At 39.1% G+C, this 144179-nt stretch overlaps 2 protein-coding genes across 2 annotated transcripts; one reads left to right on the forward strand and one right to left on the reverse strand.

Annotated features, from left to right (window-relative positions):
• The first annotated feature begins 44507 nt into the window (after nt 1-44507).
• LOC105038100 (pyruvate, phosphate dikinase, chloroplastic) lies at nt 44508-103339 on the forward strand. Its single transcript, XM_010913788.4, has 19 exons — nt 44508-44648; nt 44727-44960; nt 45254-45391; nt 49878-50040; nt 50321-50556; nt 52835-52963; nt 53450-53629; nt 54226-54363; nt 70894-71058; nt 71405-71566; nt 71868-71957; nt 72307-72445; nt 72936-73113; nt 73514-73643; nt 74121-74249; nt 74460-74597; nt 101630-101707; nt 101837-101928; nt 102895-103339. The coding sequence occupies exons 1-19, from the start codon at nt 44565-44567 to the stop codon at nt 102935-102937; spliced, it is 2646 nt and encodes an 881-aa protein (XP_010912090.1). The 5' UTR covers nt 44508-44564; the 3' UTR covers nt 102938-103339.
• Nucleotides 62563-63204, reverse strand: LOC140854734 (uncharacterized). Its single transcript, XM_073250783.1, has one exon. The coding sequence runs from the start codon at nt 63202-63204 to the stop codon at nt 62563-62565; it is 642 nt and encodes a 213-aa protein (XP_073106884.1).
• Nucleotides 103340-144179: the final 40840 nt, after the last annotated feature.

Below are 144179 nucleotides of genomic sequence, written 5' to 3' on the forward strand. Positions count from 1 at the left end.
CTCGCAGTGAGATTGCTGGAGTTTAACTGACACATAAACATGGGTCTCGATAAGTCATTGTAGTAGATGTTGATGACAGTTAGTCCATTATAGGAGTGGGATGCACATCAAGATAGGATCTATGGACCTTGATAGAGAGGAGTAGTCCTATGAAATTTAAGAGGTTAAGTCCAAAAGTCTGTGGCCACAGTAGTATGATTGATGAAAAAGAGTTTTCATAGAAGTCACAAATAGACTTGAGCTAATCGAATCTATCATACGGCTAATGCTGAGGTTTGATGATTTATCTATGACCTGCCATCTAGTCGGGACTCACGATAGAGGGACTAAATCATATGTTAACTACACCTAGAGGTTCATTTCAGTTCTACTAGATTGCCACTATATACTTCTAGATGTCACTGCTAGATTGTGAGAGCTTACTAGGATTGTTCTGGATCGACAATCCTTGCTGAGTTAGAGTGAAATTATTCCGATCCATTGAAAAGAGTTTCAATGATACAATGATAGAGATCATTGTATGTCTCACTACTAGATAGAATTGAACCTATGGGATCACACAATAAAAAAATTAGGCCTGAAACTAGCAATTGAGCTTATGAAGTATCAATTGAGTTTAGAGAAACAGATTGAGCTCATGATAACCTTGCCAGCACATGGTTGGATCCAATTCCTCTTTTCGTTGGGATTACTTATTTGATAAGATAATTCTAACTTAATTACCTACTAATAACTTACATAAATAAGATTCATGAGACTCCAATTGTTGGGTGTCTAAGGTTATGGATCATATAAATTAAGGGTGTAAGTCTCTAATTAATTTTTTTGATAGTTATTCTTGGACGCCACCTTGATTTGATCAAGTTGGGCATGTCCATTGATTAGAGAGCTTTTAATTCTCTTATGGGGCATTTTTTGGGTGTGTTTTGGGGTGTCTAATTATAGGTGTAAGGGCTCTAATTGTTGGTGCCTAAAAGGATTCCTAATCTAAGTTGAACAACTTAAGTTATAAGGACTCCTAATTCAAATAAGATTTGTATTATGAGATTGAATAAGATTCAATCCTTATGCCTATTTAAAGGGATCTCCCCTAAGGTCCCTAGATCATCCAAACTAGCAACCCCATACGTCAAAAGAGAAGTCCCACGTCCTCTCTTCCTCTCCCTTTCTCTTCCCTTGGGCATCCCACAACCCCTTTCTCTTGGCACGCACGTCCCAAGGAGTCCCACGCCCAAAGGCTATTGGGTGCCTCTTTCTTACTGATTTCTAACATCTGGTAGCAGCACATAGCAAGGAGAGAAATTCTAGAGAAGAGAAGAAGAAGAAGATCAAGGAAAGAGATCAAGCATTGATCGCGATCCAGACTTCGTTCAAATTCAACAGGCTAAATTTTTAGAGAAAAAAAAATTCGATTAAAGAGGGCTATTCCAAGCTGATCTCGAGTGGATACTCATAGAGGTTAGATATTTGTGTGGCTAAAAGAGAACCGCTTCTCTTTTAGATCCAGATTTGAAGAAAAAGATTGCGAAATAGGTATATGATTTGATCACAATCTGAATTTCAGTATATATCAATTTCAGCATATGAGATAGATTCATATGATTTTATATTTTTATGTATGTATAATTTAAATTAAAAATATTTTAATCTTATTCTTCACTATGATATTTAGAAAATAAAATTTTTGAAACACATATGCAATCACCAAACCTCAAATTCTAACAGTGGTACCAGAGCCACAGATTTTCATATGCAAAATTTTGATATACATATTTTTGAAAATATTTCAAAATCAAATTTTTTCTTGATACATGAGATGTATAGATAGATCTTCTAATTTAAAATTTGATTTTGAGTTTAATTTTAGAACATATAGTTGATATGTAATTGTATGCATAGATCTGAATTTTGATCTAGAAAGAGTTCTAGTTCATGTTCATGTGATACATAGATGCATGCATAAAATTTAAAATTTTTATATGATCTAAATTTTGATTCATATATATGATATATAATTATATATTTAGATTATAAATTTACTTTTAATTTGATCTATGATTAGTATATAAGATATATGATATCATGCTTAGATCTGAAATTTTATTTAGATCTGATTTTACATGCATATATATGATATATGTTTGTGTGTTAAAATCTGAAAATTATTTTTATGTTCTAAAATTTACTTTCATGTAAAGAATTTAGATCAAAAATATGATTTTAAAATCTAAAATTTGTGTTTGTGCATGAGAATTTTGGTCATGGAAAAATCATTAATTAGGTCGTATAATAGGATTACATTTAAGATTTTTGATTTAAGTCATATGGGTCTAATTCGATTAAGTAATTGATCAAATCAAGTCAAGTGTTGATTAGAATCAGATCAATTAAGTTAATAATCATACAATTATCGTTGATCAAATCGATTGAATCCCATATATAGAATCGATTAACCTAAGGATCGAATTTGGCTCATTGGTTTGAGCCCGATTCGCTTGAGCTAACCAATTCTGATCAATCGATCTATTGGTATCTAAGGCAAGTTAATGAGATATGAATTATTTAATTGATTCTGTTAGCCGACCTGGCCAATTTATTGGCGTCTTAGGAAGGCAACGGGGGGACCCCCACCAATCTCCACTTACCTGGCCAATTTAGAAGATTGGATCTTGAATTAGGTTGCTTAGCAATCTGATTTAGCCCATGCCAGTTAGATCGATCACATACTACGAGCATTGATTGTTCTCGACTGGTTACAGTGGTTCAGTTGCATCGAGATTATGCAACCACTTTATTAGCAAAGAGTTGCTCCAGGATAAGGATGGTGTTGGGCCTAATAACTATTAGGTGAGGGACCCAATGATGGTCTTGAACCTTCTTGTGAACGGTGGGTCGAGCTTAACTAAGAAGTGTGGACAATAACTATTAGGTGAGACCATATGACTTAGAGACCAAGTTGCTGCTACATGTTTAGTGAAGTATCTGGACAAAGAGTTATCTACGCATCGGTGTGCATATTACCAATAACTATTAGGTGAGGTGTATATCATCGGTGAGACTGCAGCACCCACTAGAAATCCTTTATCGCGTTAGAGTTTCCATTTTCTTTTCAGAGAGTGGAGGGATCCGATAAATTAGTGGGAGTCATTGTTTGCATCTTAAAATCTCTAAAAGCAAATATAAATATTAAGTACAAAAGTCTAACTTGAATCTTAACTCTCGCAGTCAAACCATCATGCCAGCCTCAAACCCTCTAGCCCACATCCTTGAAACCAATCGTTTGATCGATAATAATTTCAAAGACTGACTCAAAAATCTCAGGATTGTTCTGACCTCAGAAAAGTTAAGCCATATTCTCAACCAGGATCTCATAGTGCTACCAAGCCATCCTACTATTGAGCAAAGAGCTGCTTTTGAGAAGTGGACTGATGAAGACAGTCGGGTTAAGTGCTATGTGCTGGCATCCATGTCAAATGAGTTGCAAAGCTAATACGAGCATATGCCCACTATTCGGACCATGATCACTCACCTACAAGAGTTGTATGGTGAGCAGAACCATACTGCATACTTCAAAGTGTCCAAGAGACTCTTCAATCTGAAGATACGTGAGGGACAGTCTGTCTATAAGCACTGTATGACAATGATCAAAGATATTGAGGAGCTTGGGAAGCTCGGGCTAGAAATGTAAAAAAAATTACAGATGGATCTGATCCTTCAATCCCTTACCAGTTCATATAGTCAATTTATTATAAATTTTTATATAAACAAACTTGACTGCACTATTCCCGAACTCGTCAACATGTTGGTCACTACGGAGGGTATCTTAAAGAGTTCAAGGGGCACTGCTCTCGTTGTGGAGCGGACTTCTTCGTTCAAGATAAAATCTACTGGAAGGAAGAAGGTTAAATCTGTGAAGAAGTAGAAAAAAGAGAGCAAGCTGAAGAAAGATGGTCCAAAGATGGCTGAGGCAAAAAAGAAGTATTTCCACTGTCATGCTGAAGGCCACTGGAGGAGGAACTATCCAAAATACCTGGAGAGTCTAAAAACTAAAAAAGATGATAAACCTTCTGAAGGTATGCTCGTAATAGAATCAATCTTATGATTTTTTCTACTTGTAGTTGGATATTAGACTCTGGCTTGAGTGCTCATATATATATCTTAATACAGAGTCTGATAGAAAGTAGGAGGTTGAGGGAAGGTAACATAATCCTTCGGGTTAGTAATGAAGCAAAGATTGCTGCAGAGGCCATTGGCACTTATCCTCTTCGATTACCGTCTGGTGTTAGATTAGATTTGAAAGACTATTATTATGTTTCTATAGCTAGTCAAAATTTAATTTTCATGTTTGTGCTAGCACAGGAAGATTTTAAAATTTATTTCAATAAAAAATTTTATTCTATTTATTTATGAAATAAATTAGTTACATGAGATCTTTTAATGGACAGTCTTTATCACTTACATGTTGATGTGAATGTGAACCTAAATGAGCAAATAGTGAGTGCCGTAGGTCAGAAGAGACCCAGAGATGAAATTAATCAGAAGTACTTGTGGCACCATAGACTAGGTCATATTGGAGAGGACAGAATAAGCATACTGAAAAAGGATGAGATCCTTGTCTCTCTTAACCCAGAGTCATATCTAGCTTGTGAATTCTGCTTTCGAGAAAAGATTGCTAAGTTATCCTATGTAGGACATGGCGAAAGGGCCACTGAGCTACTCACCTTGGTACACACCAATGTGTGTGGGCCATTTGATGTGTAGGTCAAGAGTGGTCATGCCTACTTCATTACCTTTATCGATAATCTGTCTAGATATAGGTATGTGTATCTCATGAAATACACGTCTGAGGCCTTTGAAAAATTCAAAAAATTCAAACATGAAGTAGAAAAATAGACAGGCAAATCTATTAAGGTTCTTCAATCTTATCGAGGAGGTAAATATCTTAGTTGAAAATTTTTTAGATATCTTAAGGACAACGACATAGTCTCTCAATGGACCCCTCCTAGAATGCCTCAACTCAATGGAATATCCGAAAGGAGAAACAGGATCTTATTGGATATGGTCCGATCTATGATGTACTTCACTGATCTACCCTTATTTCTTTGAAGACATATCTTGTTAACTGTCATTCACTTGTTGAATAGAATTCCATCAAAGTCCGTTCCTACCACACCGTATGAGATATGGTTCGATAAAAAGTCGAGTCTGGATTATCTCAAGACTTGGAGATGTCCGACCTATGTCAAGAGATAGATGGTCGATAAGTTAGAGGATAGATCTATTATAGCTCACTTTATATAGTATCCAAAAGAATCCATGGGATATTACTTCTACTTTTTACAAGACCACAATATGATTGTAAGTCGAAACATCGTATTTCTAAAAAAATAGTTTATCCAGGATGGCGGCAGTAGGAGGTTAGTGGAGCTCGAAGAGAAAGTCTCTGAAGAGCCCAGAGCTATAGATCCTCAAAAACTTGTAGTCCATGAGCTAGTAGTTGATGTTCTTATACCACCTCGTAGATCTAGCAAGATCTCCCGACCTCTTAAAAAATACATGGATATGCTTACGGAAGAAGTAAAGAAAATATTCTTTATGGGAGATAGAGATCATACTGATGATCCTAATACCTTTGACGAGGTGATGTCTGACATCGATTTTGAAAAATGGTTAGATGCTATGGAATCAGAAATTGACTCGATGCACTCGAACCAAGTCTGGACTTTAATAGATCCATCTGAGGGTATTGTACCCATTAGGTGTAAATAGATCTACAAAAGAAAGATAGGTGCCGATGGTAAGGTAGAGACCTATAAAGCTAGGCTTGTGGCTAAAGATTATAGTCAGTGCGAGGACATTGACTATCAAAAAATCTTCTCATCCATAGCCATGCTGAAATCCATCCGTACTTTACTTGCTGTTGTGGCTTACTATGATTATGAAATCTGACAGATGGATGTGAAAACTACTTTTCTGAATGGATATCTTGAGAAAGATATCTATACGGAGTAGCCTATACGTTTTATATCTGGTGATGGTGATCACAGAGTCTGTAAGCTGCAAAGGTCCATATACGGATTAAAGCAAGCTTCTCGTAGTTACAACCATCATTTTCATGAGGTAATCAAATCGTTTGATTTTATCAAAAATGAAGAGAAACTTTACGTATATAAGAGGATCAGTGGGAGTGCGATCACCTTCCTCGTATTATACGTGGATGATATTCTCTTTATTGAAAATGATATTCCCATACTGACCATGATAAAAAGATGGTTGTCCAAGAAATTCTCCATAAAAGACCTAGGAGAAGCATCCTATATTCTTGAAATAAAGGTCTATAGGGATAGACCTAAACGGATGCTTGGCCTGTCACAAAAGCTGTACATAGAAAAGGTGCTAAAAAGGTTCAACATGAAAAACTTCAAGAAAGGTCTCTTAACTCTTAGGCATGGTATTACTCTTTTCAAGATGATGTATCTAACCACATCTGAAGAGATACAGCGTATTAGTAGGATTCTTTATGTCTCGACCATAGAGAGCCTCATGTACGCCATGCTATGTACTCGACCTGATATTATCCTTGCCATGAGTGTCACGAGTAGGTATCAGTCGAATCTAGATGAGGAGCACTGGATAACTATGAAAAATATTCTTAAGTACTTAAGGACTAAGAATTTGTTCTTAGTCTTTGGAGAAAAATTAAGAGTGAGAGGATACATTGATGCTAGAATATCTACATCAGGATGTATTCTTGTTCGATATATCGAAAGGATTTTGAGTAATCGAACAATGGAGTCTGAGTATGCTGTAGATGTGTAGGATGAATTTTGGCTCTAATATTAGTTATAGAACTGGATGTCATGCCCTGACACAATACTGTAAAGATAATGGCACCATAGCCCTTGCTAAAGAGCCCAAGATCTCATCAGAAGTCCACACATATAGAGTAGCAGTGTACGCGACTATCTCATGTCGAGGTGCGAAGAGTAGACTCTGCGGACAACATGGCAGACCCACTGACTAAGCAGTTGAGGCAATCAAAAATGGAAGTCCATCTTGAGAAGATGAGACTTAGATTTGTGGTCAATTGACTTTAGTCCAAGTGGAAGATTGTTAGATATATGTCCTAGAAGTCAATATGGCTGACACATTGTAATAATTTTAGGACATAATTTTATGCTTAATATATTGATATGATCAATAAAAGAGTAATTTTTTTTTTATTTAAGTGTGATGTGTCCTTGAATTATCCATGAAATTAGTTTCAATACATATTATTAAGGTGTTGAAAATTAGAGACATATTTAATTCCTAAATACTTTCGATCATAGGATCATCATGAGGACGGTGATTGATTCAGATAGACTGACGTATAAATCACTTTCTTCGGGATAGATGAGTCTCTGATCTGCTATATAGAGACACAGGACGATAAGTGTGGATAGTTGTTAGAGAACTACTAGTACTGAGCATGACCATACAAGAGATCACTTGGATTTTTATTCGATCATCAATGATTGTCTCGATGCTGTAGTTGTGTGACTGATCTTTTTATTTAAGATGAGACTGCTACTCACAGTGAGGCTACTGAAGTTTGACTGATACATAAATATGGGTCTCAATGAGCCCTTGTAATAGATATTGGCGACAGTTGGTCCACTATAGGAGTGATGTGCGCATTAAGATAAGATCTATCGATCTTGATAGAGAGGAGTAGTCTTATGAGATTTGAAAGATTAAGTCTAAGAGTCTATATCCACAGCAGTGTATTGATGGAAAAAAAATTTTATAAAAAGTCACAACTAGACTTGAGCTAATCGAATCTATCATATGACTGATGCTGAGGTTTGACGATTTATCCATAACCTGCCATCTAGTCGAGACTCACGATAGAGGGATTGAATCACATATTAACTACACCTAGTGATTCATTTTAGTTCTACTAGGTTGCCACTACATACTACTAGATATCACTGGTAGATTGTGAGAGCTCACTAGGATTATTCCAGATCGACAATCCTTGCTGAGTTAGAGTGGAATTATTCCGACCCATTGAAAAGAGTTTCAATGATACAATGATAGAGATCATTGTATGTCTTACTACTAGATAGAATTGAACCTATGGGGTCACACAATAAAAGGATTAGACCTGAAATTAGCAATTGAGCTTATGAAGCATCAATTGGGTTTAGAGAAACAGATTGGGTTCATGATAACCTTGCTAGCACATGGTTGGACCCAATTTCTCTTTCCGTTGGAATTACTTATTTGATAAGATAATTCCAACATAAGTACCTGCTAATAACCTATATGAATAAACTTTATGAGACTTTAATTGTTGGGTGTCTAAGGTTATGGATCATATAAATTAAGGGTGTAAGTTCCTAATTAATTTTCTTGATAGTTATTCTTGAGCGCCATCTTGATTTGATCAAGTTGGGCATGTCCATTGATTAAAGGGCTTTTAGTTCTCTTATGAGATATTTCTTGGGTGTGTTTTGGGGTGTCTAATTATGGGTGCAAGGCCTCCAATTATTGGCACCTAAAAGGATTCCTAATCTAAGTTGAATAACTTAAGTTATAAGAATTCCTAATCCAAGTAAGATTTGTATTATGAGATTAAATAAGATTCAATCCTTGTGCCTATTTAAAGGGACCTCCCCTAATATCTCTAGAGCATCTAAACTAGTAATTCTACATGCCAAAAGAGAAGTCGCACACCCTCTCTTCCTCTCCCTTTCTCTTCCCTTGGGCATCCCACACCCCCTTTCTCTTGGGATGCACATCCCAAGGAGTCCCACGCCCAAAGACTGTTGGGTGCCTCTTCCTTGTTGGTTTCTAGTATCTCATAGCAGCACATAGTAAGGGAAGAAACTCTAGAGAAGAGGAGAAGAAGAAAATCAAGGAAAGAGATCAAACGTTGATCGTGATCCAGGCTTCGTTCAGATTCAGCAGGCTAAATTTTTGAAGAAAAAAAAATTAGATTAAAGAAGACTGTTCCAAGCTGATCCTGAGTGGATACTCGTAGAGGTCGGACACTTGTGTGGCTAAGAGAGAACCACTTATCTTTCAGATCCAGATTTGAAAAAGATGATTGCGAAATAGGTATGTGATTTGATCACAATCTGAATTTCAGCATATATCAATTTCAGTATATAAGATAGATCCATGTGGTTTTATATTTTCATGCATGCATAATTTAGGTTAAAAGTATTTTAATTTGATTCTTCACTGCGGTGTTTAGAAAATAAAGTTTTTAAAATACATATGCATGCACCAAACTCCAAATTTCAACAATCATAACATATGACTTCGTTAGGAACGTTGAAGAATCCTGCATATATAAGTGGGCTAATGGTTTGATAATTGTATTTCTTATTTTGTATATAGATAACATTCTCTTAATTGAAAATGATGTCTTTGCATTATAGGGAATAAAAGTATGGCTGTCGTCACAGTTCTCCATGAAGGATCTAGGAGAAGCAACCAACATCCTAGAGATGAAGATCTATAGGGATAGATCTAAGAGGCTGCTCGGGCTCTTTCAATCCACGTACATAGATACCATGCTGAAATAGTTTAGCGTGGAAAATTTCAAGAGAGGCTATCTTTCGATAGGCCGTAGAATTTTTTTTTCGAAAGGAGATTGTCCAACAACTCCTCAAGAGATAGAGCATATGAGTAGAGTTCCATATACTTCAGTAGTGGATTTTATTATGCATGTCATGATATATACGAGATCAGATATGGCATATTCACTAGGGGTAGTAAGTAGATACTAGTCTGATCCAAGAAAAATCACTGAAAGGTCGTAAAGATCATTCTTAAGTATTTGAGAAATACTAAAGATCAGTGGCTTGTGTATGGTGAAACTGACTTGAAACTTGTGGGATTCACCAACTTCAATTTTCAATCAGACCATAATGATAACAAGAGTGTATCAGAATATATTTTTATCCTAAATGGTGAAGCAATTTGCTGAAAAAATTTCAAGCAACACACTATGGCAGACTCTATTTGCGAAGCAGAGTATATCGTGGCATCCGATGCGGTGAAGGAAGCTGTATGGTTGCGAAAATTTATCGACGAGCTTGGAGTGGCACCCACCATTGATGGCCTTATTTTGTTATACTGCGATAATACTACAGTCATTGCTTAAGCTAAGGAGCTGAGGTCTCATTAGCGCACCAAGCATATTCTGCATCGCTATCACCTTATCTGAAAGATCGTGGATCGAGATGATGTTGATCTTTAGAAGATCGATGGAAAGAAAAATCTGATCGACCTCTTTACCAAAGCCCTCAAAATTAAGGAGTTTGATGATCACAAATCAAAGATGGATATATGATACAATATTAATTGGCTTTAGTCCAAGTGAAAGTTGTTGGAAAATGTATCCCAAAACCAATCGTTAGACGATTGTGCTCAATTTATAAATTATATATAAATTTTTATTAATAAAAATTATTTTATATTTTTATTATAAATTGACCATCTTTGAACTCCTGTGTTGTAATGAAGTCCTTAGGACTATAATTAATTGATAAAGGAGGATTTTTCGTTAAGTCCTTAAAAATGTTCGCGACCAAACGATATGCTATTACTAGGATGATAGCGATATCAAGTGTAGGTCATTATGTGCCATATGAGTTAGTTGTTCTCTTAATCAAAGAGTGTGGAGATACTATTATAGCATGCAGATAGAATATAGGAGTACATTCACATCGAACGTGATCATGTGTCGAGTACTCTACTGTCAAGAGTAGCTCGTGAAGGATATGGGCATAAGTGTCCCTCAGACTTGAGATCACCACGGTGACTTGTAAGCAACTTACTATACTTTAATATTGGACCATATGAGTTTCTAACTCAGTGATAAAAGGATACTGGGTGCAGTCAAGAACTTATCAAATCGATGTGTGAGTCAAGATAGAATTGACCCCTCTGAATTAGTAGGAGATATACATCAGTGTATTTTAATTTAGCAAAATCTTGACCAAGATAATCCATGAGATAGATTTGAAAGGTTGAAATATAATGTTGTTGACTAAATTAAGGTTGGCAATTAAATTATAAGTCACCTTGAGTATTTGGGTCAAAGGGATGAATTATACGATAATCATACGCCAGTAAGTTCTAAAAGGTTGCTTTGCAACATTTCGACCTATCTGGTCGTCGGATCACCATTGCTAGATGGTTACATCGATTGATATAGAAAGTTATTCCTATGCTATCGGCTTAGGTTCAAACCTATGGGGTCACACGCATTAGAAGATTTGGTCAGATCTGATGGCTGAAGAGTCTAATTGGATTGTGACTCTGGTGAAGAGTCCTACTCGGACTCAGACTCTATGGGAGAGTCCCACTGGGACTAGGACTCTACTATTAATAAAGAATTAATTAATAATTAGATTACTAATTGACTCAATTTGATTAAGTAAAGAGCTTTGGATCAAGTCTAATTGAATTAGATTCAGTTCGACTCTGATTGAGTTTGATATGATCGAGTCCGATTACAAAGAAAATTTGATCCTGATTCGATCAGAATTTTGACTTGGCTAATTTTTAATTGGGTTAGAAATTTGATGAGATATCTAAATTTTTAATTAGATTAGATTTATTTCTATCAGTGAGTTCAATCTAAATTTGATTTGAATTAGAATCAGAATTAAAAATAAAGAGTCCTTGTCAACTTGGACTCTATCCTTATCTCTTGCGCCACTCCTGAATCCATACCAATTTCTCCACACCTAATTGGATTTGGATTGTGATTTTTGGCATCATAATAGAGGGTCCAATAAGAGTGGGTGGCAATATTTGATGAGTTATAATCTTATCTCCTGCCTAATTTGAATGCGATCCAAATTAAAGATAAGATGTAAACTAAGAAAGAGATTTTTCATAGATGAAATATTGTTGGTGCCATATTATTTTTTTTCTTATTTTTCTTAGAGAATTCTTTAGTGTGTGAGACTCTAGAATCCTTCATCATGTTCTAGTGATTTTTTTGAAATTTTTTGGGATGCCAAAAGGTGGTTTTGGCATGGACTATTGACGCCCTTCTTTGGAAAAATCCTAATTTCTAGTCTATAAAAAGGGGTCCTCTCTCTTGAACATCCCATGATCAATTCTGTTGCTATTTTTGATTTTTCAGAGCTCTTCTCCTCCTTCTCTTTTCCTTTTTTAAATTCTCTATTGCTTTGGAGTGTCCAAGGTGCTTGAAGAAGGAAGAGATCAGCTGTCGAAGTTGCTTGCAGGCTAGCACCTCCAAACCCCTGGTCTGCACCAGTCTTCACATAGATTTTTCTGTAGAGGCTAGATAACTTCGTGTGGCTATGAGTGACTTGAGGAACACCTTCTCCAACCATTATACTAGAGAAGATTAACATCAAATTGGTTTGATATTAATCTCTAACTTATTTTGATCATACAGATAGATCTAATAGTTAGATCTAAGATTTCAGCATCGATGAGATTGATGTGTATTTTTATTTTTTAGATCTAAATTATATATTTTTTATATTATAGAACATGATGTGATAGTCTAAAATTAGATCTTATACATATAATTCGGATTAAATTATTTAATCTTTCATTTCTGCTACATAAAATTTTTAAAATCGCATGTACTGCACTACCGTATATTTCCTCCAGGAGAAGGCTAAGTTGGAGACCATGGATTACCACTGCATATGGGGAGGAGGCCACAAATTTGAAGTTGAGCATTGCAATGATGGATTTGTTGTGGACTTAGGGGAGAGTGTTTGTGGATGTAGGATATGGGATTTAACTGGCATCATATTCTATCATATTGCAGTAGCTATTATGTTTATTAGAAAAGATGCAAAACACTCTCTCAGTGTATAGTACACTAAGGATATATTTTTTTAGTACCTATGAGCATATTATTAAGCTAATTTCAAGCATGAAATCTTAGCCAAGGATAGAGTACCCCATTGTGTCCCCCCTCTCCTAAGGGCTCCTTAAGGTAGACCCAAAAAGACAAGAAAGAAAGAAAAGGATGAGCCAAAAGATTCTAGTAGAACTAGAAGAAGGGGTACATTCATAAGATCCAGAAATTGTCAATAATGGGGTCATAACTACAGGACTTACAAAGGCCTTAGCAAGAAAAAGGCAAGGAAGAAACAAGAAAATATTACATCCAATCAAATCAGGAACCAAATTAGTAAGAAAAGAGAAAGATCATGGGTATTATAACCTCATTTACATTCAATAATGTAGTTAATGTTGGGAAGAATTCCTCATAAGTGCAGAATATAGATCCCCCCAACAAATGGTATCAGAGCACATGGTTGTTCAGATTGTAGCGATGTTGATCGAGATCGAAGAAGATGGAAGAGATGGGCTCAATCAAGATGGAGATCAATCGATATGATAGGAAGGGTAATTTCTTTCTATGGCAAGCAAGGATGAAGGATGTGCTCATCCAATAAGGGTTGATTGATGCTCTCTTGTATGAAGAGAAGCCAACTATCATAGAGGAGAAGGGTTGGAGGTGGCTCCAGATATAGGTAGTGAGTACGATCTGCTTGTATTTGACAGATGATGTAGTGATCTATGTGCTTAGCAAGATTTTTTCGACAATGATATGAATGAAGCTCGAGGAGATGTATATGATAAAGTCACTCACCAATGCTCTCTTTCTTTAGAAGTATTCTACCAATTGCAGATGAGCGAGGGACAGAGCGTGCAGGAGCAACTCATTAACTTTTTAGAAGATCCTCACTGATCTCCTCAATATTGGTGAGAAGGTTGAGGAGAAGATCAGAGTGTTGGTCTTATTTTCGTCACTTCTCCCTTCTTTTAAGTCTTTGGTGACTGCTCTTCTTGTGGAGAAGAGCACTATCAAGATGGACAAGGTCACTTCTATATTTCTTTAGAATGAGATTCTCAGATGGAAGAATCAAGTTCAGGTGGCGACTCGACTATGGCGATGACTGGAGATGGTGGTGGCAGAGGATGAAAGGGTAGAGGATCGTAAGGTGGACGGTCCAGATCCAAGTCAAGAAACTATAGCAAGATCAGATATTATAGATCTGATGAGCTAGGGTATCAAGTTAGAAATTGCCCACAGCTCAGAGATCGGATAAAGGCTACCATGGCGATGATCCAAGGTAGCGATACAGAAGAAAGTAATGATGTTCTTATGATATTTGATGAGGTATCTATTTTTTTTCTACAGCAAATTTAGATTCTGTATGTTCACATTATGTTTATTACAGAGAGAAGCTGCTTGACTTTCTAAAAAGTAGTGAGAATACTATTCATTTATCAGATGGATCGAGCAATATGATCAAGGGCATTAGGACTGCCAGCTTATAGACTCATGATGGAGTAGTGAAGAAATAGGGTGAGGTCTGATACATATTCAATTTCAGGAGAAATCTAATTTCATTGAGCAGACTGGATTCAAGTAGCTACAGATGGAGAGCTAAAGATGGAATCCTGAAGATTCTACACGGTAGTAGAGTTGTGATGAAGAGGAAGAGATATGAAGGATATTATCTCTTGATAGAGAGCTCAATGCAAGGTGGAGCTTCAGAAGCCAGTAGGAGCTCAAAGCTAGGTAGAGCTTAGAGCAAGGTAGAGCTCCACATGCAAGTGGATTGAGCATGAGATGGAAGACTTGAGAGGATGACAGGCGACATCATAGGGTGAAGTTTCTATAGCCGCAGGAGATTACCTCAAGCAGATCTTAGATCAGACAGATCACAGCATATAATAAAGATGAGATCGAGTGGCCTAGCTTGATTCCTATGTTTGTCCATCCATGAGCAGTTAGACATATGCCCCAGGGCATGGGGGTGAGATAATTTAGAAGTTCTTAAAGTTATGTGGAGGATGAATGTTGAGTCGAGGTGGAGATTGTTAGATTTTGGTGCCTAGAATTCAACCCACAATAACCCAAGATAGAGAAAGCCCAGCATATCAAGCATGCAGATGCAGGCGGCATGGCTACCATGCGGCCCGCAAGCCTGACCTACGAGCACCCAGACCCGTTGGCACCTGCGGCCCAAGGGGCCTACAGTGCACGTGGTCCATAGCGTGCAGGCCCACCCAGCCCACGCAGTGCGCACGGCCCAAGTGCGTAGTGCACGTGTGGTCCATCATGTAGGAGGCATGAGAAAATGAGGTCCACATGCAAGTCATGGATTGCCACGGTCAAAGGATCTTTTTATATGGTCCATGTGCTATTTTGCATGATTGAACAGCCACAGACATGTGCAGGATTGATCCGACATTCAATAGTCCTAACAGGAGTCAATTTAGGTCTTTAAAGGGCTTGATGGCCTGTGAAAATCGTGGAGTGGCATGGTGTGAGTAGAGAGCTAACTGCAGCAAAGAGGGTCTTCCTTGGGTTTCTTTGTGAGAGCATTGTAAGGATCGAATGCTTTTTGTTGAGCGAGAGAAAGATTAATGTATGAAAGTTGAGAGGGTGTGATCTCCTTTTGTATTTGTTCTTTCTTTCATAGTGAAGCTTACATGCCCCATGGAGATAAGCCTTGGGCTAATTTATGTATTTGATTGTATTTTTTTTATATCTCTTCTTCTTTTCTGTTGCGGTATCGACATCGTCATCTGGATTAGCAATTTTGGACAGGGGAATCCATATTCTGCACTCATGAGGGATCCTTCCTAATAGTTAACTAATATTTATTTATGTTTCAGCACTATTTTTTAGGCTCAAAGGAGTGGAAGAAGAAAGAGGACAATAGCTTCAGAGCCTAACTCCTGCCAGCTAGCTATCTCCTCTCAGCCAGTAACCTCCTCTTAGCCAACAACAGTCTCCTCTCAGTTATGACTTGCATTTCATAGCATCACGATCATTTTTGACTCCATTAAAAACTTGTATCTAGCCTCACAGAACAAATATCACTATCAATTTTGATGTAATGTATTTGGGATGTCAATTTGGATGTATTTGGGTGTATCGAGCTTTTGGGGTGATAGCTTTGGTGTTCATGTAATGATATCTTCTTTTATTAGGTGATATCTTGCAAAACCTTGTGATACATTATGTTACCTTGTGTTTATCAAAAGGTTTGACAGATTATGATATCTTGTGATACAATGTGATGCATTGCAAAACATTGTGATACATTTCGATAAATTATGATATATATATTATTTTAAATTGTCATAGATTGCGAAAGAGGATGGCTCATTGTCATTAATTGTGATATAGGCTGCTTTAATTCTTTTTGGGCATTAAATACCAATATATTGAAAAATTTTCAAATTTTATTTTGATTTATGATTATAATATCTTGAGTTGGTTGTGAAATTGGAATAGTAGGTATGATTGGAGGATGTGCAGGTTTTTTGTAGCTTATAGGTACCCCCCAAACTACATCTGTTAGTATATCTTTATTTATCTTTTTTTTTATACTAGGAAATGTATTTGGATCTGGTTAAAGGTAAAGGGCGTGTACATAGAATATAGAAAAAGTTTAGGAGAGGTCATCGGAACTTTCTCATTTGAAGGGGACAAGATTGTGACATTCAGAAAAGAACAGCAGTGTCATTGAAACTTCATAAATTAGTTCAATTTATTATTTTATGATATTTTTACTTCAGAAAATGAATTTCATATTGTTTCTCTTTTACTATGCCACTAGTTTTTACTTTATGAAATGTATTCCCTCAACCTTATAAACTGCAATTGAGGAAATGCATTACATGTTTGTCTTTTTACTATGCTTATTTGAGACCAAAACATATCTATAGCATGAACAATGTAATGATTCCAATAAGCATATATACTGACAATTAGAGAAACATTTCTCATTATATAAATCATTAGAAATTACAAATTAACATCAGAATGTTTCCAAAGCAGAACATCCACTTTTAGCATAAATTTCAAACATTCAACTGAGCATACTTAGTACATTTATATGATGACATAAAAACCCATAACAATCTAGCATACAGTAAACACCTCATTTGGCCCTTCTTTTATGGCTGGAAATTTGGTCTTCAAGCTTCTTGTTCTATTGCAACAGTCTATTAATAATATCCTTACCCTTGCATTTTAAGGTGGGTCATGTCAATAGAAATAATCACAGCCCCCATTTGCCTAAAAAAATAATAAATCAAAAATGAGAAAAATAATTGTCTCATATTTTCCACATTCAAAGAAATGCCGGTCAAGATTTTCGGCAGTCCATAAGGTCCTCAAGAGTGATCTGGTTCTATAATAGTAAAAATCAATTGTTTAGGAAGATGAGTAACTGAAAGAACTTGATTGGAAATTATCCATGGTCTCCTTCTCCCTCTACAATCCTCCCTTTCTTTTTCAAATTTCTTCTTCTCCATCTGTGGCTTGATTGGGGATTTCTTCTTCTCCACCTATGGCTTGATTGAGGATTTTTTTCTTCTCCACTTGGCTTGATTTAAGATTTCTCCTCTCCACATGATTTGATTTAGATTTCTTTTTCGCCTCTTTTAATTTTGGATAATCGGCATCCATAACTTTGGATCACATGAGGCACATGCTTTGACATTTTTGATGCTATGACCAACACTCCACTAGCAATTGAAAGTAATGATACTGTTATCATTTCATAAAAATAGTGTATCATGTTAAGATCATGTGATACCATTTCGTTAACAGAGATAGATAGTAGGACTATATTGGAATACTTTGTTAAATAGAAAGATCCGTTTGACACATATTAAAGTACAAAGGGTGTTAGTAAAATCGAGATAAATTGAGGAGATGATCCTATAATTTGGCCCCAAAATTATCACCTAAGAGTTATTTATATAATTTATGTATAAGAAATGAGTCAATAGAAAAACATTCAAGTAGCATTTTAGGTACTAATCCACTCAAACAACCTTACTTTTTAACTCCCTCAATCTTTTTCTATAAATTAGAAACCTAAAATTCTAATAGCATTTTCTTATTGGCAACTAGGGCTGAAGTTGGATTGAATATGGATTGGATATCAATATGTCTATATCCATATTTATTTTTTCTCATGAATACAAATTTAGATACGGATATTAGTTGGATGTAAAAAAATTATATTTATATTTATTTTAAACAAATATGGATATGGATTGAAAACTAGAAGTATGGAATAAATACAGATGTAAATCGTATAATTAAACTCTATAACCACAAAATCGAAGATATTACTAAGTGGACGGTAAATCAAATTAATAGCATATTGATGTGTTTGTACATTTCTCTTAAAAGTTAATAAGTGCTATATAAAATTAAATAATATTATAACTAAAATTGATTATTTTGATATAGATCGTATTATCCAGAAAGGTAGCAACCCAAGAGAGGGGGTGGATTAGATTTTTCAAAAACTTCTAAAAAATTTAAATTTGAAAAATTATATACTTTGAATAAGTTAACTTTAGTACAAGTGATGCATATTCAATATGCAGTAGTGGAGTTAAAAAAAATGATATAATGCAAGAATTAAAAGTAAATAAATAAAGCACACCACAAAGACAAAAGAATTATAGTAGTTTGGTATAATCCTGCACCTACGTCCACTCGCTAAACTTCACTTAAAAATTTTCACTATAATGTCTTGATTATAGTACGATTGTTTTAGCCAGATTCACAATCAAATACAGTTAATTTTTTAGATCACCAACAAAATCCAATTCTGGGCTTGGATGAGCCTAACCCATGTTTCTTTCATCCCAAAAAAACTTATACAAAAAATCCAAAATACAATGGATAAGAATTTTAAGCTCAAATAAAAATAGAAATAAAACTCTTTTAAGCTTAGAGAAGTCGATGATGAGTTGCTCTTTGGATGCTTGACTTCTTTTCTTTAATGCTTGAGAGGATATAGCTAAAGAAGGTGAAGATCTCTCTTGAATATGCTCACTAAAATCTTTGCATAAAAAAATTCTTTCTTTTTCTTTTTCAAAGACATTCAATGATGGCTCTCATAAATAATGAATTTCTTTTTTTAATCTTTTTTTCTTTCTTTTCAGATGATTCTCTAACTTTTAATAGACTTAAAAGTAGCTGGAGAATAAGTTTTGAGTATTGAAAGGGTTGAACTAGCTATTGGAGTAGAAAAATAATCATTAGAATAAGACACATTAGCCGTTAGAACTGTCCCTGTGTCAAGAGTTGACTTGAGCTATCCACAAGTTGACTCATCCTCTTTAGGAGTCAACTCGTCCTCAAATCTGAAAATCTTGCATTTTATCTTCCTGAGAGAGTCGGCTCGCCTTCTTCATGAGTTGACTCAGTCTATCCAGGACTCGACTCATCTTCTTCATGAGTCAACTCGAGTTGGAATCCTTAAAATGCAGTCTTCTATCTGTTTGAGAGAGTCGGCTCTTACTTTATAGGAGTCAACTCGAGCATGTGCCAGTAAGCTCTAAGTGTGCCAGAGTCGAGTCTTCTTTTCTGAAGTAGACTCCTCTTAGCCAAATTTGTAAACTTTATTCTTGGAAGTGCTTTGTCTTGGCATCTTTGAGAGAATTTCTTTCATGGATAATTTCTTCATTGTAAGTATATAAGAAACCATACATCCATCATTGAAACAAATGACTAGTATTATTTATACTCAATATTTTGTTATCACCAAAATCAATCATTTCGATCAATAATTTTTTTCTTTTTGATGATGATAAATTTTTTGAGTATATGTGCAATAAAATATAATATATTTCAATTAATTTATCAATATAAATATGAATTATGAAGTAAATAAGTAAGCACTTGTAAGAATACACTTCATGAAAGCCTCAATTAAGGTTTATCAGAGAATTTTCATCATAAATTTTCATACCAAAATTTAATATAGATATTCAAGAAGGCATATATCCAAATATATAATTATTTCATATGATCATCTCAAGCAAGCAAATGAGCATCTCAAGCATAATTTCTCCCATATATTCAATTTAAACAAAGAAGCATATAACCATATACTCAATAATACTTCTCTCCCTTTTTGATAGCATCAAAAAGTTTAAGAAAAAGATTTAGTATCATCAAAATTAAGTGAAAACTCAAATTAAATTTGAAAAATTCATAGCAAATTTAGATTAAAGCTTGGATAGATTCAAAAAATTGTTTTAGTTTTTGAGCGATAAAGATGAATTGATGAAATTTAGATCAAACTATTTTAAGAAGTTAACAAATGATAAATTATTTTGAATTAATACCAAAATAGATCATTTAAAATGAATCACAAAGATATTTTTATTATTCTTCAAAAAGATCATCGCTTTCTTTGTTTAAGAAATATCAAGCAATTTGGTGTAGAAAAGATATCAATATTAAAATTTCCTCAAAAGGTATAATGCCAAAGATGTAGCTATGTAAAATAGATTTGAAATAAAGCATCCTTCTCCTTTTCATCAAAAGATAGAGCAATGAAATATGAGAAAAATAATAAGCTATTTGATACCAATGATTTAAAATTCAGATGAAAGTCTTCTTTGAATATTTAGCTTTAAAGATAAATGATAATTTTTTTAAAAAATTCTACTTGATACCAATTTCAAAAGATTCAAAAAAATATTTTTTAAATTTATTTCTCAAAAATAATTAATCAAAGTAAAATAATAGAAATGATGACTAGATCAAAGCTTGCAAAGTATGAATATATTTCTTAAAACCAATCAAATGAACAAAATCACAAGAATGCTCAAATAAATCCATGTGACTAAATCAAGACAAGTAAAGTACATATATTTATCAATGATTTCTCTTATTAAGTTCAAAAATGATTTCTTCCCCTTTTTTAATTAATAATTATCAAAAAAATTTATTTCTTTAATCCTCTCTCTTTTTCTTTCAAAACATGCATACTCATTTAATTTAATCAAGCATTCATTTCTCCCCCTTTGTTTTACAAATAAAGCATATTTTTAATCAAACTGTCACGCCCCCGACCCGAGATCGAGAATCGAGGGTCGCGGCAACCGCCGCATACACATGAAGAACTCTCTCCATGAGCATGCAAGGCATCTCATCACGATATCAATGCATCACAGCGGAATAAATTCAAATAATTATTATTCAACTTTAATTCAAGTAATTAAATCAAATGTCTTACATCCAATAAAATTTTTGCTAACAATAAAACAATAGATCTAAATTCAATGAAGTTGACAATGCTAATCTTGCTTCTAAAAGCTCTGTCCCAATATTTCTTCCCACGCTTGAAATTAATTATCTGAATCTGAAAAATAGAAAGAAAGGTAATGAGCTAGACAGCCCAGTAAGTAACAAGTATCTCTACCAGATATTTCAGATATTATCTAATTTTCAAGAATAATGCTGCAAATAAACATAAGAGTATATTTCATGCTGATTTAATACAAATCAAATATTTTCAAATATTCACATATAATATAATCATAAATTCGATTCGATTCAAAACACTCGTAACTCAACAGCCTTGACTATACCAACGTTTAACCCCCATTGGCGGGGTCCACAGAATACCAGCGCACAACCCCCACTGGCAGGGTCCACAAATACCAGCGCACAACCCCCACTGGCAGGGTCCACAAACACCAGCGCACAACCCCCACTGGCAGGGTCCACAAATACCAACGTATAATCCCCATTGGCTGGGCCCACTGAAACATAGTTAGGCCGAGAGCATAAATCCGATCTATATCAAAACACTTTGTACCATAATATATATCATAATCTTTCATTAAACAGGTGCATAAATCGATATACCATAACATTTCAAAAGCACTTTTCTTACGAAACATAATTTCATAAATCATGCATAATTTTAGAGAATAATTATTTATTTTCAGAATAAATATGGAATATCTCGAGAAGATGATTCATTACTTACCTTCCACGAAGCACTGAATGAACAGATCGACTAACTTCTAGGAGATTCTTCCGTGCCTATTATCCAAAATTATATTTTTACATTAATTTTAATTCAAAATTAAATCTAACAAATTCCAAAATTAAAATCTCGCTTAAAATCAGACTCGTCTCTAAACTCGATCAGAATCATCAGATGAAGCCTTCCCCTACGCAAATCTTAGAAGGATAACATTAGAGAGAGAAATCCATCAAGAGAGAGAGAAACAAGCTAGAGAGAGAAAATTCTAAAGAGAAAAAATAGAGAGAGAAAGTTCAATTCCAGAGAGAGAAAGTCAGGGTTCAGACTGAAAGAAGAGAGAGAAACTCTCTCTCATCAATTTTAATTTTTTTTATTTATTTATTTATTATTTACTTACTTATATATATATAAATATATATATATATATTATTATTATTTTTTCTTTCTTTCTTTCTTTTTTTTCTTTTATTTTTCTTCTTTTCTTTTTCTTCTTTTTCTTCTTTTTCTTTCCTTTTCTTTTTCTCTTTTTCCTTCTTTCTCTTTTCTTTTTCTTCTTTTTCTTTTTCTTCTTTTTTCTTCTTTTCTTCTTTTTTTCTTGGTTCTTCCCGTGCCGGAACAGAAGACCGGCGTTCCCTCGGCCTTGACCGGCCATTCGGGCCACGGCCGCCACGGCGGAGGCCGGCGGCCGACGGGGGCCACTCCCCCCGGTCACAGAGGAGCGTGGCCGGCGATCAATTCCGATTGCCGGCGTCGAAAAATCTAAAGAAAAAGCTCAAAAACAGGGTCTCTTTTCCGTTCGGAAATCGGCGACTCTCGTCGCCGGCAGCCGCGCACAGGAGCATGGGAGGAAGGAGAAGAAGGAGGGAAAGAAGAAGGAGACTCACCTCAGCCTCCGGAGACCTCGTCGGCGGCAAACACGATGAGAAATCAAACGGTGTCCGCGGCCTTCGATTGAGAAAAACGGAGAGAAAGAGAGAGGGAGGAGGAAGATGTTGGGTCTCAAGGGAGAAGGGGTCTTCTTATAGGGGATCCTAGGACTCCGAGGGGTCCTAGGAGTTCGATTTTCCTGGGTTTAGCCGGAGAAGAAGACTCCTATCGGGAGTCTTCTTCCCGATTTTGCATACTCTATTTTTTTTTTTTTTTTTGGCTATAACATTCTTCACCCCTAAAAAGAAATTTCGTCCTCGAAATTTTTCATACCTATCACCATTGTATTGGAAGCCTGTGGATTCTGTTGAGTAAGCACATAAACTCTTCCCTGAATTTTAGAAATCTGTCTGCCACCCTTATGTTGTCCTTCATGAGTTCTTTTACCAGCTTGATTTTCGGTATTTAGCGGGCAGCTAGCGATTTTATGATCCATCTGACCATATTTGAAACAAGCACCAGTATTCCAATAGCAATCTTTGTCTGCATGATTTTTGCCACATCTGGAGCACGGCTCACCATCAATCTGTTGAGTCTTATTGTCTACTGTTCCCTTGGCTGATCTTTTGATGTTTTTATTATTCTGCCCCTGTATATCATTTGATCTTGCTCTCTTTCTTTGCCTTCTTTCCCTTTCCATGCATTCTGCATTGACTTCCCTTTCAATTATCAGTGCTTTGTTTACCACATCTGCATAAGTTGTCAATTCATATGGAACCACTTATTTTCGAATCTCAGTTCTCAGTCCCATCTCAAACTTGTGAACACGTTCTTGCTCACCATCCACTAATCTCGATGCAAATTTGGCTAACTCTGTAAATTTTGCTTCATATTCAGTCACACTCATACCCTTTTGCTTCAAATAAATAAACTCTTGCTCTTTCTGGATCCTTATACTCTGAGAAAAATACTGATCATAGAATGCAATCCGAAACCTTTCCCAGGTAAGTATTTCGCCGTCTTGTTCATGCTTGCGCTGTAGTTGCTGACACCAGTTGTATGCTTCTCCTTGTAGTAAATAAGCTGCATATCGAATCTTTTCTTCATCAAGACACTCTTGGACAGCGAAAGTCTTCTCCATCTTCATTATCCAGTTATCAGCCTCCAAAGGTTCAGTAGTCCCCTTGAAAGCTGGAGGAGCAAGCTTTTTAAATTCTGAAATATTGTTCCGTTGTACTGGTTGCTCTCCATGTTGTGGTGGTGGATGCTGATGTTGTTGTGTATCTCGTTGTATCTGCTGTTGTTCAAATATTTGCTGCTGTATTTGTTGTTGCGCTTGTACCATCCTGATTAGGGTCTGCATTAACTGAGCCATATTTGGTTCTAGACGTGCTCTCGAAGCACTCTCATTAGGATCTACGACTCCCTCCTCTTGAGGGGTGCCACTGGTCAGATGGGGAGTGCTACCATCCTGTGGTTGTGATGTCTCTCTTGCAATTTCTTGAGTAGTTCTTGTCATTCTACGGGGAGGCATGGTAACCTTGTAGTAGTAAAACCTTATTAGATTCATTTATCTATTTGTTAGGATGGGTTTATTATGATGCTCATATTCTAACGTCCCAATATTCCTAATGTTTACCCACCTACACTCATACTATGGCAAATTTAGGTGTCATAATTTATCCACTTATGCTCTGATACCATATTAATTGTCACGCCCTCGATCCGAGATCGAGAATCGAGGGTCGCGGCAACCGCCGTATACTCATGAAGAACTCTCTCCATGAGCATGCAAGGCATCTCATCACGATATCAATGCATCACAGTGGAATAAATTCAAATAATTATTATTCAACTTTAATTCAAGTAATTAAATCAAATGTCTTACATCCAATAAAATTTTTGCTAACAATAAAATAATAGATCTAAATTCAATGAAGTTGACAATGCTAATCTTGCTTCTAAAAGCTCTGTCCCAATATTTCTTTCCATGCTTGAAATTAATTATCTGAATCTGAAAAATAGAAAGAAAGGTAATGAGCTAGACAGTCCAGTAAGTAACAAGTATCTCTACCAGATATTTCAGATATTATCTAATTTTCAAGAATAATGCTGCAAATAAACATAAGAGTATATTTCATGCTGATTTAATACAAATCAAATATTTTCAAATATTCACATATAATATAATCATAAATCCGATTCGATTCAAAACACTCGTAACTCAACAGCCTTGACTATGACCAACATTTAACCCCCATTGACGGGGTCCATAGAATACCAGCGCACAACCCCCACTGGCAGGGTCCACAAATACCAGCGCACAACCCCCACTGACAGGGTCCACAAATACCAACGTATAATCCCCATTGACGGGGCCCACTGAAACATAGTTAGGCCGAGAGCATAAATCCGATCTATATCAAAACACTTTGTACCACAATATATATCATAATCTTTCATTAAACAGGTGCATAAATCGATATACCATAACATTTCAAAAGCACTTTTCTTACAAAACATAATTTCATAAATCATGCATAATTTCAGAGAATAATTATTTATTTTCAGAATAAATATGGAATATCTCGAGAAGATGATTCATTACTTACCTTCCACGAAGCACTGAATGAACAGATCGACTAACTTCTAGGAGATTCTTCCGTGCCTATTATCCAAAATTATATTTTTACATTAATTTTAATTCAAAATTAAATCTAACAAATTCCAAAATTAAAATCTCGCTTAAAATCAGACTCGTCTCTAAACTCGATCAGAATCATCAGATGAAGCCTTCCCCTACGCAAATCTTAGAAGGATAACTTTAGAGAGAGAAATCCATCAAGAGAGAGAGAAAATTCTAAAGAGAGAAAGTAGAGAGAGAAAGTTCAATTTTAGAGAGAGAAAGTCAGGGTTCAGACTGAAAGAAGAGAGAGAAACTCTCTCTCTCATCAATTTCAATTTTTTTTATTTATTTATTATTTACTTACTTATATATATATATATATATATATATATATATATATATATATATATTATTATTATTTTTTTCTTTCTTTCTTTTCTTTTCTTTTCTTTTTCTTCTTTTCTTTTTCTTCTTTTTCTTCTTTTTCTTTCCTTTTCTTTTTCTCTTTTTCCTTCTTTCTCTTTTCTTTTTCTTCTTTTTCTTTTTCTTCTTTTTTCTTCTTTTCTTCTTTTTTTCTTGGTTCTTCCCGTGCCGGAACAGAGGACCGGTGTTCCCTCGGCCTTGACCGGCCGTTCAGGCCACGACCGCCGCGGCGGAGGCCGACGGCCGACGGGGGCCACTCCCCCCGGTCACGGAGGAGCGTGGCCGGCGATCAATTCCGATCGCCGGCGCCGAAAAATCCAAAGAAAAAGCTCAAAAATAGGGTCTCTTTCCCGTTCGGAAATTGACGACTCTCGTCGCCGGCAACCGCGCACAGGAGCATGGGAGGAAGGAGAAGAAGGAGGAAAAGAAGAAGGAGACTCACCTCAGCCTCTGGAGACCTCGTCGGCGGCAAACACGGTGAGAAATCAAACGGTGTCCGCGGCCTTTGATTGAGAAAAATGGAGAGAAAGAGAGAGGGAGGAGGAAGATGTTGGGTCTCAAGGGAGAGGGGGTCTTCTTATAGGGCATCCTAGGACTCCGAGGGGTCCTAGGAGTTCGATTTTGTCTGGGTTTAGCCGGAGAAGAAGACTCCTATCGGGAGTCTTCTTCCCGGTTTTGCATACTCTATTTTTTTTTTTTTTTTTTTGGGCTATAACACAAACAGATAACACAAATATCAATATCGAACATACTAGATTTTCATAAAAGGTTAAATTTTCATTGATTAGCTAAATGTGGTTACAAAGATAGAAAATACAAGTACATACAAAGTATATTAGAGCTACAGCTATCAAAAAATGGATCACTAGTATCACTAAAGCTCTATAAAAGGAGTCCTAGCATCCTAAGTATAGATCAGGATTGTTGTAAGATGATAGTCTAGGATGACTAGAGGAAAAAGATGGTCCGATATCTCCAGAAGACTAAGTCCGATCATGAATATCCTCTCTTGCTGAAGTAAGAACCTAGGTCAATCTCGCTAACTTCTCTATCAAAGATAATGCCTCCATCAGATCTTTGGAGTATATCTTTAGATCTTTACACAGACTGAGGTGATGATCCTAATAGAAACTCTCTCAATAATGTATCCTCATTCAATCTATCAAATAGTCAATTTGTATCCTCTGGATGACTAGTCTGTATAGGAGGAGCGGTCTCTACCCGCTTTGTTGCTTTGCTAGCTCCTCGGATCTAATATATACTTTAATAGGCTCTACCATAGGAGCCTCATCATCATCATCATCTACTTCTCTGTGTACTATACCTCTGTGCAACCATCAACCATCTGCTCTCTAAAAGCTCATCCTTTTAATTTTCTAACCAATTGAAAAACCTTCACACTCTAAAAAATAGAAGTCTACCTTCCTTCCCGTTGTTACAATGCTTAAGGATAGTGGAGTCTTAGATGGAGTCAACTACGGAGGAGAGGGAGGAGTAGAAGGTGGCTGAGAAGGCTGTTGCCCAGCTATGCAACCCAAGAGGGGGGGTGAATTGGGTTTCTAAAAATTTTAACCTTAACTTATATCTTATGAAAATTATTTGACAATAGCTAAATAGATAAGGAGAGTATAGTTGATTCAAGACTAATGGATAAATGCAAGAATGCAAGAGAATAAAGAAGTTCTAAAGAAGAGCAATTAGGCACAACATAAACAAAAAAGATTTATAGTGGTTCGGTGCCAACCTTGCACCTACATCCACTCCCCAAGCTCCTACTTGGGAATTTCAATCCACTAACTTGTATTCAACTTGAATACACTCGTCGGAACCTCCGACTCTAGCTATCCCAAGCTAGTCCACTTATTTTTCGGATACAAGCCAATCCAATACACTCCGATTCAAGGTTCGGATCAACCTTTTTTTATTTTGGAATCCTTCCAAAATAAAAATAAAAACTCAAACAGAGTATTACAATCAATAGCATAGAAAATACAAAAGAAGCTCCTTTAATGAGCGAATGAGACTTTAAATATACTTTACTCAAAGAGAAGAAGGCTCTTTTCGATTTCCTCAAGGTGGTTGGAGACTTGAATGAGCACTTGAGAAGTTGGTGAGCTTGAATTAAAAGCTTCTTGAATGCTTTGAGTGAGCTCTTGCTTAGGGCTGAAAAGTATGCTTGAAATCTTCTTTTCAAAAATCTCTCTTCTTTTTGATTCTCACCTTTTTGTCCCTTTTATAGCTTTAAGAAATGGTGGAGAGCAATCTGGACTGAAATAGAGCCGTTAGTCCACATTAAATGAGCATTAAATGTACTTAAAATGGGTTAAAAACTAGCCGTTGCGAAACTTTTCCATCACAAGGGTCGACTCATGGGTCGACTCATGCTCATGGGTCGACTCATGGGGTCGATCTCTGTGAAAAATAGCAGAAAATAATGGTTCTGTAATTTTGACCTAAAAACAGTAGAAGTCGACTCATGGGTCGACTCATGCCTTGGGGGTCGACCCCTGGGGTCGACTCACAGACTGTGCCAGCCAAAAAATCTGCGTGCCAATCAGCCCTTTGTGCCATGAGTCGACTCATGGGGTCGACTCAAATTTTCAAACATGGATATCTTTCAAAATACATGTCCAAAAACTATAAAATTTTCATCAATGGATCACAAATCTTTTGTTCTAGCACTTGATGCTTTCAAATCAGGGTTTGGTAAAATTTTGATTTTGCCTCTGAAATGCAATAAGTCTTTTTCAAACGAAAATTATTAGTAACCCCTTCAAATGCTTTGTAATCATCAAAATCAATTCAAGGAGCAACAATCTCCCCCTTTTTGATGATGACAAAATACTTGAGCAAAAGCATATATATAAAACATTGAGTATGAATTTCAAAGTTATGAAGATGCATTATTTGAATATTATAGCCATGTATTGGAATGAAATGCATCATAGGTAGTTTGAAGATAAATGTGAAACTTGCTACCAATTTAAAACTTATAAGTGCATTTGCTTGGAAAGATTGATTCTTTGGCACATGATACATTTGCCCATTTGCTTGTGTTGCTCATTTGCCTAACAATTAGCTTATTGCTTAACAATTTGAAAATTTGCTCATTTGCTCATTTGAAAATTTGCTCAATTGCTTAACATTTTGAAAATTTGCTCATTTGATTATTTCTCAATTGCTTAACATTTTGAAAATTTGCTCATTTGCTCATTTGAAAATTGCTCAATTCAAAAATTTGAAAATTTGCTCAAATGAAAATATCTCATTTGCTCATTTGATTATTTCTCCCCCTTTTTGACAGCATCAATAGAGATTCTTTAGTCCCCCCTTTTTTTGACAGCATCAATATATATTTTCTTTATTTCTTCATTTTGAAGAGATTGTTTACTTAATTGCTTATTGTTTTACTCTCCCTTAATATGGCAAACATAAAAGATATACCAATTGGATACCATATTGCAATTCATAGTATTTTAAGCATGCACATAATTAAAAGCAACTTAATTTAAAAGTCATTCATTGAAAGTCAAGGAGTAGATATTTATAATCAAAAAGTGACTGATATCACATAGTTGTTCTAATACATATACCAAAATACAAAAGTCAATCAGTCAACATAACTCTATCTGGTGACTGATTTCATTGCATGGCCCAAAAGGTAGATCCTAGACTAGAACTAAAGAAAAGACTAACTACTCAGGATCTAGTAGAGATCATGACTGGATGGATCAGAGTCAGATGAATCGGAGATGGGGTGAGGAGATGAAGGATCACGACCAAGTGCTCGACCTCGACTCCGTCTGCCTCTGCACGAGTGGAGGTGCCGGCACGAGTGGATGGGTGAGAGGATCCAGAAGGCTGTGAAGCAATAGACTGAGCTGCAAGTGATAGTCTGATAGTGTCCAGAAGGTTTAAGGCTCTTGAAACAGACTGAAGCAATGCAGTGAACTGGGTGGATGCATGCTCATTAGAGCCTCTGATCTCTATCCTCAGGAAATCAAATCCACTCTCCAAAACTCCTCTAAGTCTGGCTGCTTCCGTAGATAGGTCTGAGACCTCAGTGATGTCCCCATGTGGCTGTGGATGGGCTAGATCCAGTACTTGCCTTTGCAAGTCGAATACTCTGGCAGTCAGTCTCACCACACAACCCTCAAGCTGCTCGATACGAACTGACTGATCAGAAATCATCTGGAACACAGTGGAGATATTGGGGATCAGTGCTTGATAAGATACATCAAGTGATGTGGATCCCTGTGCAAAAACTGAAGTGCCTAGCTATCGAGAAAGTAAAGAAGCCACACGCTGAGAGATCATCTCTATCTGGTCATCAGCTAATCTGATCTCTGAGGGATGTGCTCTGCTGTCTGGCTGCTGGACTGGAGTGTGCCTCCTAGTAGACTCTGATGGGCCAGCCTCGGGATCTGAAATGAACTGAATGTCTGGAGATGCTGCCCTAAGATCATGGAGGGGTGAAGATGGTCCTTCTTCCTCAGCTCTATCCTCAGCTTTGTCCTCAGCTCTCTCTTCTACACCTTTAGTCCAACTACCATCAGTCCTAGTAAATCCCATGCGGTGTAGTGTATGTTGGTTGATGGTGTCAGAGTGAGAAAGCCTAGCTACTGCCTCCCCCTCAAAACTAACTCTAAACCTCCTGAATACCAAAGTGAGGGCCATACCGAAAGGCAGATGTGCCTTGGATCTATTCAGTGTTTCTCTCATGGCCTCAATCATTAATGCTGGGAGGTTCAGGGGGGTTTGGGTAATCACATGAAACATAATACAGATGTCTTGGCCTGAGAGGAGGTCATGTCTACCACTTCTAGGAAAGAAAAGCTTTGTTACCATTTGATGTAGTATCCTCATCTCAATGGAAAGGATCTTGGCCTCTAGTTTGTTTAGGCTTCCCGAGAAGGTCCTTCCTAGAATCACATTAATTCCTTCTTCCTTGACTGAAAGTTTCATATTTGAGTATCCCTCACAGGGTAAATGAAGAATTTCTCCCAAAAGTACAGGATCTAGACAGATTTCTATACCCTTAACAGTGGATGTTATTGTTCCATTGCCATAGCTCAAGTTCAGATAAAATTTTCTAACCAAATCCACATAGGTAATTTTTTTAAGTGAGCAGTAGAATCCCCAACCTTGATCTTTGGTTTTTGAACCGATAGAGAACCCCTCTTTTTCAAAAAATCTGAAATCTACATTTTTCCCGGGTTCTACCTTTCTATCAGATAAGAGAATCTTACTGGAGCTTAATGGAGACCGAGAAGAAGTTGGAGCAGATGCCGGAGTAGGGATTGAAGCTGATGAGGTCTGGGTTGCCTGTCTCTTCCTGTGCACGCCTTCTTCCAACTCGCAGACCGACTTCCTTCTTTGTGGGAGCTTCATTTTAGGAGCCATTTCCACCACCAGAGCAAGCAAGGGTCTTAGGAGGTCAAATGTGTGAAGAGATAGAGGGATTTTAGGGGAAGGATAGGGATTTTTGGAGGAGTGATACCCCGATTTGGAAGAGACGGGTGGAAGCTAGGGCACGCTCCAACCGCTCCAAATAAGGGATGAGATGGGGAAGAACTCGATTTCTAAGTGTCGATTTGAGGTGTAAGGGGTGATGGGAGAAGAGTCTTGGGAGAAGGACTTGGGTTTGGAGAAGAAGAGAAGGGGACTTATGGTTTTGGAGGGAGGAAGAAGATGGTGGAATGGGTTGGCTCAAAGGATGGGTTTTCAACAAAAAGAAGGAGCCCGTGGGATTTTGGCCAAAAACTATAAGTTTGCCCTTGGGTCGACCCTAGGGGTCGACTCATGGCACATTGAAACTCAAAAAAATGAAGAGACAATTTTCAAAAAATTTGAAACTTTAGGAGAAGGATATTTGCTCAATGATCAATTATGAGAATGATAATTTTGAGCTTTTAAGCCCAAGAGAAATGGTGAGAATTAAGTTCAAGGAGTTTTTGATATTGATCCCTTGGGATTAGAGAGACATTCAAGCAGATGGATCAAGGATTCCTAGTTCTCTCCTAATTTCACAGAATCTATCTTCACTTAGGACCTTTGTAAAGATGTCGGCTAATTATTTTTTAGTACAAACATAGTCAAGAATTATGTCTTTATTATGAACATGTTCTCTTATGAAATGATGCCTGATTTCAATATGTTTGGACCTAGAATACTGAATTGGATTTTTAGTAAGATTTATAGCACTTGTGTTATCACATCTTATGGGAGTTTCATTAAGTTTGATATCAAAATCTTCGAGTTGTTGCTTAATCCACAAGATTTGAGCACAACAACTTTCAGCTGCAATGTATTCGGCCTCGGCTGTAGACAGTGCTACCGAATTTTGTTTCTTGCTAAACCAGGAGATTAGGTTAACTTCAAAAAATTGGCAAGTTCCACTAATACTTTTTCTATCTAATCTACATCCAGCAAAATCAGCATCTGAATATCCTATTAAATCAATTAATGAGTCCTTAGAGTACCATAATCCTAGAGTTTGAGTACCATTCAAATATCTAAGGATTCTTTTAACAGCATTCAAGTGAGATTCTTTAGGATTAGATTGAAATCGAGCACAAAGATAAACACTAAACATAATATCAGGTCTGCTAGCAGTTAAATATAGTAGAGAGCCAATCATACCTCTATAATATTTTAAGTCTACACTTTTACCTTCTTCATCCTTGTCAAGCTTACATGAAGGGCTCATGGGTGTGCCAATTGCTTTGGAGTTCTCCATTCCAAATTTTTTGAGTAATTTTCTTGTGTACTTGCTTTGGGTGATAGATATTCCTTCTTTTGTTTGTTTGATTTGGAGTCCGAAGAAGAAAGTAAGTTCTCCCATCATTCTCATCTCGAACTCTCCCTGCATGAGCTTTGCAAAATCTTGACAAAGAGTTTCATTAGTAGACCCAAAGATAATATCATCAACATATATTTGTATAACTAATAAATCATCTTGATTTCTTTTAATGAAAAGGGTTGTGTCTACATTTCCTCTTGAAAAATTATTATTAAGTAAAAATTTACTTAGCCTATCATACCAAACCCTGGGTGCTTGTTTCAAACCATATAGAGCTTTATTTAATTTAAAAACATGATTAAGAAAAGCATGATTTTCAAAACCTGAGGATTGTTCTACATAGACTTCTTCAGCAATATATCCATTCAAAAAGGCACTTTTGACATCCATTTGAAATAATTTAAATTTTATAAAGCAAGCATATGTAAGTAGAAGTCTAATTACCTCTAGTCTAGCAACAGGCGTAAAGGTCTCATCAAAATCAATTTCTTTTTCTTGATGATAATCTTTAGCAACCAATCTTGCTTTATTTCTTATTACATTTCTATGTTCATCTAATTTATTCTTAAAAACCTATTTTGTACCAATTATTGAATAATTTTTAGGTCTTGATACTAAAGTCCATACATTATTTCTTTCAAATTGATTAAGTTCCTCTTGCATTGCATTAATCCAATTATAATCTTTTTCAACTTCTTCAATGGTTTTAGGTTCAAGATGAGAGACAAAAGTATAATGATTGAATGCATCTTTAAGTAAAGAACGAGTTCTTACCCCATGCATAGGATCACCAAAAATTAGCTCCTTAGGGTGATTGTGAACATACCTCCATTCTTTGGGTAGGTCATTTGTACCTTGAGGTTGTTCTTGTTGTTCTTCACCTCCCTCATCCTGTTTGTCTTCATATTCTTCATCATCTTGAATTGTTGAATCTTTCAGAGTGATCTCCTTCATTCCTTCTATAAGAGGATCTGCATCATCAACACCTTCATTCTTCTTTGAAGGAAGATCGTTAGTTTCATCAAAGACAACATGAATTGACTCCTCTACTACTAAGGTTCTTTTGTTAAAAACTCTAAAAGCTTTACTAGAAGAGGAGTAACCAAGAAAAATCGCTTCATCGGATTTTGTATCAAATTTTTCAAGTCTTTCTTTACCATTGTTTAACACAAAACATCGACAACCAAAAACATGAAAATATGCAATATTAGGTTTTCTTCCTTTCCAAAGCTCATAGGGGGTTTTCTTTAAAATTTATCTAATTAAAGCACGATTTAATATGTAACATGCTATGTTAATAGCTTCCGTCCAAAAGTATCTTGGAAGGTTGCTTTCACATAGTATGGTACGGGCCATTTCTTCTAGGGTTCTATTTTTTCTTTTTACTACACCATTTTGTTGGGGTGTCCTAGGTGCAGAAAAATTATGGCCTATTCCTTTTTCATCACAAAATTTTTTAAAGTCTTGATTTTCAAATTTGATTCCATGATCACTTCGAATATTTTAAATTAAAAATTCTTTCTCATTTGTGACTTTTCGATAAAATTTAGAGAAAATTTGAAAAGTTTCATCTTTGTGTGCCAAAAAGAAAACCCATGTAAAACGAGAGAAATCATCAATAATTACAAAACCATATCGTTTTCCTCCTAGACTAGTGGTTCTAGTAGGTCCAAATAAATCCATGTGCAATAGCTCTAAAGGTCTAGAAGTTGAAACAATATTTTTTTGACTTAAATGAAACTCTTGTTTGTTTACCTAGTTGGCATGCATCACAGATTCTTTCCTTTTCAAAATTCAATTTTGGCAAACCAAGAATCAATTCCTTCTTAATGAGTTTTGAAAGTAAATGAATGCTAATATGTGCAAGCCTACGATGCCAAAGCCAACTAGTCTCATTAATCTTGGCATTCAAGGATACTAGGCATTACATGTTTATCTTGGATAGATCATTCAAATCTACCATATAAATATTACCATGTCTATGTCCAACAAATTTGATGCCTTCATTAATAGGACTAGTTACAATGCAAACAGAAGATTCAAAAATAACTTTATATCCTTTATCACAAAATTGACTAATGCTTAGTAAATTATGCTTTAAACCATCTACTAACAAAATATTTTCAATGTATTTGGAGGGAGTGATACCAATATTACCTATACCGATGATCTTTTCTTTATCATTGTCTCTAAAGGTGACCATCCCTCCATTCTTAGCATCAAGTGTGATGAATTGAGATTTATCACCAGTCATGTATCTCGAGCATCCGCTATCAAGATACCATTTCCTGTTTTCTCCTTGGGATGCTAGACACACCTGCAGGCAAAAGTCAAGTTTTTATTTTAGGTACCCAAGCTTTCTTGGGTCCTTTTTGGTTAGTCATAATGGTTCCTTTTGGAACCCATATTTTCTTTACATTTGAGTTTACAGATTTGTTAGAGAAGCAAGTGTATGACTTGTGTCCTACTCTACCATATTTGAAGCAAGTAATATTAGAAAACTTGTTACTTGAAGAATTTACATAGATATTTTTCAGATAGTTTTGTTTCTTCAAGGGGTTATAGCCAAGTCCAGCCTTATCATACACGGCCTTTTGATTTTCAAGAATCATATTAAGTTTATTAGAACTTAAGGTGAATTTTTCAACTATTGGTTTTAGCTTGGCAATTTCATTCTTTAAACTTTGATTTTCTTGAAACAGGGTAGATTTTTTAATTGAAATGCTTTCATTTTGTTTCAGTAAAGATTGATTTTTTGATTTTAGATCTTTGTTCTTTATCCCTAGTTTCTTTAGTTCATCAATTAAATCATAAAAAGCTTCATGAAGTTCTTCAAATGTAAAGTCATTAGGAGTTTCAAAATTTACCTCATTTTCATGTGCCATAAGGCACAAGTTGGCTTGTTCAGTTGAGTCTTCCTCTTCAGAGCTTGAGTCATCACTTCTACTCCAAGTGGCCATCATGGCCTTCTTCTTGTACTTCTTGAGACCCTTCTTCAGTTGTGGACATTCGGACTTGAAGTGTCCCAATTTCTTGCATTCATAGCAGATAAGGGGTTGGTCTTTATCCTTTTCTTTGCTCTGTTCCCCTTTTGTGAGTGGCCTCTTCCTCAATCCTTGTTTCCTTTTCCTCAAAAACTTCTTGAACCTTCTGGTAATGAGTGCCATCTCTTCATCCTGCTCTTCATTTTTGGTGTCATCAATTTCTTCATCTGGTTGAGCTGTGGATTTGAGGGCAATTGTTCTCTTCTTTTTGACTTCTTCCTCTTGATGTTGTTTCATGCTCAGCTCATGTGTCATCAATGATCCAAGAAGCTCTTCTAAAGGTAGGATGTTCAGATCTTTAGCTTCTTGGATAGCGGTCACTTTGGCTTCCCAAGTTCTTGGTAAGGACCTGAGAATCTTTCTCACAAGCTCACTATTAGAGTAGGACTTACCAAGACTCTTTAAACCATTTATAATATCAGTAAAATGTGTAAATATTTCAGTTATAGACTCATCATGCTCCATTTTAAACAGTTCATATCTATGCACGAGCATGTTAATTTTGGACTCCTTTACTTGATTGGTTCCTTCATGGGTTACTTCTAATCTATCCCATATTTTTTTAGCAGACAAGCAAGTTGAAATGCGATTAAATTCATTAGCATCAAGAGCACAATATAGAACATTCATAGCTTTAGCATTTAGTTGGGCCATTTTCTTATCAACCTCATCCCAATCTTTTTCGGGTTTGGCTGATTCCACACCATCAATAATTTTAGTGGGTATGTGAGGGCCGTTTACTATGATACTCCACATATCATAGTCGAGTGCTTGTATGAAGATTTTTATCTGAGCTTTTCAATAGGTATAGTTGGACCCATTAAAAAGTGAAGGTCGGTTAGTGGACTGCCCCTCGGCTAGAGAAGTGCCAACTTGAGTTGCCATAAATCTTTAGCTCTTTGATTGGTTAGATCAAAGTATGTCTAGAGCACCGGACTCTGATACCACTTGTTGCCCAGCTATGCAACCCAAGAGGGGGGGTGAATTGGGTTTCTAAAAATTTTAACTTTAACTTATATCTTATGAAAATTGTTTGACAATAGCTAAATAGATAAGGAGAGTATAGTTGATTCAAGGCTAATGGATAAATGCAAGAATGCAAGAGAATAAAGAAGTTCTAAAGAAGAGCAATTAGGCACAACACAAACAAAAAAGATTTATAGTGGTTCGGTGCCAACCTTGCACCTACATCCACTCCCCAAGCTCCTACTTAGGAATTTCAATCCACTAACTTGTATTCAACTTGAATACACTCGTCGGAACCTCCGACTCTAGCTATCCCAAGCTAGTCCACTTATTTTTCGGATACAAGCCAATCCAATACACTCCGATTCAAGGTTCGGATCAACCTTTTCTTATTTTGGAATCCTTCCAAAATAAAAATAAAAATTCAAACAGAGTATTACAATCAATAGCATAGAAAATACAAAAGAAGCTCCTTTAATGAGCGAATGAGGCTTTAAATATACTTTACTCAAAGAGAAGAAGGCTCTTTTCGATTTTTTCAAGGTGGTTGGAGACTTGAATGAGCACTTGAGGAGTTGGTGAGCTTGAATTAAAAGCTTCTTGAATGCTTTGAGTGAGCTCTTGCTTAGGGCTGAAAAGTATGCTTGAAATCTTCTTTTCAAAAATCTCTCTTCTTTTTTATTCTCACCTTTTTGTCCCTTTTATAGCTTTAAGAAATGGTGGAGAGCAATCTGGACTGAAATAGAGCCGTTAGTCCACATTAAATGAGCATTAAATGTACTTAAAATGGGTTAAAAACTAGCCGTTGCAGAACTTTTCCGTCATAGAGGTCGACTCATGGGTCGACTCATGCTCATGGGTCGACTCTTGGGGTCGACCTCTGTGAAAAATAGCAGAAAATAATGGTTCTATAATTTTGGCCTAAAAACAGCAGAGGTCGACTCATGGGTCGACTCATGCCTTGGGGGTCGACCCCTGGGGTCGACTCACAGACTATACCAGCCAAAAAATCTGCGTGCCAATCAGCCTTTTGTGCCATGAGTCAACTCATGGGGTCGACTCAAATTTTCAAACATGAATATCTTTCAAAATACATGTCCAAAAACTATAAAATTTTCACCAATGGATCACAAATCTTTTGTTCTAGCACTTGATGCTTTCAAATCAGGATTTGATAAAATTATGATTTTGCCCCTGAAATGCAATATGTCTTTTTCAAGCGAAAATCATTAGTAACCCCTTCAAATACTTTGTAATCATCAAAATCAATCCAAAGAGCAACAAAGGCACTGAATCTCCTTAAGAAGGCTGCCCTTGATCATTCCATAGTTTGGTTCTTTCTTGTATAAGAGAATGACTTGGAGAAGCCCTAGATTCTTGAATTTTCACATGGGAGTTCCTCTTCCTTTGGGCAAGTTGCTTATGGGGTGCCATTAGAGAACAAGGACCACAAGATTCGAGTGGAAATAGAGAGGGAAGGACCGATTTTGGTGGAAGAGAGGTTTGAGAGGGGTTATGGCTAGAGGAAGAATGAGAATAGAATGATAGAGCTTTGGGATGCCTTCGATAAAAAAACCATCCCCGACATAGGTGTCAACTTCTGTTAAACACGAATCAACTCCTGAAGAGGGATGGACTCTAGTAAAACTGAAAGTTGGCTCCTCACATAACTATTTTTTTGTCAAAAATCATGAGTGGACTCTCTAGGTCTAAGAGTCGACTCCTCAACATAGAAAATAGTTTAAGAAGTTTTGATCAAAGAAAAATTTACTCAAATAGGAGAGGGATCAAGGGCAAATCAAATCAATAATAAAAAATAATATAAATTAGAATAAATAAATCAAGTGGGGGATCAAGAGTCGATCAATTCAATATGATCAAATTAAGGGAGAACTGGATAATGGCTCTAAGGGTGAGGTTCAACTAGAGGATTAATAAAATCTTAAAGATCAAATCGAAATCTATCAAAATGAAATGATTTATCATGCAATACAATAATAGCAAATGCATGATCTTTTATAAATAGATATCTTATCTCGAAGTTCTTAGATCATGTAATTTTGAAAAATCTCAATATATATAAATCTTATGAGAATGTCAATATTTAATTCATATCATTTATACACAAATAATTTCTTATGCAACCAAGCTTATTATGTTTCAATTTTCTTATATAATTAATAATCAAAATAATATGATATAAATAATTAAGAGAACATACAAATTTTAAGATAAAACATATGCTTATAATGAATAATATATTTAAACTAAAGAATTAGGTCATCACAATATGTATTCAAGTATCATACACGCATATAAAGCATCAAAATCAATCAACTAGGCAAAATAAATTCGACAACCAATGATGGTATGATGTCAAAAGGTTTAACTTTTACTAAACATCATCACTCATTCGTTTTGAGTCCTAAATATCTATTTTTAAAGAACTTACTCCTTTCAAAGTATTGGATGCTTGGCACTCTACAAAATGATTATTGTTTAGATTTTGGTACCCAAGTTTTCTTAGATATGTAGGAGTTAGTGTGCATAGTTTCTTTTGAAACTCAAATTTACTGAATAAAAGTACAACCAAATTTATTGATATTGCATTCAAAAATTATATGACCTATTTTATTATATTTAAAGCAAATAATAGAATAATTTTCATAAAAAGCTCTAGCAAATATATTTTTAAGAAATTTCTATTTTCTCAAAGGATGGAAATCAATTTCAGCTTTATTGAAAATAGCTTTTTGATTGTTCAAAATCAATTAAAGCTTATGAGAACTAAATGTAAACTTGTTAATCATGGATTTTAAAATTTTAATCTCTTTTCTTAATTTTACATTCTCTTTCATTAAAGACTTTTCAAATTTCAAAAGATTTTTCTTTTCTTCAGCCAAAAATTTTTTTCTTTCAAAAGTTCATCTTTTTTTTATCAAAAACTTATTCTTTTCTTCAGCTAAAAGTATATTTGATTGTTTGAACTCTTTATTTTTCAGTCTTATCTTTTTGAAATTATCCATTAGCTCATGAAAAGTTCCAAGTAATTTTTCAAAAGTAAATTCAGAGAAATTTTCAATGTTTACTTCATCATTTTGAACCATCAGAAAAAGATTTGCAATACATTCTTCCTCTTCTTCTTCATCCAAACTTGAAATGTCACTAGTCATCCATAGGACTCTGTTTAGTTCTTTTGGGACTTCTTTTGAATAGAGGTAATCTGGCTTGTAATGGCCTGGCTTGTTATACTTGTGGCATATGACATTTCTTTCTTTATCTTCACTATCTTTCTTTTTGCTCAACCACTTCTTTTTGAGGAATTTTTTGAATTTTCTAGTGAGCAGTCCCATATCCTTATCTTCATTTTCATTTTCTCCTTCATCTTTATCATCATCCTCGACTCATCATTTTTTTTGGATTTGACAGTTAGTTTGAATGTGATGGTCCTCATCTTCTTTGATTCTTCTTCTTCTCATTTTGGCGCATGTTCAACTCATATGTCATGAGTGAACCAATAAGTTCTTCTATGAACAGCTTGCTTAAATCTCTTACTTTTTGAGTGGCTGTTACTTTAGCTCCTCAAGCCTTTGGCAAATATCTAAGAATCTTGCAAACAAGCTCATTGTTAGTATAAGTTTTACCAAGACACTTCAAAGTATTTATAATATCAGTAAATCTAAAAAATATATCAAAAATTGACTCATATTATTTTATTTTAAATAATTCATACTTATGAATAAGCAAATTAATTTTGGACTCTTTAATTTGATTTGTTCCTTCATCAGTAAGTTTCAATCTATCCCAATTTTTTTATAAAAATATAAATAGATATTTCATTAAATTCATTATATCTGAAGAATAATAAAGAATATTTATAATTTTTATATTTAGTTGAGCCATCTTTTTATCAAACTCATCCTAATATTTTTTTAGTTTGGGATAGGACACTCCATTAATTAAAATTATGGATGTGTGAGGTCCATTAGTTATAATTCTCTCCATATCATAATCTAAAATACTTATGTAAAAAATTTGCTTTGAATAAGCTAACTTTAGCGTAACTGATGTTATTGAATATATAGAAATGAAGTTAAAAAGAATGATGCAATACAAAACTTAAAAGTAAGTAAAATAAAGCACACCATAAAGATAAAAGATTTATATATAGTGGTTCAGTATAATTCTGCATCCACATCCGCTTTTTAAGCTCAACTTAAGAATTTTTATTACAATCTCTTGATTACACTGTGATTATTTTAGTCAGACTCATAATCAAACTTAGTTGTTTTCGAGATCACCAACTAAAATCTTAGATAATTATTTTTCAAGCTAACAATCCAACCTAGTTGATTTTCTTGACTTACTAACCAAAATCATACAAAGTCTAATTCTGAGTTTAGACGGGCCTAACCCAAGTTTCTTTCATCCTAAAAAAATTTATAAAAAAAATCTAAAATATAATAAGTAAAAATTTCGAGCATAAATAAAAATAGGAATAAAACTTTTTTAAGCTCAAAGAAGTCAATGATGAGTTACTGTTTTGATGCTTGACTTCTTTTCTTCAATGCTTAAAAGGATATAGTTGAAGAAGGTGAAGATTTCTCTTGAATGCTCACTAAAAATTTTACACAAAAAATTCATCTCTTTTTTTTTTTCAAGAATATTCAATAATGGCTCTCAAAAATGATGTATTTCTCTTTCTAATCTTCTTCTTTTTCTTTCTAAATAATTTTCTAACTTTTAATAGGCTTAAAAGTGGTTGGAGAATAAGTTTTGATCACTAAAAGGGTTGAACTAGCCATTGAAGTGAAAAAATAGCTGTTAAAATAAGATAAAAAAACTAACCGTTAGAACTATCCTCGTGTCAGGGGTCGACTCGAGCTGCCTATGAGTAGACTCATTCTCTTCAAGAGTCGACTGACCCTCAGATCTGAAAAATCCTATGTTTTATACTTCGTAAGAGAGTTGGCTTGCCTTCTTCATAAGTTGACTTAGGCTATCCAAGAGTCGACTCATCTTTTTCATGAGATGGCTCGAGCTAGGATCCTGAAAATATAGTTTTCTATCCATTTGAAAGAGTCAGTTCTTACTTCATAGGAGTCAACTTAAGCATATGTCAATAAACTCCAGGTATATCAGAGTCGACTCTTCTTCTTTAGAGAAGATCCTTTTAACCAACTTATGAAACTTTATTCTTTGAAGTGCTTTGGCTTACCATCTTTGAGAGGATTTTCTCTATAGATAATTTCTTCATTATGAGCATCTAAGAAATTATACATCCATCTTTGAATCACATGATTAGTACTATTTATACTCTATATTTTGTTATTATCAAAATCAATCATTTGGATCAATAGATCGAGTAGTTATCTATCTATATTTATATCTATTTTTTTGTGATAGATATGGATATGGATATAGATATAGATATTAGTTGAATGCTCAAATTTTTCTTCATATCCGAATAGATTCAGATATAAAGATGAACCCAGAAGGATATTATCCCCGATCCACTTTCACCCCCCGATGGCAATACGTTATCCCACCCCTTATGTTTGTGGCAGTATATGCAACCTAATTTATGTTTGTAACCAACTCCTAGTTAATGCATTATTTGTCACCTTACTTAGTTATTAAAAGCTTGCCTCTATCTTTTTTTTTCTTTTCATACCCTCATCAATTTAACCAACATGAATATGGGAACTCAATGCCATGGACCAAGTTTCAAGTGCACTGTGGGTTTTGTCATCATCTCTGCTAGTTTTTATGTCTTGGCCACACTTGCTACCATGCAGACATCACCAACTACAAATAAAGAGGGCAAGGAGTTGCTAACTCATCCAAAACTTTGAACTGCCCATCCCTCGTAATCATAATAGGAATGGTGAAGTGGTATATTAATGAGGCTCCAAGATTTTCTCTGCTAAATACTGCTGTGGAATAAATTCTCTGAGGAGAAGGTCGAATCAGCAATCGTAGACCAACTTGGAGACTAACTATTTCCTTCATCTGAAGTGGTGAAACTACTTCGAACTCAGAAATTGGGAAGGGGGGTGAGTTTTGTGATTGTCCAATCCGACCTTCTCCTCCTCAGGCCATGATCGAGCACTCATCGATGACTCATTAAGATTACCTTGGACACCATGAAAAGATCCAAAAGACTAAGGCAGAGCAACTTCATGTCGTCAGCTTTTATTTGACACTTGGCTCATATATTTACCAATCCTATCGTCAGAATTTTACCGACGATATGGAACAAAGTCTCATGACTGGTATGAATATTGATGCATGTGAGGCATAGCCTTGGCATTATACCAACCTCAAGCCATTAGCTTATTCGACCATATGAGCAACTTACTGGAATCTTTAAACAAACTTTCAGAATGTGGACAAAACCCACAACTGACACCCACAACTAACAATCTTGATCCATAGGTTAGTGGACGGATTCTCTATCCCAATAGTCTATGAGATCATAGCTTAACAACCTAGGGAGCTAGGGCCTAACGGCCTACCGGATTTAGGCATAATAGCTTATAGCTCCACCTCTATTTAAAGAGGTAATAAGGGGATCCTTTACGTAAGTTCTATTCTAGAGAACAAATCCTACTCTTGCTCCCTCTCTCTCTTTCTCTCTTTTCTCAAACTCCGACTGACTTAATCATTGGAGGGTCTTTCATTGGAGAATTCTCGACGAGAGTGGACTTCCCTTATAGATTTTTATTGGTATTCCTATCCTCAAATCTGCACCCAGCTCCCAGATTGGAACGAGTTCAGCCTCAACTATATTCACCTCCAACCAGAGTCTTGTAGCGACAGTTACTATATCCATGTCATATGCCCAAAAACTTGTTGGACCAATTAAGTGTTTTTTCTCATAAATGGTGGAAGTGTCTAAATTTGGTTTCACCGAATCTTGGATCACAAACGTTAATTAAAATTATCATCTAAGAGTTATCTATATAATTTATTTATAAGAAATGAGTCAATAGAAAAGCATTTAAGTAAAATTTAGATACTAATCCCCTTGAACAACCTTACTTTTTAACTCCCTCAGTCGTTTCCCATAAATTAGAAACCTAAAATTCTAATAGTATTTTCATAATGGCAACTGGGGATGAAGTCGGATTGAATACGAATCAGATATCAGTCCATCTATATCCATATTTATTTTTTTCTCACGAATGTAAATATGGATATGGATATTAGTTGGATGTGAAAAATTTATATTCATATTTATTTAAATGGATGTGGATACAAATTGGATACTGAAAGTATAGATATAAATACGGATATTAGTCACATAATTAAACTTTATGATCACAGAATCAAAAATATTACTAAGTAGATGGTAAATCAAATAAATAGCATATTAATGTGCTTATATATTTATCTTAAAAGTTAATAGATGCTATATAAAATTAGATAAGGTTATAAATAGAATTGAACATTCGGATACAAGTTAAATAGTTGTCTATTCATATCTATTTTTCTATATGTGATAGATATAGATATAAATATTGATGATCGGATGCTCAAATTTTTATCCATATTTATATATATTCGAATATAAAAACTAATCCAAGTGGATATTATCCTATCCACCTTTATCCCTAATGGCAATATATTATCCCACCGCTTATGTTTGTGGTAGTTTATGCAACCTAATTTATGATGTAACCAACTCCTAGTTAATGCATTATTAGTCATCTTAACTATTAAATGCCCGCCTCTATCTTTTTTTTTTTGTTTTTTTTTTCTTTTCATACCCTCATCAATTTACCAGGGTAAACACGGAAACTCAATGCCATGGACCGAGTCGCAAGTGCACTGTGCGTTTTGTCCTCGTCTCCACCAGCTTTCAGGTCTTGGCTGCACTTGCCAGCATGCAGGCGTCACCAACTATAGATAGAGAGGGCAAGGAGTTCTCAACTCATCCCAAACCTTGAAACCAACTCTAGCTCCTTTTGTGTAGTTCATCTCTTCTCTTTCAACTCATGGCTCCCTCTAGAAACCATTCTCAGAGAGTGTTCATCTTCGGCAAGGGCAAGAGCGAAGGCCACAAAGACATGAAGTCCTTGGTAACCATATCTGTCCCTCCTCTACTAAACACTTGCTGTGCCCTTCCCTTCGCTCATATATAAACTCCGTGTGAACAGTTGGGTGGCAAAGGAGCAAATCTGGCAGAGATGGCGAGCATTGGGCTGTCAGTGCCATCGGGGCTGACGGTCTCGACGGAGGCTTGCCAAGAGTACCAGAAGAACGACCACAAGCTACCGCTAGGCCTTTGGGAGGAGATACTGGAAGGATTACATGCCGTGGAGGAAGATATGGGAGCTCATCTGGGTGATCCCTCCAAGCCCCTCCTCCTCTCTGTTCGATCTGGTGCTGCGGTATGTTGATAATTAAGGATTCAAATTCCAACAGAACGTCTTATGGGATATCGAGATGGGATCTCATCTTATATGTTAAAACATGACTATCCCACTATTATCCCAACATTGCAATTGGCATGTCTTGAGACATTTTTTATCCCAAATGTTGGGATGGGATGGAGGCAGCATATTCGGTTCCATGAAAAAATCTAAACAGTCTCATCCTATGAGAATTAAAATCTTGTTGGCAACCATCTTATACTTGTTGGATGAATGAATGTGTTTTGATGATTTTGGTGTAACAAATTTAGGTGTCGATGCCGGGGATGATGGACACGGTGCTGAACTTGGGACTGAACGACGAGGTCGTGGCGGGGCTCGCGGCCAAGAGCGGAGAGCGTTTCGCCTACGACTCGTACCGGCGATTTTTGGACATGTTTGGAGACGTCGTGAGTGATTTCGATTTTCTCCCCTAATTTTGTCACTTTGCTGGTTACTACGTTTGTTTCCTTGTATCGCCAGTGGACCTTGTCGGTTGCTTTATTTTGTCCTTCTCATTTATAGCGAGCGACGTCGGATGACCCAAAGATAGGAATTGACAAAATGGTGTAACCATGGAACACTAATTTATATGGTATCATCTTTTGTCACTTGGACGAAAGCTTGGAGTACCGTTATAACTGATGCCATCCTTTTGTTTGTTCAATGTCGTTAGCAAAACTCCAGTTACACAAGAAATGGCTCGTATGCCTCGAATCCAAAACCTGGATTTCATTGGTGGCCTGGTCCACTGCTAAGATCTATTTTTTAATAGATAAATATTATAAAAAAATTAATTAATTTTTTATTATTTAATTTATCTATATTTTATATTTTTTAAATAAATAAATTATTTTTTAATGGATAGTATTTATTCATGAGATATGGAAAAATCTTATCCATCTATGAGGTAAATAAGTCATTTTCTCATCAATCAGAAAAATAATTTTTTTATTTCATTCTTAAAATAATCCTAACTCTATAATAATAATAAATAATAATAAATAATAATATCTTATATATAATAAAATATAATATTATTATCGAATAATAATATTTTATTATTTTAATATAATATATTATTATATTAATATAATGTTATAATATAATATGTTATTATATTATAATGTAATAATATCTTATATTATTATAATAAAATATAATATAATGTAATAATATATTATTTAAAAATATTAATATTATATAATATATATTTTATTTTATTTTATATAATTTATTATATTATATTACATATAACATATATTATCTATATTTATGAATATATATTATAAATATTATATATTATAATATATATAATATATATTATTTTATATTATTATATATATAAATAATTATATAATAAAAAATATTATGAAAAATATGGATAAATATTAGCAACTTATTTAGGAACTAGTAATGCAAAAGAACATGAATAATAGATTCTCAAGTCATTTTTCAATGTATAAAAGAATATAAATAAATTATTTTTCAGTCTAAATATTGTCTGAGAAATACTTATCTAGAAAAATATAAATTCCTAACTAAGTTTTTTGCACTAAAAAAATAGATCCTTAAGGGCCTTTTTTTCTCCCTATGGGATTTGGATTGACCTACTCCAATGGTTTTGTAGATATTTATAAAGATAGATCTAACCCAATTTGATCTACTTAGTTGCATTGGCCTAATCCACAAATCCTATAGGACCTGAGCTCAATCATCCAAATATATTTGAATGCAGTTTGTATATAATAGCAACAGATCCTAATGGAGCTTATATACGATAGCATGCAGAAATGGGTGGAGGTCATATCTTTCATGCGGAAGATTGAATGTTCTTTTGTGACATTAACTATTGGATTGTGCACCATATAGATATCCAAGTACTTCATATTCATTTATTTATCTTCTGTATAGATCTCGAAGTGACTATTACATGATCTAATAGTGCATTCATGCAAAGGAAGTGAATCCTTCTTTCGCACGAAATATACACCCCTAACTTTTTGGAGATTGGTCATTCTCGACATCAAATATCTTCAGGCAAAGAGGAATTGGAAAGTGCCCATGTTGTTGCCATGTAGTATGGGAGGCATGCTTTATCCAACGCCCTAACTCAACATAGATCCATTGCATAATTAGCAAGTTCAGGTCAGACATAAATAAATTTAACTTATAAATAGATCGCATTGACTACTCAGTTTATTGAACGACTCATGCTCGAGTTTAAAGTCAGAACTTGGCTGACCTAAGTTAATCCATTTAACATTGAGACAAATTTATCCAACTTAACTTATTTATTACATGAGTTATGCACGTTAACTGTTTAATAAACAAGTTGATTTGAATTTCTGATTTTGATTTGTTTATTATGCAGGTTGAATTTTGATTTGCAAATTTTTCAGAGAATATATGTCTTGATCTGACATGAATCAGGTTATCCATTTGATAAAGAATTTGACCAAATTATTTACTGACTCCAGTTTAGGTTGATAATCTATTTCCCAACCTAGTAGTTGCCACCAGAATTTGTACGTATACTGACTGCTTATACTTTTAATATTCTCTGTGAGAGGTATGGATGGATGGTTATATTCAATTATATATGTTCAGAGGGTTAGTTTAATAGGTTGCTTGTTGTCTTCAGAATTAAGTCTAGACCCTATATAATAGCAATTGGACGCTACAAAATTATGATGGGCCCTATAGTTTAATAGGTTGCTTTTAATATTCAATTATGATGGACGCTACAAAATTAAGTCTAGACCCTAAATAATATCAATTGGCTGGGTATGGGTCAGATAGGCTATTACTCGCATGCAACTCATACTCACCTTAAGATGGGAGAGTATAGGTTGGATTGATCTAGCCAAATAGAACTGCGAAAATTCTTTTCCCATATAAATAAAACAAAAAAAAATATAAAAATAAATCTTAATACTTCACATAGTATTAAAAAAATAAGAATAAAAAAATAGAATATAACAAAACTAAATTTTTAATAATAATAATAAATAATAAATAACATAAAAAGTCAAATATCTCTTAATATAAAAAAAATAATTAACTAAATAAATAGATAACCGAACATCATGGAATATAATCTTTAACTTATTCAATCTTTTTCATGAATGGAGTAACTAGTCAATTGAGTAAAGGATAGGAAAGGATTTTGTGAAGAGTAATATACATTCAGGTCAGGCTTCGGGCACATCCATCTTGAGTCTGTTATGATTCGAATAATATCGGTCCCAATAGGATCGGATAGAACCTGATCTATTAGGGTTGGGCTAGGTCAGTTATCTATATGGTACAGGGCAAATTGCCAACCTTATATTAAAGTGGCAGTCCAAGACGACATTGTTTCATGAGAGGCTACTGCTGTTTTACTTGGACACTATAATTACACTTCACTAGCTTCGAACCCCATGCAATGCATGGTATATATTTATTTTTTCAAATAATATTTTTATAAATTAAAAATTTAATATAATATAAAAAATATAATAGATGATATTAAATAGCTTAAAGGTTACCACCCTATGTGATGCATGGAATGTAATTTTAGTAAAATAATATCATTATTTTAAATTTATTATTATTTATTATTTATTATTTTTAATTTTTTTTATTTATTTTTTTATTTCTCGATTCTCTTCTTTAAAGGAAGATACATTTTAAAATTTTTTTTATCTTTTTTTATTTAGGATGAAAATGAATTGAATGAAAATCTGAATAATTATTGTATTTGAATTCATCTGAATATGAATAACATTTAAATCTATATCTAATATCTATATCCATATTTATTATAATTATTTATTTATTATAATTATAATAAATAATTATTTATTATAATTATTTATTATAATTATCTAAAGAATATGAAAGTAGAGAATCAAATTAAAATTTATCATAAAAAAATTATAATGAACATGAGCAAGAGATATGATATTAAAATATCTAATATATAATTTTTTTTTAATAATCTAAAATATATATTTATTTTTTATTAGTAAATTTTAAGTACCAAATATGAAATAAATCTAATAAATTTTTAACCCATACAATCTCAATATCATAAGGTTATTAATAAACATATGGTGCTTGCATAAACATTCAGAGATTCTACTTTTTTTTTTCATATAATTTTTATTTATTTATTTATTTATTTATTTATTTTAAATATCAAATTTTTTTCTTTTCTTTTTTTTTTTTTTCCTAACCCTAACCCCAACACTCCCTCTGATCCCCCGCCCCCTCAACCCTCGCCGTTGTCTCCCAGACTCTAGTTGTTGCTCCATTTTTTTTCTCTCTTTTTTCTCTGGCTTTTGTTGTGCCGAAGCCAGAGAGGAGAAAAAAAAAGTTAAAAAAAAATTAAAAGGAAAAAAAATATTTTAAACATGTGACAAACGGAGGCTTCTCCCCCGTTTGACTTCCGTTTATATATATATATACATATATTAGATAGGCTGACGCGAGGAGCCGTGTACATGCAAGACCCCTTTAAATCAGCCGCCAACCAAAAAAAAATAAAAATAAAGTCCATGCTGTTTCTATAGCTCAGAGCCAATCAGGTTTCAGAACGTAAAATTTCAGACTGGATCTTGTTTATGGGGTTGGGTCCATGGGTTGCTCGGCGTGGATCTGACAATCCTATTTTTTCCCGTTCTTTATTATTATTATTATTATTTTAAAAAAAAGAACTTTGAAGGCATTCTTAAATCTTAACATCAAGAGAGCCACTTCCAATCGAGAGAGAACCTATATTATTTATTCACAAACAATAGTTAATTTTGTTCCAAGACGTGCAACTTACACCATATAGTTTATACTCTTTAATTTTGGCATTAGCTTTTCTTAATGCGTCTTCTATTTGTGTTGGTGGATATATTGAAGGTGATGGGCATTCCACACTCACGGTTCGACGAGAAACTAGAAGCCCTGAAAGCTGCAAAGAGAATTAGCGTCGATACCGACCTTACCGCCGCGGACCTCAAAGAGCTCGTTGTCCAGTATAAGAATGTATACCTTCAGGCTAAAGGAGAGCAGTTCCCTTCAGGTAAAATATTATAGCTCACAGCAATGCCTTTTTTTTACTCTTAAAAATAATTACTTCCTATTTTTCTTAAGATTGTTTGGGTCTGTTAATGTTTTGGTGTTCCAGTTTCATGTTCTTAATTGATTGGTGCTGAGCTTTCCATCTTTACGCGAAAAAGAAAAATCCTGATATTTTTTACATTTGCTCTTAGTTAAAATTTGAAATTTCAAAATTTAACGGTCCTCATGGATTTGAGATTAATGAATGGTGGTGTCTCAAGAAATGTTTGAACTGTTTGCAGAGCCAAAGAGGCAGCTGTACTTGGCAGTGGTGGCGGTGTTTGATTCATGGGACAGTCCACGAGCAAAGAAGTACAGGAGCATTAATCAGATCACTGGATTGAAGGGGACTGCAGTTAATATCCAGTGCATGGTGTTTGGGAACATGGGGAACACCTCAGGGACTGGTGTGCTCTTCACTAGGAGTCCCAGCACTGGGGAGAAGGTGCTGTATGGGGAATTCCTCATCAATGCTCAGGTGTGATTCTTTTAGTGGAAAACTTCTGGTTCTATTTTCTGCATGATGCCTTTAGAATCTATCTGCATTCTCATGCACTTAAAAGCCATGTGGGACATGGTAACTCATTCCACTGGTGTTTTAGATGTATCATCACTACTGCAAGCGCTGGATTTTTGCATGCAGACTCTTGATTTTTATGCTAGTAGGAATTTGGTCTCTCTCCTTGGTGCATGTGTTGGGAGAGGTACCAACTCCCAAGTATCATATTTCTTATCAAAGGTGAAAAGATGTTTCATATTTCTCGAGAACTCTACGAGTTGGCAATAGCGGGAATCTTAAAGAATCAAATAAGAAGTGTTGAACAAAGTAAAAATTCAATCTTGATAGGCATCATTTGATTTTCAAACATTGAATTGTTATTTATTTGTACAGCAGTTTGGTTATAATGGTAGAATGCAATGTCCATTTGGGGGAAAGCACGTTAAGTGTCCTATAAGAACAGCATGAATCAGTCATTCTAAGACCAATTCAAACTTTTAACTAGAGCTTGAGTCATCAACATTGTTGAATCCTGCCGATAGTGCTAGTCACTTATTATAGCAAAATGGAATCCAAGGAGGAACATTAGTTCTTGACAACTGTGGTCTTTATTGAATTCTAAAGAAACAAAAATAGCAGAATGTATTATGTTGTACTTCTCATTCAAATAGTTTAGAGACCTATGTTTATATATATACAAATGTGTTCAATGGTAACAAAGGAATAATTTTGGAAATGAATATTTGGTTTCCTAATAAAAAAATTTATCCTATAAATTAACAAGGTAAATGATTTGGTTTGACCCCATGAATGATGGCTGTGCATTGAGTGTGATTTGCTTCCACGGCTTGATATTGACCAACGATTCATTGCTTGACTTTTCTTGATCTATTCCTTGATTTTGGTTATTGAGATTTGGGATCTTTACAGTCTTAACTCTTGATAAAGATGGTGCTGATTGATGATGCACTTGATTTGAGCCTTCAAGATGATAGGAAAAGGCCCTTAATTATTCTAGAGAAAATTCAGAGGGTTGTTCCTTGCTTTCATTTGCTTAAACTGCAATGATAACATAGGTTGTCATACATGATAGTTGGTGAAGTAAAATGGAGGAAGCAGTCACTTCAAAAAAAGATGGTGTTTTTTTCATGGAAGGAGATGACCTGAAATAGGCCTTGATTTTGAAGAATTAACATCTAGCTAGTAATCAGTTATAGAAATTTAGTCAATCTTTCCATGGAGCCTTCTCAACATAGATATGTTCCACAGCTGATCCTGTTCTGAAAGGAAAAACCATGAATTATGAAGATTGAATGAATTTTTAGGGGCTGATATGTGCTAAAAAGTGGCTAGATTCTGGTAGATGTTTGAAGATGTTAGACAGTGATTATCAATAATTTCAAGGCAATCACATGTCATGGATGTTTTCATGAACAAATGCATGGGTCTTTCACAATGTCTTTGAAGGCTTGATCAAGAACCAAATAAACCAATCACAGACTCCAACATAATGTAAGATGAGCATGCCTTGATAATTGCATAGGTACAAGTACAGCCATGGACTGCTGTACCGCCACAAACCATCCAGTTAGGGGTATATTGTACCATACTGGGTTGGAACTAGTACGAAGTTTGTATTCAGGTCGGTACAGGCCCTGCAATGACCCGTGTTGAGATATTTAGCTGAACCAAGGTGTATACCAACCTATACCAAGGTGGACCGAGATTAAAAAAAAAAAAAAAGAGAAAATGGCTTGAGAGCTGTCTTGGTTGGGTGTGTACCATACCGAACTGAACTGATAACATATCGGTACAATACCTCATATCAAGATTGCAACTTTTGGTACAACAACTTAGTATCAGGTAAAAAGAGCTCATAGATATGATTGCTGCCGGCTGCTCATACATGATGGGATATGTAATGCACATGACAAAATGTTTTATATAGATGTGTTTTGCTGCACAGTCATGCCTTTTACCGATCTTAGTTTCCTTATGTTCAATTATTCAAGTGGATGACTTCCCATTCTGTTTGGCCAAAATACAGTATCCTCCTAATACTAAATTAAATGAGAAGACAATGCTTAATAGTGCTAGCCACAATATATTTCAGTTGTTATTTTTAAATAGCACTTATATTATTATCTTAATTGATGATATTTAAATAGTATTTCATTGATTAGATCATCCTAAGATGAGACTATGTTACTATTCAGTAATCGTTTATATCTAATAAAATCGACTTTTCATGAAACAGGGCGAGGATGTAGTTGCTGGAATCAGAACTCCACAGGATTTGGATGTTGTCAAGCAAAGCATGCCAGAAGCCTACAGAGAGCTTGTTGAGAATTGTAGGATTCTAGAGCAGCACTATAAAGATATGATGGTTAGATCCTTTATCTCACAGCTCTCTCAAATAGCACATGCATATACATACTTACATGAATGCATGAAAGTATAAATATACATACATTCATACGTACATGGGCACAGAAATACGCAACAACCCAAATGGCCATTAAAAAGATATGAAAGTTATATTCTTAATTTCATGGCCCTATCAAATACATATCTGTGAGCATGGTCTCCCATGTGCATGCCTGTGTATGAATGCATACTTGTGTGTGGGCATGCAGGCATGTGCTGTCAGTGTGCCTGAGCATGTGTACAAGTGTACATTCTTGCTGGTGCTTATTTGCATGTGCATGCAGTGTTTCCCAGTTGTTGTGTTTTCCTTGTCGAATGTGCAGTTATCTGTTATCTTTGAGGTCATGCTGTCATTAATCTACGGAGAAGTAATGATACATTAGATTTGATAGAGATTTTATTTTTTCTGACCTGCAAATTAACTGAATTTTCTCCTATAATACAGGATATTGAATTTACAGTACAAGAAAATAGGCTTTGGATGCTGCAGTGCAGAACAGGAAAGCGCACTGGCAAAGCTGCTGTCAAGATTGCTGTTGACATGGTTAAAGAAGGCCTTGTTGATACTCGTTCTGCTATAAAGATGGTGGAACCTGGGCATCTAGACCAACTGCTGCATCCACAGGTGAATTTTTGAAAGAAAGAATTAATTGCATTTCAATTCATGTAGGTTGAATGTCAGTTAACACTTTTGGAGTGAAGTTAGTCTTTGTGACATAAATAGATGAATTTCTGGATTTCTTAGTTGCAACATGTCAGTACTAGCATCTTGAGTAAACAATATATATAACACTCAACAGGATATTGTGGATATTTTTGCATGCATTTAGAGCATTCTTACATGGAGCATTAGAACAATATATGTACATACACAGGTACATTTGTATGACATATGACAATGTAAATTATCATCAGTTAAAGCACTGCTTATGCACCAAAGGATGTTGATATTTAGTCCTACTAAATTCTTATTTTCATCATTATGTTGCTTTATTGATAATTATTAATTATGACAGAAGAGGAGACATGCAAGCTATAAAAAGTTCATGTTGGTTCCAACTGAAGTCTTATGTTCTCACAATGTCTAAAAATGCAGGCATGATTGTTTTGGTCTGTTTGCATGTCTGCATGAGAGCTTGCTTGGAAATCACAAACACTAGAATGGTCACATGTCCTTGTATATAATACTAATTGCTGATATTCTCATCTTTTGTTATTCAGTTTGAAGACCCGTCTACATACAAAGATAAAGTGATTGCTGTAGGCTTGCCTGCATCACCCGGGGCTGCAGTTGGTCAGGTTGTATTCACTGCTGATGATGCTGAAGCATGGCATGCCCAAGGAAAGACTGTTATTTTGGTAAGTTTCCTTATCACAAAAGATACAAAAATGAAGATAGATTGCCTCTTCATGTAACTCTAAGGCTGGGTTTTGGTATTTTTCGCTGCATAGGCCATGGTTTTGATCTTTTTGTGCTCTTATTGATGGTTATGAGGGTTTATGCTATCAATTTTTAAGATGTGCATGAGAAAATTACCTAATGAAAATGTTACATCAAAGGTTCCTTGTAGTTGATGAACAGTAAAGGCCAAAATTTAGCTGAAATTACCATCAATACTATAATAAGATAGGAATTGAATTCTTTCTTACTAGAATTTTTGAATATGATTCCTAGTTGTTGCACTCTATGGTTATCAACATGACTATATATGCAACAATCGCACAACCATTACAACTTCATCAACTATCTTGTCTCCTAAATAACACTTTATGGGTGCCATTGCTTTTTGTTGTTATGGATTTGTTATTCTTATTTGAACTTCTAATGGTTTACTTGACTCACACATTCTAATTTTCATTATCTTTCTATTCTACCTATGACGTTGAATTACTATAATCTATAAATCATGAATTCTTCTTTCCATTACTTTCCATTACAAAAGGCTAATAGCTATTGCTTTAGAGGCTCATCTGTTTAATTACTCGGTGGGGCTTGGGGAAGGGAGTAGGACATTCATGCAGGTAGAGTGTAATCAAGGGAGGAAAGCAAAAGGAATGATTGATTTATTGTCTTATTCTTGTTAAATATTTCTTATATGCAGAATGTAATAGAACAGTAATTTGGGTTTATCATCTTGAGCATCTTCACTTTCTTTGCTTATACTTCTCCTTTCAACCTTGCCAAGCTTGTTGTGCCCTTTGTTTTCGCTGCCATGTGTTGCAACATTGACTTGCCATAAAACTGGCCTAGATGCAGGATCTTGTACTTTTGTTGAGTTTAAAGTTTCTTTTCGCTTTTTAAGACTCTATTGCATGCAATTTTGAAACAGTATTTGAACGTTGCTTTAACTATTTGTTAGACCAAGCCTTCTTGATTATCTGATTTACTTCATTGTAATATGCATGTGGGGGATTTATGACTCTCCAACTCTGCTTGGTTTATTTTCTGTGTTTTCTTTAGTGTGATGAATCTTGTATCAATTAAGACTTGTCCTCCAGGACTCCCCAAAGTTTTGGGAAACCAATTAAAGTATTTTGGGAAAGTTCACTACTTTTGGCTACTGAAAACCTTCTTCCTTGTTGCCTTCCAGGTGGTTCCTTATGCTATATATATGTACTACTTATTTCATGGATTCTCTGCTTCCCTGCTTAAGTGCTTTCTACTTCTTCTAATTTTAATTCTCCTCTTGTCAATCCCCTCACCACCATTGCCAGGCAAACATTTTTGCTACCTTATCCTGACCCTTCTACCCCTCTTCCTATCATGTCAAGTTCCTAATCACTATGAATTCCTTCTCTGCGCATGCTTAGCATTTCATGTATCTGTTTGTTCTCATCATGAGTCTTGGTCCTATTCTGTGATGGCTTAGCATTCATAATATTTGCAATAAAAAACAACCATGGGCTTCAAATTATTCTGTGGAACATGGCTTTCTTGATATGAAAAAACCTTTAGGTAATGAGGCAGTTTGAATAAGAAACATGCGAATTCGAAGATCTTAACAAATAATATCTGTTTTTATGCAATATTCAAATATACAATTTTTAGTTTAAATTATCTTTCTATGTGTTTCTATATCTCATTTTTTTCCCTCGTGCTGAGTCAACCATGTGGAAATGTGTCTGCATATGATTCTCATATCTATGCAACACTGCCTAATGTCCTTCCCATGAACCCTCGTGAAAGCTGTGTTCCATCTTAACCCTTTTGTACAATCATGAGACTTTCCAGCAAGCTACCTCGCACATTCATCATGATGATGATCTCTTCACTGACACTGCCTGTGTGGTATTACTATCCTACTCTAGAAGATGAAGCAACTGTAGCTTGTGTTGATGCTAAGTTGCTAACGTAACAGCTCATTTAAATTAGCATCATGAGAAACATGCTCTTCATTAGAGTTTGCCAAAAAAGAAAAGTAGCTTCATGAGCATTATTTAGGATCCATGGGTCCCATGTGCCTTACTACTTTGCTGGACTTCGAGGTGCCTTCTTTCTCAGTTGTAGTTGTTAAATTGAAACCACTTTTTTCACTGAATCATGTGGTAACTTCAACATACACATTGTCTGAAGTTTCAGCTTACCCATTGTTCTGTTTTATGTCCTGCATACTGTTATAGTTGGTGATTTGCCTACCTTACCCAACCATCTTGTGCTTTCATGCTTCTGTCACACCCCAAATCTGGGACATAACACGGCCATGCTACCGAGGGATGGACCCACGATAACACAAAGCCAAAATTCATCTTCTTAAATATAATAACAGGTGTATCATAAATAAATGTAATAATGAAGTTCAATTCAAATATTTAATTAAACCAAAACTGGTTCAGAGCATCTAAATCCAAAGATGAAATAATCCATGCCTTAAAATTCATAATGACTACAATCCATAAACATAAACTGAATTCCTAGTGCAAAATTTTCAAGCTTGCTTTGCTGATCCCCAAGCCTGGATTCCCTTTCCATCAGTCCTAGCCTTATTTCTCTGTACATGAAAAAGAAAACAAAAAAAATATGAGCTACACCAGCTCAGTAAGTAGATTTCCGCTTCCTTACCGGATCAAGCATAAGTTTTCTATGATAATGCATCATTTAGTAAATAACAATTATTGTAAAAATAAACATTTCATAGAGCATATAATAAAACAAGTTATAAGCTCATCATGCATGCATAAATCATGTATATTTTATAATTATGAATCGTAAATCATTTTCATCATGTATTCATATCATGTTTCAAAATATTGCTCATAGATATTCGTGCTAAGGTCACTATTATACCCGTGATAGGGCCATGTTTCTTAATCGACAGAGTTCTTAATTCATGTGCCAACTTTATACCCGCTGGCAGGGCCATATTTCGTGTGGATGCTAGCTCCGGATGTCGACCTTCCCGAAGGAATTCATTCATAGCCATCTGAGAGCCTGTGAAATCATTATATCTTTTTCTTAAAGCATACATATACATAGATGGAAAAACAATGAAATTCATGCTTCATAATCATGCTATTTTCATAAGACATATTCATGAAATCAATGCTCACAATAAAACATGCTTTTTCATATCACATATGCCGATCCTTATTTTATAAAAAATTATGATTTCATCAATAGTAATTCTTTGCATAAAAACATGATCATTTAAAAATAAATAAGGAGCATAAGATCTACTTACCTCGATCGTCCTGGACCTTTTAATCTTCCTTAAAAGAATCGGACAGTCCTATTTAAAATATTAAATCATCAATAAATTTTATTTTATATATTTAATAAAATTACATAATATAAGGAAATGACCAATTTGATGATCAGTCCAATAAATCTCTCCCTTCGGCTCTAGACCGATTTAAGGTCATAGGTCCCTAGGAGTGGAGAAGATGGCCTAATAGGGGATCCATAGAGCTTCTTAGAGAGAAAAAATTTTTAGAGAGAGAAAGTCCAATTCTAGAGAGAGAAAGACTTTAGAGAGGGATGAGAAAATTTTTTTCTCATGTGTATTATTTATTATTATTATTATTATTATTATTTATATTTTCTTTTTTTTTTCCTTTTCTTTTCTTTTTTCTTTTCTTTTTTTTTTCCCGTGGCCTTCTTTGGCCGAAACAGGGGACCTAGAGGTCCCCGTACCTTAGACCGGCCATTCACGGTCGTACCTTGTCCGACGGTGACCGGCGGCAAAGGGCGACTCTCTCGAGTTCGGAGAGGCCAGAGCCGGCGGTCGGCGTGATCGTCGGCGCCTTAAAAACCAGGAAAAGGGAGAGGCCGAACAGGGCTTCCCTTTTCCGACGAAATCCGGCGACTCCTGTCGCCGGCAGTCATACCCACCGGCACGGGAAAGAAGGGAGAGAAGGGAGGAAGAGGAGGAAGGACTTACCACAGCCTCCGATGACGCCCACCAGCGTGAAATCGCGGCGAGCACGAGTCGAGGGGCTGCGGCTTCAATCGGGAAAATCGGAGAAGAACTCCAGCGATCGTCGGTGACTGTTGTGTCTTCTCTTAAGGAGAGGAGGGGGGTTCTTATAGAGCTCGTCCTAGGGTCTTTTAATGGCCCTAGGACTCCGATTCTTGATCGAAATCGGGGAAGGAGAAGACTCCGATCGGGAGTCTTCTTCCCTATTTTTTTTTTCTTTTTTTTTTCCTAAGTGGGCTTAGTGGGCTTTTGGCCCATCGGGCCGGGTTATCACATTCTATCCTCCTAAAAAAAATTTCGTCTTCAAAATTTAACATACCTTCATTTTCAAATAAGTGTGGATATCTCGTCTTCATATCATCTTCAAGCTCCCATGTGGCCTCTCTCTCTTCATGATTACTCCAATGAATCTTTACATACGGAATGATACGCCATCTTAGAACTTGCTCTTTTCGATCAATAATTCGGAGGAAAAATTCTTCATAGGTTAGATCTTCATGAACTTGCAATAGCTCATACTTTATCACACTATTTGGATCAGGTACAAACTTTCTCAGTAGTGAAACATAAAAGACATTGTGCACTTTGGATAAATCTGGTGGTAAGGCTAGTTCGTAAGCAACATCTCCTATTCGATTTAAAATTTCAAAAGGTCCAATATATCGTGGGCTCAGCTTGCCATGTCTCTCAAATCTCATGACACCCTTAGTAGGTAATACTTTTAGAAAAACATGATTACCGATCTGAAATTCTAATTCTCTTCTTTTTCTATCTGCCCAATTCTTCTGTCTATCCTGTGCTGCCTTGAGTCTTCTCTTGATTAGATAAATTTTATCTCTAGCATCTTGAACTAATTCGGGACCTATTAATTTTTTTTCACCTACTTCATCCCAATACAGAGGGGATCTACACTTTCTTCCATATAGGGCTTCATAGGGTGCCATCCGGATACTAGAATGAAAACTGTTGTTATATGCAAGTTCAATCAATGTCACATGATTATCCCAATGTCCTCCGAAATCAAAAGCACAAGCTCTTAACATATCCTCAAGAGTTTGAATTGTCCTTTCAGATTGGCCATCGGTCTGGGGATGGAATGCAGTACTAAGCCTCAATTCTGTCCCCAAAGCATCTTGAAAACTTTTTCAAAATCTAGATACGAATCGTGGATCTCGATCAGACACAATACTTATTGAAACACCATGCAGACGTACAATTCCATCAATATACATCTGGGCTAACTTATCAAGTGGAGTGCCAACACGAAAAAGTAGAAAGTGAGCTGATTTAGTAAGCCGATCAACAATCACCCACACTGCATCATTTTTTCTTGTTGTCCTTGGAAGTCCAGCAACGAAATCCATCGTGATATGCTCCCATTTTCATTCTGGTATCTCTAATGGTCTTAGCAAACCAGCAGGTCTTTGATGTTCGGCTTTCACTTGCTGGCATATCAAGCATTGAGATACAAACCGAGCTATCTCCTGCTTCATTCCATTCCACCAGAAGAGTTGTTTTAAATCTCTATACATCTTTGTACTATCGGGATGAAAGGAGAAATGAGATTTATGGGCTTCTTCCAATTTTTTTTTTTTTAGTTCAGGATCTTCTGGTATACATAATCTGTTCCCAAAATAAAGAGTTCCATCTGTATGTAGCCTAAACTCAGTTCGTAGCCCTTTCTCCATGTCCTTCTTAAACTGACATAAATGAATATCACTTTGTTGGGCCTCTTTTATCTGTTCGATCAATGCTAGTTGTACCATTAAATTTGCTAACACATTCTTAACATCAGTACAAGTCACTTCAATTTGTAAATCTTCAAGATCCCTTAGAATTTATTGCTGAAAGGATAGCAGAGTCATCACATTCGCTGAAGACTTCCTACTAAGTGCATCTGCCACCACATTGGCTTTCCAGGATGATATTTAATATTTAGATCATAATCTTTTAATAGTTCAAGCCACCTTCTTTGCCGCATGTTCAGCTCTTTTTGAGTAAATAAGTATTTCAAGCTTTTATGATCAGTAAAGATTTCACATGATTCTCCATATAAATAGTGTCGCCAAATTTTTAAAGCAAAAATAATAGCTGCTAACTCCAAATCATGTGTCGGATAATTCTGCTCATAGGCTTTTAGTTGTCGAGAAGCATAGGCTATGACCTTATCGTTCTGCATCAACACACAACCTAATCCCTTCTTGGAAGCATCACTATAAATGACAAATCCTCCCTTATTAGATGGTAAAGTAAGAACTGGGGCAGATATCAATCGTTGCTTCAGATCTTGAAAACTCTGCTCACATTCACTGCTCCATTCAAATTTTATTCGTTTCTGAGTTAAGTGAGTTAGAGGAATTGCAATTTGAGAAAATCCCTCGACGAATCTTCTATAATAACCAGCCAAGCCTAAGAAGCTCCTAACTTCCGTCACATTAGTCGGACGAGGCCAATTCACCATGGCTTCTATCTTCTTTGGATCGACTGAGATTCCTTCCTTAGATATTACATGGCCGAGGAAGACAACACTATCCAACCAGAACTCACACTTGTTAAGCTTGGCGAAGAGCTTCTCTTTTCTCAAGGTCTGAAACACGATCCTCAAATGTCTCTCATGTTCCTCTATATTTTTAGAATAAACTAAGATATCATCAATAAAAACAACAACGAATTGATCCAGATACGGCTTGAAAATCCTGTTCATCATATCCATAAAAGCAGCCGGTGCATTGGTTAGTCCAAAAGGCATTACTAAAAATTCATAATGGCCATACCTGGTTCTAAATGCAGTCTTAGGTACATCTTCATCTCTAATTCTTAGTTGATGATAGCCTGATCGTAAGTCAATTTTGGAGAAAACTTGAGTACCCTGAAGTTGATCAAATAAGTCATCTATTCGAGGAAGAGGATATTTATTCTTTATGGTTACCTTGTTCAACTCCCGATAGTCAATGCATAAACGCATGCTCCTATCTTTCTTTTTCACAAATAACACAGGAGCTCTCCAAGGTGATGTACTTGGTCGGACAAACTTTTTATTCAAAAGTTCTTGCAGTTGATCCTTTAATTCTCGTAATTCTACGGGAGCCATCCGATAAGGAGGTTTTGAAATAGATCCGATTCCTGGGGTGATATCAATTTTAAATTCAACCTCACGCTCTGGGGGCAGTCCGGATAGTTCATCTGAAAAAATATCAGAAAATTTCTTGACAATTGGGATATCATCCAACTTTATCTTTTCCTTCTTGACGTCTACTACATGGGCCAAAAATGCTTTGCATCCTTTCCTCAAAGCTTTTCTTGCATTCATGATTGAGATAATACCCAAAGATTGTTTGGGTTCCGTATTATGAACTTCGCCTTGAAAGAAGAATTGCGGTTCATCTGAAATTTGAAATACCATTTTTTTTTCAAAACAATCAATATGTGCATGGTACGAAGATAACCAGTTCATCCCAAAAATAACGTCAAAATCATACATATTTAGCTGAATCAAATCTGCTGCTAATTCTTTTTCTTCTATTTGGATTATGCAATTCTTAAAAATAATGTTAGCAACAACAATATTTTTAAAAGGTGTGCTAACATATAATGGTTCATTTAGTTTTCCAGGCACACAATTCAAAGAAGTAGCAAACTTGAGAGATATAAAAGAGTGAGAAGAGCCGGAATCGAATAACACACGAGCATGAATAGAATTGACTGGGATAATACCTATCACCACTTGATCATTTGCATTGGCCTCCTGCTGGTTTAAAGTAAACACTCATGCATTTCCTTTCTGTTTTTGATCAATTGGTTTGTTAGGTCTAGAGTCATCTCTTTTCTTATTTGGGCAATCACGAGCCATATATCCTTTCTCACCACATAAGAAGCATGCTCCTATCCTCTTGAGACAAGGTCCATTGTGATTTTTTCCACAATAGGAGCAGGATGAAGATTCTTTCTTCTTATCAGAGTTATTATTTTTGAAATTTTTCTGCTGATCCTTTAGATTTCTTGCTGATCTCGGTCTCTTCTTATCTCCTCTTTCTAGATCTACTCTTTTTAATTCAGACTCCACTTTCAAAGCTCGCTCCAGTACGTCCTTGTAGTTATTGAAAATATGAGAAGACAGACGGGATTGAATTCTATATCTTAGACCTTATTCGAATCTGTTAGCTTTACTCTTTTCAAACTCCATAAGCTGGGGGCAGAAGCGGCCTAGCTCATTAAATTTGTTAGCATATTCTAACACCATCATATCATCCTTTTGCTTTAAGGCTAGAAACTCATTTTCTTTTACCAATCTCATTGTCCTCGGGAAGTACTGATCATAAAATATCTCTTTGAATTCTTCCCAAGTGAGTTGATCATCATTATTCCCATAGGCAGCTTTTATTGCAGTCCACCAAAACTCGGCATTTTCTTTTAACATAGGAATGGCTAATCGGACCTTCACATTCTCAGGGTATTGCAGGGCATCAAACATCTTTTCCATCTCTCGAATCCATATCTCTGCAGCCATAGGATCAGATCCACCCTCAAATAGAGGTGGGTTGAGCCTTCTAAATCTCTCATAGTATGACTCCATAGATAATGTCGGTCGAGGAGCAGTTTGTGCTTGCTGCTGGATAAGCTGAGCCACCACTTGACAGATACCAGCAATATCCGCCTGAGTGGCCGGTGAGTCAGGATCTCGCTCAACTGGTTGATTGGCAGCTCCCCGCGACGTCAATCTTGTTCCTCTTGCTCCTCTTGTCCTAGCAGCCATATTTGCCAAGGTCTCTCCCTCTCTATCGCTCATCGCTTCCTATTCAAATGCGAACATTATTACATTATTTTATAACAGAGTTGCAGTACAGTTAATAATTTAAGTCAGAGTCTAACTATGCGTAACCTAACTACCCACTGTTAGGTTTTAAGTTCTACCCTTGATTAAACCTATCACTCTGATATCATAAAATGTCACGCCTCAAATCCAGGACATAACACGGCCATGCTACCGAGGGATGGACCCACGATAACACGAAGCCAAAATTCATCTTCTTAAATATAATAACAGGTGTATCATAAATAAATGTAATAATGAAGTTCAATTCAAATATTTAATTAAACCAAAACTTGTTCAGAGCATCTAAATCCAAAGATGAAATAATCCAAGTCTTAAAATTCATAATGACTACAATCCATAAACATAAACTGAATTTCTAGTGCAAAATTTTTAAGCTTGCTTTGCTGATCCCCAAGCCTGGATTCTCTTTCCATCAGTCCTAGCCTTATTTCTCTGTACATGAAGAAGAAAACAAAAAGAATATGAGCTACACCAGCTCAGTAAGTAGACTCCGCTTCTTTATCGGATCAAGCATAAGTTTTCTATGATAATGCATCATTTAGCAAATAATAATTATTGTAAAAATAAATATTTCATAGAGTATATAATAAAACAAGTTATAAGCTCATCATGCATGCATAAATCATGTATATTTCACAATTATAAATCGTAAATTATTTTTATCATGTATTCATGTCATGTTTCAAAACATTACTCACAGATATTCATGCTAAGGTCACTATTATACCCGTGACAGGGCCATATTTCTTAATCGACAGATTTTTTAATTCATGTGCCAACTTTATACCCGCTGGCAGGGCCATGTTTCGTATGGATGCTAGCTCCGGATGTCGACCTTCCCGAAGAAATTCATTCATAGCCATCTGAGAACCTTTGAAATCATTATATCTTTTTCTTAAAGCATACATATACATAGATGAAAAAATAATGAAATTCATACTTCATAATCATGCTATTTTCATAAGACATATTCATGAAATTAATGCTCACAATAAAACATGCTTTTTTCATATCACATATGTCGATCCTTATTTTATGAAAAATTATGATTTCATCAATAGCAATTCTTTGCATAAAAACATAATCATTTAAAAATAAATAAGGAGCATAAGATCTACTTACCTCGATCGTCCTGGACCTTTTAATCTTCCTTAAAAGAATCGGATAGTCCTATTTAAAATATTAAATCATCAATAAATTTTAGTTCATATATTTAATAAAATTACATAATATAAGGAAATGACCGATTTGATGATCAGTCCAATAAATCTCTCCCTTCGACTCTAGACTGATTTAAGGTCATAGGTCCCTAGGAGTGGAGAAGATGGCCTAATAAGAGATCCATAGGGCTTCTTAGAGAGAGAAAATTTTTAGAGAGAGAAAGTCCAATTCTAGAGAGAGAAAGACTTTAGAGAGGGATGAGAGAAATTTTCTCTCATGTGTATTATTTATTATTATTATTATTATTATTATTATTATTTTATTTTCTTTTCTTTTTTTTTCCTTTTTTTTCTTTTTCCTTTTCTTTTCTTTTTTTTTTCCCGTGGCCTTCTTTGGCCGAAACAGGGGACCTAGAGGTCCCCGTACGTTAGACCGACCGTTCATGGCCGTACCTTGCCCGGCGGTGGCTGGCGGCAAAGGACGACTCTCCCGAGTTTGGAGAGGCCAGAGTCGGCGGTCGGCGTGACCGTCGGCGCCTTAAAAACCAGAAAAAGGGAGAGGCCGAACAGAGCTTCCCTTTTCCGACGAAATCCGACGACTCCTGTCGCCGGCAGTCATGCCCACTGGCACGGGAAAGAAGGGAGAGAAGGGAGGAAGAGGAGGAAGGACTTACCACAGCCTCCGATGACCCCCACCGGCGTAAAATCGTGGCGAGCACGAGTTGAGGGGCCGCGGCTTCAATCGGGAAAATCGGAGAAGAACTCCGGCGATCGTCGGTGACTGTTGTGTCTTCTCTTAGAGGAGAGGAGAGGGGTTCTTATAGAGCTTGTCCTAGGGTCTTTTAATGGCCCTAGGACTCCGATTCCTGATCGGAACCGGAGAAGGAGAAGACTCCGATCGGGAGTCTTCTTCCCTGTTTTTTTTTTTTTTTTTTTTTTTCCTAAGTGGGCTTAGTGGGCTTTTGGCCCATCGGGCCGGGTTATCACAGCTTCCATGTTGATTATGAGGTGCACTTTTTTCTTCATGCTCACCTCAGTTGCTAGGTGACCTTTACACGCACATCCTTTGATTTCTCTATTGAGTATTGACCAATGTCTCAGTTCGTTCTATTCATGTGTAGTCACCTTATTGGAACTCTATGCCACAATCATGCTGGTTGGGGACGATCATCCTATTTATAGTGATACATTATAGTTTTGAGTTCCAATTTCACTGTATTCGTACCTGTTGCGGCCAATCGCCTCGTCGTCCGATCGCCGGGGAGCGTGCACCTGTAAAAGGAAGTCCGCACTGACCGGAGGCGGCTCCGGCGGGGACCCTCCGACGGTCAAGTCAGAGAGGTGACTGGGCAACAGTGAAATGCAGACAGAGAGCTCTGAGAAAGAGGGGGAGAGAGAGGGAGGAGCGAGCCTGCATTTTTGGGAGAGACGGAGCGGATCGACCCCTTGCACTGTTGCCTTCCCCGGTATATATAGTGGAGCACGGTATGGCGCCATCATTAATGGCGCGGACAAGTGAGGAACTGTCAACTCACTGTGGACTGTCAGAGCCGCCGTAAAAACGTCATGTCGCCGTGTGGCCGTCCAATCACCAGGGTTGACCCGACTCTCGGCGGGACCATGTCCCTAGGTAACTGCGCCGCATGTCCGTGTCAGAGCTGACAACGTCTGGTGGCTGTACGGCGGTTGGAGGAGTCGACCGACCCTAGGTCGGTGGCCAGCTGAGTGGTGTCGGGCCCCTCCATTGGTCGGCGAGCATCATGTTGCGAGAGTCGGCCATCAGACTTCCTGGCCGGAGTCGGCCAGTCGGTCGGTCGGAGTCGGCCAGTCGGGGTCGGCCAGTCGGTCGGTCGGCCGTCGGGGTCGGCCAGTCGGTCGGTCGGCCGTCGGAGTCGGCCAGTCGGGGTCGGCCATCAGACTTCCTGGCCGGAGTCGGCCAGTCGGAGTCGGCCGTCGGGGTCGGCCAGTCGGAGTCGTCCGTCGGGGTCGGCCCCTTCGACCGTAAGTCGGTCGGTGGGTATTCCCCAACAGTTGCCCCCCTCCACTCCTGAGCCCGATGTCGTGTTGGCTCGCGTGAACACGTGGGCGACGGCTTCGGACGAAAGGAGTGGTGTTCCATCTTTTCTTGCCCCGACTCTGGCGATCACATCAGCGAACGATCCAATATCGGTCGTCCCGACTGTAGGTCGAGCATGCACGTCGGATCGGAGGTCGGCCAACCTTCGAACGTTGCTCGTCGACACGATCATTCTGCAGAATCTGATAGTCGAGTAGCATCCGACGTATTCGGATAGGATAACGATGGCAAGTCGAATATCCATTGTCCAGCCCTTGGTCGGACGTATGCGTCGAGATGTATGATAAACGGTGGCAAGCCGAATATCCTTCGATCGGTCGTGACCAGATCGGTATGTCGCGAATGCGACTGTGGTCATCTTGGCGTTTTGCCCTTCTTAGTCGAAGCCAAGTCGGCAAGTTAGCCAGCCGCATTAGTCGAAGCCCTTTGCCTTCAGAGGTGGGGGCCGTCGATTTCGGCGATCGATGATCGAGCCGTTGATTCGGCGATCGACGATCGGCCATGTTGGTCGGAGCCTTTTGCCTTCAGAGGCCGAGGCCGTCGATTTCGACGATCGATGATCCAGCCGTTGATTCGGCGATCGACGATCGACCGTGTTGGTCGGAGCCTTTTGCCTTCAGAGGCCGAGGCCGTCGATTTCGGCGATCGATGATCGAGCCGTTGATTCGGCGATCGACGATCGGCCATGTTGGTCGGAGCCTTTTGCCTTCAGAGGCCGAGGCCGTCGATTTCGGCGATCGATGATCCAGCCGTTGATTCGGCGATCGACGATCGACCGTGTTGGTCGAAGCCTTTTGCCTTCAGAGGCCGAGGCCGTCGATTCGGCGATCAGTGATCGAGCCGTTGATTCGGCGATCAACGATCCAGCCGTTGATTCGGCGATCGACGATCGGCCGTGTTGGTCGGAGCCTTTTGCCTTCAGAGGCCGAGGCCGTCGGTTTCGGCGATCGATGATCCAGCCGTTGATTCGGCGATCGACGATCGGCCGTGTTGGTCGGAGCCTTTTGCCTTCAGAGGCCGAGGCCGTCGTAGATTCTCCGCTCCTTCGATCTCTATCAGGATCTGCGCACGAGGAGCGGGGAGAGGGGCGTAGGAGTCATACCTGCGATGCGTCGGTCTCGGACTCCATCGTCAGGGTGACTTTTGGATTCGTCGGGGTGGCGAGACCCGACTATCGGTCGGGAGCCTGCTTGGTTCGGCGGGTTCCCGACCTTTCCTCCGCTTCTCCTTCGGGCCTCTGGGTTCGGCCAAACGTCGGTCGGATGCCCCTTCATCCGCGCGCATATACTTATATGCGCTCTCCAGCAGTTCGGCGTATGTTCGGGGGAGGATTTTGTCCAGGGAGTAGGTGAATCGGGATGCCCTCAGCCCCCGCTTCATGGCTGAGATTGCCATGTCTTCGTTGAGGTCCCGGATCTCGAGCGTGGCCGCGTTGAATCGCGCCACGAAGTGTCAGAGCGTCTCGTTTTCTCCCTGCTTGAGGGAGAAAAGGCCGTCCGACGCTCGCAGCGGCTTTTGGCTAGTACTGAAATGGGCCACGAACGAGTGCTCGAGCTGTCCGAAGGAGTGGATACTTCCCGATCGGAGGCCGGAGTACCAGGCCCTGGCAGCCTTGCGGAGTGTGGCGGGGAAGCCGATGCAAAAAAGAGCGTCGGTTGCCCCATGGATCGTCATGAGAGCTTTGTAGCTTTCCAGATGGTCGATTGGGTCGGTGGAGCCGTCGTAAGACTCCACGTGCGGCATCTTGAACCGACTGGGGATCGGTTCGTCGAGGATGAGTCGGGAGAGAGGTTGGGCGGTCTGGAAGTCGACGTCGTTTGAAGACTTCTGACCGTCCATCTGCAACTGAGCGAGTCGGCGGTCGATTTCCTCGAACCGGCGCTCGTAGTCGTCCGCTCGTCGATGCTGGGAGACCCCAGGAGTGGAGTCTCCGGAAGATTCTGAGAGAGAGGCCGACGGCGTGCGCGGCCGTTTCTCCTTCCTTACCCGTTCCAACGGGGAAGGGGAGGGCCGCTGGGACCGTCGGTCGTCGCGCCATGGTCGTCCCTCTTCTTCTCCGTGGGAGCGCTTTTGGGGGCGCTCGCATGGAGGCGACAGGGATCGGCGCGGTCGTCGGCGGCTGCTCCTGGAAGGCATAGGTCGGGCCGCCGGTTGCTGCTGGAGGCTTTTGACTGCGTCGGTCAGTACGGTCATCTGCCGTACGATGGCCGCAATCTGCGCCTCCGTGGTCACCGCGGGGCGCGGAGAGCTAGGCTCCGCCGCCGGTGGGGGCGGGGAGGCATCTTCCCGGCGGGAAGAGCGCCTGGCCGAACCAGTGACTCTCGATCGTTGAGCTCTTATCTTTGTCATGCTGTCCCCCTACCTGGCGCGCCAATCTGTTGCGGCCAATCGCCTCGTCGTCCGATCGCCGGGGAGCGTGCACCTGCAAAAGGAAGTCCGCACTGACCGGAGGCGGCTCCGGCGGGGACCCTCCGACGGTCAAGTCAGAGAGGTGACTGGGCAACAGTGAAATGCAGACAGAGAGCTCTGAGAAAGAGGGGGAGAGAGAGGGAGGAGCGAGCCTGCATTTTTGGGAGAGACGGAGCGGATCGACCCCTTGCACTGTTGCCTTCCCCGGTATATATAGTGGAGCACGGTATAGCGCCATCATTAATGGCGCGGACAAGTGAGGAACTGTCAACTCACTGTGGACTGTCAGAGCCGCCGTAAAAACGTCATGTCGCCGTGTGGCCGTCCAATCACCAGGGTTGACCCGACTCTCGGCGGGACCATGTCCCTAGGTAACTGCGCCGCATGTCCGTGTCAGAGCTGACAACGTCTGGCGGCTGTACGGCGGTTGGAGGAGTCGACCGACCCTAGGTCGGTGGCCAGCTGAGTGGTGTCGGGCCCCTCCATTGGTCGGCGAGCATCATGTTGCGAGAGTCGGCCATCAAACTTCCTGGCCGGAGTCGGCCAGTCGGTCGGTCGGAGTCGGCCAGTCGGGGTCGGCCAGTCGGTCGGTCGGCCGTCGGGGTCGGCCAGTCGGTCGGTCGGCCGTCGGAGTCGGCCAGTCGGGGTCGGCCATCAGACTTCCTGGCCGGAGTCGGCCAGTCGGAGTCGGCCGTCGGGGTCGGCCAATCGGAGTCGTCCGTCGGGGTCGGCCCCTTCGACCGTAAGTCGGTCGGTGGGTATTCCCCAACAGTACCTAACCAGTACAGCCCGTACAAAGCACTGATATAAGACCTCTATTGGTGCCAACACTTGATATAGGGGGCATATCAGTTTTTGTCTCTAGAAATACAGTACAGTATGTTCAATATGCATCAGTATGGTGAATGATACCTTTTGGTAAATGATTTGGCAAATGAACCATGAAAGAATAATTTATCATATTATGGAACAACAATGACTACTGTTTGTTATGGATCAGTGTAGTGAATGATACCATTTGATAAATGATTTGGCAAATGAACCATGAAAGAATAATTTATCATATTATGGAACAACAATTAGTGTGCTTTCAACATAGAACTGTAGTCCCTTAGTTAAATGCCACATTTAGCAACCCATAGGCTCATAGCTGTATAATGGCCCACCAATTAAGTAGAAAAATATATATTATGCATCATTACATGCATATAAGACTTGCATATCAGTTTATTTTGTTTTCGTCTTAGTATTCTTTAGTGCCATTTTAGGTAAGATGCTTTAAAGACTAAGCTATATGAATTTTCTTACTAGACTTTTGGTTTTCTAGCAATGTTTCCAAAATTAAAACTTATGCGTTTTAAATATTTGTGAATTATCAGTATGTAAAAGCTGGATTTTTGACCTAACCCCAAAAATTTAGAGAATTCAACTTTTTTTGTTCTTAAAATATTTGATTTTTTGAGTCTTTCCATCAGTCCTTTGCTAGAATTCCTAATCTCTACTCATTCCCACCTTTACTAGAATTCCTAAATTGTGAAAAATGAAGAAAAGGGATCAAAAAGCTTCCTTATTGGTAATGGTGGTCCGGTATAGGTTATGGCCCATCCTGCCCTGATCCAGAATTTTCTGGGTAGTAGGGCCCAATTCATTCAAATCAAACTGTATGGCTTTTGACCTGTAGGCTGCTAGTTGGCCAAAACTCAAGTTTTTGACAAAATACAACAAGGTTAGATTTTGCCTTTACTTCTACCTCGTCATTCTATTGCTTTACTGTATCTACTTTACTGAACAGGCTTTGCATCTTTTGATAATGGTTCATATTACCTGACTGTTAGGTTCTACCAAACACAATTCTATACCTATGACTTGATATCAATTCAAGGGGAATTGTAATGATGTTCATGCCATGTACGTTACTTTAAGAAAGATGGTTTGACCAAATGTTCTTATTGTTCTCTCATTTTTAACACTTTGTTACATCTTGCGTATGTGAAGGTGAGGACAGAGACTAGCCCAGAGGATGTGGGCGGCATGCATGCAGCTGCTGGAATTCTGACAGCAAGAGGTGGCATGACTTCTCATGCAGCTGTTGTAGCACGCGGATGGGGAAGATCTTGTGTATCTGGCTGCTCTGATATCCGTGTAAATGATGCAGACAAGGTAACTTAATTTTTTATGAGGACATCTATTGGTGAGTGTTTTCTTTCATATAAAGAAACAATACAGGACTCTAGTCGTTACAGTGGCCTCAAAAGCAGTTTCCAGGGGATGCAAATTTTAATGCATGTTAGTAACTGACTATTTTTAGGTACCTATGTAGGCTCAATATTATTTGTAATCACAATGAACATTTATTATAATTATTTTTATTTGAGAATCAATGGTCAGTTCAATTAATATAGTTTTCATACAATTCTTGAGAATTGTTATATGAGAATATAAGAGAAAGTATATCCTACATCTCTGTCATATAATAGTTCCTTACCGTCGAATCTTTGCCATCTAGGTCTTTGTTGTTGGAGACATTGTGATTCAGGAAGGTGACTGGCTATCATTAAATGGATCAACTGGAGAAGTAATCATGGGAAAACAACCACTTTCTCCACCAGCTCTTAGTGGTGACTTGGAAACCTTCATGCCTTGGGTTGATGAAATAAAGCAACTTAAGGTACAGATTCCCTGCAAAAACTTGTCAGTACTAATTATGGACACTACTGAGAATCGGAAACAACATTTACCTTATGCATCAGAAAGGAAAGCTTTGTTGCAAGTTCTTTTTTTTCCCCATTTTCTGTCAACTGTCAAGATTGGTTCTAGTTATAAATGGACTTGCTTGTCCATGGGGTTGCCCACTTCAAGGAAGTGAAGGCTCCATGTGTGATAGATCGGGCAACATTTATTCATGTCTCCTCTATGCACCAAGTCATTTTTTTTTAATGAATTCTTATGGGACACAATCATCTTGCTAGGTGATGGCAAATGCAGACACACCTGCAGATGCATTGACAGCTAGAAATAATGGTGCACAGGGCATCGGACTCTGTAGGACAGAGCACATGGTAAGTTGAACATTCTCTTTTACTTCTTACATTTAGACTGTCATGGAAAATCCTTGGATTCAATGAAACTAGTCTCATATTGAGGCAAAGAAAATGCTTTGACCATTCTGTTAACCATATGGGCCTCTTAGGCAATTTTGAGGCAGTTCATTGTTCCCCATGAAAATGGCATTATTTATGGGTCCACTAGTGCATTGATAGGATAAAGCTAATAGAATATGTTCATGGCATTTTCGACTTTCCTATAATATAATATTTAAATTAACAGCAGAGCACTAATTGCTTCTAGTTTTTAAATTTTGTGAAGCTATGGTTATAAACTTTCTTTAATACATGCATAATGTCACAGTTCTTTGCCTCGGATGAAAGGATAAAGGCTATGAGACAGATGATAATGGCAGGAAATCTTGAACAGAGGCAAAGAGCATTAGATCTCCTCTTACCTTACCAGAAATCTGACTTTGAAGGCATATTTCATGCTATGGATGGTGAGATGATGTATCCTCAGACAAACAATAAATCACACAATAATGCCTTAAAATTGCATCTTTTAGTGTTTTTTCACATATGATGCGTAAAATCATTGCCAAGCTCATTTGGTATCTTTTGATTTGATGGGAATGAAGAAAACATTGGTTTATCATTGTCTGGATTAACAAGTATTGATATTTCTCTGTGATTGTGACCGATCAAATGTGCAGTTCTCATCTCGAGTTTGTAAAGGATCCCACTATTCATGTGCATAGATAAAATCCCAGCTGCTGATAATCACATCAGTGAAGCTCATGAGACAGATGGTGGTTCAGATTATCCATCATCTTCCCCAGTTTTTTGCTTCCCTTCTTCCTTTTATGGGGTTATAATCTTATTTTATTCACACACATTCATGTTATGTGATCAACACTAGCCCATTGATTAGTTGATTTGTAGTTCCAGTCAAATCATTTACATCGTTACTTGTAAACTCTTAAATTTCAGGACTTCCAGTGACTATCAGATTATTAGATCCTCCACTCCATGAGTTTCTGCCAGACGGTCACATTGAGGACATTGTGGATCAACTGTCTGCAGACACTGGCGTGACAAAAGAGGAAGTCCTTGCAAGAGTTGAAAAGCTCTCTGAAGTAAATCCCATGCTTGGTTTCCGTGGCTGCAGGTTTGTTCGTTGCCCACTTTATAAAATGGTACAATTTATGCATTATTACTGCTTATGATCTTGCTGTGAGTCTCTTTTGCTTTCATTTGGTTGCATGTCTCATCGATTGTTTAGTTTTTGCCATATCATTACATGGATTTTCCTGATTCTTCTTCATAAGTTTCTCCTCATATATGCTTATAATTCATTTATATTTCACGCGAGGCTGTTCATGTCTCAGGTGATATCTTTTTAACTTATCTGGTCCTAGCACCATATAACTAGTATCTGCGCACTTGTATTGTTTGAATGATTAGATGTGAGTTTATGTCTGCAGTGTTTTAGTTATTTTATACAGGAAAAACTGTTTACCCTTAAATATATTTTATACTACATTCTCAACATACTCTTGTGCTATTAGGCTTGGTATATCAAACCCAGAATTAACTGAAATGCAAGCCTGCGCTATCTTTGAAGCTGCCATCTCCATGAGCAATCAGGGTGTCAAAGTTCTTCCAGAGATAATGGTACCTCTAGTTGGAACACCTCAGGCAAGCTTCCTTTTCTCTTTTCCTGTCATTTAGGATGTCCTTTTAATAAAGTAATTGTATATTTCCATCTGGTCAGTCACTATAATTCAGTTTCCACTTTTTTATAAGCTGGCATACCATACAATTCATAATCACAAAAAAAAAAAAAAAGAAAAAAAAAAAAGGAGGAGAGGACCATGCTATCATATCCTTTTCAAAAATAATCTGAATTTTCTGGAGTGCTGAGTCTTCTATGTTCAAGGAAATAATAACCGTCAAAATTAGAAACTGATTGTCTCTTTTTAGTTATATGACACAAACACTTATTTCTATGACATGCCTCCATTCTGCAAAACTCAGGTATTTTATTTTTCTACTTTTTGTCAGATATAAGATGGTGTATTCTAGGACACTGCATGGGGTTTCTATGCAATTGTGTTGTGTTATATGCAAGCCACGTTTTTGCAAGTTTCAACTATTAAAATTGTTGATTGGCAGGAATTAGGACATCAAGTGAGTCTGATACGAAAAGTTGCGGATAAAGTCTTCTCTGACAACGGCACCTTGATAAACTACAAGGTGGGGACTATGATTGAAGTTCCTAGGGCTGCACTTGTTGCAGATGAGGTCAGTTGTGGATTAACTGTCCGTTTTCAAGGCTAATCTGTTTTTGAGTCTAATCTGTATAACTTACAATACGGATGTAGTTAGTCAAAGACTAGCTTTCATTAAACCCTTATTAAGTGGTATCCATGAACTATAGATTCCTCTTGCTGAAATAAAATCCTTTTCAGACCACGTATAATGTCTTATCTTTTTCTAATTTGTCGTTGGCAGATTGCAGAGCAGGCAGAGTTCTTTTCTTTTGGAACAAATGATCTTACTCAAATGACATTCGGTTACAGTAGAGATGATGCCGGCAAGTTTCTGCCTATCTATATATCCAAGGGTATCCTCCAAAATGATCCCTTCGAGGTAAGAGTACTGCATTACTCCTTATAAAGTACATATGCATAGGCTTCATAAAATTCACATGGCTCTCTATGTCTAGATAATTAGATTAAACTACCTTAATGTATTGGATAACATGGCTTCTGTGGAGACCAATAAAAATGTAGGAGGCACTAAGCTATTGAAAACTGGCACTTCAACTTTCCTAAAATTCCCTAATTTTCTCTTGTTGCAATATAGTTGCAAGATGATCTGAAATTTTTTGGTATATTTTATAATTTATAAGGTGTAGTTATATGGGGATATTACTTTTTTCTTATTGAGAATGTGATGTCCTAAATTCGGGATATAACACAGCCATATTATCAAGGGGTACAGCCCATAATAATACGAAGTCAACAATCATAATCTTGAATAAAATAAAAAGTTCAAATCTATTATCCATCACATAATTAAATAAAAGTTAATTCAGAACATCTAAATCCATATTTAAATACCCAAACCTATAACCTTAAAATTTAGAAATTCACCAACTACAAATTTATAGTTAATTAAAGAACTAAAATTCTGCTACAAAATCATCAACCTTGTTAGCACGAACTCCAAGCATGGACCATTCTTCACTTCTAGTGATCCTATTGATCTGAAACAAGAAGGAAAAAAAATAAAGAGAGATGTGAGCTACGTAGCTCAATAAGTAAAATTTACACTAACTGATCCAGTATAAATTTTTCTATAAACAATGAATCATCTAAAGAAAATAATAAATATTACGAAAGTAAAGCATTTCATAGTATTATATGATAAAACAAGTCATAAAACCAATCATTCATACATAAATCATCAATATTTCATAGACATGGTTCTAAGTTTATATTGCAAATAAATTCATAAATCATTCTTTATCATTTAGTCACAACATAATTCAAAGCATTGCTCACAGATACTCATGCTAAAGTCACTTTATACCCATGATAGAGCTTATGTTCTAATCGATAAAATATCATGATTTATAGTTTGTATGCCAGCTTTATACCACCTCGCAGGGCCTATGTTCATATGGAACTAGTTTTGAATATTGATCTTCCCCAATTCTAATGGTCATATATAGCATTCTGAGAGCCTTAAAAATATTTTTCCTCTTCTTAAAAATATAGCCATATAAATAGGTGGAGAAGTACTTAATGGCATAGTAAGAATTGTGCTTCATAAACATACTATTTTCATTAAAATTATTCATAGAATCACTTTTCATAGCAAGGCATGATTTTCATAATATATATGCTGATCCTGAATTTTAAGAAAACATGATACCATCAATGACAAACCATATACATGTCAAACATATGATAATTTAAAAATTAATAAGAAGTATAAGATCTACTTACCTCTTCTACGTTGAGCATTCAAGATTCACTAGGCAAATTGGCTAAACCTATTTAAAACATTAAAAACAAAATAATTCCTATTCGATGACTTTAATAGTATTAAAATAATGAGAAAAGAGGATGGTTAGTTGGGTGACAGTATGCAACGGCTTCAGGTGTATCAGGTTTAAACAATTTGATCAATGAATCATGAGTAAGGACTTGTTTAAAGCCAAGCTTGTTTGACGAGGATTATTGATAGTGGGTCTCAGAGCCACTCAATAGGGCTGGGGTGATTGGTTTGGCAAGCTACCTGAGCACCACGATGGTTAAGGGCCTCTTTGCTAGGATCAACTTGGGTATATAGGAAAGAGAGAGAGGACTCTAAAATGGGACCCATGGATCTTTTTAAAGAGAGAAAGAGGGAGAAGAGAGAGAAAGAAGAGAGAAATGGGAGAGAGGAGGGAGTCTTTGCCTCTCCTAGAAGAGGAAGGGGAGATTGGGATCACAGGAGACGATGCCAGGGGGCATGGTCAATGATCAGAGGCAATTGATAGCTAGTGGTGGTGATTGTCCAATGAGAAATCAAAGAAAGAGGGTCAGAAAAGCAAGAGAAGAGAGTTTTCTTTTCTTTTACATTTTTGTTTGTGGGTTATTCACCGGCAGCCATGGCTTCGCCAAGGAGGGTTGTAAGGAGCCCAAAAAACTTGGCCAAGGGTTTGGTGTCCAAAGGCCATGATGCCAATGATCAGAAAAGTAGAATGAAGGGCTAGAAAAATAGGGGAAGTGGTATAGGAGGCTTTCTTGGCCAATTGCTAGCCTATTATTGGTGGAATCCGATCGGCAATTGCACAGTGGAAAAGGAAAAGGTTGAAGGAGAATTAGGGCTTACCTTGGGCTCCAGCAACATCTGGAGCCTAATATCTAGTGAATGCAATGAAAGAAAATAATGAACCCAAAGAGTAAAAATAGGGAGAAAGAGGGAGAAAGAGAGAGAATAAGGGGCTACCCTAACGGCGAAGGGTTAGGGAGGAGAGTGGGAGTTAATTTATAGAGAAAACCTAGATTTCCTGCGGCCTTAGATCTCCGACTCCCAGTTGGACTCATGAAAGAAGGAAAGAAGACTCCCTATCATGCCCCGAACCCGTCACCTAGGTCGACCATGTGACACGACTACATGAACCCTAGGGTAAGCCTTAGAGATCATGTAAGGCCTATGAAATGACTCTATCTCTTGAACTCCATGGTCAAACCCATCCAATGCTATGCATCTTATGACTCTAAAAGGAAAAAAAGCATTGGGTGTGTGAGTTTTGTAGTTCAATAAGAATCCCATCACACTTATATCAATATAATAAAATAATTCAAAAACAATGAGTGAATAGTATCAAAGAAAAAATATAAATCATAAAATCTTGTTTTAGACATCCAATATAACTCAACAATTTTTTTTGATGGAGAATATAACTCAACAGTTATATAAATATATCACAAATCCATCACAAATATCATAAGTGGGTTCATATGACTGATCATTTATATTTCATTAATATGTTTCAAATCAATAGTTGTCTTTCAATTTTCGAGTAACCACAATCATGCTTTGGTCCGCGACTGGCAAACTATAAACCACACGTCAGCTCGTAGTGATAAACCAAGATATCCACGCTTTAATCCGTGGTGGCAAAGCAAGATATCCATGCTTCGGTTTGTAGTGGCAAACTAGAATATTTGTGTTTCCATCCATCATGGCAAATGAAAATATCTGTGCTTTGGCCAAAGTGGCAAATCAAGATGTCATGATTCAGCCCATGACTGGTAATCTAAGGTATCATGATTCAGCCCATGATCTGTAACCACATCATGTCTAGTCCAAATCCTCTTACATAATCAATAGACCATTCAATAATTTATATTATATTTCTTGCTTAATTTCAAAACATCAAATATCATATTCTCAACAACCAAAATAATCAACGTATGATATATATATAATAAAAGAAACTTCATATATTCAATATGAAGTTGGGAATCATTATGCATAGTATAAAAATATACATACAGGTGATTATATAAAGGGATCCTTATCTCTATCAATTCTAGACTCAAGTATAGCGGTTGGTTAACTCTCTTACTTGCGAACTTGGAAACAAGATGTTTCGCTCAATACCTTCTTATGCAGACAGTTGTACCTCATATAATCATGATCAAATCTAAAAATTATAGATGATTAGGGATGGTGAAAAATTACGATAAACGACCATAACGCAATAAATCCAAGATCCTTTATAGGGTCAATTGGTCAATTTAAGTTTATCGAGACATCTGGAGAGAGAGAGAGAGAGAGAAACAATATAAAGAGAGCAACTTAAGAGAAATAAAATGGAGAGAGAAACTAAAGAAAACAAGCAAAGAAAGGGAAGAGAGAAAGAGGGAAGAGGGAGCAACTCTCTCTCCTCTCTCTCTCTTTTCTTTCTTTGCTTCTCTTTCTCTTATTTTCTTCTTACTTCTTCGTTCAAACAAAGTAATAGGAGATAGGGCTATAGGCCGGCAACCCCTATGGTAGTGACCTTAGATGGAAACTATCCTCCAATAACTTAGTCCGGCCCTTAGCAACCAAAGTATGGCCACGTCTGGTGACAGCGGTCGGTTTGATAGAAGAAAAAGAAAAAAAGAAATAGGGGAGGCTGAGTCCACCACAAAATCCGATGGCCAATTGCTCAATCTGACCGCCAATGATGATATTGAGGTTAACAAAAATAAAAAGAGGACACTCTAGAGATTATTACCTCATCTCTGGCAAGAAATTAGTAGTAATTTGCCAAGAGACGCTTGACAGAATCCAAGAAAAATCGGATGGGCCCACCAATGATTGATCAGGATTTTGAGCGAGATGTTCTCAAGGGAAAGGGGCGAGGGCCTTTTATAGGCAAGGGCTTTCATCGAAGTCCAACAGTCCTAGGACTCTTTTTCACCATTAGACTCGGAGAAGAAGACTCCCAATGGGAGTCTTCCTCCCCTAATCGCTTATGCTAATGCACACTAGACAGCTCAATTGGCCAGTCCAAGCTAGACCAAGCCAAAATATAATGGATCTTTCCACTCCCGATAGGAGTCTTCCACCTGTCATACATGGTCACATGTGGCTCAGTTGAGCCGGGGCATAGATGTCATGCACGAGCCACATGCGGCTTAGCTGACCCGGGTCAGAGATGAGTTCTATTACAGAGAATAAATATTCTTCATGTTGGAGCAACTTTCTCAAGTTGTGGACGTCAGGAAATAGCAAGGATCAAGTCGTGAAGGTTCTTGAAAGCCAGCAACCAAGCAAAACAAAAATAGCCTTCAGGATTTCAGCAGCCTTGTAAATCCTGTCGGTAGAATTTTTTTTTGCGATTTGAATCCCTTCTTCACCAAATCTGAAATCCACCTTTTGAGACCTGAAAGTACTCTTAATGAAGCCTCCAAAAAATAAAAGATGAGACTTGGAACTCCTCTTGGGCGGCCAAGAGGGGGTGCACAAGGGGGCGTTCATAAGGGGGGTGCTAGTTTCTAGCACCTCTTTTCTTTCTTTTTTGGGTTGGCGGCCAAGAAATCATAAGGTTTCTTGCTGCTAGGATATAGAAAAGACCAGAGAGAAAAAGGAATGAAGAGAGAGAAAGGTTAGGGAGAAAATAATTTTGTATTCCTTCGATTCATCGAGTCCAAATACAATGTATGTTTATATACAGGGTCAATATGACCCAACCTAAAAGCTCTCCTGACTAACTCAATATAAGATTGTGCTCATTCAAGCCCATGTACACCCATGACTTGACCCAATCTCATAATCTTGGACTCAATCCTAGTCCAAATATAAGTTAGCCCCTCAAGACCCAAAATCTCTGGACCTCAAGATCCGAAAGGCTGACAGTTTTTCATCCTAGGGTCCAAACTAGCCCTAAAAACTCCATGACTACCTCATAAACTTTGGACCTTGGCCTTAACTTTGGTCCCTTGAGCCTTGGGAGCATCGCATGAGGCCCAACAGTCTCCACCTTGGTGCCCCAAAGCCTCAACCAACTCCGTCCTGTCCATCAAGTACATCAGTATCACATATTTTCGAAAGTTGTCCTGTGGAAGTACCTTCGTCAATGCATCCACTGGATTCTCCTTGGTGTGGACCTTCACCAGCTTCACCTCACCTTCTTCCACAAGCTCTCTGATCCGATGATACCTGATATCGATGTGCTTCGTCCTCGCATGGTAGACAGTTCTGTGCAAGTAATAGTGCACTCTGACTGTCACAGTGCATCCTGACGGTCTCCTGTGCAAGGCCCATCTCCAACGCCAAGCCCTTCAACCATAGGACCTCCTTTGCTGCCTCCATAACACCAAAATACTCTGCCTCAGTGGTGGATAAGACCGTGATGGGCTGCAAGCATGATCTTTATGAAATGAGACCTCCAAACAGGCTAAATACAAAATTTATCGTCGACCATCAGGTGTCCACGTCTCTATCAAAATCTGCATCCACGAACCCTCCTATCTACCCCTGAGCCTCCTTGGATGTGTTGGAGAGTCCCTCAGCACTTTCTCACTGTCTGTAGCAAATACTGACTCCAACAGTACCCGTCAAGTACCTGAAGATCTCCTTCAGTGCTCATTAGTGCTCTTTGTCGGCTGTGCCATGAACCTGCTGACCTGGCTCACTGCATAGGCGATATCCGGCCTACAACACACCATGGCGTATATAAGGCTTCCTACACTGGAGGCATATGGCACTCTTTCCATCTTCTGAGCCTCCACCTCAATCTATGGCGATATCGTTTTCGAGAGTCTAAAGTGCCTGACGAGTGGCAGCTCCGTTGGTTTCGCTTCCTTCATCCTAAACCTCTCCAAGACCTTCTTGATATAATCTTTCAGAGATAAATGCAGCACCCTCTTGGATCGATCTCTGAAGATTTTCATGCTTAAGATCTTCTTCGCAGGCCCTAAATCTTTCATCTCAAATTCTCGAGACAAAACTGCCTTCAGTTCCTGTACAACTTTCCTACTCTTGCATGCTATAAGCATGTCATCCACATACAAGAGTAGAAACACCCTAGATCCATCCTCCAAAGATTTAATATAAACACAAGAGTCATACTCGCACCTGAAAAGTTCGATGATCCTCACATAAGAATAAAACTGCTTGTACCATTGCCTCGACGACTGCTTCAGTCCATACAGCGATTTCTGCAATAAACAGACTTTCCCTTCTGCTCTTGGCTCTCAGAACCCAAGTGGCTGCTCCATGTAGATGCTCTCCTCCAGATGCCCATGGAAGAATACCGTCTTGATATCCATCTGCTCCAGCTTAAAGTCTTGAGCTGTTATGATGCTCAGCAGCACCCTGATGGAAGTATGCCTGACAATGGGAGAGAAAACCTCACTGAAGTCGATACCTTCCTTCTGGGAGTATCCCTTGGTCACTAGCTTTGCCTCGTACCTGATACCTCCTTGCTCTGAAAGCCCTTTCTTGCATTGGTAAACTCACTTACAACCAATGGATTTCTTTCCTTGTGGCAACTGCACCAATCGCCACATCTCATTTTTATGGAGAGACTGCATCTCCTCGGACATTGCTTGGACCCATCTTTCTCTGTCCTGGCTCTCCATAGCCTCCTCGTAGGTGTAGGGGTCTCCATTCGCTATCACTAGGGCATATGACACCATCTCTTTGAAACCATATCATTCTGGTTGCCTGACGTTCTTTATGGGCTTATGCAGTGCAACTCCGATATCCATCCTAGGTCCAGTTTGCTCCTACTGGACCTCCTGGCCTCTTTCATTCATTCGAGCTCTCTCCACCTCTGGAGACATCTTTGGGGAGTGCTCCACCTGAATACCAAGTCCTCTCGATGCACTTGCAAGTGGCAAAGCAGAATAGGATGTTAGTTGTCCAGCGCTGTCTTGCTGAACCTCTTGCTGCTCCTGCTACTCCTCCATGCCATCTCATCTTTGAAGAACTAAATTTTCATCAAAGATGACATCCCTACTGATGACAACCTTCTTCTCCAAGAGATCCCACAGCCGGTATCTCTTAACTCACGGATATCCCAAGAACACCATCTTTCATGATCTAGCATCCAATTTGCTCCGCTCACCAGTACTGATGTGCACAAATGCCGTGCACCCAAACATCCTTAAATAGCTCAGCCCAATCTTTCTTCCAGACCATTGCTCCTCTAGAATACCACCATCTAACTTAGTATGAGATGATAGATTCACCAAATAATAGGCTACATCCATTGTATCAACCCAGAACAACTTAGGAAGCCCTGCCTGCAGCCTCATGCACTGTGCCTTTTCCATAAGGGTTTTGTTCATCCTCTCGGCCACCCCATTTTGCTGAGGAGTCTCTCTCACTGAGAAGTGCCTTTTGATGCCACACTCACAAAAAATCTGAAACTCCTTGCTGGTGTACTCTCCGCCATTATCAGACCGCAGACACTTCAAGCTCCGATCTGTCTCCTTCTCTACCTCAACTTTCCACATTTTGAATTTGGTGAAGACTTCTGATTTCTCCTTCATGAAGTAGACCGATACTTTCCTCGAGAAATCATCTATGAAGGTCAAGAAGTATCTCATCCTGTTTCTGGCTGAAATCGAGGCTGGTCTCCACACATCAGTGTGAACTAGTTCCAGTGGGGCTGCACTGCAGGCTGAACTGCTGGCAAACTGTACTCTCCTCTGCTTTTCTATCTGGCATGGCTCACATACCTCTGACATACCTCCATCCAGATATGGAATCAGACCATGTTTGCTCAGCTCCTTCATCCCATGATCTCCCATGTGGCCTAGACGGTAGTGCCACAACCGATGAGTCTCCTGCTAGTCCTGCGTTGCTACTGCTGCATCAGATTTCCTAATCACCACAGATCCTTCCATTTTGTAGAGGTTGTTCTCCATCCTCCTATCTCTCATCACTATCATAGCTCCATTTGAGATGTTCAACACCCCATTTCTGGCACGACTGCTGAAGCTGTAGCTGCTCTACTCCAGATAATCAAGTGATACGAGATTCTTCTTCAGATCAGGGATGTACTTCACATTAGTGAGCATCCGCACCATCCCATCAAACATCCTCACCCGAACACTCCCAATACCAGCAACTCGACACGGGTGATCATTTCCAAGTGTCACGCTCCCTTCATCCATCTTGGTGTATGTAGCAAACCAAGATCAGTTTGGAGTATAGTGATGTGAACAGGATGAATCCGGGGTCCATATATCTATGTTTTGCCTGTGACCATCTGATACTACTAAGAGATCATCCTCCACCTCACTATCAGCCACCGTACTCAGCACATCAGATCCTCCCTTTCTCCCTTTTTGTTCTTCCACTGCGGACAATCTCGTTTGAAGTGCCTGATCTCGTTGTACTTGTAGCACCTAGCTTCCTTTCTACTCCTGCTCTTTCGAGACTTTGACCGTCCTCTTAACTTGCCTCTTTCCCTTCCTCTTGCTGGTCTCTCCCCCATGGCCAAGCCCTCCTAGGGAGCACCTTCCTTGGTCAACTTCTCCCGCTGCTCATTGGACCGCAGCACCGAGACCATGTCTTCATACTCCAGGATCTCCTTGCCGTAGTGCAGCATCGTCACCAATGGATCATAGGAAGGGGGCAGCGAGCATAGCAGTAGCAGCGACTTATCTTTCTCCTCCATCTTCACCCCGATATTCAGCAACTCATTGCACACCTGATCAAATTTCTGCATGTGACCCAAGACATCTCCACCTTCCTGCATCCGAAGGCTGTACAGTCTCTTCTTCAACATCAGTTTGTTGCACATATTTTTTTCATATACATGGTGTGCAACTTCGACCACAAACCTTTTGGGGTCCTCTCCTCTAACACCGAATAGAGCACCACATCCGCCAAATATCCTCTAATCACAGAACAAGCCTTCTTCTCCAGGGACATCCACTGACCATCCGTCATCCCTTCAGACTTCTCTTCCAATGCCTGATCCAGATCTGCTTGAACTAAAAGATCTTCTACCTGAACTTTTCACATGAAAATTTTTTTTTCCATCAAACTTCTCAAAATCAACCTTCATGTTGCTTCCCATGACTGGATCCAAATCAAAAATACAACAAAACTCCAAGGGATTTGAGAAATATCTTGACAGGATCCTTACTGAAATTTCAGCCTTTGAAGATCTTCAACTTCTGGAGTCTCCTTCTTTCTCCACACAACTTGTGCTCTGATACCAATTGTTGGAGCAACTTTTTCAGGTTGTGGATGTCAGAAAACAGCAAGGATCAGGTTATGGAGGTCCTTGAAAGTCAGTAACCAAGCAAAACAAAAACAGCCTTTAGGATTTCAGCAGCCTTGTAAATCCTATCTACAGGATTTTTTTTACGATTTGAACCCTTTCTTCACCAGATCTGAAATCCACTTTTTAAGACCTGAAAGTACTCTTGATGAAGCTTTGAAAAAATAAAATATGAGACCTGAAACTCCTCTTGAGCGGCCAAGAGGGGGCGCACAAATAGGGGGCATGCACAAGGGGGGTGCTGGTTTCTAGCACCTTCTTTCTTTCCTTTTTGGGTTGGCGGCCAAGAAACCCTAGGGTTTCTTGCTACTAGGACGTGAAGAAGACCAGAGAGAGAAAGAAAGAGAGAGAAAGGTTAGGGAGAAAATAATTTTGTATTCTTTCAATTCATCGAGTCCAAATACAGTGTATATTTATATACAAGATCAATGTGACCTAATCCAAAAATTTTTCTGGCTAACTCAATACAAGATTGTGCTCACCCAAGCCCATATACACCCATGACTTGACCCAATCTCATAATCTTAGACTCAATCATAGCCCAAATATAAGTTAGCCCCTCAAGACCCAAAATCTCTGGACCTCAAGATCCAAAAGGCTGACAGTCTTTTGTCCTAGGGTCCAAATTAGCCCTAGAAACCCCATGACCACCTCATGGACTTTAGATCCTGATCTTAGCCTTGGTCCCCTGAGCCTTGGGAGCACCACATGAGGCCCAACACTTCAGTGGGTAATTTTTTTTCAAATCTATGAGGGCTTTCTATTTGAGGAACTTAAATGGACTTGGTAGTGGAGGGATAGAGTTCTAAGCCTATCTCATGTTAAGCTGTATTTGGACTTAAATTTTATAATGCACAGTCAAGGATGGTCCAAATCCAATAATTATTGAAACTTTGAAACTTTCGAGATTCCGATGGTTGTATACTTCAAAATTCTATAACCAATAAAAGCTCTTATTTATAGGGCCTTCATAGTGAAATCTTAAATTCTACATTTCGCTTTTGTTGTGTTCTTATTTTCTTTTAGCTAAATTATAGTTATGTTGCATTTAATCTGTATAACAACCTAGGATCTCACCTAAAAAGATTAATTGGAAGGTATTATTTGAATTTCTAGACCCTCTATAAATACTCAAGATTTTTCCAACGAATAACTGATGTGGGACTAAATACACATCTACATGGATCCTCACATACTCACCCTTTGTTTAAGCCTTGATATCCTTGCCAGGCTAAGGATCCAAGTCCATACTTCCATTCATAAATACTATGATTGGCTTGTGGTTGGCTACAATGAATCCGTGCTATAGTATCCTCTAGTCCACATGGACTATGAATAGGGTCGACTTTGATACCACTTATAATAACCCAAGATCTCATCCAAATAAGATGGTTGAAAGGTGTTATTTGGATTCCTTGATCTTTTATAAGTATCCAAGATCTTTCCAACGATTAACTGATGTAAAAGCAAATATACATCCGCATGGGTCCTCACATACTCCCCTCGTTTTAGCTCGGATGTCCTTACTAGGCTAAGAGTCCAAATCCAGGTATCCATTCATAAACACCATGATCGATCTATGGTCAGGCCCAATGAACCTATGCTACAACATCCCTTGATCCACATAGATTAGTGGCAAACTAGAATATTTGTGTTTCCATCCATCATGGCAAATGAAAATATCCGTGCTTTGGCCTACAGTGGCAAATCAAAGTGTCACGATTCAGCCCATGACTGGTAATCCAAGGTATCATGATTCAGCCCATGATCTGTAACCACATCATGTCTAGTCCAAATCCTCTTACATAATCAATAGACCATTCAATAATTCATATTACATTTCTTGCTTAATTTCAAAACATCAAATATCATATTCTCAACAACCAAAATAATCAACGTATGATATATATATAATAAAAGAAACTTCATATATTCAATATAAAGTTGGGAATCATTATGCATAGTATAAAAATATACATACAGGTGATTATATAAAGGGATCTTTATCTCTATCAATTCTAGACTCAAGTACAGCGGTTGGTTAATTCTCTTACTTGCGAACTTGGAAACAAGATGTTTCGCTCAACACCTTCTTATGCAGACAGTTGCACCTCATATAATCACGATCAAATCTAAAAATCATAGATGATTAGAGACGGTGAAAAATTACGATAAACAACCATAACGCAATAGATCCAAGATCCTTTACAGGGTCAATTTAAGTTTATCGAGACATCTGGAGAGAGAGAGAGAGAGAAACAATATAAAGAGAGCAACTTAAGAGAAATAAAATGGAGAGAGAAACTAAAGAAAACAAGCAAAGAGAGGGAAGAGAGAAAGAGGGAAGAGGGAGCAACTCTCTCTCCTCTCTCTCTCTTTTCTTTCTTTGCTTCTCTTTCTCTTATTTTCTTCTTACTTCTTCCTTCAAACAAAAAAATAGGAGATAGGGCTATAGGCCGGCAACCCCTATGGTAGTGACCTTAGATGGAAACTATCCTCCAGTAACTTAGTCCGGCCCTTAGCAACCAAAGTATGGCCACGTCTGGTGACAGCGGCCAGTCTGATGGAAGAAAAAGAAAAAAAGAAATAGGGGAGGCTTGGTCCACCACAAAATCCGATGGCCAATCGCTCAATCCGACCGCCAATGATGATATTGAGTTTAACAAAAGGAAAAAGAGGACACTCTAGAGATTCTTACCTCATCTCTGGCAAAAAATTAGCAGTACTTTGCCAAGAGATGCTTGACAGAATCCAAGAGAAATTGGATGGCCCCACCAACGATTGATCAGGATTTTGAGCGAGATGTACTCAAGGGGAAGGGGCGAGGGCCTTTTATAGGCAAGGGCTTTCATCGAAGTCCAACAGTCCTAAGACTCCTTTTCACCATCAGACTCGGAGAAGAAGACTCCCAGTGGGAGTCTTCCTCCCCTAATCGCTTATGCTAATGCACACTAGACGGCTTAATTGGCCAGTCCAAGCTAGACCAAGCCAAAATATAATGGATCTTTCCACTCCCGATAGGAGTCTTCCACCTGTCATACATGGTCACATGTGGCTCAATTGAGCCGAGGCATAGATGTCATGCAGGAGCCACATGCGGCTTAGCTGACCCGAGTCAGAGATGAGTTCTATTATAGAGAATAAATGTTCTTCATGTTGGAGCAACTTTTTCAGGTTGTGGACGTCAGGAAATAGCAAGGATCAGATCGTGAAGGTTCTTGAAGGCCAGCAATCAAGCAAAATAAAAACGGCCTTCAAGATTTCAACTGCCTTGTAAATCCTGTCGGCAGGATTTTTTTCTACGATTTGAACCCCTTCTTCTCCAGATCTGAAATCCACCTTTTGAGATCTGAAAGTACTCTTGATGAAGCCTCCAAAAAACAAAAGTGAGATCTGGAACTCCTCTTGGGCGGCCAAGAGGGGGTGCATGTTAGGATTTGATGCCTCGAGATTCAGCCTACATTGAGCCCACAGCGAGGTTTGCGGAGAAAAATGAAGTCCAACGAGACCAAGATCACCTGAAATGGAGCTCGGATGGAGGAGATACGAGCCTTTGAAGTCAGCACGAGATTCGAGGTGGCGGAGGACCGTCGGCGGTGGGCGGCAGCGGTGCGGCCGCAGGCGGCGGCGCGCGAGACGCGCGACCCATGCGGGCGGGTGGCCCAGCCTGGCACGTGGCCCAGGCGGGCATGCGGCCCAGCCGGGTGGGCGGCCCAGGCGCGCGCGGGCCCGCGCGCAGGAGTGGGCCGGCCCAAGCGGCCTGCTGGCCCTATTGCCCCGGTCCACCATGGACCGGGCGGTCCACGGCTGGGCCTGTGGACCGCGTGGGTGTTTCTCACGCGTTTCTCACGATCCACGGCACTATTCCATGGATCGGAGTGCGATCTGAGGGCATGGGTGGCTCCCGATCTTGATCCGACAGTCCAGGGGTTATCTGGCTTTGTTTAGGACTCCTAATCCATCTCTAATCAAGTTTTTAACCCTTTAAAAGGGCCTGATTGGTAACAGAGAGAGGGGTGGTTCGAATTCTTGCACCGTACGAAGCCCGTACGAACCCGATTGAAGAGAGAGAGGCGGAAGCGCTTAGAGAAAAGGAGTAGGAGGCTCCTGGACAGCGATCGTCAGGCACTTCAGGGGTTCAGGGGGGTCTTCCAAGAGAGAGAGAGCTTTTGTGAGGGAAACTTCTAGTGAGAGAGAATTGGGTGTACAAGGGTTGAGGGTGAGGTATCCTCTTGTAAAATTTCTTTTTCATAGTGAAGTTTGCATGCCCCGTGGAGGCGAGCCCTTTTGTGGCTGATCCACGTATTTTGATTGTTTTTCTTTTGTTTTGTTTCTTCTTTCTTCCTGCTGCATTGTGTGGTACTGAAAAGATCTTGGGAGGTGGTGTCCTGGCCAGACATCCACCTAACAAGTGGTATCAGAGCAAGGCGGTACAAGGATGCAGATTGCAATGGTGGTGAGCAAGACTGAAGATGGAGAAGACAGGAACAATCAAGATGGAGATCAACAAGTTCGATGGTAAGAGCAATTTCTCCTTGTGGCAGGCAAGGGTGAAGGACGTGCTCATCCAACAGGGGTTGATCGATGCTCTCTTGTGCGATGAGAAGCCGACCACTATAGAGGTGCGGGATTGGAAACGGCTACAGATGCAAACGGTGAGTACCATCCGCATGTACCTGATTGATGAGGTGGTGATCCATGTGCTGAGCGAGACTTCTCCGACGGTGCTGTGGTCGAAGCTCGAGGAGTTATACATGGCGAAGTCTCTCACCAACACTCTTTTCCTCTGGAGGCAGTTCTACCATTTGCGAATGACTGAGGGACAGAGCGTGCAGAAGCATTTGAGCCACTTCCAGAAGATCCTCACCGACCTCCTCAGCATTGGTGAGAATGTTGAGGAGAAGACCAGGGCGCTAGTTTTGCTGACGTCGCTTTCCCCTTCATACGAATCCTTGGTGACTGCTCTTCTAGTGGGGAAGAGCACTATCAAGATGGACGAGGTCACCGCGGTGATACTCCAGAATGAGGTTCTCATGAGGGAGAACCCAACCTCAAGCTCAGGTGGCGGTAGCTCAGCTTTGGTGGCTTCTGGAAGAGCAGGAGGCAGTAGACGGAGCGACAGGAGATCGCAACAAGATGATCTAAGTCCAGAAGAGACTTGAGCAAAACCAGGTGTTACCGGTGTGAGGAGTTGGAGCATCTAGCCAGAGATTGCCCTCAACTTAAAAATCAGACGGTGGCTGCTGTAGCGACGGCCAGCAGCGATTTAGATAGAGATGTCCTGGAGATATCTGACGAGGTATCTACTTCTTCCCAATAGTGGATATTAGATTCTACATGCCCCTATCATGTATGTTGTAGAGAGGAGCAGCTTGACTCCCTGGAGAACAGTGAGGGCACTGTATATCTGCTGGATGGATCGAGCTGTGCGATCAGAGGCATTGGGACGGTCAGCTGGAGGACACATGATGGTGCAGTGAGGAGATTAGGGGAGGTCCGATACATACCCGATTTCAGATGGAATCTTATCTCACTTAGCAGACTGAATTCGAGAGGCTACAGGACGGTAGCTGGTGGAGAAATCCTATGTTAAGATTTGATTCCTCGAGATTCAACCCATATTAAGCCCACAGCAAGATTCGCGGCAAAAAATGGAGTCCAACGAGACCAAGATCACCTGAAACGGAGCTCGGATGGAGGAGATACGAGCTTTTGAAGTTGGCACGAGATTCGAGGCGATGGAGGACGGCCGGCGGCGGGCAGCAGCAGCGCGGCCGCAGGCGGAGGCGCGCGGGATGCACGACCCAGGCCCGTGCCGGATGTGCGACCCAGGCCCGCAGCCCAGGTGGGCGGGCGGCCCAGGAGGGTGCGCGGCCCAGCCGGGCGTGTGGCCCAGGCGCGTGCAGGCCCGCGCGCGGGAGCGGGCTGGCCCTGCTGGCCCTTTGCATCGGTCCACCGTGGATCGGGTGGTCACGGCTGAGCCTGTGGACCACGTGGGTGTTTCCCACACGTTTCTCGCGGTCCACGGTACTATTCTGTGGATCGGAGCATGATCGGAGGGCCCAGGTGGCTCCCGATCTTGATCCGACGGTCTGGGACGTGATTTGGGTTGATTAAGGAGTCCTAATCATGATCTAAGTCGTGATTAAGGTCTATAAAAAGCCCTGTACATAGAGAATAGAGGGTGTGGTTGGTTTTCTCACACCGTACGAACCCGAGAAGAAAGAGAGAGGCGGAAGCGTTGCTGTGAGAGAAGGAGCAGGGCTCCTGGACAGCGGTCGCCAGGCACTTCAGGGGTTCAGGGGGGTCTTCCAAGAGAGAGAGAGCTTTTGTGAGGGGAACTTCAGGTGAGAGAGAATTGGGTGTACAAAGGTTGAGGGTGAGGTCTCCTCTTGTAAAATTTTCTTTTTCATAGTGAAGTTTGCATGCCCCATGGAGGCGAGCCCTTTTGTGGCTGATCTACGTATTTTGATTGTTTTTCTTTTGTTTTGTTTCTTCTTTCTTCCTGCTGCATCGCGTGGTACTGAAAAGATCTTGGGAGGTGGTGTCCTGGCCAGACATCCACCTAACAAGTGGTATCAGAGCAAGATGGTACAAGGACACAGATTGCAGTGGTGGTGAGCAAGACTGAAGATGGAGAAGACAGAAACAATCAAGATGGAGATCAACAAGTTCGATGGTAAGAGTAATTTCTCCTTGTGGCAGGCAAGGGTGAAGGACGTGCTCATCCAACAGGGGTTGATCGAAGCTCTCTTATGCGATGAGAAGCCGACCACCATGGAGGTGCGGGATTGGAAACGGCTACAGATGCAGGCGGTGAGTACCATCCGCATGTACCTGGCGGATGAGGTGGTGATCCATGTGCTGAGCGAGATTTTTCCGACGGTGCTGTGGTCGAAGCTCGAGAAGTTGTACATGGCGAAGTCTCTCACCAACACTCTTTTCCTCTGGAGGCAGTTTTACCAACTGCGGATGACTGAGGGACAGAGCGTGCAGGAGCATTTGAGCCACTTCCAGAAGATCCTTACCGACCTTCTTAGCGAGAACGTTGAGGAGAAGACCAGGGTGCTGGTTTTGCTGGCGTCGCTTCCCCCTTCGTACGAGTCCTTGGTGACTGCTCTTCTAATGGGGAAGAGCACAATCAAGATGGACGAGGTCACCGCTGCGATACTCTAGAACGAGATTCTCAGGAGGGAGAACCCAGCTTCGAGCTCAGGTGGCGGTAGCTCAGCTTTGGTGGCTTCTGGAGGAGCAGGAGGCGGTAGATGGAGCGATAGGAGATCGCAACGAGGGCGGTTTAAGTCCAGGAGGGACTTGAGCAAAATCAGGTGTTACCGGTGTGAGGAGTTAGGGTATCTAGCCAGAAATTATCCTCAACTTAAAAATCGAACGGTGGCTGCTGTAGCGACGGCCAGCAGTGATTTAGATGGAGATGTCCTGGAGATATCTGACGAGGTATCTACTTCTTCCCAACAGTGGATATTAGATTCTGCATGCCCCTATCATGTATGTTGCAGAGAGGAGCAGTTTGACTCCCTGGAGAACAGTGAGGGCACTGTATATCTGCCGGATGGATCGAGCTGTGCGATCAGAGGCATTGGGACGGTCAGCTGGAGGACACATGACGGTGCAGTGAGGAGATTGGGGGAGGTCCGATACATACTCGATTTCAGGCGGAATCTTATCTCACTTAGCAGACTAGATTCAAGAGGCTACAGGACGGTAGCTGGTGGAGGAATCCTGAGGGTGTTACGCGGCGATAGGATTGTGCTGGAGGAAAAGAAGGGGAGCAGAGGACATTATTACCTGGCAGGGAGCTCAGTGCGAGGTAGAGCTTCTGGAGCCAGGTGGAGCCCAGAGCGAGATGGAGCTCTAGGAGGCAGATCGGGCATGAGATAGGAGACTCGGGAGGATGAGAGGCGACGTCGCAAGGTGAGATTCCTATTGTCGCAAGACGATGCCCCGAGTAGGTCTCAGGTCAGGAGGAGCACAGCATACGACGGAGATGGGATCGAGCAGCCTGGCTCGACTCCCATGTTTGCCCATCCATGATCAGCAGGCGATTGCCCCAGGGCATGGGGGCGAGGAGATCCAGAAGCTCTCGGAGTTTGGAGGAGGTCGAATATCGAGTCAAGGTGGAGATTGTTAGGATTTGATACCTCGAGATTCAGCCCACATTGAGTCCACAGTGAGGTTCGCGGTGAAAAACGGAGTCCAACGAGACCAAGATCACCTGAAACGGAGCTCGGATGGAGGAGATACAAGCTTTTGAAGTCGGCACGAGATTCGAGGCGGCGGAGGACCACCGGCGGCTGGCGGTGGGCGGCAGCGGCGTGGCCGCAGGTGGAGGCGCGCGGGACGCGCAACCCAGGCCCGCGACACAGGCGGGCGGGCGCGTGGCCCAGCCGGGCACGCGGCCCAGGCGGGCGCGCGACCTAGGTGCGCGCAGGCCCGTGCGTGGGAGCGGGCTGGCCCTGCTGGCCCTTTGCACCAGTCCACTGTGGACCGGGTGGTCCACGACTGGGCCTGTGGACCGCGTGGACGTTTTCCATGCATTTCTCGCAGTCCACGGCACTATTCCGTGGACCGGAGCGCGAACGGAGGGCCCAGGTGGCTCCCGGTCTTGATCCGACGGTTTGAGACGTGATTTGGGTTGATTAAGGAGTCCTAATCATGATCTAAGTCGTGATTAAGGTCTATAGAAAGCCCTGTACATAGAGAACAGAGGGTGTGGTTGGTTTTCTCGCGCCGTACGAACTCGAGAAGAAAGAGAGAGGCGGAAGCGTTGCTGTGAGAGAAGGAGCAGGGCTCCTGGACAGCGGTCGCCAGGCACTTCAGGGGTTCAGGGGGGTCTTCCAAGAGAGAGAGCTTTTGTGAGGAGAACTTCAGGTGAGAGAGAATTGGGTGTACAAAGGTTGAGGGTGAGGTCTCCTCTTGTAAAATTTTTTTTTTCATAGTGAAGTTTGCATGCCCCGTGGAGGCGAACTCTTTTGTGGCTGATCCACGTATTTTGATTATTTTTCTTTTGTTTTGTTTCTTCTTTCTTCCTACTGCATCGCGTGGTACTTAAAAGATCTTGGGAGGTGGTGTCCTGGCCAGACATCCACCCAACATCCTGAGGGTGCTACGCGGCGATAGGATTGTACTGGAGGGGAAGAAGGGGAGCAAAGGACATTATTACCTGGCAGGGAGCCCAGTGTGAGGTGGAGCTTCGGGAGCCAGATGGAGCCCAGAGCGAGGTGGAGCTCCAGGAGGCGGATCGAGCACGAGATAGGAGACTCAGGAGGATGAGAGGCGACGTCGCAAGGTGAGATTCTTATTGCCGCAGGACGATGCCCCGAGCAGGTCTCAGGTCAGGAGGAGCACAGCATACGATGGAGATGGGATCGAGCAGTCTGGCTCGACTCCCATGTTTGCCCATCCATGATCAGCAGGCGATTACCCCAGGGCATGGGGGCGAGAAGATCCAGAAGCTCTCGGAGTTTGGAGGAGGCCGAATATCGAGTCGAGGTGGAGATTGCTAGGATTTGATGCCTCGAGATTCAGCCCACATTGAGCCCACAACGAGGTTCGCGGTGAAAAATGGAGTCCAACGAGATCAAGATCACCTGAAACGGAGCTCGGATGGATGAAATATGAGATTTTGAAGTCGGCACGAGATTCGAGGTGGCGGAGGACCGTCGGTGGCCGGCGACGGGCGGCAACGGCACGGCCGCAGGCGACGGCGTGTGGGATGCGCGACCCACGCGGGCGGGCGGCCCAGCCAAGCGCACGGCCCAGGTGTGCGCGGGCCCGCGCGCGGGAGCGGGCCGGCCCAGGCGGCCTACTGGCCCTATTGCCTCGGTCCACCGTGGATCGGGCGGTCCACGGCTGGGCCTGTGGACCGTGTGGGCGCTTCCCATGCATTTCTCACGGTCCACGGCCCTATTTCGTGGATCGGAGCGCGATCTGAGGGCATGGGTGGCTCTCGGTCTTGATCCGACGGTCCAGGGGTTATCTGGCTTTGTTTAGGACTCCTAATCCATCTCTAATCATGTTTTTAACCCTTTAAAAGGGCCTAATCGGTAATAGAGAGAGGAGTGGTTCAGATTCTTGCACCGTACGAATCCCGTACGAACCCGATTGAAGAGAGAGAGGCGGAAGCACTTAGAGAGAAGGAGCAGGAGGCTCCTGGACAGCGGTCGTCAGGCACTTCAGGGGTTCAGGGGGGTCTTCCAAGAGAGAGAACTTTTGTGAGGCAAACTTCTAGTGAGAGAGAATTGGATGTACAAGGGTTGAGGGTGAGGTCTCCTCTTGTAAAATTTTTTTTTCATAGTGAAGTTTGCATGTCCCGTGGAGGCGAGCCCTTTTGTGGCTGATCCACGTATTTTGATTGTTTTTCTTTTGTTTTGTTTCTTCTTTCTTCCTGCTGCATCGCGTGGTACTGAAAAGATCTTGAGAGGTGGTGTCCTTGCTAGACATCCACCCAACAGCGCACAAATGAGGGCATGCACAAGGGGGGCGCTGGTTTCTAGCACCTCTTTTCTTTCCTTTTTGGATTGGTGGCCAAGAAATCCTAGGGTTTCTTGCTGCTAGGATGTGGAGAAGACCAGAAAGAGAGGAAGGAAGAGAGAGAAAGATTAGGGAGAAAATGATTTTGTATTCCTTCGATTTATCGAGTCCAAATATAGTGTATGTTTATATAAAGGATCAATGTGACCTAACCTAAAAACTCTCCTGGCTAACTCAATATAAGATTGTGCTCATTCAAGCCCATGTATACTCATGACTTGACCCAATCTCATAATCTTGGACTCAATCCTAGTCCAAATATAAGTTAGCCCCTCAAGACCCAAAATTCTTAGATCTCAATATCCGAAAGGCTAACAGTCTTTTGTCTTAGGGCCCAAACTAGCCCTAGAAACCCCATGACCACCTTATGGACTTTGTACCTTGGCCTTAGTCTTGGTCCCCTGAGCCTTGAGAGCATCACATGAGGCTCAACAATCTCCATCTTGGTGCCCCAAGGCCTCAACCAACTCCATCCTGTCCATCAAGTACATCAGTATCACATATTTTCGAAAGTTGTTCCGTGAAAGTACCTTCGTCAGTGCATCCGCTGGATTCTCTTTTGTATGGACCTTCACCAGCTTCATCTCACTTTCTTCCACAAGCTCTCTAATCCGATGATACCTGATATCGATGTGCTTTATCCTCGCATGGTAGACAGTTCTGTGCAAGTAATAGTGCACTCTGACTGTCACAGTGCATCCTGACGGCCTCCTGTACGAGGTCTATCTCCAACGCCAAGCTCTTCAACCATAGGGCCTCCTTTGCTGCCTCCATAACACTAATATACTCTGCCTCAATGGTGGATAAGATCGTGATGGGCTGCAAGCATGATCTCTATGAAATGAGACCTCCAAACAGGCTAAATACAAAATTTATCGTCGACCGTCGGGTGTCCACATCTCCATCGAAATCCGCATCCACGAACCCTCCTATCTACCCTCGAGCCTCTTTGGATGTGTTGGAGAGTCCCTCAGCACCTTCTCACTGTCCGTAGCAAATGCCGACTCCAACAGTACCCGTCAAATACCTGAAGATCTCCTTCAGTGCTCGCCAGTGCTCCTTACCGGCTGCATCATGAACCTGCTGATCTAACTCACTGCATAGACAATATTCGGCCTATAACACACCATGGCGTACATAAGGCTTCCAACATTAGAGGCATATCGCACTCTCTCCATCTCCTGAGCCTCCACCTCAGTCTGTGGCGATATCGTCTTCGAGAGTCTAAAGTGTCCGACGAGTGGTAGCTCCATCGGTTTCGCTTCCTTCATCATAAATCTCTCCAAAACCTTCTTGATGTAACCTCTCTGAGATAAATGCAGCACCCTCTTGCTCGATCTCTAAAGATTTTCATGCCTAAGATCTTCTTCGCAGGCCCCAAATCTTTCATCTCAAACTCTCGAGACAAAGCTGCCTTCAGTTTCTGTACAACTTTCCTACTCTTGCATGCTATAAGCATGTCATCTACATACAAGAGTAGAAACACCCTAGACTCATCCTCCAAAGATTTAATATAAACACAAGAGTCATACTCGCACTTGAAAAGTCCGATGCTCCTCACATAAGAATCAAACTGCTTGTACTATTGCCTCGACGACTGCTTCAGTCCGTACAGTGATTTTTGCAATAAATAGACTTTCTCTTCTGCTCTTGGTTCTCAGAATCCAGGTGGTTGCTCCATGTAGATGCTCTCCTCCAGATGCCCATGGAGGAATGCCATCTTGATATCCATCTGCTCCAGCTCCAAGTCTTGAGCTGCTACGATGCTCAGCAGCATCTTGATGGAAGTATGCCTGACGATGGGAGAGAAAATCTCACTGAAGTCGATGCCTTCCTTCTGGGAGTATCCCTTGACTACTAGCTTCGCCTTGTACCTGATACTTCCTTGCTTTGACGGCCCCTCCTTGCATTGGTAAACCCACTTACAACCAATAGATTTCTTTCCTTGTGGGAACTGCACCAATTGTCACGTCTCATTCTTGTGGAGAGACTGCATCTCCTCGGACATTGCTTGGACGCACCTCTCTCTGTCCTGGCTCTCTATAGTCTCCTCGTAGGTGTAGGAGTCTCTATTCGCTGTCACCAGGTCATATGACACCATCTTTTTGAAGCCATATCATTCTGGTTGCCTAACGTTCTTTGTGGGCTTATGCAGTGCAACTCTGATATCCATCCTAAGTCCAGTTTGCTCCTACTAGACCTCCTGGCCTCTTTCATTCATCTGAGCTCTATCCACTTATGAAGACATCTTTGGGGAGTACTCCACCTGAATACCAAGTCCTCTCGATGCACCTGCAAGTGGCAAAGCAGAATAGGATGTTAGTTGTCCAGCGCTACCCTGCTGGACCTCTTGCTGCTCCTCCATGCCATCTCGTCTTTGGAGAACTGAATTTTCATCAAAGATGACATCCCTACTAATGACAACCTTCTTCTCCAAGAGATCCCACAGCCGGTATCCCTTGACTCTTTACAGATATCCCAAGAACACCATCTTTCATGACCTGGCATCTAATTTGCTCCGCTCACCGGTACCGATGTGCACAAATGCCGTGCACCCAAACACCCTTAAATGGCTCAGCCCAATCTTTCTTTCAGACCATTTTTCCTCTAGAATACCACCATCTAACTTAGTATGAGATGATTGACTCATCAAATAACAGGCTGCATCCACTGTATCAACCCAGAACACCTTAGGAAGCCCTGCCTGCAATCTCATGCACTGTGCCTTTTTCATAAGGATTCTGTTCATCCTCTCAGCCACCTCATTTTGCTGAGGAGTTTCTCTCACTGAGAAATGCCTTTTGATGTCACACTCACAAAAAATCTAGAACTCCTTGCTGGTGTACTCCCTGTTATTATCAAACCGCAAATACTTCAAGCTCCGATCTGTCTCCTTCTCTACCTCAGTTTTTCACACTTTGAATTTGGTGAAGACTTCTGATTTCTCCTTCATTAAGTAGACCCATACCTTTCTCGAGAAATCATCTATGAAGGTCAAGAAGTATCTCACCCGTTTCTAGCTGAAATCGAGGCCGGTCTCCACACATCAGTGTGAACTAGTTCCAGTGGGGCTGCACTGCAAGCTGAACTGTTGGCAAACTGCACTCTCCTCTGCTTTCCTATCTGGCATGGCTCACATACCTCTGAGATACCTCCATCCAGATCTGGAATCAGACCATGCTTGCTCAGCTCCTTCATCCCACGATCTCCCATGTGGCCTAGACAGTAGTGCCATAATCGGTGAGTCGCCTGCTGGTCCTGCGTTGCTGCTGCTACATCAGATTTTCTAGTCACCACAGATCTTTTCATTCTGTAGAGGTTGTTCTCCATCCTCCTACCTCTCATCACTATCATAGCTCCATTTGAGATGTTCAACACCCCACTCCTGGCACGACTACTGAAGCTGTAGCTGTTCCATTCTAGATAATCAAGTGACACGAGATTCTTCTTCAGATCAGGGATGTGCTTCATATTAGTGAGCATCTGCACCATCCCATCAAACATCCTCACCCGAACGCTCCCAATACCAGCAACTCGACATGGGTGATCATCTCCAAGTGTCACTCTTCCTTCATCCATCTTGGTGTATGTAGCGAACCAAGACCGATTTGGGGTGTAGTGATGTGAACAGACTGAATCCGGGGTCCATATATCTATATTTTGCCTGTGACCTTCTGATACTATTAAGAGATCATCCTCCACCTCACTATCAATCACCGTACTCAGTGCATCAGATCATTTCTTATCTCCCTTTTTGTTCTTCCACTGTGGACAATCTCGTTTGAAGTGTCCGATCTCATTGCACTTGTAGCACCTAGCTTCCTTCCTACTGCTCTTCCGAGACTTTGACCATCCCCTTAACTTGCCTCTTTTCCTTCCTCTTCCTGATCTCTCCCCTACGGCCAAGCCCTCCTGAGGAGCACCTTCCTTGGTCAACTTCTCCCGCTGTTCATTGGACCGCAGCACCGAGACCATGTCTTCATACTCTAGGATCTCCTTGTCGTAGAGCAGTGTCATCACCAATGGATCATAGGAAGGTGGCAGCAAGCATAGTAGTAGCAATGACTTATCTTTCTCCTCCATCTTCACCCCAATGTTCAGCAACTCATTGCATACCTAATCGAATTTTTGGATATAACCCAAGACATCTCCACCTTCCTGCATCCGAAGGCTGTACAGTCTCTTCTTCAATATCAGTTTGTTGCACATATTTTTTTTCATATACACGGTATGCAACTTCAACCACAAACCTTTTAGGATCCTCTCCTCCAACACCGAATAGAGCGTCACATCCATCAAATGTCCTCTAATCACAGAACAAGTCTTCTTCTTCAGAGACATCCACTGACGATCCGTCATCCCTTCAGGCTTCTCCTTCAATGCCTGATCCAGATCTGCTTGAACCAAAAGATCTTCTACCCAAACTTTTCACGTGAAATTTTTTTTTTCCATCAAACTTTTCAAAATCAACCTTCATGTTGCTTCCCATGGCTGGATCCAAACTAAAAACACAACAAAACTCTAAGAAATTTGAGAAATATCTTGATAGGATCTTTGCTGAAATTTTAGCCTTTGAAGATCTTCAACTTCTGGAGTCTCCTTCTTTCTCCAAACAATCTGTGCTCTGATACCAATTGTTGGAGCAACTTTCTCAGGTTGTGGATGTCAGAAAACAGCAAGGATCAGATCGTGGAGGTCCTTGAAGGCCAGCAACCAAGCAAAACAAAAACAGCCTTCAGGATTTCAGCAGCCTTGTAAATCCTATCGGTAGGATTTTTTTCTGCGATTTGATCCCCTTCTTCATCAAATCTGAAATCCACCTTTTGAGATCTGGAAGTACTCTTGATGAAGCCTTTAGAAAATAAAATATGAGACCTGGAACTCCTCTTGAGCGGGCAAGAGGGGGCGCACAAATAGGGGGCATGCACAAGGGGGGGCGCTGGTTTCTAGCACCTCTTTTCTTTCTTTTTTGGGTTGGCGGCCAAGAAACCCTAGGGTTTCTTGCTACTAGGATGTAGAGAAGACCAGAGAGAGAGAGGAAGGAAGAGAAAGAAAGGTTAGGGAGAAAATGATTTTGTATTCCTTCGATTCATCGAGTCCAAATACAATGTATGTTTATATACAGGGTCAATGTGACCTAACCTAAATTTTTTTCTGGCTAACCCAATACAAGATTGTGCTCACCTAAGCTCATATACACCCATGACTTGACCCAATCTCATAATATTAGACTCAATCCTAGTCCAAATATAAGTTAGCCTCTCAAGGCCCAAAATCCCTGGACCTTAAGACCCAAAAGGCTGATAGTCTTTCGTTCTAGGGCCCAAACTAGCCTTAGAAATCCCATGACCACCTTATGGACTTTGGACCTTAGCCTTAGCCTTGGTCCCCTGAGCCTTGGGAGCACCACATGAGGCCCAACACTTCAGTGGGTAATTTTTTTTCAAATCTATAAGGGCTTACTATTTGAGGAACTTAAATGGACTTGGTAGTGGAGGGATAGAGTTCTAAGCCTATCTCATGTTAAGTTGTATTTGGACTTAAATTTTATAATGCATAGTCAGGAATGGTCCAAATCCAATAATTATTGAAACTTTGAAACTTTCGAGATTCCGATGGTTGTATACTTCAAAATTCTATAACCAATAAAAGCTCTTATTTATAGGGCCTTCATAGTGAAATCTTAAATTCTACATTTCGCTTTTGTTGTGTTCTTATTTTCCTTTAGCTGAATTATAGTTATATTGTATTTAATCTGTATAACAACCTAGGATCTCACCTAAAAAGACTAATTGGAAAGTATTATTTGAATTTCTAGGCCCTCTATAAATACTCAAGATCTTTCCAGCGAATAACTGATGTGGGACTAAATACACATCTGCGTGGATCCTCACATACTCCTTTTGTTTAAGCCGTGGTATCCTTGCCAGGCTAAGGATCCAAGTCCATACTTCCATTCATAAATACCATTATTGGCTTGTGGTTGGCCACAATGAATCCATGCTACAGTATCCTCTAGTCCACATGGACTATGAATAGGGTCGACTTTGATACCATTTATAATGACCCAAGATCTCACCCAAATAGGATAGTTGAAAGATGTTATTTGGATTCCTTGGTCTTTTATAAGTATCCAAGATCTTTCCAACGATTAACTGATGTAAAAGCAAATATACATCTGCATGGGTCCTCACATACTCCCCTCGTTTTAGCTCGGATGTCCTTATTAGGCTAAAAATCCACATCCAGGTATGCATTCATAAAAACCATGATCGATCTGTGGTCAGACCCAATGAACCTATGTTATAATATCCCTTGGTCCACATAGACTATGGGCTGGATCGACTCTGATATTATTTATAACAAGCAAGACCTAACCCACAAAGTCTTGTCGGAAGGTATTATTTGAATTTCTTAATCCTATATAAGTGCTTAAGATTTTTCCAACGAATAACCAATGTGGGACTAAATACACACCCACATGGGTCCTCACAATCTTTATAAGACTTTGTTTAAATCTTACTAAAAATTATTATTTTATACACCAATCTTCAATGCACTTTACAATGTCATGGAAGGGCTTTGTCAAAAAATTTGGACTAATCTTATTGATTTAGTTACATTTTTAAAAGCTTGACATAGTTACAGCTTACAACATTAACTGTCTTCCTTTAATTTGCTTCATTTTCTCAATATTTTTGAACCCTTGGCCAATGTAACTGCATCTTGTTTACCTTCAAATTTTTTATCAACATTCAATGTTCACACCAATTTAAGTCTTATTTTTCTATTCTGGAGTGCTTATGGCACACAAGTTTATTTGTTTGTGAAATTTCAGGTGCTTGATAAGAAAGGAGTGGGCCAGCTTATTAAGATCGCCATAGAAAGAGGACGGAGAGCTAGGCCTGACTTAAAGGTAAGTGGTTTGTGAATGTGCATTGGATCTTTATCAAAATATGGAAGTGTGTATGTCCATATAAATTTCTTTTATGATAGAAAAAGGGATATGTTCTACAAGGATATGAGTGTTGGTTTGGTAAAACAGGTTGGCATATGTGGTGAACATGGTGGAGAGCCTTCTTCAGTTGCATTTTTCGCAGAAGCTGGACTGGACTATGTCTCATGTTCCCCATTCAGGTCTCTGCTCTTATTATCATTTTTTTGTCATTTCAAAAAGTTTGCATTATTTATTTATCACATGTTTAGATTGTCTATGCATAAACCTTTGAGTCATTCTATGATAACAACTTGCAGGATTAGGGGACAGCATCTGAACCATTTGTGGAAATAAGTATCTTTAGCACTTCCTAATAAAGAGATGGAGCAAACATGAGACATTGAGACAGAAGATAAATGTGGATCAAACAATGTTAAAGAAAAAAAATAAAGTGGAGAAATATAAATGAAGACAAAACTTTTAAGTTTTCAATTTATTCGTTTTGGTTTTCATTCTTCCATAATGTAAGAACTTGCATAGGGTAGGACAATCATGATCTTTTACTTCAGTATTACAAATGTTGTATGTGTGTTTTGTGTCAGTTGATAGGCAAAAATAAAATGAAGAAGAGATATTTATTCACCTCAACGAGGACAAAGCAAATTTGTTACTCTATTAGTTGTAGTTGGAGGTAGGTCTAGCACAAAATTATGATATTCTTTTCCAAGGTTTCGAATTATTATATTGTGATTATAAATTTTATTTAAGTGTTCTTTATACCAAGATTACTACAAATTGCAGCCTGTAGGAGAAATCAGAAACTTTAGACATTATATCTCAGAGATAGCATTGTCCTTCCACATCTGCTTTAGGTAATTATTTGAAACCAAGTCCTTTTTCTTCACTCTACCTAGTGTATCACTATATTTTTGAAAATTCCATTGAAATGGGTTTACATTGACATGGCATGGTTGTGTGGGCTACATAATCATTACGATGTATGGAATATCGGATCTTCCCCCACCATGTTTTTTTTTTTTTTTTTTCCAAATATAAAAGAAGTTCTTTCAACTTGCACACTCAAGTAAACGATCATCATTTGAAACTAGTCATTTGGTTACTTTCTTTACAATCCAATTAATTTAACTCTGTTCTTTTCTTCTCAGGGTTCCAATTGCCAGGCTAGCAGCAGCTCAAGTGGCAGCTTAGAAAGACCTCGAGTCATGGACATAGATGAAGAACATCAGATCAACATCTGAAAAGCAGTGCAAGCACAGAATATATACCGCAGAGAGCGGCAATAAGTTCTTCCCAGTAACTAAATCCTGCTTGTGTTAATAAGATACTTAAACCAAAGTGGAAAGTACATTTGCTGTTTAACATGTGATGCCAGCATAATAATAAATTTTGCTTTTTTGGCCCTGCATGCAGAGATAAATGTTGATCATGTTGCTGCCCATTCTGAACCTTGGTGTTGATGAATATTGTAGGTGATGATTTAGGTTTTGCGGAGGTAGTTTTAGGTTGGTGTGTAAATTTTATATCCATTTTAGTTTTTTTATTGAAGTGAACAATGGATCTTCCCAAATCATTGTGAGATTCCATGTAGGCATATATTGAGTCTCATATCGATTATGCATTTCAAAGATATCTTTCAGCTCATTTTTTTGAATAAGATCCTAGATTGTTAGTTTTATAAATGGTATCAAAACTAGTCTAGCTCATGACTCATGTGGATTAGGGGATGTTGTCACATGGACTTTTATGGGGTAGACCATGAATCGATCATGGTGCAAAAAATCCATACGGACTTGTATTTAGTGCTACTTCAGTTATTCAGGAAGATCTTAGATATTTATATAGAATTAAATAATATCTTTTAGCTAATGTTTTTGAATGAAATTTGAGATTATTACATATGATACTAGAGCAGACTTGAGCCATAGCACATATAGACTAGGAAATATCACAGTATATTTCCATTGGGCTTCATTATGGGCAAGTAATGGTGTTGTTGATTGGATTTAGATCATTAGCTTTCAAGGATAGCAGGATTTAAAGAGGAGAAACATGTGAGAACCCATACTGGCATTTGTTTAATCCCATGCTCCTTCATTAGGAAGAGCCCAAGTACTTATATAGAGTTAAGGAATCTAAATATTATCTTCTATCTTCTAGTTGGCTTTTTAAGTGAGTTCTTGGATTCCTACAATCGTTATCTTAAAAAAGTTGATGCTTTATTTTTCAAGAACAAAATTCCTCTTCTACAATGATTTTCTGATGACAAAAGTTGGCCCATCCCTGCAAAACTTTCTTTTCTTGTTGGGGTCGCGGCAATCATCTACTCATATGATCTTATGGACAATGACAAATCTTGTCCTGCTCACGTTGTCTCCTTGGGGGATTGTACCGATCTTCTTCCTTTTCTTTTCTTTTTTGAGAATTAGAAAGGATTCCTCCCACCTTAGAACTTTATTAAAATGAATAGTAGTGTACATGGAAAAGGAAACAAAGAGGAAGAAAGAAAAGAAAAGGAACAACATATTGGAAGCAAGCAGAACAAGACAGTTCTTACCAAAAAAAAAAAAAAAAAGGGATAGAGCAAGGTAGCCATCAACTGGTGGGACCAATAAGCCAAAAAAACCTTCTCAAAGATTCCAAGTGGGCATTAGCAGTCTTCCCTGAACTCAAGGTCCTTCATTCAGAAACAATCCCTAAGAGCTTTTCGCAAAACTTGAACAACACCACTTTTCCTATTTCAGGAACACCCTTACATTCACTTCTCTTTGCAAATGAGGAATGCATTAATTATATCATACAATGACCTCTTAACATCCATTAATAGGATGAGTTGACTTCCAAGAAGTTAAATCCTCCTGATGTTGACAAGCTTTCTATTTTGTTCCAAAGTTATGTAAAAATAAAAATATCAAGCAGAACCACTTCCTGCTCAATAGATTTATATTTTTCACTCACTATAAGTATGCACCAAAGCGCTTGCAAATTGCCAAACAAAATCACTTGCAAGCAGATCCTTAGAGCTTAATTATGCAATAACTAGTAGACTTGCAACATCTTTCATTGCAATTTCATCTTGCTGTTACAATGCAAATCAAATTTCAAGCTTGACGAGCAAGTGCACAATAATTTGCATCTCACCCACTATGTCATTAATTACAGCACAATCATCCTTCTAAAGCCTCAATATTATTCTAATTAATGCTTGAGGTCATTTTGTTGCATCTCAAGCCTTGACCTAAAATTTGACCATGGACAAACCAAAATACAATGTGCCACACTCCAAACCCATCACCAGGGATTGACATGTGACATGACTAAGTTTTCTGTTTGAAATAAACTGAACAACTGTGACTTGAAATATTGGTAGCAGCTCCATTGCCATTTTATTTGCAAGCAGATTGTAATTGCAGGCAACTAAAAAGGATGATGAAACTATCAAACTAGTGATCATGATGTGGATTATCTCTAAAATAAAATACTTTTTTTGTGGTGTAAGTGGGGAAAAGGCCTTCCCCCAAATATTATATTAATTAAAATTAAAGGTTATGTACAGCAATGTGCGGGATTGATTTATATGACATAGAAGATGCGGAAAGAGTAAGTACTAGCTGTATTAGTAGAGAAATCTTCGAGTTTGAGTATACCTTATTACAATTGTTTTGATTTGTAGAGACAGAAAATTCTCTCTATTGGTCAAATTTCTGCCTCTAATAAAAAATCAAGGCAGAAAAAATCTGCCTCAACTCTCTCTCTATAAAGAGAGGTCGGCGAAAGCTTTCGAGATAGAAGATGGTAAGCTACTTAAAAAAATAAGTTATTGCGACAAAACCGGCTTTGCCTCTAAAAAGTTTTAGAGGCAATTTTTTATATTTTTTGAGGTGGTAGAAATCTGTCTCTATAAAATAAGACTTTTGACTTCCAATCTGTAGCAACAAATTTATTCTATCTCTAATAAATCTGTAGATGCAGTAATTTTCTGCCACTAAAAATAGAAACATGTGGATATCATATTTAGGAGGAAATTTAGAGTATCCTCCCCCTCTTGGTCACCAATGTCCAGTCAGTCAGAAGAAATAGAATTGTCTTTGTTGTTTCAATCATTGAGAAGGCTTCGAGTCAATTATTTTGCTTTTTCCAGAGGCACCAGCAAGTTGTTTCATCAGCAATCCAGCCAAGCGCCTTCCTTCGATGGGATGTTTGCCTCCATGGGCTACAAAATTGGTGATAGGTGTCTGGAAGTGGTGTGGCCCTCGACCAGCTGAGCTTTCCCAAGGAGTGTATTGCAGAAATCTTCAGTGTATTTAATTTTATCATTAAGTGATCCACATTCTCATCACCTTCACCGCAATGGACAAGATTCAATGGCATTTACTCCTCTCTTCCTTAAGTTTTCAGCTATGAGAACCTTGTTATGGAAGCATAGCCACCCAAAAAGTTTCACCTGTTCTGGGATTGGCATCGTCTAGTAGCTCTTGCCAAGTATTGATCTAGTCCCCCATCCATGAGAAAATAGTAGCATTGCTTGACATTATATGTCAATGAAGAGTTTCATTTCCATCTCCTGGAGTCTCTGTCTTCAGTTAGCTGAACACTTGTATGAATGGCAGACAATCCTTGAAATTCCATCGTTGCAGCGTTATTCAGTGGCTCTCTAAAGTTCTCCAACTGGTTCCTTCTTTTCATGAAGCTTGCGATGTTGTTGTGTTGAATAAGATTTACCGTCTTAGTATCGGATCCCCTATTGGTAAAATTTCGCTATAATATCAACATACGGTATGGTACGATATGTCTATATCGATAGAGATCAGTTCGGTATATCGGTATGATATTAGTATAGTATGATATACTCCATACCGTCTAATATGGGTTGATATGACGAACATTGGTGTTGATCTTTTGCTAATAAATAGATTTGAAAATTACTTCCGAAAAGTTCTGGTTCCCAACCAAGCATCTTGCCAAAATGTGGTCTGTTCACCATTCCCTATAATCAGATTGATGAATTCTTTAAAAAAAAAGCTAGAATTGTCGTGCCCCAAATCTGGGATATAACATGGCCATACTATCGAGGGTACAATCCATGATAACATGAAGCCAATCAATCATAATTAACTAAAATCTATCATAAATAAATATAATAAAAGATTCAATTCCATCATTTATCAAATAAATAAATCAAAATTAGTTCAGAGCATCTAAATCTATAATCAAACACAAAACTTTTATCTCATAATCGATAAATAATTACTACAAGTCCATAATCTCTAACAAACTAGGCTTTAGCTATAAAATCTTCAGGTTCGCTAGTGTAGACCCTCAAGTCTGAATCATCTTTCATTTCTAACTTTATTCATCAGGACAAAAAAAGAAAAAAATAAAAAGAATATGAGTTACACTAGCCCAGTAAGTAGAACCCACACTTTCTTACCAGATCCAGCATAAGTTTTTCATGATAATACAATATTTAAAAATAATAGATAATATAAAATAAAATATTTTATAGAACATATAATAAAATAAGTCATAAACCAATCATGCATGCATAAATCATGAATATTTCATAAATATGAATTATAAATCATTCTTGTCATGTATTTGTATCATGTTTGAAAATATTGCTCACAAATATTCGTGCTAAAGTCACTATTATATCTGTGACAGGGTCATGTTTCTTAATCAACAAAGTTCTTATTTTGTATGCCAACTTTATACCCATTGACGGAGCCATGTTTCATATGGATGCTAGCTCCGAATGTCGACCTTCCCAGAGGGATTCATTTATAGCTATCTGAGAGCTTTTGAAATCCTTATATCTTTTTCTTAAAACATACATATACATAGATGAAAAAATAATAAAATTCATGCTTCATAAATATGCTACTTTCATAAAACATATTCATGGAATCAATGATCATAATAAAATATATTTTTTCATATTGCATATGCTGATTCTTATTTTAAGAAAAATATAATTTCATCAACAATAATTTTTTGTATGGAAAACATGATTATTAAAAAAAAAAAAGAAGCGTAAGATCTACTTACCTCGTTCATCTTAGATCTTTAGACTTCGTTAGAAGAATCAGCTAATCCTATTTAAAATATCAAAACATCATCAATTTCTATTCGATGAATATAATAAGATTAAATTATAAGAAAAGAAGACTGTTGACTGGACGTATTGGACCATGCAGACATTAGGGCAAATCAGGATCTCTGAGCTAAAGATCAGATTTAAGCGATTTGATCAAAAAATCATGAAGCACAAATCGGATCAAGGTTAAAACCAATCAATAGAGTTCATCAATGTAGGATTCAAAAATATTAGATAGGCCTGGCATGGATTTGACATATGGCACAAATATCAAAATAATTTTGAATCATCTTGTCAGAGTCAACATAGGTTCTTAAAAGAGGAAGATATGACTCGATAGGGGTCCATAGGTATTCTTAAAGAGAGAAAGTCGATCATAAAAGAGAAAGTGGAGAGAGAATCTTCATATCCTTTAGAAGATGTAATCATGATCGAGATCATCAGAGATCATATCAAGATATCTCAATATGGATTAATTATGATCAGATGCTATAAATTTCGGATAAGGTTCGGGCTGTGATTCAGCCTACTGCATAGATTTCGAAGCGATTTTGGATCATCTTATTTTCATCTCAAATTCATCCTAGGATCTATGATGCAGTTAGAGAGAGAAAAAGAGAGAGTAGAAAGACCATAGTGAGAGAAGGAGAGAGATGAGAGAGATAAGAGAGAGAAAGATAAGAGAGAGAAAAAACTTTTTCTCTTTTTCTTTTCTTTTCTTTTCTTTCTTTTTCTTCTCTTCTTGGCCGATCAAGGGAACAAAGGCTGATGACTTATGGCTGGGAGTCCGACGGTGACATAGATAGTCGGTGGTGGTGGAGCAAGGAATGGTCGATGGCAAGTGACGGACCAACAAAAGAAAATAAAAAAAAAACTCAAGAAATAGGGGATCGCTCTCTTTTCTTTGATTTTTTTGATCACCGACCGATCATCAACAGCCAAAACTTCGGAGAAGGAAGCTAGGGAGGTGGGGGTCATGATCCATGGCTGAGACATTGCAAACAGCAGTACCGATGGTCGGACAAGAGAGAAATAGGGCCCCACCAAACAGAGAAAAATAGAGCATCCATTCTTGGTGAGTTTTTCGACGAACCCGATGGCCGATGGCCATGCATGATGGTATGGGAAGGAGGGGAAGGAAGAGAGAAAGGAGATGTGGGGCTTACCTCAGACTCCGACGGTGTTTTCGGCTCCAATTTCTGGTGAGCACAGGTTTAAGAAGATCAGTAAAATGGAGAAGAAAGAGGGAGGAAGAAGAGAGGAAGAGACCAATGTTAGTCATGGGATCCTTTGGAGGGAGAGGAGGAGTTTTATAGGGTGGAGAGGAGGTCGAATCCTTTTTGAATTCGACTTCCTCTCCGATGGGATTGGTGGAAGAAGAGTCCCAGTGGGAGTCTTCTTTATCATTTTTCTTTTTTTGTTTCTTTTTTTCTGTTTTATTTTTTTTCTTTATCATGCCCTAAAATCCATACAAGGGGGGGATTTTAGGACTGGGTATTACATTCTACCCCCTTCAAAACAAAATTTTATCCTTGAAACTTAACATACTTGAGGTTTCGAATATTGAAAGTACATAATCTTCATGCTGTCCTTGCTTCCAAATTATCTACATCTCAAAGTGCTTGTTTCACAAATCCTCAATATAAATAACTATATGATATTTCAAAACTAGATTACTTCTATTCGCAAGATAATAAATTTTTTTGATCTCTTAATTTTGATTTAAAATATTATAATCCTTTGCCTACAAAATTATTTCCTCTTGATTGATTTCATATGAAAATCATAATCGATCCTATCTATTCTTAAGAAAATAGAAAAGTCGATAACATTAGATGCTCACTATAATCTATAACTTTTTTTATCCTTTTAACGTCTTATATGTTGTAACAATTAAATTTTTATCATAGAAAATCTTCGAATCTATTCAAACAAATAAAGTAATAATGTCAAAGATAGAAAAAGAATATATATACCCAAACATTCTACATCCGAGCTTATCCAAGAAATATCAATTCACAACCTTAAACTTAAGATGCTCAACAATCTTCTAACCATTACTAATAATAAAAGAACCAATCACCAAAGATAGTATTGCAACATCTAAATGAGCCTAAGGATCAAAAACCTTATCCTTTTGTTGGTCAATGACAGTCTCTTTTGCGAAAGTCAAGCTCCATTTATGTCATTAATATTCTTAACTAGTTTTAATATAATTCAACCACCACACTTCTATTATGCACTCTGATCTAATCCATCGAGTCCTCCAAGGCTACCAGATGAATCCTGACAAAAATATCATTTACATTAGAATCTAAAAAAAAGATAAAATTTGACCTTTTATTGATTTATTTTTTGATAGAACTAGAGTAAAACTCTAAGTTGCTTTACCCTTAACTATTCCTCAAGCATACCGCATCAAAATTAAATATTGATTCACTTTTTATGTTTGGAACCATTGCCTAAGCTTTCACTATTCATCTAAAATCCAAAACATCTAAAATTAATTTGGAGTAAATTAACTTTAGTTTTACCTAACAATCAATAGGATGATTTTAAATCAACCTTTCTTTATAAAATAATTAAGTCAAATCTCCAATAAATTAGAAGACCTTAAATCAATATCATTATGAGTAAAATTAATTCAGTTATCTCTTATAGAGCTTTTCTCATCATGACCATTAGCATCAATAAATAATCTAACATGAAACCTTGTTCCTTATTTATTAAAAATTATGCAGTCTTTTGAGAATTTGATAATAGCAGGATACCTTAGACGAGCTCCAAAACCTAAATTTTGATTTGAAATAATTAATATACTCCATTATCTTCAACAAACATCGGGTAGATCAAATATTCCAATAGAAAAGATGGTAAATTTTTTTAAAAAAAAATTCATCAAAATATGTACATCATTTTCTCATTATAAAATCCATCCACCAAAAGAACCAAATATATATTTTTATTTACATGCAAGTTTCATATATGATCCTTCTGTAGGTTTAATACTTAAAAATATTTTTCTCTCATATAATGTAATTTTTTTCTTAGGTCACATCCTAAATAGCTTATTTTTTAAAATTATAATGACTAGATAATCAACATCAAAATTAAAAAAATCATAATCTTCACTCATATCAAGTTTAAAATTTCAGAATCATTTAAATAACAATTGATCAAGCATACTCAATATAACATATAAATATATCCTACTTTATTTCAAAATCAACATCTCAGATACTTAGGTCAAATCCTATTTATTGATATATAAGACATAACTCATCAGTTCTATTGCATACATCATATGCCACTAAATAAATTCTATCATAATGTCTATTGATCTGAAATCCAATCTTTGAATCTTTTAGGCTACATTGACCATGTCCCTAGTGATGGTAATCTTATACTCAAATATCACATAAGTTACAGTCCTTAGTTATCATAACCTAAGCTCTGATATTACTTATATCATGCTCTCGTCACTTAATCCACAGTCTCAAGTAATCATAACCTAGGCTCTGATACCATTTCTATCACGCTCCAAATTTGGAACATAATACGGTCATGCTATCAAGGATATAATTCATGATAACACAAAGCCAATTAATCATAATCAACTAAAATCTATCGTAAATAAAATATAATAAAAAATTTAATTCCATCATTCATCAAATAATTAAACCAAAATTAGTTTAGAGTATCTAAATCCATAATCAAATACAAAACCCTTATCTCATAATCCATAAATAATTACTACAAGTCTATAATCTCCAACAAACTAGGCTTTAGCTATAAAATCTTCAGATTCGCTAGCGTAGACCCTCAAGTCTGAATCATCCTTCATTTCTAATCTTATTCATCTAGACAGAAAAAAAAAATATGAACTACACTAACCCAGTAAGTAGAACCCATGCTTTCTTACCGGATCCAGCATACGTTTTTCATAATAATATAATATTTAAAAAATAATAGATAATATAAAATAAAGTATTTTATAAAATATATAATAAAATAAGTCATAAACCAATCATACATGCATAAATCATGAATATTTCATAAACATGAATCATAAATCATTCTTGCCATATATTTGTGTCATGTTTGAAAATATTGCTAACAGATATTCATACTAAGATCACTATTATACACGTGATAGGATTATGTTTCTTAATCGACAGGGTTTTTATTTCGTGTGCCAACTTTATATCCATTGGTAAGGCCATATTTCCTGTGGATGCTAGATGCGGATGTCAATCTTTCCAAAGAGATTTGTTCATAGCTATCTGAGAGTCTTTAAAATTTGTATATCTTTTTTTTTAAATATACATATACATAGATGAAAAAATAATAAAATTCATGCTTCATAAATATTCTACTTTCATATAACATATTCATGAAATCAATGATCATAATAAAATATGCTTTTTCATATCACATATGCTGATCATTATTTTAAAAAAAATATGATTTCATCAATAATAATTTTTTACATGAAAAATATGATTATCAAAAAAAATAAATAAGGAGTGTAAGATCTACTTACCTCATTCGTTTTAGATCTTTAGACTTCGTTAGAAGAATCAATTAATCCTATTTAAATATTAAATCATCATCAATTTATATTCGATGAATATAATAAGATTAAATCATAAGAAAAGAGGACTGTTGACTGGATGTGTTGGACCATCCAGACACCAGTGCAAATCAGGGTCTTTGAGCTGAGGGTCAGATTTAAGCAATTTGACAAGGAATCATGAAGCACAGGTCAAATCAAGGTTAAGATTAATCAATAGAGTTTATCAATAGTAAGATTCTAAGATAGTAGACAGGCTCGACATGGGTTTGACATATGGCACAAATATCAAAAATATACAGTTTCAGATCATCTTGTCAGAGTCAACATAGATTCTTAGAAGAGGAAGATATGACTCGATAGGGGTCCATAGGTATTCTTAGAGAGAGAAAGTCGATCATAAGAGAGAAAATAGAAAGAAAAAGTAAAGAGACAATCTTCGTATCCTTCAGAAGAGACAATCATGATCGAAATCATCAAAGATCATATCAAGATGACTCAGTATGGATTAACTGTGATCAGATGCTATAAATTTTGGATAAGAATTGGGCTGGAATCCAACCTACTGCATGGATTTTGAAGCAATTTTAGATCATCTTATTTTCATCTCAAGTTTTTTTTAGGATTCGTGATGTAGTTAGAAAGAGAAAGAGAGAGAGTAGAAATACCATAGAGAGAGAAGAAGAGAGAGGAGAGGATAAGAGAGAAAAAACTTTTTCTCTCTTTTTCTTTTCTTTTCTTTTCTTTTCTTTCCTTTTCTTCTCTTCTTGGCCAATCAAGGGAACAAAGGTTGATGACTTATGGCTGGGAGTCCGGTGGTGACATAGGTGGCCGACGGTGGTGGAGCAAGGGATGGCTGGTGGCAAGTGGCTGACCAACAAAAGAAAATAAAAAAACTCAAAAAAATAGGAGACTGCTCCCCTTTCTTTGATTTTTCGATTACCGACCGATCATCAGTAGCCAAACCTTTGGAGAAGGAAGCTAGGGAGGTGGGGGTCATTACCCATGGCTGAGGCATTGCAAACGGCAGCGTCGATGGCCAGAAAAGGGAGAAATAGGACCCGACCAAACATAAAAAAATAGAGCATCAATTCTTGATGGGTTTTTCGATGAATGCGATGGCCGATGGCCATGCACGATGGCATGGGAAGGATGGGAAAGAAGAGATAAAAGAGATGCGGGGCTTACCTTACGCTCCGACGGTGTCTTTGGCTCCAATTTCTGATGAGCACAAGTCTAAAAAGATTAGTACAATAGAGAAGAAGAGGGAGAAAGGAGTGAGGAGGAGATCGGTGTTTGTCGTGGGATCCTTTGGAGGGAGAGAAGGAGTTTTATAGGATGGAGAGAAGGCCGAATTCTTTCTGAATTCGACTTCTTCTCTAATGGGATTGGTGGAAGAAGACTCCCAGTGGGAGTCTTCTTCATCATTTTCCTTTTTTTTTATTTCTTTTTTTCCTTATCATGCCCTAAAATCCATACAAGGGGAGAATTTTAGGACTGGGTACTACATTCTATCTCCTTTAAAAAAGGTTTCATCTTTGAAACTTAACATACTTGAGGTTTCGAATATTGAAAGTACATAATCTTCATGCTGTTGTTAAACTTTCAAATTATCTACATCTCAAAGTGCTTGTTTCATAAATCCTCAACATAAATAACTATATGATATTTCAAAACTAAATTATTTCTATTTGCAAGATAACAAATTTTTTTGATCCCTTAATTTTGATTTAAAATATTATAATCCTTTGCCTATGAAATTATTTATTCTTGATTGATTTCATATAAAAATCATAATCGATCTTATCTATTCTCAGGAAAATAGAAAAGTCGATAATATTAGATGCTCATCATAATCTACAACCTTGTTTATCTTTTTAACTTCTTATATGTTGTAACTATTAAATTTTTATCATAGAAAATCCTTGAATCTATTCAAACAAATGAAGTAATAATGTCAAAGATAGAAAAAGAATATCTATATCCAAATATTCTACATCCAAGCTTATCTAAGAAATATCAATCCATAACCTTAAACTTAAGATGCTCAACAATCTTCTAACCATTACTAATAATAAAAGAACCAATCACCAAAGATAGAATTACAACATCTAAATAAGCCTAAGGATCAAAAACCTTATCCTCTTGTTTGTCAATGACAGTCTCTTTTGCGAAAATCAAGCTCCATTTATATCATTAATATTCTTAACTAGTTTTAATATAATTCAACCACCACACTTCTATTACACACTCTAATCTAATCCATCGAGTCCTCTAAGGCTATCAGATGAATCTTGATAAAAATATAATTTATATTAAAATCTAAAAAATAAAATAAAATATGATCTTTTATTTATTTATTTTTTTGATAGAACTAGAGTAAAACTCTAAGTTGCTTTGTCCTTAATTATTCCTTAAGCATATCACATCAAAATTAAATATTGATTCACTTTCTATGTTTGGAACCATTACATAAGCTTTCCCTATTCATCTAGAATCTAATATATCTAGAATTAATTTGGAGTAAATTAACTTTAGATTTACCTAACAATTAATAGGATGATTCTAAATCAACCTTTTTTTGTAAAATAATTAACTCAAATCTTCAATAAATTAAAAGATCTTAAATCAACATCATTGCGAGTAAAATCAATTCAGTTATCTCTTATAGAGCTTCCTTCATCATGACCTTTAGCATCAATAAATAATCTAATATGAAACCTTATTCTTTATTTATTAAAAATTATATAGTCTTCCAAGAATTTGATAATAGCAGGATATCTTAGACGAGCTCCAAAATCTAAACTTTGATTTGAAATAATTAATATACTTCATTATCTTCAACAAACATAGGGTAGATCAAATATTTCAATGCAAAAGATGTTAATTTTTTTTAAAAAAAAATTCATCAAAATGTATATGTCATACTCTCATGATAAAATCCATCCACCAAAAGAATCAAATATATATTTTTATTTACATGCAAGTTTCATATGTGATCTTTCTATAGGTTCAATGCTCAAAAATATTTCTCTCTCGTATGATGCAATTTTTTTTCTTAGGTCACATCCTAAATAGCTTTCTTTCCAAAATTGTAATGATCAGACAATCAACATCAAAATTAGAAAAGTTATGATTTTCACTCATATCCAGTTTAAAATTTCAGAATCATCTAAATAATAATTGATCAAGCATGCTCAATATAACATATCAATATATCCTACTTTATTCCAAAGTCAATGTCTCTCATACTTAGGTCAAATCCTATTTATTAATATACAAGACATAACTCATTAGTTTTATTATATACATCATATGTCACTAATAAATTCTATCATAATATCTATTGACTTGAAATCCAATCATTGAATCCTTTAGGCTACATTGACCATGTCTCTAGTGATCGTAATCCTATACTCAAATACTACTTAAGTTACAGTCTTTAGTTATCATAACCTAAGCTTTGATATTACTTACATCATACCCTAATTACTTAATCTATAGTCCCAAGTAATCATAACCTAGGTTATGATATCATTTCTGTCACACCTCAAATTCGGGATATAACACGGCTTTGCTATCGAGGATACAGCCCACGATAACATGAAGCCAATCAATCATAATCAACTAAAATCCATCATACATAAAATATAATAAAAGATTCAATTACATCATTCATCAAATAATTAAATCAAAATTAATTCAGAGCATCTAAATCTATAATCAAATATAAAATCTTTATCTCATAATCCATAAATAATTACTATAAATCCATAATCTCCAACAAACTAGGCTTCAGCTATAAAATCTTCAGATTCACTAGCATAGACCCTCAAGTCTAAATCATCCTTCATTTCTAACTTGATTTATCCGGACAAAAAAAATAAAAAATAAAAAGAATATGAGCTATACTAGCCCAGTAAGTAGAACTCACACTTTCTTACTGGATCCAGAATAAGTTTTCTATGATAATGTAATATTTAAAAAATAATAGATAATACAAAATAAAGTATTTCATAGAATATATAATAAAATAAATCATAAACCAATCATGCATGCATAAATCATGAATATTTCATAAATATGAATCATAAATTATTTTTGTCATGTCTTTGTATCATGTTTGAAAATATTGCTCACAGATATTTGTGCTAAGATCAATATTATATCCGTGATAGGGCCATATTTCTTAATCGACAGAGTTCTTATTTTGTGTGCCAGCTTTATATCCATTGGCGGGGTCATATTTCGTGTGGATGCGAGATCCGACTGTCGACCTTCTCAAAAAGATTTATTCATAGCTATCTGAGATCCTTTAAAATTTTTATATCTTTTTTTTTAAAACATACATATATATAGATAGAAAAATAATAAAATTCATGCTTTATAAATATACTACTTTCATAAAACATATTCATGGAATCAATGATCATAATAAAATATACTTTTTCATACTACATTTGCTGATCTTTATTTTAAAAAAATATGATTTTATCAATAATAATTCTTCACATAAAAAATATGATTATCAAAAAAATAAATAAGGAGCATAAGATCCACTTATCTCGTTCATCTTAGATCTTTAGACTTCATTAGAAGAATTAGTAATCCTATTTAAAATATCAAATCACCATCAATTTCTATTCGATGAATATGATAAGATTAAATCATAAGAAAAGAGGACTGCTGACTGGACGTGTTGGACCATCCAGACACCAGGGCGAAACAAGATCTCCGAGTTGAGGGTCAGATTTAAGCAATTTGATCAAAGAATCTTGAAACACTGATCTGGATCAAGATTAAGATCAATCAATAGAGTTTATCAATAGTGGGATTCAAAGATATTAGACAGGCCCAGCATGGATTTGACATATGGAACAAATACCAAAACAGTTTTAGGTCATCTTATCGGAGTCAACATAGGTTCTTAGAAGAGAAAGACATGACTCGATAGGAGTCCATAGGTATTCTTAGAGAGAGAAAGTCGGTCATAAGAGAGAAAGTGGAGAGAGAATTTTCATATTCTTCAGAAGAGACAATCATGATCGAGATCATCGAAGGTCATATCAAGATGACTCAATATGGATTAACTGTGATTAGATGCTACAAATTTCAGATAAGGACCAGGCTAGAATCCAACCTACTGCACAGATTTCGAAGTAATTTCGGATTATCTTATTTTCATCTCAAGTTCATCTTAGGATTCGTGATGTAGTTAGAGAAAGAGTAGAAAGACCATAGAGAGAGAAAGAGAGAGAGGAGAGAGATGAGAGAGAAAAAAAGCTTTTTCTCTCTTTTTCTCTTTTTCTTTTCTTTTCTTTTTTTTTTCTTTTTCTTCTCTTCTTGGTCAATCAAGGGAACAAAGGCTGATGACTTATGGTTGGGAGTCCGATGGTGACATAGGTGGCCGGCGGTAGTGGAGTAAGGGATGGCTAGTTGCAAGTGGCCGACCAACAAAAGAAAATAAAAAAAAAATTAAAAAAATAGCAGACTGCTCCCTTTTCTTTGATTTTTTCGATCACCGACCGATCATCAACGGCCAAACCTCTGGAGAAAGAAGCTAGGCAGGTGGAGGTCATGACCCATGGTTGAGGCACTGCAAATAGCTGCGCCGATGGCTGGAAAAAGGAGAAATAGGGACCGACTAAACAGAGAAAAACAGAGCATCCATTCCTGGTGGGTTTTCCGGCGAACCCGATGGCCGGCGGCCATGCACGATGGCATGGGAAGGAGGGGAAAGAAGAGAGAAAGGAGATACATGGCTTACCTCAAGCTCCTACGGTGTCTTCGGCTCCAATTTCTGGTGAGCACAGGTCTAAGAAGATCAATAAAATGGAGAAGAAAGGAGGAGGAAGAAGAGAGGAGGAGACCGGTGTTTGTCGTGGGATCCTTTGGAGGGAGAGGGAGAGTTTTATAGAGTGGAGAGGAGGCCAAATCCTTTTTGGATTCGACTTTCTCTCCGATGGGATCAGTGGAAGAAGACTCCTAGTGGGAGTCTTCTTCATCATTTTTCTTTTTTTTTGTTTCTTTTTTTCTGTATTATTATTTTATTTTTTTTCCTTGTCATGCACTAAAATCCGTACAAGGGGGGAATTTTAGGACTGGCTATTACAAGAATATCTTGACAATTCCTCACCAAAAGTGTGAGGCTTGTTGTAGTTGATAAGAAGACAGGATTAAAGGTGGTTTGCTATAGTAGTAAAGAGTGAATGAATGACTGTCACAGCTTGTGTTGTCTGTTATAGTAAAGCCACCACCATTTCAAGAAATGGGCTTTGTTAAAGTACCTCAGGTGGATTATTCCCAGCATCCCCAGGCTTTTCGGTTGACATATTATGCTCCAATTGGCCAAGTGTTTTATGCTATCATTTGACTCTTGTCCACCCCATGTGAAGTTCCTACAAATCCTGTCAATCTTTTGGGTCATTCCTGAAGACAACAACAACAACATAGACATGTGATCCTTTCTGAGAAGTTCAGAACTCTCTCCTTCTATCTCGACATTTTCTTTTCAATCTTCTCAAGAACAAATTTCCACCCTTGTTCTGAGATTCTTGATGTGTAAAGTGGGACGCCTAAGTATTTGATAGGAAGTTCTGAAGTGTTACACCCAAGCCTTGCCTAAGTATTCTTCAATTGATCCTTATAAAAGTTGATCTTTATACCTGATAAAAGCTCAAAGGTATAAAGGATCAATTGAAGAATGTTGATATTTGAGCCTGTTGCTTCGCAAAAAATCAGCGTGTCATCAGTAAATTGAAGGAAATGAAATTTTCCAATAGAGTTGGCTGAGCCTAAAATAAAGACTATTAAGCATGATAATTAAACATCATCATCATATGATTCATCCACCTCATCACACAAAGGTCTCTATGCAGTCGGTTTAGATATGGACAAGTGCAATCAACAACTGGAATCTTGATGGTCATTAGGGAGGCAATTACATGCTTTTCTCTATTTCCTGTGAAAGTAAATAATAATAAGAGAAAACAAGAGCAAAAGAACATAAGATTTAAACCTTTGAACCCCAAAACAAATGTTTGCCCACACTCCAAAAAAACAAGAGAAAACTATTGAAATTTAAAAAGAATTATAGAAAATGTGAAAATAAAAGCTATAAATTTCCAATATTATGCTTAATTTGCATTATACATATGCATAGACGAGAGCCATTTCCTGTGTGATAAAAACCATGCAACTCCACAGTAGTTATGTAGGGTCTGCATCAAATATTAGGTGGCCTCTGTCTAACAACAATAGTGGTAAGATACAATGCATGCATAGGTAGTGACTTTTGCGAAGGTTGGCATGTAAATTAAAAACCACTCCGCTTCAAATATTTCAACTTGCCAGTAATTTACTAGACATCCTTGTTTGTAAAGATAACAATTATCAAATTGATAGCTCCAAAAATGTTATTATTGCGAGTCAACTCAGAAACTAGAACATGTTATGCCTAACAATGTGAAAAAATATTAGAATCATTGACCTTTCATTATTTAATAAAAAAAATGACTAATTATAAACCATCCCCTAATGATGACAAACACTAAGCATAAAATTATCTTCATCTATACTAAGATATATATCATTAACACAATCTCTAACTGGCGCTAGAAGGAAGGTCCTGTGTTTTCGCAGTACCTTTGTTCTTAAAGGAGTGCTCAATAGGACTGTCTCCGATCATCTTCTCCGACATCCTCTTCTCCTTCTCCTACTAGATCTCCACCTGATGCCTCCTCGAAAGGCATCCACCAGGCGATCCACGGCCTCCATGGTCAGATCTCAGGCTCCGACCTCATCTTCAGTTTCTCAAGCTCCTCCTCCTCCTCCGGCAACAGCAGTCGGTATGGAGCAGTTCGACCTGCTGGTTCAGCAGGTCAGAGGCCTCACCGAAGTAGTGCAGGCCATGCAGCAGCAGTAGCAACAGCCGCAGGCATCGGTGCGGCTGGAAGGAGCATCGTCGGAGTTCCAAAATCCGGCAATAGGGCGGGCCACTTGGGCCAGTCGCCCTGTCTTCCCCGGAAAGGGGAAGCCGAGGGTGGAGAGCCCTCAATCTGATCACGATTCCACCCCCGGAGGATCTCTACTTTCATTCTGCCAGAAGATCCTCGAGACTCGCAGTCGAGAGGACCTCCTGGATCAAAGGCTCCAGGAGATGAATCGGCGGATCGAAGAGCTCCGCCACGCTCCCCCTGCTTATGGTGAGGACATATGTACTGACCCTCCTTTCTCTCAAATGATCATGCAGGAACTGATCCCGCCAAACTTCAAACTCCCCCAATTTGAAAGCTACGACGGGACCTCGGATCTGGTTGACCACCTAGAGGTCTTCCGGATAATGATGCTGCTCCATGACATGCCAGACGCCATCCTGTACCAAGCTTGTCCATCTACCTTGAAGGGAGCAGTAAGGAACTGGTACTCGACACTGAAGTCGGGTACTATCTTCTCCTTTGATCAGATGAGCCACCAGTTTGCGGCTCATTTTGTTAGCAACTGACGTCCCCAGAGAGGTTCAGAGTCCCTTATCAACATCAAACAGAAGGAGGGAGAATCCATCCGAACCTATGTCAACCGATTTAATGCCGCCGCATTGGAGGTCCAGAACTTGGACCAATCGATTGCAATGGCCGCCCTAAAGAGCGGTCTTCAAAAGAATGATCTTCTGTTCTCCCTAGAAAAGAAGTATCCCAGGGACTTCGCTGATTTGCTGGCTCGGGCCGAAGGATATACCCAAGTAGAAGAAGCCTTCAAGTTGAAGGACGAGGAGGCCGTGAAGGAGCAGCAGGCGGGTGGCTCCAGCAAGTCCGCAGCTGAAAAAAGGCCAAGTGAAGCTCGGCCATGTTCTCAAACTCCTCCCGGACACATACGTGTTCGGACTCCTCTCCGAGCTCGTAAGCAGAGGAGCCCAGACTGCAGAGTTCGATGAAACTCTCCCCCAGGAAGATTCCACAGCTACGCCCCTCTCAATGCTCCAAAAGCCCAGGTACTGATGGAGGTCAGGGAGCAGCTGTCAAGGCCGGAAAGGATGCGCTTGCACTCTGAGAAGCGCAACCCAAATAAATTCTGCCTCTATCATCGTGACCATGGCCATAACACGGAGGAGTGTATTCAGCTTCGAGACGAAATCGAGGAGCTCATCAGGCGGGGTCGGCTCGACAGATTCATTCGATGTCGGTCTGAAGGTAGGGAGGATCGGTCGAGGACCCTACCACAACCGGAGCCGCCAAGGAGGGAAGAACAGCCTGGAGATCGGCCTCCAATCGGGATCATCAACACCATCACTGGAGGGCCCCGGAGGGGAGCAGCCAGTGGATCGGTCGGACCGCTCAAGCAGCAAAGAATTGAAGGATCTATAACCTTTACTGAAGAAGATGCTCGGGAGATCCAATTCCCCCATAATGATGCAGTTGTAGTTTCTTTAAATATTACTGATTATGATATACGCCGCATTCTTGTTGATAGTGGAAGCTCGATCGATATTTTATTTTATGATGCATTCTCAAAAATGTCCATCCCTAATGGTCGGTTGGGACCGATTAGCTCCCCGTTGGTAGGGTTTATCGGTGATGCTGTGTCGGTGGAGGGAGTAATAACTTTGACTATAGTTGCAGGTCGGTATCCGAAACAATCTAGAGCGCTGGTGAATTTTCTGATAGTGAGGGCGCCGTTTGCCTACAACGCAATACTCGACCAACCTAGCCTCAACGCCCTCCGAGCTGTAGTATCGACCTACCATTTGAAATTAAAATTTCCTACTAGTCAGGGGGTCGGAGAAGTCAGAGGAGATCAAGCCCTAGCAAGACATTGCTATAATATAGCCCTACAAAGAAGTGGTCAGCCTGACCCCTATCTGGTTGATGGATTGGACACCCACGACGATCTGACTGAAGAACAGGGTGAGCCAATAGAAGATCTTGTCTCAATTCCTTTGAATGATGGGAATGAAGAGCACATGGTGAAGATCGGCTCCAACTTAGGGAAAGAGGTGCAGACACAGCTTATCAATTTTCTACAAAAGAATGTAGATGTTTTCGCTTGGGCTCCAACAGACATGCCAGGGATCGATGCTGAAGTTATGGAACACCATCTGGCTGTTGATCCCAGACACCGGCCGACGAAGAAAAAAGTTCGAAGTCATGTACTGAAAAGACAAATGGCAATAGTTGAGGAAGTTGATAAGCTCCTGAAAGCCGGGTTCATCAGAGAGGTCAACTATCCGAGCTGGGTTTCCAATGTGGTCCTAGTTAAGAAGGCGAACAATAAATGGAGGATGTGTATAGACTTCAAAAAGCTGAATAAAGCCTGCCCAAAGGATGGTTACCCTCTGCCCAGAATCGACTAATTAGTAGATGCAACCTCGGGCCACGAGCTTCTCACTTTCATGGATGCATTCTCCGGCTACAATCAAATCAGGATGGCGCCAGAGGATGAAGAAAAAACTGCTTTTATTACTAACCATGGCCTTTATTGTTACAGGGTCATGCCTTTTGGCCTCAAAGATACAGGGGCGACCTATCAATGACTGGTAAACAAGATCTTCAAAGAGCAAATCGGCCGCAACATGGAGGTCTACGTGGATGATATTCTCGTAAAAAGTGAATCCTCGATGAACCACATCGCCGACCTTGAGGAGACCTTCAGCGTCCTTCGAAAATATAAGATGAAGCTAAACCCAGCCAAGTGCGCTTTTGGAGTAACCTCGAAAAAATTTCTGGGCTTTATGGTATCGGGGCGCGGGATCGAAGCAAATCCAAAAAAGATTCGCGCCATCTAGGAAATGACCGCCCTGAAGTCAATAAAAAAAGTTTAGCGCCTTACTGGGAGAGTAACGGCTTTAAATCGCTTCGTCTCAAGATCGGCCGAGCGGTGCCTACCTTTCTTTCAGACTCTCAAGCAGCCGAAGAACTTCTGTTGGACCACTAGATGTCAGCAAGCATTCGAAGAACTGAAGGACTACCTCGGCTCATCTTCACTATTGGCAAAGCTCGAACCTGGAGAGGAATTGTTCCTGTACCTGACGGTCTCCCCTGTGGCTCTCGCAGCAGTTCTGATTAAGGAAGAAGCAAAAATTCAATGGCCGATCTACTACATAAGCCGAGTATTGAGAGATGCCGAAATCGGGTATACTAAATTAGAGAAACTAACTTACGTCTTGTTGATTGCAGCTCGAAGGCTCCGACCTTACTTTCAAGGATACACCATAACACTGCTCACCGACCAGCCGATCAAGATGGTTCTGCATCGAGCAGATGCCTCTGGGGGGATAGCGAAATGGACAGTCGAGCTCACGGAGTTCGACATCGACTATCGACCTCGGTCGATGATAAAAGCCCAGATATTAGCAGACTTCATGGTGGAATGCACTGTCCCGAAAGAGATCGAACTTGGACGAGATGAAGCCGACAACCCAGGGCTCCAGCCGAACTCTCCTGAAGAAAGAACAGATCTCCCTAATAATTTTTGGGCCCTCTACATGGATGGTTCCTCCAACATGTCTGGCACAGGCACGGGCCTGATCTTGATCAATCCAGATGGAATTATTGTGGAGTATGTGCTGCGCTTCGAATTTTCTGTGACAAATAACGGAGCAGAATATGAAGCTCTGATTGCAAGACTGAGGATCGCCAAAGAATTAGAAGTAGATCGGCTTCAAGCCTACAGTGACTCTCAATTAGTAGTGGGACAGGTCAGCAAAAATTATGAAGCTCGGGAGAATAGTATGGCCAAGTATCACAAAAAGGTAAAGGAGATCATCCCTACCTTCGGCAGCTTCAACATCAGGTAGATCCCAAGAGCAGAAAATACCAAGGCCGACCTCTTCTCCAAGTTGGCTACACTGGCTCTGGCTGAACTACCTAAGAAAGTCTTCTTCGAACTTCTGAAGCACCCAAGTACGAAAGAATCACAGCTTGTGATGGAGATCAACCATGAACCCAGCTGGATCGACCCACTGGTTGCATACCTCAAGGATGGGGTTCTTCCTCCTGATGCAAAAGCAGCTCGAAAGCTTAGGAACCAGGCCTTCCGATATATCCTTTACGAAGGCAAGCTATACAAGAGGTCATACTCTTTGCCCCTCCTGAAATGTCTCCGACCTTCTGAAGCCGACTTCGCCTTGAGGGAGGTACATGAGGGAGTCTGTGGAAATCACCTGGGGGCCAGATCTTTATCCCACAAACTACTCTGACAAGGCTATTACTGGCCTACCATGTATCACGACTTCGTCGAATATGTCAGAAGGTGTGATCGGTGTCAGAGATATGCAAATATCCAAAGGCAATCTGCCTCCGAACTTACACCATTGAGTGCCCCATGGCCATTTGCGCAATGGGGGATGGATATCCTCGGACCTTTTCCCATGGCATCCAGATAGCTAAAGTTTCTCCTGGTGGCAATAGACTATTTCACCAAGTGGGTCGAAGCTGAACCTTTGGCAAAAATCACAGAAGCTAAAGTGTAGGACTTCGTCTGGAAGTCAATTATTTGTAGGTTCGGCTTATCCAGAATCCTCATTACTGATAATGGGCAGCAATTTGCTGGAGCAAGATTTGCCGAATTTTGTGAGGACCTAAATATCTCCCATAACTTCACTTCGATAGCCCATCCGCAGGCAAACAACGAGGCCGAGGTGACTAACAGGACTCTGTTGCAAGGCATCAAGGCGAGACTTGAAAAAACAAAGGAAACTTGGGTAGATGAGCTTTATCATGTGTTATGGGCATACCGAACTACTCAGAGATTGCCCACAGGGGAGACCCCCTTTGCCTTAACCTTCAGGACAGAAGCCGTGATCCCGATTGAACTCAAGCTTCCATCGGCACGAGTCGTGGCATTCGACGAGCAGCGCAACCCACAAGATCTCAAGGCCAACCTCGACTTGTCAAAAGAAAAGCAGAAGACAGCTCGAGTTTGGATGGTGGCTTACAAGTAGAAAGTAGCCCGCTACTACAATTCTTGGGTCAAAAGCAAAGCCTTCAGAGCGGGGGATCTGGTACTTCGGCGAGCCGCTGTCTCACAACCTCAGAATCAAGAAAAATTTACCCCGAATTGGGAAGGCCCGTATGAAGTCAAGGAGGTAGTTCGGCCTGGAACATACTATCTAAAAGAGCTCGAGGAGCAGAGCTTTCGCAACCATGGAATTCAAAAAATCTGCGAATGTATTACCAATAGCTTTGCCTTAAATAAAAGTTTCATATTTGCATATTTTTTCTTTTAGCAGGAGCTTATAACGACAGGAAGTAACTCCCTCATACAATCAAAATTAAGTGTGTTAGGAACAAGAGGAAAACCTCATCCTAACATGAGCAAAGTCGAAGGCCTGGTTACTTAAAGATCGGATGGAGGGAGAGGCCCTTGCAATGGCCCTTATGTGCCTCCACAGTCTTGTTAGGAACAGGAGGAGAACCTCATCCTAACATGAGCAAAGTCGAAGGCTCGGTTACTTAAAGATCGGATGAGGAGAGAGGCCCTTGCAACGGCCCTTATGTGCCCCCACAGTCTTATTAGGAACAGGAGGAGAACCTCGTCCTAACATGAGCAAAGTCGAAGGTTCGGTTACTTAAAGACCAGATGGAGGGAGAGGTCCTTGCAACGGTCCTTATGTACCCCCACAGCCTTATTAGGAATAGGAGGAGAACCTCATCCTAACATGAGCAAAGTCGAAGGTCCGATTACTTAAAGATCGGATGGGGGGAGAGGCCCTTGCAACGGCCCTTATGTGCCCCCACAGCCTTGTTAGGAACAGGAGGAGAACCTCATCCTAACATGAGCAAAGTCGAAGGCCTGGTTACTTAAAGACTGGATGGAGGGAGAGGCCCTTGCAGCGGCCTTTATGTGCCCCCACTGCCTTGTTAGGAACAGGAGGAGAACCTTGTCCTAACATGAGCAAAGTCGAAGGTCCGGTTACTTAAAGACCGGATGGGAGGAGAGGCCCTTGCAATGGCCCTTATGTGCCCCCACAGTCTTGTTAGAAATGGGAGGAGGACCTCATCCTAGCATGAGCTAAAATTGACTATGTCAGAGACAGGAGGTAAATCTCACCTTAACACAAACAAAGACCCGATCAATCAGGATCGGATGAGGAGAAAATCCTACTCAGTGGCTCCTCTACATCCCTACAACCTCGCTAAGAGCAGAGGAAAAACCTTCGCCTAAAGAAAAAACCCTCGCCCAAATAAAAAGAAAAAGAGAGATAAGAAGGGAAGGCGACGAACTACACCAGCGATAAGTGAAAAAGAAACTATATCAAAGACACGAGGGACCTCATCTCAACAAGGAAGGATATTCCTATCAAAAATCCTCAGTCGCTGAGAGAAAACTCAACACAGACTGAGAAAAAATAGACAAAAAAAGTTCGGTAAACGACAACTCAATACCAGAATGAACAAGGTAATGAAATTTTTTTTTTTCATTTCATTAGTGAAGTGTACATTACAAAGCCTTGAAGGTCAAGAAAGAGAAACGACAAGAAAAAAAAAAAGAATACATGGAAGGATGAAAGATAAAAAAAAGGGGCTCTAAGGAAGCTCAGCTTCTTCCGACTTCGAGCTCTCGATTCCGGTCCTTTTAGGGATTGCCTTAAGTTTTCGACTTCTTCCTCCAGTTCCATCTTTCTCAGCAGCATCTTCCAGTACATCTGGTGGAACCGCCGGCTTTTGCCCTCCGACCCCCGAAGCCTCTTCCTCAGGACCTCGGACTCCGCCTCGACATCTTTGATCGCCTGCTGCTCGTGGACCAGCTGAACCTTCAGCCGCTACAGTTCGGCCTTCTCCTGCCTAAGGGCCACAGACAGTTCTTCCATGGTCTCCCTCAAAAAGCGGAGTTCACCGGAGCCTTGTGCAGAGGCGGGCTGGACTCTCTCAGATAACTACCTTTGAAGGCGGGCAACTTCATCGGTCGTCGTCTTGAGCTTCCCTCGGTAGTCCTCTACTTGCCCGCACCAGCCGACCTCATCCTAACATGAGCTGAAATTGATTATGACAGGAACAGGAGGAGAACCTCATCCTGACACAAATAAAGATCTAGTCATTTGAGATCGGATGAAGGGAAAAGCCCCTCAGCAACTCCTCTACACCCCTACAATCCCGTTAGAAGCAGAAGGGATAACCCTCGCCCTAACACAAAAAAGAAGAAGAAAAAGCGACAAGCTACACCAAAGAAAAAATAATAAATAATAATGAGCTGCATCCGAGGTTCAAGGGACCTCATCTCAACGGAGAAGAAAACCCTTGTCGGAAATCTCCAGTCCCTAAGAGCGAATCAATATGTTGATGACCAGGAAGAATCCTCAAACAAAGCCGACGTCGAATGGGATGAAAGACAAAAGAAGTTCGGTAAACGACAACTTAATGCAAGAAGGGACAAGATAACAGAAAATTTTCTTTTCATTTCATTGGCAAAGTGTGCGTTACAAAGCTTTTGAAGGTCAGAAAGAAAAAAAAAGCTCTAAGGAAGCTCGGCTTCATCAGACTTCGAACTCTCGATCCCAGCCATCATCGAGAATTACTTTAAGTACTTGACTTCTTCTTTCAGTCCCCCTTTCAGATTAACAATTACTCCAGCATTATCTTCAAAGTACATATAGATGCCATCCTTTTTACGCCATGGCTTTCGCTGCCTCACAATGACGGCGGGTATGACCTTCTTTCTGAGATTAGATTTTCCCTCCTTTCTGACTTCTTCTTCCAGTCCCCCTTCGGCTTGCCCCTTCCGCAGGATCGGGAAGCACTCGCGGTCGAAGATGTGCCATAAGCGCGGGCTCTGGGCGATCAAGGCAAAACATGGTCGGATCTGTCTCTTCTACCCTCGCCTTCTTCGCCGACCCGAAAGTTGCAGCACCTTCCCTCTTGTGGGCTTTGAGACTCTTGGCTAACATCCGAGCCACGTCCACGCCCATATCTGCAATAAAGGAGGATCAGCACAGTCTATAAACAGAGCCACGAAAACAGAGAAAGTTCTGGAGCTAACCTAGACTGGTCTGAGGGATGCAGAGATGCAGAGATGGGGACGACTCGAAGAATGCCTAAGGCCAAGAAGGACACTTAGGAAGAACGGAACTCTCAGAAAGAAGGAGGGACCGAAGAAACTCCCGTGCAAAGTGAGATCCCCGAAGGGGAGAGGTGGGTTTAAATAGGCGACGGGGTCCGGTGCAATAATGACTGCAGGACTCCTCTGGCCAGTCCATAACCGCCGCATGGCCCACTCACCGTGGCAAGCGGCTGAAGGTGGCCGACAACTGGTAAAACCATTATTGCACCGTACCTAGGGCAGTGCTCCAATGAAAATTCTAAAAAGAAAAAATTTTTTTCGAAAAGGCTCCAGCACCAGTGTGCCGAACATCAAAATATCTAGAAATAACTAAGTACAGAAATCGAGGGAGGTAACTTCGATTGTGAAAATTTTTTTTGTACTTCCTTCATTCGAAATCCGAACTCGAAAGTAGGGGGACTGGTGTTGGGTATAAAATACCCCTAGCCGAAGTTTGTAAAAGGCCGACCCTTCCAGGGCTTTTCCGGCTTCCAACCTTGTGTGGCATCTTTCTGAACTCCCTCGACTGTTCGAGCTTCCATAATACCATCCAGACTTCTCCGACAATGAGCTTCCTTATTCATCTACCAGATTGTTCCAAACGCCCTCTGAACTCCGCTATCAGCCAATTTTCTACAGTGATCGACTATGTTGCCCAGCTATGCAACCCAAGAGGGGGGGGTGAATTGGGTTTTTAAAAATTTTAAGCTTAACTTATGACTTATGAGAAGTGTTTGACAAAGCTAAATAAATAGGGAGAGTAGAATTAATTCAAGGCTAATAGTAAGAGCAAGAATGCAAGAGAATAATGAAGAGATAACGAAGAGCAATAAGACACACACCAAACAAACGGATTTATAGTGGTTTGGTGCCAACCTTGCACCTACATTCACTCTCCAAGCTCCTACTTGGGAATTCCAATCCACTAATCTTGTATTCAACCCGAATACAAACATCGAAAACTCTGACTCTAGCTATCCCAAGCTAGTTCACTTGTTTCTCGAGTACAAGCCAACCCTATACACTCCGATTCAAGGTTCGGATCAACCTTTCTTTGTTTTGAAACCCTTCCAAAATAAAACCAATCACTCAAACTGAGTATAACAGTTTATAGCATAATTAAGCACAAAGAAAGCTCCTTCAATGAGCGAATATAACTTTAAATACACTTTACTTAAAAGAAGAAGACCCTTTTTGGATTTCCTCAAGGTGGATGGAGACTTCAAAGAGCACTTGAGGAGTTGGTGAGCTTGGATTGAAGGCTTCTTGAAAGATTTGAATGAGTACTTGCTTAGGGCTGAAACGTTGGCTTGAAATCTCTTTTTCAAAATCTCTCTCTTTGAATCCTCTCTTTTTCTTCTTTTTGTTCTCCTTGTTCTTGTTGTTGATTTCCACATTTTTGTCCCTTTTATAGCTTTAAGAAATAGTGAAAAATATTTTAGACTGAAAAAGAGCTGTTAGACCACTTTAAACGAGTATTAAAAGCACTTAAAACGGGTTAAAAACTAGCCGTTGCGGAAAAATCCCATCACAGGGGTCGACTCATGGATCGACTCATGCCTGGGGGTCGACTCATGGGTCGACCTCTGTGGAAGAACATCAGAGAATCACCAGAAAATAAGGTTATGTGATTTTTGGCCTAAAAACTGTAGGGATCGACTCATGGGTCAACTCATGCCTTGGGGGTCGACTCATGAGTCGACTCACAGATTGTGCCAAGCCAAAAAATCTGCGTGCCAAACAGCTCATTGTGCCATGAGTTGACTCACGGGTCGACTCATGATTTTCAAACATGCATAACTTTCAAAATATAAGTCCAAAATCAATAAAATTTTCACCATTGGATCACAAATCTTTGTTCTATCATTTGATACTATCAAATCAGGGTTTTGATAAAATTACAATTTTGCCCCTGAAGAGCAATAAGTCTTTTTCAAGTGAAAATCATTGGTACCCCTTCAACTGCTTTGTAATCATCAAAATCAATCTAAGGAGCAACAATCTCTCCCTTTTTGATGATGACAAAATATTTGAACAAAAGTATTTATATGAATCAATGAACATGAATTTCAAAGGAATGAAATGCATTTTAGGCAGTTTGAAGATAAACAGGAGATTTACTACCAACTTATAAGTGCATTTGCTTGAAAAGAAGATTGATTCTTTTGGCATGTGATACATGTGCCCATTTGCATAAATAATTTGCCTATTGCTTAATGATTTAAAAATTTGCTCATTTGATTATGTGATTTTGATGTCAGAGCAAGTTTAACAACTAATTATATTATTGTATGTTTAAGAATTAATTGTAAAGTATATGAGAGCATGTCAAATTTTAAAGCATATCAGAGCATGTCTAAGAAGTAATTTTAAAGGTTGCTCATTTGCTTTGCTTAGCAATTGGTATCAGAGCAATTCATTCATTTTGTTAGCAATCTTGTTAATTTCTCCCAACTCACTCATTTTATTATTAAGTTTTGTATTTATCTCTCTTTTGATACTTTTGCTTAGCAATTCACTCATTGTATTTTTAAGTCATTTAATAATCTTGCTTTTGATACTTTTCTTTAATTTCTCCCCGTTTTTGACATCATCAAACATTTGATAACTCCTCCTCTTTTTTTGAATACATTCTCTCTTTAGTGCTTCTTCAAACTTTTTGTGCTAATCATCAATGTTTACTCCCCCTGAATACAGCAATCATAAAACAAAATATGCCATTGAGTACCATAGATATGAATTAGCAACATTAATGATACCAAAGAGAAGATATATAATCGAGAGATGATTGATACCATTACAAAGAGTAGATATATAATTAAAAGATGATTAAAATCATAGTTGTTTCAATACATATTTCATAATATAAAAGTCAACTAGTTAACATCATTACATGGCCCAAAATGACAGATCCTAGAAAGAACAACAGACATGATTAAACAACAAGGATCTAGTAGTGCTCATGACTCTATGGATCGGAATCAGATGTATCAGAGATGGGGTGGGGAGATGATGGATCACGACCAGGAGCTCGTCCTCTACCCCGTCTGCCTCTGCCACGAGTGGAGGTGCTGGCATGAGTAGGTGGGCGAGATGATCCTGGAGGCTGAGAACGTTCAGAGGTCAAAGACTGGACTGCAAGAGAGAGCCTGATGGAATCAAGAACGTTCAGAGCTCTCGAAATAGACTGAAGCAGTGCAGTGAACTGTGTAGAAGCATGCTCACTAGAGCCTCTAATTTCTCTCCTCAAGAACTCATAACCACCCTCCAATGCACCTCTGAGCCTGCTTGCCTCCGCAGTAAGGTCTGTGACCTCAATAGTGGACTCCTGTGGCTGAGGATGGGCCAAAGCTAAGACTTGCCCCTGCAAGTCAAGTACTCTCCCAGTCAGTCTCAAAATGCAATCCTCGAGCTGCTGAATCCTAACTGACTGATCTGTGATCATCTAAAATATAGTGGAGATATGGGGGATCAAGGTCTGATCAGATGTATCCAATGATGTGGATCCTGGTGAAAATGTAGAAGTGCTCCACTGACGAGAAAGCAAGGAAGCCACACGCTGAGAAATCTGCTCAATCTGATCATCAGCCAATCTGAACTCTGAGGAAGGTGCTCTGCTGTCTGGCTGCTGAACGGGTGTGTGCCTCCTTGTGAACTCTGAAGGGCCAGCCTCTGGGTCTGAAATAAATTGGATAACTGGAGATGCTGCCCTGAAGTCATGGAGAGGAGATGAGGGACCTTCTTCCTCAGCTCTGTCCTCAACTCTATCCTCAGCTCTCTCCTCAACTCTTTCTTCTGTACCCTTGATCCAACCACCATCAATCCTAGTGAATCCCATGCGGTGTAGAGTGTGTTGGTTGATGGTGTCTGCGTGGGAAAGCTTAGCAGATGCCTCCCCCTCAAAACTGACTCCAAACCTCCTGAAAACCAGTGTAAGGGCCATACCAAAAGGCAAATGTGCCTTGGATCTGTTCAGTGTCTCTCTCATGGCCTCAATCATTAAAGCAGAGAGGTTTAGGGGGGTTTGAGTGATCACATGAAACATTATACAGATATCTCGGCCAGAAAGGAGGTCATGCCTACCACTCCTTGGGAAGAAAAGCTTTGTCACTAATTGATGTAGGATTCTCATTTCAATTGACAAGATTTTGGCTTCTAATTTATTTAGACTTCCCGAGTAGGTTCCTCCTAAAATTACATTGATCCCCTCTTCCTTCACTGGGAGTTCCATGTAAGAATATCCCTCACAGGGCAAATGTAGAATCTCTCCCAAAATAATAGGATCTAGACAGATATCAATTCTCTTAACAGTAGAGGTTACTGTTCCATTGCCATAGTGCAGATTTAGATAAAACTCTCTAACCAAGTCTACATAAGTAACTTCCTTGAGAGAATAGTAAAATCTCCAATCTTGATTTTTGATCTTTGTCCCAAAGGAGAAACCTTCTTTTTCAAAGAATCTAAAATCCACATTCTTGCCGGTTTCTACCTTTCTGTCAGAGAGAAGGATTTTGCTAGGGCTAAGGGGAGACTGAGAGGGACCTAGTGCAGACACTGAAGCCGGAATGGGAGTAGAGGTGGTCTGAGAAGCTTGCCTTTTTCTGCGGATGCCTTCTTCCAGCGCACGGACTGATTTCCTTCTTTGAGGGAGTTTCATCTTTGGGGCCATTCTCACCACAAGAGCAGGCAGAGTGACTCGGAAGATCAAATGGGTGAGGAGAAGGAAGGTTACTAGAGGATGGAAAGAGATTTTTGCGGAGAAAAATGATGATTTTGAGAAGAACGGTGGAAGCTAGGGCATGCTCCAACCGCTTCAATCAAGGGAGAAGGATGCGAGAAACTCCTTTCCCAAGGGGTGATTTGAGGTGGAGATGTGAAGGGAGAATGATCTTGGGCTAAATCCTTGGTTTTGGAGAGAACGAATGATGAGGATGACGAGTCTTGGAGGGAGGAAGACGCAGAAGAAGAATGAGTCGGCTCATGAACGGGCTTCAAGTTAAAAAGAAAAGAACCCATGGGAAGTTGGCAATAATTTCAAGTATGCCATTGGGTCGACCCTAGGGGGTCGACTCATGAATCACAAAAATTCAAAAAAAATATGAATAAATTTTGAAAAAATTTAAAATTTTGGGAGAAGAAATTTTGCTCCATGACAAGTTGTAAGAATGATAATCTTGAGCATTTAGGTCCAAGAGAGATGATGAAAATTTAGCTCAAATAAATTTTGACATTGATTTCTTGAAATTCGAGGAACATTTAGGCAAAAGGATCAAGAATTCTTAGATTTCTCCTAATTTCATAGAATCTATCCTCACTAAGGGCTTTTGTAAAGATATCAGCTAATTGATTTTCAGTGCAAACATATTCAAGAATTATATTTTTGTTTTGAACATGTTCTCTTATAAAATGATGTCTTATTTCAATATGTTTAGATCTTGAATGTTGGATTGAATTTTTAGATAGATTTATGGCACTTGTGTTGTCACATCTTATTGGTGTTTCATTAAGTTTGATACCAAAGTCTTCGAGTTGTTGCTTAATCCACAAGATTTAAGCACAACAACTTCCGGCTGTAATGTATTCGGCCTCAGCCGTAGACAGTGCTACCGAATTTTATTTTTTGCTAAACCAGGAGATTAGGTTAACTCCAAGAAATTGGCAAGTTCCACTAGTACTTTTTCTGTCTAATCTACATCCAGCAAAATCAGCATCTGAATATCCTATTAAGTCAATTAGTGAGTCCTTAGAGTACCATAATCCTAGAGTTTGAGTACCATTTAAATATCTAAGGATTCTTTTAACAGCATTCAAGTGAGATTCTTTAGGATTAGATTGAAATCTAGCATATAAACAAACACTAAACATGATATCAGGCCTACTTGCAGTTAAATATAATAGAGAGCCAATCATACCTCTATAGTATTTTAAGTCTACATATTTACCTTCATCATCCTTGTCAAGCTTACATGAGGGGCTCATGGGTGTGCCAATTGGTTTGGAGTTCTCCATTCCAAATCTTTTGAGTAGTTCCTTGGTGTACTTGCTTTGGGTGATGGAGATTCCTTCTTTTGTTTGTTTGATTTGGAGTCCGAGGAAGAAGATAAGTTCTCCCATCATGCTCATCTCGAACTCCCCCTGCATGAGCTTAGCAAAGTCTTGACAAAGAGATTCATTAGTAGATCCAAAAATTATATCATCAACATAAATTTGTATAACTAACATATCATTTTGATTTCTTTTAATAAAGAGAGTTGTGTCTACATTACCTCTTGAAAAATCATTATTTAGTAAGAATTTGCTTAGCCTATCATACCAAGCTCTAGATGCTTGTTTTAATCCATATAAAGCTTTATTTAATTTAAAAACATGATTAGGAAAAGCATGATTTTCAAATCCTGGAGGTTGTTCTACATAGACTTCTTCAGCAATATATCCATTCAAAAATGCACTTTTGACATCCATTTGAAATAATTTAAATTTCATAAAGCAAGCATATGCAAGTAGAAGTCTAATGGCCTCTAATCTAGCAACAGATGCAAAGGTCTCATCAAAATCAATCTCTTCTTCTTGATTATAACCTTTAGCAACCAACCTTGCTTTATTTCTTATTATATTTCTATATTCATCTAATTTGTTCCTAAAGATCCATTTTGTGCCAATTATTGAATGATTTTTAGGTCTTGATACTAAAGTCCATACATTATTTCTTTCAAATTGATTAAGTTTCTCTTGCATTGCATTAATCTAATTATAATCATTTTCAGCTTCTTTAATAGTTTTTGATTCAAGATGAGATACAAAAGCATAATGATTAAATACATCTCTAAGTGAAGAACGAGTTTTTACCCCATGCATAGGATCACCAATAATTAGCTCCTTAGGGTGATTGTGAACATACCTCCATTCTTTGGGTAGGTCATTTGTACCTTGAAGTTGTTCTTGATGTTCTTCACCTCCCTCATCTTGTTTGTCCTCATGTTCCTTATCCTCTTGAATTGTTGAATCTTTCAGAGTGATCTCCTTCATTCCTTCTATAAGAGGATCTGCATCATCAACACTTTCATTCTTCCTTGAAGGAAGATCGTTAGATTCATCAAAGACAACATGTATGGACTCCTCTACTACTAAGGTTCTTTTGTTAAAAACTCTAAAAGCTTTACTAGTGGAGGAGTAACCAAGAAAGATTGCTTCATCTGATTTAGCATCAAATTTTTCAAGTCTTTCTTTACCATTATTTAACACATAATATCGGCAACCAAAAATATGAAAATAAGCAATATTAGGTTTTCTTTCTTTCCAAAGCTCATAGGGGGTTTTCTTTAAAATTTGTCTAATCAAGGCACGATTTAAAATGTAACATGCTATGTTGATTGCTTCCATCCAAAAATATCTTGGAAGGTTGCTTTCACAAAGCATGGTACGGGCCATTTCTTCTAAGGTTCTATTTTTCCTTTCTACTACCCCATTTTGTTGGGGTGTCCTAGGAGCAGAGAAGTTATGGCCAATTTCCTTTTCATCACAAAAGTTTTCAAAGTCTTGATTTTCAAATTCAGTTCCATGATCGCTTCGAATATTTTGAATTGAAAATCCTTTCTCATTAGTGACTTTTTGGTAAAATTTAGTGAAAACATGAAAAATTTCATCTTTGTGTGCTAAAAAGAAAACCCAAGTAAAATGAGAGTAATCATTTATAATTACAAAACCGTATCATTTTCCTCCTAGACTAGTGGTTCTAGTAGGTCCAAATAAGTCCATATGCAAAAGCTCTTAAGGTCTAGAGGTAGAAACAATATTTATGGATTTAAACGAAACTCTTGTTTGTTTACCTAGTTGGCATGCATCACAAATTCTATCCTTTTCAAAATTCAGTTTTGGCAAACTAAGAACTAATTCTTTCTTAATTAATTTTGAAAGAGAATGCATGCTAATGTGTGCAAGTCTGCGATGCCAAAGCCAACTAGTCTCATTAACTTTAGCATTCAAGGACACTAGGCCATATTTATTTTGGCTAAATCATTTAAATCTACCATATAAATATTACCATGTCTATGTCCAATAAATTTAATGTTATCATTAATAGGACTAGTTACAATGCAAATAGATGATTCAAAAACAACCTTATATCCTTTATCATAAAATTGACTAATGCTTAGTAAGTTATGCTTTAAACCATCTACTAACAAAATATTTTCAATGTATTTGGAGGGAGTGATACCAATGTTACCTATACCGATGATCTTTCCTTTGCTATTGTCTCCAAAGGTGACCATCCCTCCGTCCTTAGCATCAAGAGTGATGAATTGGGATTCATCACCAGTCATGTGTCTCGAGCATCCACTGTCAAGATACCATTTCCTGTTTCCTCCTTGGGATGCTAGACATACCTGCAAGCAAAAGTCAAATTTTTGTTTTAGGTACCCAAGCTTTTTTGGGTCCTTTTTGGTTAGTCATAATGGTTTCTTTTGGAACCCATATTTTCTTTACAGTTGAGTTTGCAGATTTGTTAGAGAAGCAAGTGTATGACTTATGTCCTACTCTACCACATTTGAAGCAAGTAATATTAGAAGACTTGTTACTTAAAGAGTTTACATAAATATTTTTCAGATATTTTTGTTTCTTCAAGGGATTATAGCCTTGTCCAGCCTTATCATACACAGCCTTTTGATTATCAAGAATTATATTAAGTTTATTTGAACTCAAGGTGAACTTTTCTACTATTGGTTTTAGCTTAGCAATTTCATTCTTTAAGCTTTGATTTTCTTGAAGTAGGGTGAATTTCTCAATTGAAATATTTTCAGTTTGTTTCAATAAAGATTGATTTTTCAATTTTAGCTCTTTGTTCTTCGTTCCTAGTTTCTTTAATTCATCAACTAAATCATAGAAAGCTTCATGTAATTCTTCAAATGTAAAGTCACTAGGAGTTTCAGAAATTACCTCATTTTTGTGTGCCATAAGAAACAGGTTGGCTTGTTCGGTTGAGTTTTCTTCATCGGAGCTTGAGTCATCACTCGCACTCCAAGTGGCCATCATGGCCTTCTTCTTGTACTTCTTGGGACCTTTCTTCAGCTGAGGGCATTCGGATTTGAAGTGTCCCGGCTTTTTGCATTCGTAGCAGATAACGGGTTGATCTTTCTCTTTTTCTTTGCTCTGTTCTCCTTTTGTGAATGGCCTCTTCCTCATCCCCTGTTTTCTTTTCCTCAAAAATTTCTTGAATCTTCGGGTAATGAGTGTCATCTCTTCATCCTGTTCTTCATCTTCAGTGTCATCAGTTTCTTCATCTGGTGGAGCTGTGGATTTGAGGGTAATGGTTCTTTTCTTTTTGACTTCTTCCTCTTGATGTTGCTTCATGCTTAGCTCATGAGTCATCAATGATCCTAGAAGCTCTTCCAAGGGTAGAATGTTCAAGTCTTTAGCTTCTTGAATGGCAGTCACTTTGGCTTCCCAAGTTTTTGGTAAGGACCTGAGAATCTTTCTTACAAGCTCACTGTTAGTATAGGACTTGCCAAGACTCTTTAAACCATTAATAATATCAGTAAAGCGAGTAAACATGCCAGTTATGGACTCATCATGCTCCATTTTAAACAATTCATATTTATGCACAAGCATATTGATTTTAGACTCCTTTACTTGATTGGTTCCCTCATGGATTACTTCTAACCTATCCCATATTTCTTTAGCAGATGAGCAGGTAGAAATGCGATTAAATTCGTTAGCATCAAGAGCACAATAAAGAACATTCATTGCTTTAGCATTTAATTGGACCATCTTCTTATCAACCTCATCCCATTCTTTCTCGGGTTTGGTTGATTCCTCACCATCTATAATTTTAATGGGTGTGTGAGGACCGTTCACTATGATACTCCACATATCATAGTCGAGTGCTTGAATGAATATTTTCATCCGAGCTTTCCAATAGGTGTAATTAGACCCATTGAAAAGTGGAGGTCGGTTGGTGGATTGCCCCTCGGCTAGAGATGTGCTGACATGGGTTGCCATAGATCTTTGGCTCTTTGATTGTTTAGATCAAAGAAGGGCTAGAGCACCGAGCTCTGATACCACTTGTTGCCCAGCTATGCAACCCAAGAGGGAGGGTGAATTGGGTTTCTAAAAATTTTAAGCTTAACTTATGACTTATGAGAAGTGTTTGACAAAGCTAAATAAATAGGGAGAGTAGAATTAATTCAAGGCTAATAGTAAGAGCAAGAATGCAAGAGAATAATGAAGAGATAACAAAGAGCAATAAGACACACACCAAACAAATGGATTTATAGTAGTTCGGTGCCAACCTTGCACCTACATCCACTCCCCAAGCTCCTACTTGAGAATTCCAATCCACTAATCTTGTATTCAACCCGAATACAAACATTGAAAACTCTGACTCTAGCTATCCCAAGCTAGTTCACTTATTTTTCGGGTACAAGCCAACCCTATACACTCCGATTTAAGGTCCGGATCAACCTTTCCTTATTTTGGAACCCTTCCAAAACAAAACCAATTATTCAAACTGAGTATAACAGTTTATAGCACAATTAAGCACAAAGAAAGCTCCTTCAATAAGCGAATATAACTTTAAATATACTTTACTTAAAAGAAGAAGACCCTTTTTGGATTTTCTCAAGGTGGATGGAGACTTCAAAGAGCACTTGAGGAGTTGGTGAGCTTGGATTGAAGGCTTCTTGAAAGATTTGAATGAGCACTTGCTTAGGGCTGAAACGTTGGCTTGAAATCCCTTTTTCAAAATCTCTCTCTTTGAATCCTCTCTTTTTCTTCTTTTTGTTCTTCTTTTGTTCTCCTTGTTCTTGTTGTTGATTTCCATATTTTTGTCCCTTTTATAGCTTTAAGAAATAGTGAAAAATATTCTAGACTGAAAAAGAGCTGTTAGACCACTTTAAACGAGCATTAAAAGCACTTAAAACGGGTTAAAAACTAGCCGTTGCGGAAAAATTCCATCACAGGGGTCGACTCATGGGTCGACTCATGCCTGGGGGTCGACTCATGGGTCGACCTCTGTGGAAGAACATCAGAGAATCACCAAAAAATAAGGTTCTGTGATTTTTGGCCTAAAAACTGCAGGGGTCGACTCATGGGTCGACTCATGCCTTGGGGGTCGACTCATGAGTCGACTCACAGGTTGTGCCAAGCCAAAAAATCTGCGTGCCAAACAGCTCATTATGTCATGAGTTGACTCACGGGTCGACTCATGATTTTCAAACATGCATAACTTTCAAAATACAAGTCCAAAATCAATAAAATTTTCATCATTGGATCACAAATCTTTTGTTCTATCATTTGATACTATCAAATCAGGATTTTGATAAAATTATAATTTTGCCCCTGAAGAGCAATAAGTCTTTTTCAAGTGAAAATCATTGGTACCCCTTCAACTGCTTTGTAATCATCAAAATCAATCTAAGGAGCAACAAACTATTCTCTGAATCTCTTCCAGACTTCTTCCGACCACGGATGACTCTACTCCTAACTTCGTCGGGACTTCGTCAGTGTCCGAGCTTCTCCGACAATGGGATTTCTATAGTAATCAGACTTCATCCAAGTTTCTACGACGGTCGACCACCTTCTGGATTTCATCTGAGCTCCTACGAGAACCGGATTCCAGCCGAACTCCCACAGTGGTGCGATCCCAGACGAATTTCGACAACGGAAGGGCTCCACCTGTCGGATCTCTACTCCAAATTTTTATTGCAAGCAGTCTACTCCAAATTTTTACTGCAAACGGTCTACTTTGGATCTCTACTATAAGTGAATTCCATCCGAGCCTCTACTGTAAACGAATTCCTTCCGAACTTCTATTACAGACGGACTTCAGTCGAGCTTCTTCATAGCCGGATCCCAGTCGAGCTCCTACAATGGACGGATCCCAGACGAGCTTCTACAACAAGGCAGACTCCGTCAGTCAGGTCACTACTCCCAGCTTCCATGACAACTGATCTTTGATCGAGCTTCTACAACAAGTGGCCCCCTTTCAGCCTTTTGCAAGAATCGGACTTCGTTCGAACTTCCATAGCAGATGGATTTCAGACGAGGTTCTACAACAGACAGGCTCCAGCAGCTAGATTCCTACAGCGGCCGATCGCCTCTGGTGTCTGCCGAATCTCCCCAGCCATCAACCTTCAATAGCGTCAGCCGGACTTCAACAACGTCATCCAGACTTCTCCAGCGAACTAACCTCCCCAAGGCCATCCGAAGTCCACCGCCGGCCGACCCTCTGCCAGACTCTTCATGAAACCAGACTTCTCCAACAGAAAGTCCCCGTCCGAACTTCTACAGCAGATGGTTCCCGCCTGCAGCATCAATGCTCTGGGCACCCAACAACAGTAGACCCATCACAACCTCGGATGTTTCCGAGCTTCTCCTAGATCGACGAGATAGAGAGCCATTCTACTCCATCGGACATCTCAGTCGAGCTTCAGCCGACAGATCCGAACTCTCTGGTAAGTCACGACAATGGCCACTACCCTACTCCACTCTCTGCAATGGATTCTACGTGGCTCCACCACTCTCTGGCAAGTCACGACAACGGACACCACTCCACTCTCCGTAACAAACTCCACGTGGCTCTGAATGACCCCTGAGGCCACTACTCTCCGTAACAAACTCCGCTTGGCTCTGAACGGCCTACTACCAGGCGGTTACAGACGTCGCTGTCAATCAGTTACACTCTCCGTCTATAAAAAGGGACCCCCAGATACGTTCTTCTCTAAGCTCTAAACTCTATCTCGAAATTCTGCTAAAATTTTCACTCGAGCACTCCATTTCTGTTGAAGCAGAGTACTGACTTGAGCGTTGGAGGGTCTTATCGGAGCACCCCCAACTCCAGTTTAGACTTTCCTTGCAGGTTTCGACGGCGGCCGCGGTCATCTCAACTCCAGCTTCTCTGGCTTAGATGAAATTCTGCACGGGTATAAAATACCCCCAGCCGAAGTTTGTAAAAGACCAACCCTTCCAAAACTTTTTCGGCTTCCAACCTTGTGTGGCGTCTCCCTGAATCCCCTTGACCATCCAAGCTTCCATAATACCGTCCGGACTTCTCCGACAATGAGCTTCTCCATTCATCTATCGGGCTGCTCCAAAAGCTCTCTGGGCTTCACTATCAGCCGATCTTCTACAGTGATCAACTATTCTCTGAATCCCTTCCAGACTTCTTTCGACCACGGACGACCCTACTCAGAACTTCTTTCGAACTTCATCAATATCTGAGCTTCTCCGACAACGAGATTTCTACAGTAACCAGACTCCATCCAAATTTCTATGATGGTCGACCACCTTTCGGATTCCACCCGAGCTCCTGCGAGAGCCGAACTTCTACAGCAAGCAGTCTACTCTGAACTCCTACTGCAGGCGGTCTACTTTGGATATCTACTCTAGATCCCAGAAGAGCTTCTACAATGGGACAAGCTCCACTGGCCAGGTCACCACTCGAGCTTCCATGACAACCGATCTTCGACCGAGCTTCTACAATAAGTGGTCTCCTTTCAGTCTTCCGCAAGAATCGGACTCCGTCTAAACTTCCATAGCGGATGGATTTCGGACGAGCTTCTACAACAGATAGGCTCCAACAGCTGGATTTCTACAACTATCAATCACCTCCGGTGTCTATCGAACCTCCCCAGCCATCAACCTTCAACAGCATCAGCCGAACTTCAACAATGCCATCCAGACTTTCACTGGATCCCCAGACTCCTCCAGCGGATGAACCTCCCCAACGCCATCTGAAGTCCACCGCCGGCTGACCCTCCGCCAGATTCTTCATGAAACCAAACTTTCCTAACCGAAAGTCCCCGTTCGAGCTTCTACAGCAGATGGTTCCCGCCTGCAGCATCAATGCTCTAGGCACCCAACAACAATAAACCCATCACAACCTCAGAAACATCCGAGCTTCTCCTAGATCGGCGGGATAAAGAGCCATTCCGCTCCACCAGACATCCCAACCGAGCTCCAACCGACAGATCTGAACTCTTTGGCAAGTCACGATAATGGTCACTACCCTACTCCACTCTCTGCAACAAATCCCACGTGGCTCCACCACTCTGTGGCAAGTCACGACAACGGACACCACTCCACTCTCCGGGCTCCACCACTCTCTTACAAGTCACGACAACGGACACCACCCCACTCTCCATAACAAACTCCATGTGACCTTGAATGGCCCCTGACGCCACTACTCTCCGTAACAAACTCCGCATGGCTCTGAACGGCCCACTACTAGGTGGTTACAGACATCGCTGTCAATCAGTTATGCTCTTCGTCTATAAAAAAGGATCCCTAGATATGTTTTTCTCTAAGCTCAAAACTCTATCTCGAAATTCTGCTAAAATTTTCACTCAAGCACTCCATTTCTGTTGAAGTAGAGTACTGACTTGAGCATCGAAGGGTCTTATCGAAGCACCCCCAACTCCGATTTAGACTTCCCTTACAGGTCCCCGCGGCGGCTACGATCATTCCAGCTCCAGCTTCTCCGACTTCGACAGAATTCTGCACCAACAGAATTGGCGCTAGAAGGAGGGCCCTGTGTCTTTGTAGTACTCTTGTTCTTAAAGGAGTGCTCAACAGGACTATTTTCGGTCATCTTCTCTGACATCCTCTTCTCCTTCTTCTACTAGATCTCCACCTGATTCCTCTCCGAAAGGCATCCACCAGGAGATCCACGGCCTCCACGGCCAGATCTCAGGCTCTGACCTCGTCTCTAGTTTCCCAAGCTCCTTCTCCTCCTCCGGCAACAGCAGTCGGCAAGGAGCAGTTCAACTTGCTGGTTTAGCAGGTCAGACGCCTCACTGAAGCAGTGCAGGCCATGCAGCAGCAACAGCTGTAGGCATCAGTGCGGCTGGAAAGAGCATCGTCGGAGTTTCAAAATTCGATAGTACGGTGGGCCACTTGGGCCAGTCACCCTGTCTTCTCTGGAAAGGGGAATCCAAGAGTGGAGAGCCCTAAGTCTGATCATGATTTCACCCCCGGAGGATCCCTACCTCCATTCTGTCAGAAGACCCTCGAGACTCGTAGTCGAGAGGACCTCCTGGATCAAAGGCTCCAGGAGATGAACCGACGGATCGAAGAGCTCCACTATTCTCCCCCTGCTTATGGTGAGGACATCTGTACTGACCCTCCTTTCTCTCAAATGATCATGCAGGAACCGATCCAGCCAAACTTCAAGCTCCCCCAATTCGAAAGCTACGACGGGATCTCAGATTCGGTTGACCACCTGGAGGCCTTTCGGATAATGATGCTGCTCCATAGCGCGCCAGACGCCATCCTGTGCCGAGCTTTTCCATCTACTTTGAAGGGAGTAGCAAGAAATTGGTACTCGATGCTGAAGTCGGGTACCATCTTCTCCTTTGATCAGATGAGCCATCAGTTTGTGGCTCATTTTGTTAGCAGCTGGCATCCTCAGAGAGGTTCGAAGTCCCTTATCAACATCAAGCAGAAGGAGAGAGAATCCATTCGAACCTATGTTAATCGATTTAATACCGCCGCATTGGAGATCTGGAACTTGGACCAATCGGTTGCAATGGCCGTCCTAAAGAGCAGTCTTCAAAAGAATGATCTTCTGTTCTTCCTGAAAAAGAAGTATCCCAGGGACTTTGCTGATTTGCTGGCTCGGGCTGAAGGATATGCCCGAGCAGAAGAAGCCTTCAAGTTGAAGGACGAGGAGGCCGTGAAGGAGCGGCAGGCGGATGGCTCCAGCAAGCCCGTAGCTGAAAAAGGGCCAAGTGAGGCTC

Source organism: Elaeis guineensis, chromosome 1, assembly GCF_000442705.2.
Source record: "Elaeis guineensis isolate ETL-2024a chromosome 1, EG11, whole genome shotgun sequence".
In the NCBI taxonomy this organism is placed as follows: domain Eukaryota; kingdom Viridiplantae; phylum Streptophyta; class Magnoliopsida; order Arecales; family Arecaceae; genus Elaeis; species Elaeis guineensis.

Excerpts from the sequence above, each read along its gene's own strand:
- LOC105038100 (XM_010913788.4), top strand. The coding sequence starts at position 44,565 with ATGGCTCCCTCTAGAAACCATTCTCAGAGAGTGTTCATCTTCGGCAAG. Across the intron at positions 45,392-49,877 it reads TGGACATGTTTGGAGACGTC|GTGATGGGCATTCCACACTC; the intron begins GTGAGTGATTTC and ends GATATATTGAAG. Across the intron at positions 74,250-74,459 it reads CTGCACTTGTTGCAGATGAG|ATTGCAGAGCAGGCAGAGTT; the intron begins GTCAGTTGTGGA and ends TGTCGTTGGCAG.
- LOC140854734 (XM_073250783.1), bottom strand. The coding sequence starts at position 63,204 with ATGAGCGATAGAGAGGGAGAGACCTTGGCAAATATGGCTGCTAGGACA.